This window comes from Giraffa tippelskirchi, chromosome 2 (assembly GCF_054371585.1).
Source record: "Giraffa tippelskirchi isolate mGirTip1 chromosome 2, T2T-mGirTip1v1.2.pri, whole genome shotgun sequence".
In the NCBI taxonomy this organism is placed as follows: Eukaryota; Metazoa; Chordata; class Mammalia; order Artiodactyla; family Giraffidae; genus Giraffa; species Giraffa tippelskirchi.
In genome coordinates, this window is record NC_137276.1 from 29,082,640 (window position 1) to 29,225,188 (window position 142,549).

General features: G+C 50.4%; 1 protein-coding gene and 1 long non-coding RNA gene across 5 annotated transcripts; one reads left to right on the top strand and one right to left on the bottom strand.

Moving 5' to 3' along the window:
- Window positions 1-353: 353 nt before the first annotated feature.
- PAX2 (paired box 2) lies at window positions 354-80,082 on the bottom strand. Of its 4 annotated transcripts, none has more exons than XM_081548336.1 (11): window positions 80,040-80,082; window positions 76,418-76,586; window positions 75,481-75,678; window positions 48,657-48,742; window positions 47,015-47,134; window positions 41,437-41,505; window positions 21,952-22,127; window positions 19,608-19,734; window positions 5,263-5,364; window positions 2,890-2,976; window positions 354-2,394 (listed from the first exon to the last, which is right to left on the bottom strand). In XM_081548336.1, the coding sequence occupies exons 1-11, from the start codon at window positions 80,080-80,082 to the stop codon at window positions 2,273-2,275; spliced, it is 1,299 nt and encodes a 432-aa protein (XP_081404462.1). In that variant the 3' UTR covers window positions 354-2,272. The 4 variants fall into 4 exon arrangements, with proteins under 4 accessions (XP_081404462.1, XP_081404484.1, XP_081404473.1 ...); XM_081548347.1 differs by having other exon boundaries at window positions 360-2,413; XM_081548358.1 differs by lacking the exon at window positions 41,437-41,505.
- A 47,273-nt stretch (window positions 80,083-127,355) lies between these two features.
- Window positions 127,356-129,208, top strand: LOC145538085 (uncharacterized). Its single transcript, XR_014076631.1, has 2 exons — window positions 127,356-127,592; window positions 127,921-129,208. It is a non-coding gene; the product is annotated as an uncharacterized LOC145538085 (long non-coding RNA).
- The last annotated feature ends 13,341 nt before the right edge of the window (window positions 129,209-142,549 follow it).

The following is a 142,549-nucleotide window of genomic DNA, read 5'->3' on the forward strand; positions in this document are numbered from 1 at the left end:
TTATTAATTATTATTTATTATTATTTATTTGTCATGTGCACAGAAAAGAAAAGAAAAAGAATCAAAACGAACCGACGCGCTGAAGGTGGCCAAGGAGACCAGAGCCATCCGGGGATCTTTCGAGAGTTCGGCCGGGTCCTGGGTTTGGGCCCCTGTCGCGCCAGCCCTACAGGGACTGGAATGGGCCGGGCCTCGGAGTTTGAACCTCGGCTCCCTCGCCGCCCCGCTTGGGCCACTGGAGCCTGGCTGGGCACCGGCAGTTCCCTTAACTATTCTCTTTTCTCGTTTTCCTTTTCAAATAAAAAGGCTCGAAGGAGAGAGAGATCTGGGCGAGGACTCCAAGCCTTTACGGATTTGTTTAAGGATTTTTATTTATTTTTCACTTTTATTGACTTTGTTTCTGTTATTTCGAGTCGTCACGATCCACGGGTGAGGAGACATGCAGGGCGCATCGCCGCTACCGAGAGAGCAACTACGGGGCTGGGCGGCCCGGCCGCCGGCGGCCCAGAGCCCACGGGGCACGGCCGCGAGGGGCGAACCTAGGGGCTGGAGCTGCCACCTCTGATCTAGCCTCAGGGAGCAAGGCAGCCGGGGCAGGACTGGGGAGAGAGGCCGAGGGGAGGATAGAGACAGAGAGACAAGAGACGAAGACTGAGAGAGACCGAGACAGAGGCGGAGAGAAGCAGAGATGAGAGATGGAAAGCGGAGCGATGGAGAGGAGAGATGAGGAGGAGAGAGCGAAAACACGGAATTACAGAGAAATAGCCAACAAAACAGAGGCGAGAGGAGTCCACAGGACCATGTTCGTCATTTTGCATAGAGATTTCTTTTCTTTCGTCATTTTTTGTAACATAAAAAAAAGCCCCCCCTCCCCCAGGACGTGCTGTGCTTTAGTGGGCGTGTAGCTGTGTCCCCCCTCCCCCCCAGCGAGCGGCGACTCTCAAAGCACAGACAGCGGGGCGTTATCTACAGGCAAGGCGGGCGGGCACCTGGGACTCTACCGGGAGAGGCGGGGCGGGCGGGGCGGGGCGGGGTTATATACACGTGGGTTCGCCTTCACAAGACACACACCTTCTTTCTACAAAGCAGCAGCCTGTTGGGTGTTTTTGTTTTCCTTTTTTGCAAAGACCATCATATTAAATAAATGTAGACTTGACTTTTTGCGGTTCTGTTCAGTTCCTGCCAGAGGAAGGGGATGGAGGTGGGTGGAATGGGCAGCCCCCCACCTTCCACTCCGCGCAGCTCAGACGCCGGCTCACAGCCGGTTCCTACCACCGGCAGATTGAGTCTGTGTCGGGGCGGGGGGCGGGGGTCATCAAGTAACTGCTTGGGGGGACCAGTGCCGCGGCCTGCAGAAACTGGTCCTGAGGCAGGCACGGGGACAGCCTCAGGTGGGGGCGGCAAGTTAGGGAGAAGAGATGCAGAGCGACGTGGGATCGGAAAAGGACCGGCAGGAGGGGGAGCTGCGAGGTGGGTAGACGGAAGAGACGCCGAGGTAGGGGCAAGGCGGGGGCTGAGAGTCTGGTCACTAGTAGGAGCCTGGGCCCTTGCGAACTGGGCAGTTCAGGTGGAGCTGGGAAGAACCAAGGGTCGGACTCTGTGGGTGCGGGCTGCTGGGGTCTGTGTGCCTTGGGTCGCAACTTTGGAAACGCCTAACGATCCCCAAAGCGCATCCCTGAAGCCCGGCCCCCACGCCCCCATTCCATTCCACCTTCTAGGCAGGGCACACTCAGAAGGTGGGGGCTATCTGGCTGACGCCGGGATTCGGACATTTTCCCGAGGTCTCCGCAAGAGGCTCTTCCTCCTTCTGCAGAAAATCGTTTTGTTCTTCATTTCCTTTGCCCAGTCCCTCCAGCGAAGCCTCGCGGCGCCCGCCGGAGCGTCCGAAGCGGGCTGCTTCGGGGCTGGGCCAGGCTGCAGTCCGCGCTGATTGTGTGTCACAGAAGCGTGTCCCCCGCGCGCAGCGGCGGGCCCGGCCAGAGTCCGGCTGTGCTGCTGGTGGGCTCCGGGGCCGGCTCGGGCGAGGCGAGGACGAACTGGGTCGGGCCCTCCTCGCGACGCGGCGCAGTCCAGCAGGCGGGGAGAGGCGGCGGGCGGGGTTGGAGGCGGCGGGCCCGGGCCTGAGGGTCCCGCCCGCTGCTTCACTCGTCCTGTCCCGCCTTGGACAGGGTGAAGTGAAGGGCTGGAGGGGTCCTGGGAGGGGGGTTGGGTCTGGGGCGGTGACCGGGAGGCTTCGGGTCGCGTCGATCCTCCCTCCCTCCGGGGCGGGCGGTCAGACAGGGACGATGTGGAGGCCGAAGCTGTCGGCCTGAAGCTTGATGTGGTCCCCGCGGTAACTAGTGGCGGTCATAGGCAGCGGCAGCAGCGGCAGGGGCGGAGCCCCGGGGGGCGGCACTATAATAATAAGGGGAACCTGGAAGTTAACACAGGAGAAGAATGGGCTGGGTGAGAGGACAAACAGGAGAACAAAAAAGGAAAGAAAAGCAAAGCAGAGACCTCCCGTGCTGGGGTCTAGCAGGATCCGTGCAGGGAGGCCTTGGCTGAGCTGCGGGGCCGGTTGCCCCCAGGAGAACTGCATTCACCGGGTGGGAGAGGGACCCGATCGGTGACCGCCGCCGCCCGACTGCGGACCTCTAAGGGGGCCCAGGGTGGGGTGGCGCAGAGCCTTGCAGCCGCCGGGAACAGAGCGAAGCGGAGGGAGGGGCGGGAGGCGCGGGCTTCCACTAGGGATCCCGGGGCCTCAGAGCTGAGCTAACGAGCCTGCCCGGGCTGGGCACCCAAAGGTCCGGTGGCGGGCTGTCGAACCCGCGTCCGGAAGCCGCATGGCCGAGCTGGCGGGCTGGCGGACGGAGGCGCTGAGCCGCCGGCCAGCCAGGTGGCGGTACTCACTTAGTAAGGCGGGGTTGCTGAATCTCCAAGCCTCGTTGTAGGCCGTGTACTGGGGGTGGCTGTACGGGTTGCCGGAGAACTCGCTCCCTGCGGGAGGGCGGGGGAGTGGGGATCAGACACGCGCAAGGCCAGGGCGGGCCCGACGTGCCGGGCCAAGGGCCTCCCCCGGATTCGAGGTGCAGATGTTTCGGCCAGGCGGCCGGGCGGAGACAGAACAATCCACCTGGTCCGCAGGGGGAGGGCCCGTGGTGGTGGTGGTGGTGGTGGTGGTGGTGGTGGTGTGTGTGTGTGTGTGTGTGTGTGCGCGAGTGTGGTGTGTGTGTGTGTGTGTGTGTGTGTGTGTGTGTGTGTGTGTGTGCAGAAGCACCGACGCTCCTCGCAAAGCGGCGTGGAGGTAGTTTCCGGGCGCTCCAACGGAAGCGCTCCCTCCGAGCGCTCCAGGAGGGTTTGTTCTGAGTTCAGGGGCACCTACGCCCTTTTCAATGGAGACTCTGGTTCTAGGAGCCACAGCCCCACAGGGTGGAAGCGGGGGAGGGTGGCGAAGGCAGGCCCTCGGGACACTTTGTCCCAGAAAGTCCTGGGAATGGCATCTCAGCACGGTGCCAATGCGAGGGGTGGGGGCTCTGCTGGGAAACACTCCTCTCCCTCCTTTCCCTCTAGAGATTTGATACGTGGGCCACGCAGCAGGAAAAGGAGGCGGCGGGAGGAGGCAGGTGGACTGCCCGCGGGTTCGCAAGCGGTGAACGGAGGGCCCCGTGGGCTGGGAGCCGTCGGAAGCTGCTTCCCTCCCTCCGCGCGAGAAAGGCCAGGCCCCCGGGTTTCCCCCTCGCCCTTTCTCCTGTGTGATGACCCCAGACTGTTTACAGTGATCCCTAACCGCGGGTTAAGTAGAGGAGAAGGGGCCCCTCTCAGAGAGGGAGCTGGGGTGGGGGTGGGGGATGCAGCCACTGGAAAGCCTGTTTATTGACGAGGAGGGAAAGCATGCGTGCAGCAGGATAATGAGCTTCTGAGCTCAACTGTGACCAAGAGGAACTGAGCTATCTCCTTCCCCATCGCTAATGAAACAAGTGTAATTTCCTCATCAGCACTAGATTCTGTTTAACGACTCCCCCCTTGCCACCATGAGCTCTCTGCGGTTCCCCTCACCCCCATCTCCTTGCAGACTCCCCCCTCCTGCACCCCCATCTCTTTGAGACCTTCTCCAGCCTCCACCTGCTCTCGCCTGGGACCTTCCCAGAAGAATCTCCTTGCACCCAACACTCCTGTTCCCTCTACTCTAAATCTGGGCAGGAATCCCCCTACTAACACCCTCAACTCTCTTTACCCAGTTCCTCCAGCCCCCTGTTCTGCAACACCAGGCAGCAATCTCCCCCTCTGCCATCCCCCTCCCCTAGCTCTGCTGACCAAGGGTTGTCCCTGAATGGCCCATTCAGGAATGGGGCCAGTCACCCTATTCTATCCCCCTCCTTCCATGAGAGCTGAGCTTCAGGGAGCGGGCACACAGAGGGCACCCAGCAGGACAGGATGCAGGCCCAGTGACTCTCATCCTCTTTAAGACAAGAGTTTTTTGGTGTTGATGTGAATAGGAACTTAAACTCTCCCTCTGGCTTCAAGCCCAGCTCCCAATCTGGGGTTAGGGGTTGGGGAGAGCACAGCTTCCAGGTATAGTTACCAGATCCTCCATATGGCCCCTTTCTCTCTGATCCACACAGCCCAAACCCAGCTCCTCTCAGAGGGGGACATGTCAGAGCCCCCAGAAGCAGTGAAGGCCCAGGGCTCCTCTGAGATGTACGGGTGCTCTAGATTGTCTCTCTGAAGCCAGCCTCTCTGGTTCCTGCCACAGCCTGTCTTCTGTTCCTCTTTCTTTAGGGACTGACTCCCTTCTCTCCCTGGGGTAGGGTTGGCTCCTGGTCTTCCCAGTGGGTTGGTGTGGACCAGGGTGGCTTTGTCTGAGTGACTGACATGCCCCTGGAAATGGTTCTTGGCTCCAAGTTTCCATGGAAACCAGGGCAGGCTCTTCTGAGCAGTGTCAGCTGGCTGGGGGTGGGCTAGGGCACTGAGGGTGGAGCTGAGGCCAAGTGCTCCCCGGGCACAGGCTGGGATGGGTGGGCACTGCAGAGGGGCCAGGACATACAGGAGAGTGCACAAAGGGGGTACTTCTGCAGGCTCCCTCTGTGAGGTGCTCAAGAGGGAGGGTGAGGGACCCCCACTGTGGCCTCTAGGGAGACAGAGGGATAGAACAGCAGTAGTTTGTGGTGGGGGGAGATATTGGGCCTCCCCCCACCCCTAGTCTCAGACTACAGACCATGCAGCAGCTCACCCACAATTTAGCTACCCCCACCTAAATTAGGCAGCTGCAGCTGCGTCACATACCAGGCACCATTCCTGCCAGGGTGGAGGTGGGGTAGCTTCCCTGGCCAGTGGGGGGCACGTGAGGGGGGTAACCAGGCAGAGTGGTGCTCGCCATGTCACGACCTGGAAAAACACAAAGGGGAAGGGGTGAGGCCTGGAAGAGAGGGGCCTGCCTCTGCTCACACCAGGGTACTCTGTGAAAAAGAAAGTATTGAGTGCAGACACGCAGGAGCAGAGCTGAATGAGAAGGTCCAGGTGGGTCCTTAGGTGTGTCTAGCTTGTCACCTAAATGTCCCATGATCAGTTGTGTGTATGCATCTCTGCTCAGTGTAGCTCTCTGTGTGCCTCTATGCATGTGTGTGTGTTTGCCTTTGCTTGTGTCTCTTTCTAGCCCAAACCCAGATGGAGAAGGGAGGGAGATGACCTGGCTTTACTCCTCCTTCCCAGTGAGACACTCAGTTGTATCTCTCCAGTAGAAAAAACAACCTCTATCATCTTGCTCAGCTCTTCCCTCTCTGGTGCACATGGTTATTCCCTGTCCTCTCCAAGTGAAGCTGCAGGTGCTGGGCCTGGCGGGTGTGAAGAGCAGGGGGTGGCCAGTGGGCCATTTTCCTGTTAGTGTTTATGACATTTAAGTGATAGAAAACCATCTCCGAAGCAAATCAGGAGCTTTGAGCCAGCAGTACAAGTGAATTAGACCAAGTTTCAATGAGCCAAGTCTGCTCTGCCCACTAGCTGCTGGACTTCTGTCCCTGGAGGTGTCTATTGTTAAGAGTCTGGAGAGTGGGAGGAAGGGCTTTCCTACTGTCCTGGAGTGAAGGCAAAGCGTGCCAGTCTGAGGGAGATACTCATGGTCCACAGACATCTCTGGAACACATCTGTCCCTGAATGGCTTTCCTTCCTTGCAGACCCTCTCCATTGCCATGAACTGGTCACTGCCTCCTTTGCAATTTAGCATGCTCCAGTCTCTAACAATAATTTGCCCTCTCCCATACTTTCATGCCCTAGAGACTCATTCATCCTCTCCTGGGTCCCAGGTCCCATCTCTCCTCTCCATATTCCCCTTAGTCTCCTCTTCAGCCAGTGCCACTCTCCCACTCCAGTGCCTCTGTCCAACCCTGGGAAGAGGTGTGGCTGGAAGAAGTCACAGAACTATGCATCTCTGGCCCACTTTCTTCTCATCGATGGCGCTAGACCTCATCCTCCTGATGGCTATTCCAAAGTGCTTCTCTCTCTCTCCTTGACACTCTCCCCTTAAAGTTGACCTCACCCCCAACTTCCCTGAAATGTGTGAGTTTCCTCACTGCTACTTTAACATATCTGAGTGATTCATCCTTCCCTAAGTAGACAGAGACACAGCTCAGGCCTTTGCATTCCCAGCTGCCTGCGAACCTTTTCATTAGCTGTCCCACTGTCACCTCAAACCTGACAGAAATAAAAGTGATCATCTTCCCTACAGTCAGTTCTACTGACCCACTTGAAGACCATCAGACCAAAACCTCTGGAGTTGTTCTTGACATAGCTCCCACCCACCTCACCATATGAAGTCGGTCACTAAGTGCTGTCAGTTTTCCTTAGCAATGTCTATTACATCCATCCTGTTTCCATTTCCGCCATCTGTGTTCCCTGCCTCCACATTCTTCTTCAGTCTATCCCACGTGTGGCTACTTGGTTAGCCCTCATGAAACATTGCTTTCATCACATCATTTCCCTTGCAAAACCATTGCAGATCCTCTGTAGTCTATAGTTTGAATGTTTCTCTGGCAGTCTAAAGTCTACTAGGCTTTCAAAGCCTCTCTGGTACTCATCCCACTCAGCTTTCTCAGCTCTGATTCTCACCCCTCCTGGTTTAGTTTGACTGCTGTCACTGGCTTGGGTGCTGTGAAATCTCTGCTTTTGCCATGTTATTTTCTTCTTACTATCATTTCCCTCTCCTTCCAGCTCAAGCCTTAAAACCCCTGCTGTTCTACCTATCAGAGAAGTTTCTCTCTTCTAAACTTTTCTATAGTTTCTGTCCTCCATGGTTTACCAGTCACTATAGTTCACGAAGCATCAGACCTATTGTTTGCTTCCTCAAACAGATCATAATGAAACCAAGGGCAGGCCCTGTCTTCTGCTCTATCTTGGAGTTGAAAATATGGTAGATGCTCAATAAAAATTTACTGATTAATTCTCTACCAGTCTATTGGGTTTAATAGACTTAATTAATGAGCTTAATTCCAGGTGGGTTATATTGTTTTCTGTTTCATATACGTTGGTGTCCTTTGGAGAGGAAAAGCTGAGCAAAATGTAAATTTTAAACCTGCTTTTTCTGTACAAATAATTTGAATAATGGATTATGAATTTTTATAAAATGATGAAAGATTTATATAGGATGATGAAAATGAGGGACTCATAAGTTGTAAGTCAGCTTTATCATGCCATGGAATGATAGTCTTCCTACCTATCTACCATAGCTAATCTCTTACATCTCAAAACTGAAGAGTAGAACTGTCAAACAGAGATCACTTTGGACTCCCAGAGAGATAAAAGAATCTATGTTTGCTTTGTTGTGGGTTTTTTTTCATTGACTTCTATTGTCAACTAAATGTATGACCCTCTTGACTATCTCTCAGTGGAGAGGACCAGAAATGGACAAGTCAGCAACATCTGTCAATTCCTAGGGAGATTAGTGATATGGCATTTTGTGGCCAAAAAAGTCCTAAGATAGAGGACAGTTAGGGAGGATGTAGAGGCTTTGGTGGCTCAGACGATAAAAGCATCTGCCTACAATGCAGGAGACCTGGGTTAAATTCCTCAGTCGGGAAGATCCCCTAGAGAAGGAAATGGCAACCCACTCCAGTATTCTTGCCTGGAAAATCCCATGGACAGAAGAGCCTGGTAGGCTACTGTCCATGGGGTCTCAGAGTCAGAGAGGACTGAGCGACTTCACTTTCACTTTCAGAAGTTTTGAATTACAAGAATATAGAAGACCAATTCTTGGTCTTGCAACCCTAATGGCCACAAAACAGCCAGGAAAAGAAGGAGGCTTCTTCTCAATAAACAGGAGTTTAAATGCATCTGAATTTTGATTTTCAGCCACATGGTTCTCATAGCTTGTTACACACAAATTCCCTGTACTCTAAGGTTGTGTCACACAATACCTTACCTAGCTTCAGGAGAGAAGAGGAAATGTGGGATAACCAGAAAGGTGTTTCCAGCTACCTGGAGGCACCTCTATGCAATGGTTATTTCCGCTGGATTTTTCTCTTGCAAATAATCCAGCTTCCAGCCACAGAACTGTTGATTGAGAGACACATTTCTAAATTCTATTAAAAAAAAACAACTGAATCTGGGAAGTGCTCTTCAAATATTTTCTAAGTGTGAGATGAGGAAAAAGCATAGAAAGCTTCCTGATGTTCTGCACACAGCTATGCTTCTACTCTCCTGGATTCTGTAACATCAGTATCACCACCAAGAAGTGCCTGTTCAGGACCCCTGAGCCAACAAAGGTATAAGCCACTGCATACAAAGTACTCTCCATGGCTTCATTAGCACACAGGTGACACCTGAAGAACAGAAACAAATTGACCAAACTCTTGCCAGAGCCATATATCCTTCTGGAACACCATTGTCAATAATGGAAAACACATACTGCAGGAAGTTTTCAAATTACCAAGACCATCATACCATTTGCCCAGCAGCATTCTGTGAGCAAGCCTCTTTCAGTGAGTGGATATGAATGGGTAATGGAATCTGTGCAAGGAAGAATCAACAGAGGACTGGGCCTTGCATTACTACAGACGAGTGGACAAGTGGGAGTGGAGACGGACTCTAAACCTGTATGACAGCATAACCACCTTCTTCAAACAAACTGGCAAAAGTGCAGAAAGAGGAGAAAACAGCTTCAGAGCAGAATACATGGCTATAAAATATGTATTATTTGACAGACGTAGGAAGCAGTCAAGCATTTGCTTTGCTCACTGATGATGCCAGGAACATGAAAGCAGCACCAAGCATCACACATGAATAAAACCCCACATATTATAAGAGGATGGGCATTTCACTTTGGATAATTGTTTCCTAAGATGACAAAGTTTTAAAGATGGAAGAGCCTTTGAGATGTTGGGTCTCACTTCCTTGTTTTAAAGTTAAGAAAATGGGGGCACAGAGAAGCATTGTGACTTTCCTATTGCTGCAGAGCTGGTAAATGACAAAGCGTGAAGCTTTGTCTGTACCACACTGCCTTTCAATGATAACATGAAGCCAGATCCTCCCCAAATGCACCAAAGAAAAGGAAAAAGAAGTCCTCTGACAAGCAGAATCTCATATTGTCACCACTGTTATTAGGATAAGGCAAGAAAAACAGGACACAAAGAACAAAATATTGACACTGAAAGTCTGCAGTAAAACTCCACGGGGTGGGGTATTAATCTCCTTTGAGAGTTTTCTGAAAAACAAAGAAGCTCTTCAAGAAACAGGAGTAGTTGAGAATCTAAAGTACCCAGAAGTGTTAGAAGCACTGTACTTGATGAGGATGTCTTCTCAGTTCAACTGCAGAAGTCCCTGAAGATTCTAAAGCCAATTTCTACAGCAATCACTACATCTGAATCAGACAGTGCACTTTTGTCAGACATTCCTTACCAAATGGGCCAGATCAAATCAACTGTTTTGGAGAAACTAAGTGCAGTTCCTCTTACAAGTACAGAGAAAAGCAAAGTGAGAGTTTATTAAGAAAATTTCAGTCCCTGGTTAATTTATTCTACTTTGTCAGCTCTAAGATCCAAGGGCAGAGCTGTGTTTCTACTTGCACCTAGACTAGCTAGCATTCACTGAGCACCTACTAATTATGCTAGGCGTTGTCCTAAATATTTTCTATATATTATCTCATTTAATCCCAATATCAACCTATGATGTGGATCTGGTTTTTTTTAATCCACATTTTATAGATGAGAAACTGAACCTCAGAGGGGATAAGTATTATGTTCAAGGTTTTACAGCTCATAGATGACAGAACCTGGACTACAGAACAAGCTACGTATACTTGGAAATGGGTTCTAGAATGACATTCTCAAATACTATAGACCCATAAAATAGGTATTTGGTCCAGGAAAGTAACATGGGATTATGCTAAGCAAATCCTTCCTATAATAGAACATTGTGTCACTTCTTGTTTCTTGCATATTTCAAGTTCTTCCATTTTCTACAGCAAGTGTTTTAAACTGGGGATCACCAATACTATAGGGTATCATTGATGCGCTTTAGGGAGTCCATATAAAGCTATGTATAAGGTGTCACAGTTATACTTATGCCATACTTAGATAGCTTTTTATCATGTTCTCAAAAGTATTCATGACTCAAAGATTAGTAGGCAGTGTTTGTAAAAAAAAAAAACAAAAAACAAAGACACTGATTAGTAAGAAAGACACTGGTTTGTTTGAAACTATTGGAATTGTACCAATAAACCAGATCATACAAAGAACAGTAGAATAACATGTGAAGAAACAGGAAGGCTTATCTCAAGTAAGACAAATGTCAGCATCCAGAAGACCAAGGAAATAATAAAAAGGAAGCCACCAAAGCAGCACAGATGCTTTCACTCAGTGATGGCAAGACAACAAGACTTATTAGACACAGATTTATACAGTAAAAGTTATATTCAATGAGCTTAGAGATGCCTTCCCTCAGCATCTTTCTCTGAAAATGAGCGCTTTTGCTATCCACTTGACACTATGGAGGACCCTAAGGGGAGAAAACATAACTCTTGTTTTACTATCCTAACCTCAAGTTTTGTCTGCTTCTCACATGGTAGTGAAAATGAAGACATTAGATTGCTTCAAGGTTGGCAGTCTGTGCCTGCATTCGAGACAAGCGTTTATAATACTTTCAAGAATACACGGTTATTAAATTTGTAATTACTGTCTAAATATACTGTACATTTACATTTACTACATCAATTATGATCACTTTAGGATCAACCCAAGTTATATAGAACACATCAAAGTAACAATTTTAAATCTGTAAAAGATGTTTTAATAGGAGAGGGGAAGAGATTTCTACCTATTTCATTTTGTTCTTGATTTCTCAGGTTTCCAGATTCTCTGGAAGGTTTCTCCTGGGGGTCAGAGGTGCTTGTATGAGGGCCCCCAGCCCCAGGCTCTGCCTTGGCCCCATAGATCCTCATCCGGAGGTTGGCCTGCCCCGGGCTCCAGCAGAGGGGGCTGTTTCTGTAGCTCAGGGCGGCTGCTCTCCCAGCCAATCTGGCTTCCCACCCACAGCTGGACCTCTGTTCCCTGGGGTGTCCTGGGCAGGGATGCCACTCACAGCTATGTGGGCAGAGTGAGGCCTGCACCTTGACAGCCGACCTGCTGGACACAGTCAGTTGTGCTGTTCCTGCCCTTCTCCCAGCACACAGCCCCTGACTGGGCCACGCTAGCCTTCTGGCCCAGGGCCCCACAAGAGGTGCTCCTATAACTCAGCTGGACCATGGATGGAGCTGCAGCCTTAGGATCCTGGGAGAAGGACAGGGAGTGCTGGCAAGAATCACGTTCTCAAAGGACTGAAAGGGAACTTGACTATCCTCTAGTCTAAGTCCCTCATTTACAGAGGAGGAAAGTGAGGCTCAAAGAGAGGGGACAACTTCCCTGTCCTCTCCTCTTTCACTTCCCCAGGCTACCACCTTCTCTGGCTCCACGAGCAAGTCGAAAATAAAGAATGGAGTCTTTAGGTGCTGACACTCTGGAGGCTGGGCCTGGGCTCGCTGATGGGCTCCCAGCCCCTCGTGCCGGGTGGGCAGAGGTTAAGCCTGTTTGCACAGTCTCTCGATGCTCCAGGTCTCCCAGTTCCTCTCTGGCTTTATTTTGTTCTCTGAGAGCGCTGAATTGTCAACTCTAATCCTTCCGAAAGCGCAGCGTTTTTCAGGCTCTCTGTGTAAGTGAGACCCTAATCCCAAGGAAAACGGCCACTTAAGCTGCCAGAGCATTAGGCTGCTCTCTGAGCCTGCTGCAGGATTTCCTCCCTCCCTAGCCACTCCCTCTCCTGTCTCCTGACTCCACCAACCTGAGGAGGAGAGGGGAGGATTTCAGGCTGAAGGCGTGCAAAATCCTCTCCAAAGTAACAACTAACAACGGTGGCAGGGCTTGCCTCCCAAAGCTCAGGGCCGAAAAAGCGCTGGTTTGTTTGTCCCGAGGCTACAGCTCAGACCCTGGGAAGGAAGGATTCTGATTACCCTGGGGTGGGGGTCTTCCTGTCACCTTGTTGGGGTGACTGGCTCTATAGGAGAAACGGCCTTTTACTTAGGTGACTCCGAGACCACTAGGGACATTTCCAAGTCCTTGGTCCCAATACATACCTATAACATTCACTGGGACACCACTATTTAGGGTTTCTGGGCCTTCAGGAAAGGTTGGGTTGGCTGACTTCACTTTTACTTAGCCAACCTTTTCTTCTTGGTACGGAATAATGGAATAAATAGGTTTAGTGCTGGGGGATCCCTCCCCCCACCTTTGGAGAACTCTCCTTTGGGATGCTTCAAGCATCTCTAAATATCTACAGCAGCTGAAAATCTCCCTATAACCCAGCTAACCATGAAAACAGCGCCCAGTGTTCTCTCCCTCTCTTTTTTCAGCTAGGTCACACAGCATATAGGAGGATACTAGTTTCCTGACCAGAGATCAAACCCTTGCCCCCTGCACTAGAAGCATGGGGTCTTAAACCACTGGACCACCAGGGAAGTCCCCAGGGAAGTTTTCTACTAGGCAACACTTTTTTTTTGTAGTTGGCTACTATGTGCATTTGAAATAAAGATTGTTGATCCCTCAAAAATATTTTGATTCAAATTCAAACTGTCCTCTCTCCTTGATCTCTAAATAAATCAGTGAGACCATGCTGTAGAGGGCCAAATACAGTGTATTTGGCATGCTCAGCCTTTGGGTCTCATGGATGGAAGGAGGAGATGAAGGGAAGAGTCAAGAGGAGAAGCCCAAGTTAACGGGCTAAATTTGAGTTCAACTTAGAAGCCCATAGAATTACATCTTTGCTAAGATGCCGGAGAGCCCTTTATAACTTCTTCCTCTTTCCCATGCCTCTCCTTCCCTCAGTGGCTCCATTAGCAGCCCCAGGTGCTTCTGTCCAAGGCACCCTGCTGGGGAGGGCAGCCCATCGCTGCTGGGATAGCTGGTGAGCACAGTCATGGGTGTAGAATTGGGGCTGGAGATTAGGGTGATACAGCTTTTATTGTGTTCAAATTTGACCTGACTCTCCCAGTCCTAGAGTAAGTTAATGACTTTTCTTTGCAATATCTTTTCTCTCTAGAGGTGGACTGGGTGAAGGAGGAAGGGAAGGAGCCTTGATCCAATGACTCCCGAGGCTGCAGACCCACAGCACCCACATTATCTGTCAATGTCTCATTGCTATGGAAATGCCCCCATAATTAAATCAGAGTTGATGTCTGGGGGCTGGTGGTCCTTGGGGATGTGTCTGGAGGCCTCAGGGATGTTTGGAGGAGGCTAGCCTCTTATCAGTGGGCCTTCTCAGCTGAGGAGAAGCCCTCTTGGCTTCGTCCAGCCGCCATAGCAACGGGCTCTATGACTTGCCATGTGTCTGAAGTTGCCCTAGCCCTCTCCTTTCAAGGTTGGAGAGAAACTCTGATGTCTGTGCCCTAAATTCCTCTAGCTAATCAGAGGCTTTGAGCTGACTGACAAGGCTAGGAGACTCCCAGCCTCCTTCAGAAACATTTCTCAGCCTTTATTACCCTCTCCTCCCCCAAGGGGCTGGCCAAGGGCTAAGCTGTTTGTTTTATGGAGGGAAATGCAGTTGCATTGGAAGGGGGTTGTTAACTACAGGAAAGAGGCATTTCCTAGAGGTCCTCAGGACTCCCGGAGCAAGAGGAGGGTTTCCACACCTTTATCTGCTAAAAGGCCACTTCGCTCACCATCCCAGCTGTGGGTAAGGAGGCTGAACTTCTAATAGTCTGCAACCTTTTCTCAGAGGCTGAGCCCACACAACTCTCTCTAGGCCCCAGGGGCCAGCCCCTGATTTTCTTTGAACTTTGCCTTACTGGTTTCCTCCACATCTACTCAAATTTACCAGCTTCCAGAAGAACCCCATCTTCTGCTCCCTCCCCTGCCGTGGGTGGTATTTCCTGCTTAGGCAGCATCCACATCTCCTCCCAGATCTCAGCTACAGGTTCCTGAAGAGCTGAAGTCTCTAGGCATCAAGAGAAATTTCCCTGAGCTCTTGAATAAAACCAGCTTATCCCCACCAGGGTAGGGAAGCTAACAAGGCTTTTTAGAAATTTCCCCATAAGGGAGGACTGGACCATCCCTGCTACAGTTGTCCAATGTTCAGACATTTTTCCGAAAGGGAAGATTCTCTGCTGAGACTTAGCAGTATGGGAGCTTGGATAAGAAGGCGACAGGCTCTACTTTCAGGGCTGCCTGGGGGTCCTCTCTTTCCATGCCTCCAAGTCCCCAGAAAACGCGATCTAGGTGTTTTCTTTGCCCTCTTAAGGTCACTATTACCTGACTAGTTGCTGAGCAGTGGTGAGGAAGGGGATGTGGGATCAAGATCTGTGACTTACACAAAACATACTTTTAGACGAAGGAATAAATGGCAACCCACTCCAGTATTCTTGCCTGGAGAATCCCCAGGGACAGAGGAGCCTGGCGGGCTGCAGTCCATGGGGTCACAAGAGTTGAACACAACTGAGTGACTAAGCACACCCACACATACTTTCAGAAATAATATTTAGAATTTTAAACATGCTTACTATATAGTTGCTTTTGGATTGTTCTGGATTGTTTCGGATTGTCATTATCTCTAATTCTTGGGGGGTATTAATTGTTCTGCCTATTACTTCTACTAACTCTCCCTCATAATAGTCTGTATTTATATGAGGTCTGTCATTTGTTGTAGTGAGCTCATCTTTAGTGGTGGACTTGTTTCTGTGGGAGTCCCATGTGCTCTGGATTGTACAATGACTCTGCAAAGAAGATTTGCCCTTGTCCTGCTGGGGTTTCTGAGTAGGTTACTATCCTAGACAAATTCGTATGTAAGTTCTTAACTGGGAGTTCCTGCCACATCCCCATGGTGTAAATTTGGACTCAGGGTTAGGCTTGGGGTCTCCACTTCTCGTAGAGAGACATTATTTTGCCCTCACTTGCTTCCCTGGGTCCTGGGGATGACTTTGTGGTTTCCCTTTCATAGACAGTGTTGTCCCGCTTTGTTCTTGACTTTATTCAGGAGAATACTCAGTTCTAGTTGCTGCTTCTCTGGGGGCCAAGATCATGTTTTCTGTCTGGTGTGTTACAACTCCAACCTCCCCCAGTTAGGGTCTGCTTCCAGTGTGGCCTCTCACACATGCTCTGGGTTTGAATCTCCCTCTGTTTCTGATACCAGAGGGTGAGGTTTGGTTGTGTATTAGCAATTCTCATTGTTATTTATCCAGCTGTGTTTTGGTAAGTTTAGCCTGCCTTGTTTCTGGACATCGATCTCATTCATCTGTTACCCCCTGGGACTTAAAAGAGGGTGGGGAGAACTTCACTTGCATAAAGCTCCCCAGTGCTCAGCAGTGAGCCTCACCAGAGGCTGTGAAGCCCACTCACTCAGTGCAGCAGCTCTGGGGCCCAGTGTATCGCTTGGGTTCTAGAATGAACATGGAGAACCGCTGTACAAGCCCTGACTTCCTCCCACACCATCTTGCTCCACTGGGGCTCCCGGGCAGGGAACCTGCTCTCATTATCAGGTGGATCTTCACCAGGCAAAGGGACTCTCTGAATGCTCAGAAGCATCTCCAAGTGACTTTGGGAATCCTGAAACTAATATTCATCTTACTCTCGCAGATCAGCATCACTGCCAATGTCCCTTCACACGCTTCTGCAGCTGCAGATCTGGCCAGGCACACGACAAGAGGAGTCACAGTGAGGAGGTCATGGGAAAGAGAAGCTCTTTTCTACCAGTGATGGGAAAGAGAAGCTCTTTTCTACCAGTGATGGGAGACTTGGAGGCATCAGCACATAGTCAGAACCAGAGTCCTCACTGAAAAGGCCCTGACGCAAAGGCCCCTGGGACCACTGAGGGGTTGATGGCAGCCCCGCTCTGAGGTCCTTTGAAAGGGTAAGAAGGTGGTAGAAGGTTGCCACAGCCAGGCAACCTGAGGAAGCTTGGGGCTAGAGTGTCCCCCACCCACTCTCTCATCCCGTTGGCCCCCTTTTCCTTATCACTTAGGAGACACTCGGCTCTGTTCCAGACCAGCAGCCTAGAGCAGTGGGCTGGAGAGAAGAGACGCTGCTGAGCTGGAGCGGCCCAGCGGCGGAAGGGAAAGTAGGTGATAAATTTAAATAACCAGCTTGACTTGGCAGCTTGCTGAGTTGTGATGCAGTGAAATTAAAATCTCGGCAGAACTTGCAAACACTACCCAGAAAAATCCGTCTCCCTCTCTGGTTCCATGATGGAAGGTGGGGAGGGGAGGCGTTTGGGCCAAGCCCCAGCCTCCAGCAGCCACCCTTGCTTGCAATGTGATTAGCCGTGTCCTGGCCCATTGGGCTCCACTCTCCCCTCTAAACAATAGTCCAGGTTCCTCTCTCTTCTCAGTCCTGACCTTGTGGAACAGCTGCATCAAGTGGCTGGTGAAGTTTGAAATCAGCCTCTGGTGCCAGGAGGTGGCAGGAATATCAATAAGGTCGGCTCGTCAGGTTGGGCTAGGGCTTCCTGAGATGTTTCCTTGAGACTCACTTGCAGAGGTTTACAGCCTCAGCTGCCTGTTCCCTGGGAGGAAGATGAGCTGGAGGTTTAGTTTAGGATATGGGAGGTGAAGAGGGCTCCTCAAACACCTGAGCACATTCAAGCCAGACTGTGGCCACAGGATGCCCTGTCTCACCTGGAGCATACACCTGGCCAGAATCACCTGCTGGAAAGCTCCAGCCCTTTCCTCCCCCACCAAAGCCCTTCATACTCTCCAACCAAATAAAATCATAAAGAATCTTAGGGGGGAATTTTTTCAAATACACCAAAAGCCACTCCTGTATCCGAGCTGTGCTTGGAACCCAGTTCTAGATACCAACATCCTTCTAGAAAAACTCACCCCAAATCCACCTCTCTGATGTCCGCTCTCTTTACATCACTGCTCACTGCTACCCACAAACTCCTGGCCTGAAGGCCAACTTGCTGGACCCAACTCCTGAGATGGTCCAGGAAACCTCTGGGCACTGCCCTGTTTCTCACCTTGACAGTACCTCCAGCAAATTCTGTTCGTCCCCATAATAAACACATCATGAATCATTCATCTTTAATAGATTATGCAAATTAGGAGGACATAAAATCAACAAAGATCAATAACTGCAGCCGTTTAATTGCCAGCAAAAACATTTTAAGAATGAGCATAATCGGTAGCCCTTTCTTGGGTAATGGCACCATTAATCCAAACCTTGGATCTTGGCCTAAGTGTAGAAAAATCATTCCCTGCCCCCTTACCCCCTCCCACTGCCCCTCCCCCACTTCTCCACACACTTCTCTCTTTTTGGTAATTTCCAGTTTCTGAGCGAGTTTCCCCATCATTACCACTGGTGAACAGCTCCGAATGTTAATGGTTCTGCTTTTGTTACTCCTCGCTTGATTGAAATGTCGCATACAGATTGAGATGTTAGTGCTAACTTGCCACCTGGGAATGTCAAGCTGGGTCTGAAATGAACTTTTCTCACACTTGGATCCAGATGGATCAGCCAGAGATGTTCCCAGGCTGAGCTGGGACCGTTCCAGGGCCATGGGGGGGAGGCAGGCGGGGGATGCTCAAGGTGGAGGCACTTTTCTGCACCAGCCTGAGTTCTCCTGCTGTAGGAACCCTGCTCCGGAGATCCTTCTCTCCACTCCAGGAACCCTCTACCTTCTGGATGGTGGCTCTGGGCCCAGGGAAGCATAGCTGGGGTTAGAGAAGTCTCCTGGGCTCTGATATGCTGCTGCCTTGGGGTGGGCCACCTTTGGGAAGTGACCACTGTAACTCTCAGCAGATCAGAAGAAAAGTGACCCAGCCTAGGCCATCGCTCTTCTTTGGGTCAGAATGCCCACAGCTCAGAGAGCTTCTGTACTGGGTGATGGAGTGTCTCCTGCTGAGGGCCAGTGGGTCCTGTGCTGCATCCTGACCCAGCTTTTGGTTGTCACTCCCAAAAGCCTGTCCAGAACTCAAACTCTGACTGCCTAGCCTAAGAGCTCAACTCTGTCCAGGCCGGAAACAGTGGGACTAGAATACCCCTTAGGGAGAATATGGAAAAGCAAACAACATGGCTCTCCCAAGCTCCCCAGGTGGAGGATGGTGGCCGCTTGCAGCCCATCTCAGACCTGAGCCGTGTTCAGAACAGCTCTAAGTTGGAACCTGTCCTCTAGTGGGGCCAAGCCCGCTCCCTGTCTCTGCTGCTGGCTGCTTGCAGCTGGGCTGCCAGGTCCCCAGGCCACCTCCACTAGCCTTGCTCGGCAGGTAATGCCTCAGCGTCTCCCAATCCCCACCGAGACCCTTCTCAGTCATTCTCTCTCCCAAGGAACAAACGGCACATTGGCTTTATTGTCTCCAGAATAATTAGGTGAATTTTAATAATACCTCAATGTGTGTCTCTCCCACTTGGGCACTTTCCTGGCCCGGAAACCCTCTTCTGCAGTGCCAGCCCTCAGCTTGGAGGCCAGGAGTGTCATCAGCTGGGCCCTCCACCGCACCGCACCTCGGCCTTCTTCCTCTCTAGCTGCCTCCGCTGCTCTTCATTCACCTGGATTAAGTGCCCCGCCCCCTGCATCAAGGGACGGGACCCTGTCTGGCCTTAAAATCAAGCCTTGGTCTCAGTGATGTTTCTGAGAAGCTGGAGAAGGGCTGAACTAATTGAGCTTATCTATTACCACAGAACCGGATGCCATGCCCTGAAGCCCAAAGCCACAGCTTTGGCACTCCTGGGCTGCCCAGAGGAGAGGGACACAGGTCCTCCAGGGGACTTGGGGACACGGGAGTGTGGAGGCTCAACATGGGGCAATCAGGCTCCATTCTCGCTGGCCTGCTTTATTTACCCTCTTTCTCCCATGCACATCCTTGCAAGAGGCTCATAATTCTCACCACCTTGGTAGAGGCAAGAAAAAAAGGCAAAGAAAGAGGCAAAAGGATAGGCAGAAAGAACCAGCTATAACCCCTCCTGGTTTTGACCTTTCCAGGCTGTAGCACACAGAGACCCTGCCCACGGTGTTTTCTCCCACATCTGTACACATCTGTTGAGGAAGTGCTCTGGCTTTTGGAGACTCGCTCTTTCTACAGAGATCATGGCAGGGAGCCCACTTGTCACACTGGGCCCCAGATGGCATAGGCTGAGGCGGCCCCACTGAAAGCAGTTTCCCCACCCTCCTGGAAGCCCCCTTACCGGTCACAACAGGGTATGTCTGCGTGCCTGACACGTTGCTGCCCAGCTCGGGGTTGGTGGATGCAGATAGACTCGACTTGACTTCATCAAGCCCAGGGGTCAGGGCTGGGAGGGAGTACTCATTCCCCTGGGAGGAGAGAGAAAAGAGACAGCTCGCTATTGATGCACACATACGGAGAGAGGCCTCGGTGTGCAGATGGGGAGGAGGGACAGGGAGCCCTCCCAGATGGGGTGGAAGGAGCTGGCCAGGCAGAGGGCGGGGAGGGTGGGAGGGGTGGGCTCAAGGGATGATGCAGAGTTGTGTGTGGGGGGAGGCAGACCTGATTCTGGGAAGTTGAGGGGCAGCCCGTCCATTCTTGGTGGGTATCCAAGTACCCTTGACCTCTTTGTAGCATCTCCTGCTTAAGAAGCCCCAAGGGCAAGGTGTAGCAGTGGGAATCCCCCTGGTAAGAGGCCAGGGATATTTTCAGGTGCTCAGGGGTAGGGAGTCTCAGGGATGAGATGAACTCTGATGTGATGGCAGAGGCAAGAGCTGGGGGAAGGGCCTAGTGGGGCCTCCAGCCTGGCACTGCTGGGCCGTTGATCGGGTGCTGGCGCCCCTTTTTAAAAAACAAACAAAGACAGCCTCACGGGCCCCTCGCTCTCTGCCTGTGCACTGGGGTATGAAATTGGGGAGGGGGAGAGTCCACATGGCTAACAGAAGGGTGGGAGGGGGCCAGTCATTGACTCTGAAAGGGTGTCCTGCCTGAAACACTCCGGTAATTGCCTTTTTATTGCAGCCACCGCCAAGCCAGACCCCAGAGCTGGGCCGACCAGGAGCCCGCACAAAGCAGGAAAAGTTGCTCTGATTAATATTACGTTAAATTAAAACTGATTTTCTGTGCTTTCGGGTCCGTTTTTTTCTCTTCCGCTTCCTGGCCCCCCCAGAGGACCCCCTCCCCTACTTGGCTGGACAGGATTGCCTCGTCATTTCCAATTCCTTCTCGTATTGATCTTCCTGTAGAAATCAGTTTTGTAATTAGCTGCAAATTAGGCCTTCTACTGGGGGTGAAGCTGCCCCCTGATTTATCACCAGAGTAATTCGCTGTGATCGGAGAGAAATTAAAATGAACTCAATTAGGCTTCGGATTTGCTTTATGGGCCCTGCTCCGAGTTTCAGGGGGAAAAATGACTGTGCTGGTGTTTAATAGTCTAATGAAAGTAAATAAAGGTTATTCATTGTAATACAGCCGGGGACTTGGGGAGGGTGCACCAAGCCGCCCGCCTCGGCCGGCTCCTCCTTTGTTGGTTTATGGCTCAGGGCACCTTAAAAAGACTTTTGATTTTTGTTTTATGAAGACAAACAGCTTATGGGATAAAAGGACGGGCGGGGAGAAAGGCGAATGGCTAGGAGCTGTTGGAGTCCCGAGGAGAACTGTGCTGTGCAGAGTCTTTGCGGCTGTGCTGGTGCATTGTGTGCGGGTGTGTGCTGAGTGTGCAAACATGGCAGGCTGTGTTGTGCTGGCTGTGGGCCTGGCCCAGGCTGTAGTGTGGGGAGAACGTGTGTGTGCTCCCATGTCGGAGCATGCACATGCGGTGGGGGGTGGGGGGCTATCCTGTCTTCTGGGTAGAGGAGGGCATGGAGGGGTGCTGAGTTGGTGGTCTGGGGGAGGGCACACTGACTGGCTGATGGGCTGTGGGGGGAGGGGTGGGGAGGGAGCAGGTGGGTGGTGGATCCTCTGTGAACGCACGCACATGGGTAAATGTCACGAGTTGGGAGATGTGTCTTGTGTACTGTGCTGGGGTGTTCTGGGTTGTTCTGCATCTGTGAGAAGTACTGGGCTGTCAGCCTGCCTGGGGTCATGATGGACAGCCAGGTGAGGGAGCAGGAGGCAGGCACTGGGCTCTCCTCCTGACACCTCCTGGGCAAGAAGAGCATCCAGGCTTACTCAGACTTTCTGTAGGACCCTGGGGGCATGTAGGCAAGGGGTGTTCCTGAGTACCCTATGCCTGGAGCACAGGATGGCAGGGCTGGAAGTGACCTGTCAGGTCTTCTGCCCAAGCCCTTCATTCTATAGACAGGGAAACTGAGGATGGCGCTGCAACTGAAAGGGGGTAAGTCTCGCCTACGGCCATACTTGCACCCGGAACTCACCGTTTCTAACTGCCACATACCATGATGATTTTCTCAGCTTTGTCATAATGTCCTCGTGTGAGGGTGCTTACAGGGCACACACACACGGCACACCTACAGGCAGCACACGTGATGCTGGGTGTGCACCTGGCCGACCTGTGTGCATGTCCTCCAGAAACCTTGCTCTGCCCAGTCCCTGTCCCTTCTCCAAGCAGAGAGCTCCTTCCTCACCTGCTCTGATTTGATGTGCTCTGATGCCTGGAAGACGTCAGGGTAGGAAGGACGCTCAAAGACCCGATCCAAAGCTTCCAGCTGCTGCTGGGTGAAGGTGTCGGCCCGCAAGTGCTTCCGTAAACTGTCCACACCACTCTGGGAGTCTCCATTGGGGATTGAGCCCTCGGACACATCTGGAGGACACAGGGACACTTGGGGCATGAGTGCAGGTGAGCAGAGGCATGGAGCGAAGCACTGGGCAAAGGGGGTGGGCACCTGGCTGGGCCCCTGGGGCTCTGCACCCCTTCTAGGACTCCTACACTCAGTTTTGAGGCTTGAGGGGCTGACTCAGGGGCTGGCCATGCCTCAGAGTCCTGACTGAGGGAGCCAGCGCCCCTGAAAGACCTGGGAAGACAAAGGGAAGTTGTCACAGCTGGGGGTGGGGGTGGGAAGGACTAGGCAGAGGTGAGGGAGCCAGAGGGGCTCTTGGGCACCGTCTTCTCAGTACATGTCTCCCCTGAACCCCTCCTGGCCCTCAGCCCTGGGTCAGCCTAGGGGGAGGAGCTGGGTGTCTCAGGCCAGTATTACTGAGCCTGTGGAGAATTGAACTTGGCTCTGAGATGAATTTCAGTTCCACTGACTCCAAGGGTGGAAAATCATCAAATCTCCGAGGCTGAGTGTAATACAGAAACTGGGTGAAGTAATTAACTTCACCACCGAGGGAGGAGGGACTCAGGCCCCAGGGGAGGCGCTCTTGTATGTCGGGCCAGGCCTGAGACCTGAGACTGGAGCAGGAGGAAGGCAGGTGACACGGGAGCCAGGAAATGCGACTGGGGCAGAGGCTGAAGCCCGGGTCCTTGTAGATGCTACTGTGCTCTGAGGCAACCCCCCTCAGCCTCTGTCCTTGACCTGAACTCTGGCTAAACTCAGCAGAGGTCTGCTCCTTGGCCACTTGGTTCCTCCCACAGTCTTCACAGGGAGCTGAGACTCACCCTGGGTCTGAAATACCAGGACGGTGCCACAGAGAGCCCACTTCCTGGGGCTGCAGGCCAGTCCCATCTGTGTGCTGCTTTCCCTGGGCCTCCCAACACTCTGCTACCCCTGCCTCCCTGGCCCTGCTCTCTCCATCTGGCCCGCGGGGGTTTTCAGAGTGCACAGTGGGGCAAGCACCCGCTCTGCCCACATTCCCTGAACCCCTGCCCTGCCACTCCCCGGGCCCAAAGCTGGGTCCTTGCAGCCACCGTTTGGTCACTCCTTGGCTTCCCTCAGTCCAAAACCAGCTGGGGAGTCTTGGGCCTGGGGCCAGCCATGCTGTAGGCCCCAGGGTGTTCCTCTGGGACTATTATATATATCAGTTTATAGGTGATTATACGATATGATATAATCAATATTGCATTATATACAGTAACACCATACAGTATCATTCAGGAGACCATAGAAAATATTACATATTGATTAACCTTAACCTGCAGCCATCATATCTTGCTGGTCTCCCAGATGGAGCAAGGGGGTCTGCTTTCCTAATGGGACTTCCTGCCTTCACTCCATCCTGGAGGGGGTGGGAGAGCAAAGAAAGTGTGTGTGTGTGTGTGTGTGTGTGTGTGTGTGTGTGTGTGTGTGAAAGAGAGAGAAATGGAGACCAGGATGATGTCTGAGGTGGACAGACAGACACAGGGACAGCATGAATGATATTTCTATGTTCCCTATGTTCCTAAGGCCACAAAACTTGTTGTGTTTTTTCTGTGTAAGCCTCTGGAATGATTTGCTGTCTTAGAGGGAGTGTGTGCTTCTCTCTATATGAGTTAGGTGGTGACATATTTATTTTTCCCTTTTGTGTATCTTCTGTGTATATGCATGCATTTGTACACATATACACATTCAGATAAGTGTCTGGGTATGTATAAGTGACAGCACAAGAACCTTTCTGAAAAGGTGTGTGTGTAGATGTGTGACTGCACACGGAGCGTGAACCCACATCCCTATGTTTCTCCTGCACCTGCTTCTTTTTCAAGGACGTGCCATCATCCTAAGGCCATCCCTTAGAGCTATTTGCATGTTTCATTGTGTCTAATCCTCTGTTGCTGGAGTCTTACCTTTTTGGGAAGCCTTTCTGTCAGGGCAAAGGGAGACAGTGACTGTCTTTGTGTGTTGTTACTCCAGTGTCACCAATGGGTCCTGGGGAGTCAAGTGCATTTGTCTGTGAACACAACCTCACATGCTGTGTGCATGGGTGTGGGCTATGTGCAGTGAGACTCATACTATGCCTCTGTGTAGATTTGTGTATATGCCTGTGTGTGGCTTGGCTCAGCCCGTGTGTGTGTGTGTGTGTGTGTGTGTGTGTGTGTGTGTGTGTGTGTATGTAGGGGCTGAACTGAAGCTTTGTCCTTAGGTCACTGGCTGGAGGAGTCTCTTTTCCTTCATTTATTCAGGGGCCCTTCAGATCTTGACAAATCTGTCACTCTAAATTTGCGAGAGATTATGGTGCTCTCTCCCCAGCCCGCAGAGAGGTGATATATGATATCTGCTGCCCCTATTGATTGCCTGATCTGGTGGCAGAGGCCGGCGAAATGAACTTGAAATGAACATCATGCCTCAACTCATTGTGCGTATAATACACTACTTAATCCCACATTTTTCAGCCGCTATGGAATTCAATTGATCAATCATGTTCCACTGATAGTACTGTTTTAGGGGTTATTGCTGCTCCCTCCACTCACTGACCTTTTTATTTATTTATTTTTTTTCGTATACTCAGGCCCTGGTGATAAGACAGGTTACAGAGGCAGCCACGGAAAAGGGGAGGGAGGAAGGAAAGGTGAAAGGAAGGCTGCTCCTGGAAGAGATGGCAGGGAGACTGGGAACAGGGAGAAGGGGAGAGGGAAGGGGGGTGGGGTGGGGAAGAGACAGAAGGTGCCAGAAGGGCAGAAAAGCAAACCAGGGTAATGGAGGCATGAGGCTGCCAAAGGCTTGAGGAGACCCCCCAAAGGAGAAGGAAGGTGATAGGGAGTGGGAAAGGCAGTGGTCGTGATGAATGGCAGAAGAGCACAAAGAAAGTTGTGGGGAACAGGGTGGAGAGTCACAGGGACAGGGTGAGGGCAGTGGCATTACTGGTGGGGGACAGGGAGGCAGTGCCCCCCGGATCAGCCAGTGGGCCCACAGGCTCTCCCCAGAGGCCAGGGTGGCACCCTTCCCTCGGCTAGAGAAGGGAGGCTGGAGTGAAGGCAGGAGGAAGGGTGGGGAAGGGAGGCAGGCAAGGAGGCCTGGACTCAGAGGTCCAAGGAGGAGGAAGCTCAGGGAAGGAGGAAAGCCAGAGGCAAAGGCAGGGCAGAAAGAAAGAGATGAAGAAAGGGAAGAAGCTTCCTGCACCAGAGGCCTAGAGAAGCACAGGCTGTGCTGAGGGCATTTGCCCACTTGCCGTAAGAATGAGCCCAGCTGGCTCTGCTTTCCTGGAAGCCCAGGGATCCGATGAGGAGCACAGCCCAGGACCCAGGTGGGGGTGGGGCTGGAGGGTAGAGGGCGGAGGAGGAAAGAGGAAGAGAGTAGAGGAGGAACAGAGACCATGGAAGAAGAGAATTGAAAAGGAACAGAACACGAAGCCGTTGCCAGTGCCTCCCACTGGTGGGGATGCATCCTCAGGACATGGAGAAAGAGGGCCCGGGTGGGCCTTCCCAAGGGTGGAGTCTCAGAGGTGGCATCAGGGGAAGGGTGGGGCTGGGCTAGGAAACACTGCCAGGCTCAGACACTGGAGAGCTCTCTGGGGCGAACATAGAGGAAGAGGCAGAAGCAAGTCTTGATCCGGGCTGAAGAGTGAGCAAGAAGGAAAGTAATTAGATAGCATCCGTCATGCCAAGGAGCCAGGCTGGGCGCTCCCCATGGGCAGGAACCATGACTAGTGCATCTCTATAGCTCCAGTGCCAGGCATGGCGCTGGGCACAGAGTTGGTACTCAATGAATGAATGAATGAATGAGGCTCTCCTGGGTAGCATTAAAAGCCAGACTTCTGGCAGAAGGTCTCTGAACCAGCCACCTGGCTGACTTGGCATCCCAGGACATCCAGTCACTTGTCAGGCAAGTCCCACGCAGCCCCAGGTGTCAGAGGATGTGGGAAGCCCACAACAGGCCCCTGCATAGACTCACACACATTCTTTACCTGCTCCACTGCTTGTTAACTTCCAATAGCATCAACTGCAGTCCATAGAGGCCCTTTCTACTCATACCAACACTTTCCTGCCCACCTACAGTACTTCTGTCCTAGAAACAAAGCATACCGTGTCCCCAGTTAAGAGTGAAACTTGACCTCGGAGCTGCAGATGCCATCTAAGGCAGCCGGCAGAGGCTGCTTGAGAACAGGGCCCAGAGACGGCCCTGTTGGATTCCCCACACCACAGCTTTGGTCACAAGGTGTGGGATAAAGTCGGTCTACCTGCTCATTTCTGGTTCCAGGGAAGTCCCTCCCTAAATGACACAGTGGGCCCTCAGCCTTCACCTTGATGGGAAAACCAGCCCAAAGTCTTGTCAGAGCTCCAAGAGGAGGGCAGGAGTATGATGCCACATGTCCTGGGCTTTCTGGAGCAATTCTGATTTCCAATATCCTTTCCCACTCTCAGGCCCCACTCTCAGATTGAGGTTGGAAAATGTGGTTGCTGAAGGTTTAGTAACCTTGCCCCCTCCCCCGAGGGGACACCCCTCACTTGTTGGTCTCAGTATGTGGAGGGTTCAGCCCTGTTCTGCTGTCCCTGCTCAGCCACCATCCATTAGCAGCTCACAGCACTGAGAACTTGTTTCTTTTAACCCTCCATCTAATCCTCCCAACAACCTGTGAGGTAGATGCTGTGATACCTCTTTTAAAGGTAAGGATGGGACTTCTCTGGTAGTCCAGTGGTTAAGAATCCATCTGCCAATGCAGAGGACACGAGTTTGATCCCCGGTCCAGGAAGATGCCACTTGCCACAGGGAGACTAAGCCTGTGAGCCAAAACTACTGAGCCTGCACTCTAGAGTTGGTGCTCAGCAACAAGAGAAGCCACCTCAACGAGAAGCCCGCACACCACAATCAAAGAAAGCCTGTGAGCAGCAGCAACGAAGACCCAGCGCAGCCAAAAATAAAAACATTCTTTAAAAGAGGAAACCGAGGCAGAGAGGTTAAGTGGCTTATCCAAGGCACTGCAGCTGGTAAATGAGTTGGGATTTGAATTTGGGTCTGTTTGAACTCAGAGCCTGCCCTCCACATCATTTCATTCTGCTGCCCGGGTTCCAAACCCAGGGGATCCAGCTAAGGGGCCCCTGACCCCATCCAGGACGCTGTGTCCCTTCCAGCATCCCCCCCTTTCCTGATTTGCACTCTCCCTACACTGAAGCTACAGCCTATGAGCTGCTGAGTCCAGACTGTACGAAGAAGGATGAGGGGACACTTGGTCCAAACTCCTCATTTTAAGGTAATAAAAACCAGCAGGGTGGGCGGTGAGGTGGGGGAGGGGAGGTGACCAGTCCAAGGTGACACCACTAGGCAGCAGGACTCTCAGAACTAGCCCATTCCAGGTGCCTTGTTCACTCTGGCATGAGCCATAGCATCTCTGAAGGAGAGTGAGATCCCGTAAGTCTTTTCCAGAACGAGGCAGCATATAAATAAATTAATTAAACAAACTGCTGAGTTAAAACTTTGACGTAGATTATTCTTTCAAAGGGAACAAAGGCTTGTATTGTCTTCTCTGACCGCTTCATATTTGCCTAGCAGTTAACAGAAAGCTTTCATAGACTTTATGATATTTGGGCTTCCTGACTACTCTCTAAGATAGCTAGGGATTATAATCCCCTTTTTACTGGTGGCTCAGATGGTAGAGAATCCGCCTGCAATGCGGGAGACCTGGGTTTGGAAGATCCGCTGGAGAAGGAACCATCTATCCACTCCTGCATTCTTGCCTGGAGAATTCCATGGAAGGAGGAGCCTGGCGGGCTACTCTATGGGGTCCATGGAGTCACAAAGAGTCGGACACGACTGAGCAACTTTCACTTTTTACTGGTGAGGAAACTAAGGTTCATAGTAACTGAAGTGCAGGTTAAACGAGGGTAAATGGCTAGATCAAGGGCATATCTACCAGGCTCTACCAGGGAGCCTGGCACACGGAAAGTCCCTGAGGACAGCTGTGGCCTGAGCAGCAACAAGTAGCAGTATCTGCCGGTCCAGCCCACAAGCAGGGCTCCAGCAGTGGGGCCCTGAACTCCATGCAAAAGAACAGAATTGTAAAACCAAAGATCACCTTGGGCAGGAGAGCCACCCACAGGGTAACAGTGATTACTCCCTGATCATGAGCAAGTGCTTTTCTTCTCATCTAAGTTTTTCCATATGATCCAGGCTTTGTACAAGAAGCACATACCACTTCGAGAATCATTAATTAAAATGACTTTTACTCCTCAACAAAAAAGGTGTTATCTCCTCATTCACTTAGCCTTGTCACTCCCCATCCATTCCTGGACTGCCTGAGAGCACAGCCCTACCTCCTGCCCCTCTGATCCCAGGCCAGATCCCTCTGGCTGGCCAGCCATGAATAGGGCTGGCCAGTGAGGTCTCAGAATCTTAGGGAGGAGGGCAGGCACTGATCACCACATATTAGGGATGAGGGCTCGAGACAAGGGACAAAACACAAGAGTTCTGCTTTCCTTGTGTGTTGACACTGTACCTGAATTCCCAATGTAGGTGGGGGTGATGGTAATAGACAGAATAAAATAATGCCATTTCCTTGGTCAGAAAGCACCAAGGTTCATCAAAGTTAATGTGGAATGAACAGGGGCTGTCCACTGAACCCCAGGAAATAGGAATCATGCATTTGAGAGGAATTCTTTTAAAGTATAGCAAAGAACTATATTAATTTCAAATTAACCCAAATACACGTGTCTACCCGTCTACAGGGAAACTGACAACATCAGGGCTTCCACATACACTCATTAATCCATTCAATTTTATGAGGTATTTACTATCACTATTCTCATTTTTTCAGATGAGAGGCAAAAATTGTTTGTCCAACACCTCCCAACTAGAAGAAAGTAGCCAAAGGCTGGATTTGAACTCGGGAATGTCTGACCCTAAGGCTCTCTCCACTCTATCAGATTTACTTTCCTTGTCAAAGATCATCATTGCAGCCATTTACTGAGCACTAACTCTGTATGACGGAGAAGTCAATGGCAACCCACTCCAGTCTTCTTGCTTGGAAAATCCCATGGATGGAGGAGCCTGATAGGCTGCAGTCCATGGGGTCACTAGGAGTCGGACACGACTGAGCGACTCCACTTTCACTTTTCACTTTCATGCCTTGGAGAAGGAAATGGCAACCCACTCCAGTACTCTTGCCTGGAGAATCCCAGGGACAGGGGAGCCCGGTGGGCGGCTGTCTCTGGGGTCGCACAGAGTCAGACACGACTCAAGTGACTTAGCAGCAGCAGCAACTCTGTATGAGGCAGGCTCCAGGTGCTTTCCACACGTTATCCCTAATCCCCCACAGAACATTTGCAGAAGAGATACCATTAGTCCAATGTTACAAACAGAGAAATAAGCTGAAGGAGAGTAAAAAACGTGTGTGATCACACAGCTAACAAGAAACAAGCTCAGGGAAAGTAAGCCTTACTTCACCTGCAGACTGAAAATGACCCAGAAAAGTGATACAGGAAGAAAAGAGGAAAGTGTGGAGAAAGTGGGGACACTAAGTGATGGACCTCGGCCTCTAGGGTCTTTGGGGAGCAGGAGCGATCAGGGGTACTGGGTGTAGGTGGGGGCTCTTTGCTGCATCCCATTCTGATTGGTGACCTCTACCCCCTTCCCTCTGCCTTAGCTCCTCTCATACCACCTTCTTCCTCCGAGGGGTTCACCCCCAGGCCACCCCCAGTCTCCCCAGCTGCCAGTTGTTGCAGTTTCAAACTCAATTGTTCTCCTCGGTACTGAGGCAAATGGAGTCATTAATTACCTTCTATCGGCTGGGCTGAGTTCAGAACGCGATCAATATCCCCGCTTGTCATTCAGGGCAGCCTGCCTGTGCAGCCCCGGCCCCACCCCCACGGCAGCCAGGACCAGAGGTCTGGGCTGCCGCGCTGGCCTCCCCTCTGATGGAGGGCCGGGAGAGAAGTCAGAGATGCTGAGGAACAGGCTGCTCTCCAGACTGGGAGAAGAACGAGGATTCAGAGAATGGAAAGGCGAGTGGGAAGGAGGAAGGAAAAGGAAGGGGATGAGGGGGTGAGGAGAGAAGGGCAGGAGATCAGAAAGGAAGGAGAAAGCAGGAGAGCAGGGCGCCACATGCTGGGAAGGGGCTGCAAGGGCGGGGCGGGAGAAGGCGCTGATGTAAACACTGTCCAGGGAGGTGGGATGACATTCCGGAACCATGGCCTCTCGTCCTTATATTAATGCTAGACAATCCTTGGGGCTGCCCTGGCCAGGCACCCCAAGCCAAGTTCAAGAGGAGAGAATGAAGAAACCTTTAGAAACCTGGCCTGAAGCTTTGGCTCTGAGCAACACCAGCTTCTGCCCAGCCTTCCAGCCCTGGCAAACCTGCTAATTGTGACCAAGCTCTGCTTCTCAACACTCCATGTGTTTAGGACAGGGTGGAAGGCAGGGGGTGGCTACCTGCCTGCCTGCCTGACCTCAGTCTTACTGGGCCAATTTACACCCATGTGTCTCTGGGGACATGAGCTACATTTGTGGTCCTTACATACTGGACTAGGAGTAACATCTCCTGGGCTGAAATTCTAGTTTTGTCCCTCACCTGCTATATGTCCTTGACCAAGTCTTTCGAGCTTTTCTAGACTGAGTTTCCTCAGATGAACACCAGAGGGTTGCTAACTCCTGCCTCAGCAGAATTCACTTCTCTGTTCTCTGTATTCCAACAGACATCTATCCAAACCTCTACTGTAGAAATAATAATAACTAAAATCGATCCAATTCCTATTATGGTACCAGACACTAAGCCTAACATAATCCAATGATTTAATCCTTACAATAACAGCAGCTAACATTAAGTGCTTACTATATATTGGGCACTCATCTAAGAAGTTTACATATATTAACTCATTTCATTTTCACCAGAACTTAAGCAGGAAGCTTCTATTATTATTTCCATTTTGTAGGTGAGGAAATGGAAGTGCAGAGGTTCAGGAACTTTCCTAAGGTTACACAGCTAACTAGTGAAGGAGGAGGCAGAAGCAACCCAGGCGACACGCCTCTGGCAGCTGAGCTCATAATCTGGAGAAACAGAGCTAGCGAGGCTGGGTAACTCGCTCTAAAGCACTTGTTCCAGACAGTAAGTTGCAGAGTCAAATTTAGAATCCATATGTACTGAAGTTTGGTTTTTTTTTTTATGTTTGTTTTCTTCACTAAACTGTGACTATTTTAAAGCCAGGGACCCATCTTTTTCATTTTTGTAAATCTAGCCCAGAGCCTGACACGTAGTAGCTGATAAAAGAATGTTGGCTGCTTTGTAGTATAGAATTCCAAAAGCAGAGATTGATTCATTCTTTACTTGCCTTACAGTTTACCTTTAGAAGGAAAAAGCAGCAGCACAGAACTTTGCTACTCTGAATTCAGTGTTACCACATTTTATAGCTAGAAAGTATCATGGAGATAATTTAATCTGATGGCTTCTTAAAGATTAAAAAAAAAAAAGAGGCTCAGAAAGGTTGAGTAATTTTCCCATGTCACACAGCTAGTTATCCTTAGGATAGGAACTAAAGCTCTCAGCCTTATGCCCTTTCTCAGTATTCCAGGCTGCTTAATTCTGATCAAGAAAGAGGAAACTGATAAAAGGGAAGCACTGGGGATCTGGGAAGAAAGCAACCACGTCTAGAGCTGACAGTAGCAAAAGAAGAGTACTTGGGCAGAATCTGACTTGAGGAAAGCAAACTGCTATGCGTTGAGGGAAAGAATGGTTGTGTGAGCCCACAGCAAGGGATTCTAGAGGAGAATATAATTCCATGAGGACAGGATGCTCTAAAAATGAAATTCCACTGCTACAAGCTCAAATAATCAACCTGACAAAGTAAAGAGAGTGGGAGTGGGGGAGGGATGGAAAGAGAGGGCATTTAAGGGAAATCATTGTTGCTGTACACGAATAAGCTTTAAAATATGATGAGCCTAGATTTTAAAAGGACATGTACATGGAACAGTGGAAGATTATGCAACCATTAAAAAAATCATGTCTTCAAAGAATATTTAATGATATGTGAAAATGGTCCTATATAATGTTAAGTGAAAAGAGTGAGATGCGAGCTGTATATATGGTATCATTCCAATTTTGATAAAAATTATACATATATATGTAATATATATAATTATACATAATATAAGAATTATATACACACAGGAGACAAAAAGACTGTAAAGAACATGCCAAAATTCTAACAGTTGTTTCTCTTGGTGATGCAATTATGGGTAATTTTTTTAAAAAGTTACTGTATCTTCTGAATATTTTTACAATGAGCATATATTACACTTAGTATCAGACAAGTTATTTTTTCTTCTTATAAAGGACAGGAGGGAGGAGGGGACCATAACCAGGGATAGATATGAGAGTAGCAGGAGCCTGTCAGGAAGACAAAAGCTCAGAGCAAGCTGAAACAACAAAAAGAGCCTTGGCAACCATGTTTGGAGAAAGAACAAAAAGGAAGGCAGGCTTAGGCTCAGGGCTCAGGAAAAGAGGTAATACTGAAAGAAATGAAAGAGAAGGCAGAACTTCTCAACCCCTGGCTTGACTTTCTTCTCCATCAAAGAAAAGAATCCTCAAAATGGGACCAGCAGGAGACGCCCAGTCAGGTGGGAGCCAGGTGGGTAACTCTTAACCATTTCAACTGAGTTACCTCTCCCAGGCTCAAATAACTCAAATATCTGGACCTCAGGTGGGGCAAGGTGGTGGGGTGAGGTAGACAGGATCCTAAATTTTTTGTTGATAATCCTTGAGCAGTCACAACGAAAGGGCAAGACAGTGACAAGATCAATGCCATAGTGAAAAAGGGGGAAAGGTAAGCTTATGCAAACAACACTCTAATACATTTACTATTAGAGTCTGGAACTCTTTAGAAGAAATTATCATGCAGGGGCTTCCCAGGTGGCACTAGTGGTAAAGAACCTGCCTACCAATGCAGGAGACCTAAAAGTCACGGGTTCAAGCCCTGGGTTGGGAAGATTCCCTGGAGGAGGTCACGGCAACCCTCTCCCAGTATTCTCGCCTGGAGAATCCCATGAACAGAGGAGCCTGGTGGGCTATGGTCCATAGGGTCTCAAGAAGTCAGACATGACTGAAGCGACTTAGCACAGCACACACAGCATATTGTGCAGTTAATTTGTGGGCATTAGAAAAGAGTGATACCATGGAGACTGCATGCACTCACCAAGAGAAGGTTGTAGCACCCTAACTAGTTATCATTATTTAGGTCAAATGCCAGCCCCACCAAGACTTCCTCCATTGCCCTCGTGGGAAGCAACTGACTCCCTCTTTCTTGACATTTATCATTAGCACTTTATACTTTGATCATGGATCTATCACAATCTGCTTGTATAATGATGTGCACTATCATCTATCTATCTCCCTACCAGACTAGAAGGTTCTTGAGGTCAAGTACAGCGTCCTTCCTGTTTACCTTTGTAAGTCAGTCCTGTTATGCTTTATCCATAGTAGACATTCAATCTGCTCATCAACTTATATTGGATTTTTTTAACTGACTGAGAAAACACTGCAGATATAGCAAATGTTAACATTTCACAGAGAATCTTTCTAACTTTATGAACAAGATGAAGAACAGCGAAATGACTGACGGTTTTTGGGCTCAATATTTCCTAAAGCAGCCAGGAGGGACAGCTCTACTGGTGTGCCTTGTGGCTCTCCTTTATTTTAAAGGAAAATAACTCTTAAAAAAAGCTATTTGGATGATGACATAGAAGACATCCTTAAGATCTTATTCGGGTGAAATTAAGAGCCCAAACCAACAAGATGAAATTCAACAGGGATAAATGGAATGCCCTATGTTTAGGTTTTTAAAAAATCAATTACACAAGTGCAGAATGGGGTAGACCTGGCTTGATAGCAATTGATGTGAAAAAGATCTCGAGGTTTTAGTTGACCACGAACTCAATATGAGCTTCAGTCTGATACGGCTGCTAAAAAATCGAATGTAATCTTAGGCTACATTATGGATGTAGACTCTCCAGATGGACAATGGCAAGGGTTCTACTGCACTTGGCTTTGGCTAGACTGTCTCTAGGGTTCAGTGTTCATTTAAGAGGGACTTTAACGGTCAAAAATGAATTCAGAGATGGGTAACCAGGATGGTGAAGGACCTCCCTTAAGCGCAGGGACCATACCATGTGAGAAACTGAAATCCACCCAGGGCTCAGTCCAGTGTCTTTTCAGACGCTCATTAAACCAGATGGAATGAATGGAAGGGAGGGAGGAGGGGGAGAGAGAAGGACTGTTGCATGGAGATCTTGGCCTCCATTCTGTGTGGTAAGTGTTCTTATCTGTTTTAAAGATGAGGAAACAGATGCAGAGAGATTATGTAATCAGCCAAAGGCCCCAGAGCAAGTTAAGGAGTGGAGATGAAGCCCACATCCCGACATCGAGATCCCAAGTCCCATGCTCTCCCCTCACCATCACACTGACTCAGTACAAAGGCCGTGCTGCTACCAGTGACAACTGTCCACCTGGGTCCTGTGTCCAGGCAGGGGCCATGACCTGTCAGGAAGAACTGCTGCTGCGGAGAGTTTTATGTGCATGGCAGATAAGACCAGATGACCTTTAGGAATCTAACTCCTCCTTGTCACCACTCTCAGCCCAGCCACTGGCCTCCCTCCATGGGGGAGATAGCCCTAGGGACAGCCTCTCCATATTTCAGCCATTTCCAGCTTCAAGTTCCATTTCCTGCCTGCTCTTCTAGCCACTTGCCTGGATTCCTACTGAACGCTCAGCCACGTGGCTCAGCATTGAATTAACAGTTTATCATTTGATCTAGGCAAGCCTTGACTCTCCAAAGACAGTGAGTGCTATGAGGTACACATCTTGGTTATTTGCTTCTCTTATACATCCCAACACAGTGGGAACCTCCACCCACAGAGATCCCCAAAGAGGTCAGTGAAAGCTTTCTCGGTATCCCACGGACTCTCAGTTCTCTGAAACTGTTTATTGGAAATATGCCTGAGGACAGAGGGATGGACTGAATGATCATTTAGGGAGAAGAAGGATATATGGAGGAGACCTAGAACCCCAGAGAATGATACCCGTACAGTTACTTTCCCTGTTTTGAATAAGTTAGCCCCCAGTTTGCACAAAAGAAGTGCACAGGCTCCCACTGCCAACACACTGCCAGCATGGTGTGTGTGACCATGTGAAGAAGCAGGAGGGTGAGCAGGGACAGGTAGGGGAAGGGGAGCAAACAGGTAGTGGGAGAGAGAACAGCTGCAGAGAGGAAGAGGAGGGGTGAGTATTGGGTGGATTTGGGTGAATTCCCCAGAGTGATCAACTTTCCTGGCCAAGAGTATATGCTGTGCCTTCCTCCTGGCAGGCGGGCAGAGGCTGGGGCTCTGGGCTCACTGGCCACTGGCGGGGAAGGAGGGCTGGCTGGGGTTCTGTCTGGGTGGGACCTGAGGCTTCCTTTGGTCCTGTTTGGGCTCTCTGGAGGGCTGGGGCCTTCTGCCTGGGGCTGGGCTCCAGCTGGGGCCAGAATCAGTTAGAAACCTCTCTGGAGCCAGAAGGGAAGGGGGCTTTGTTAGCTCAAAGGACACAAGCAAGGCGAAAAATTACATACCAGGCCACTCTAAGTATGCTTGTTTAGAGAAACTGCTTGCATTTATGAAGTCTTTGGTGCGGAAAGCAGGGTTGCAAATGACTGCATCAGAGCGACAGTAAAGGCCATTAATTTCCTGTTATGTTTTCCTGTGTTGGGGGCTTTATTAATTTAATTTTACACTGTCGAACAACAACGAGAGCTGACACTGCCACACCGCCACGGCTGGGGTTTTCTTTTTGTGTGTGTAGCAAGGCTTTGCCTGACATGCAAATCAACGCTATTACCGGAACCAATAAAGATGTGTGGAGGCAAGAGGGGAGGGATGAAAATGGGAAGGGAGGGAGAAGGGGAGAAAAGAGGAGAGAAAGGGCAAAAGCCATCCCTGGGCAGCTTCTGCCTGGCTCCATGGCTCATGTCTCCTGGCTTCCCAGAGCATCCTCCTCAATCAGCGATTTCTAGCCACCCTTCCCCTTAACTTGTACCCCCTCCTCCTTGACTTCCTGCCTTCAGATGACTCCATCTCTGTTGTCTTTCTCTGTCCCAGCTCCTGGAAGAACTTGAGTAGGGACATGGAGCTCCCAGGAAGAGGTGTGTGTGGGGGGGAGGTGGAGTAGGTAGGCTTCTCCCCTTGCCCATTCTCAGCCCAGTCATGTCAAGGAAGCATGGGGACAAGAGACTGGAGGTTGCCCTCTGTCCCCTCCACCTTGTCCCAGCCAGAGCTAAGGCCTTTGCTATATATTTCCCTTTCCAGTCATTTTTCTTCACACTCCCCTTTCCTCTAAAGTTAAGGATTCTGGCCTACTTACATATTATTAGTGAACACACACATGAACCCATGTGCTTGTACACATGATGAAGAGTCTAGAAAGTGACTCCACCTTGCTTGTAAGTCCCTCTGAGCACTCCCATAGCCTGCCTGGTCAACCATTTATTTCCTTTGAATTCCCAGAAAAAATACTGTCTCTGATTGTTTCTCCTTAAGAGATTCTTCTTAAGTTTCTCCTTCAGAGCTGTCTTCAGTAGCCGCAAGGTAATGCATTGGTCTAGACCAAGTTGCCAAAGAAAAATGGATCGCCAGTATCAGAAATACAGGCAGGTTCCTGGGAGACCACTTTCTGGTCCCTTTTCTTCCCAGGACCTCAAGATCACCCACACTGCCCTTCTCCCAGAGCTGCTTCCACAAGCTGGTTGCCCCAGTGGTCCACACTGCACAAGTGATGGAGATGGGGGTGGGGAGGTAAGAGGGCAGGGAAGCTCCTGGGGACCCTCCTACCAAACATTTATCTGCATCCCTCATCGCAGGCTCTGCTGTCTGCTGAGGCTGAGAGGGATCTGTGAGAGCCAGAGAGAGAGAGGGAGAGAGAGAGAGTCCGTGCATCTCGCCCTCTGTCACTGGCTTGCTCACACTCCTGCCCGCACTTTCTGCTTTGGGAGCTGTCTGGCAGGCTTGGAGAGGCTGTTGGACAGACTCCAGCTCTCCCCAGGAGGAGAGCATAAACTTCATAAACTGCATTTACTTTAATGCAGGTTCCTGGGGCTGCTTTCCTCCAGCTTTTCTTTCCTCCCCTTGTCTGCTCTGTCTTGATCACATTTTATCTCTGCCCCTGTGTGCACCCAGACCACACACACACACACACACACACACACACACAATATGGCTAGTGCTCCTCAGAAAGCTGAAGTCTGGGCAGGAGGAGGACAGGCACGCATGGTGTAAAAGCTCTGTCTGAAGGAGAAAGCCTCAGTCTAGCCCCAGAGAGATCCTGTGAGATGCCCAAACGCCTGTCTCCAGTGGAGATGAGCACAAAGGGTGCTTTGAGGCAGGTGGGCGAGCACCCCGAGGGAGGGAGGGATGCTGACATTTCGCTGGGACGGCCAAATGAGGAGCCACCTGAAGGCTGGGCCACCGGCTCCGAGGAAGGGAGGGAGAGAAGGCGAGGCCTCCACACAGGTTGAGGTCTGTGAGGCCTCCCTTGTCTGGGGCTGTCAAGGTCAGCAGGTTTGGGTTCACCGAAGGGTCAGGATGGTTTGAATTACTGGCTCTGCAGCAACTCTGCTCTGAGGCTCGTGATCGGTCTCTTAGCCCTCCCCCAGCCCTCCTGGCAGAATGGGGAGGGTCCCGGAGACCCCTACTGGCCACCAGGGCCCTGAGGAAGGCAAGTGATGGCAGGGTGGAGGTGGGGCGGGGAGGCTTCCCTGGGCCCCAGCTCCCCTCTGGTGCAGACACCCATGGTTGGAAGTTTACTGGGACCCATTCCTCTTGGAGGCAGCAGGGCTGGGTCTCCCAGGTTGCCTTCTCCCTGACCCTTTTTCTAAGGGATCCTTTAGGACCCTGCCCTTCTCATCTGCCCATGGGCCTGCAGAGAAGATGGTGCCTGGAGGAGGTGAGCCTTCCTGCAGAAGGGCCTGAGGAGCAGCCTCAGCGCCCAGCTCCTCTCTCCATCGCCTCGCCTGAGGGAGAAGGGCAGAGCTGAGGCAGCGGAATTCTTGCTTGGTGCCCTTGCCCATGGGGGAAGGAGGACAATGCCTACCTGCAGGGCTTGAAGGGAGTTGCTAAGTGAAGACAAGGGGGTGAAGACATTCTGACAAGGTGGGTGTGCATACACAGACATGGGGGTGAGAGGACCCCAGGCCTCTGCCCAGTGCCCATACTGCGCTCCTGCCACCCCAGTTTCCAGTGGTGGAGGGTCGCACAGAGCCCCTCCAATGGGAGTCTGTGCATTCTCTCCTGGGGAGTGGGGTCGACCCATCCATTCTGACTTTTTTGGCACTTTACCAAAAACAATACACGCTTTTGTGCTAAACCTTAACATACTTCCTCAAACAACCAAATATAACTCTTCATCCACAGCAGCATGAACTGGCTGGGAAACTAAGGTAGTTAATGACTCAGCTGCATTCGCTGGTATAATCGCAGGTATTTATGTACAAATTTACGCACCTACGTCAGCTACACACAGTCATGGCTAAACCCTGGTTCCTCCCTACTGAAAAAGGTATGTTCAGGTGTACATAGGGCCCAAGGCAAAGGTCTTAATAAAACCTTTAAACCTACCTCTGTATAATGACATGGTTGGCGTTCAACAGGCTCATAGCCAACATTACCCTGAGAGTTTAGCTAAAATATGCGATCCAACTAAGATAGAAAAATTCCCCCCTCAGGTATGAACGGTCTAATTTCCCAGGTTACTAGGAAGATATAATCATAACAATGAATGTGTGTTCAGAAGTGGATTTTTGGGGGGCATGTGTGTCTTAATGAATGCTGACCTTTGAACCTTAGTTCGCTCTTGGGCTGGATGGACAGCAGCCAGGTTTTGAATATTTGTTGGAAAATGAACATAGGCTGAGCTTTGTTCACGCAAGGTAAGGTTAGGTACTTGTCCGGATGGATGATTCCTTCTATGGAGATCTGGTTTCTGAACTTTCAGAGGACCTGGCTCCTGGGGGGTCAGAGTCTGTGACCTGTGCTAGGTAGTAGGCAGTGTGTGTGAAATCCTATCATTCCAGCAATGATCCACGGAAGCATTTTCCTTACAGAAACTCAAGCTCTGCTTGACTTCCCTCTGCCAATCTACTGTCTTCCTGCAGTGCCTGGGAGGGGCCTGGAGGAGAGGAAAAGCAAAAAAGGCTCTGCCACGCCCAGCCCATGATGTAAGCTCACTTCAGAGGTCTGAGAGCCCAGAACCCCTGGGTCCATGCTCCCAGGTGGGTCTTCTCTAAGAAGGAGCTGGATGGCTGGGTTTGGCTGTGATTTTAAGGGTTTTGTGGCAAAAAGACGTTAACTGCGCCCAAGTACCGAGTTTAGGTTAAGGAATCAACCTCCTTTTGTTTACCCCAACATAGTGCAACCTCCTGGAGAAGGAAATGGCAACCCACTCCAGTATTCTTGCCTGGAGAATCCCAGGGACGGCGGAGCCTGGTGGGCTGCCGTCTATGGAGTCGCACAGAGTCGGACACGACTGAAGCGGCTTAGCAGCAGCAGCAGCAGCAGCAGTGCAACCTTGCCTTGCCTTCTGGGCCCTCCCAGCTCTGCGGACTCAGGAAAATGTCCCTAAGATCTTCTCATGAAGGGAGCGCTCAGATCCCTCTCTGCTTTCGCCAGCCCTTGGCCTCTGGACCAAAAGGTCAGAGAGAACCGGCCCTGTGGGCCCCAGAGAATTGGCTCCTGCCTCTGCCTCTAAACTTCCACCCATGCAAACCTGCCACGGAGAACTCACATGCTGACCCCCTCAACAGGACTGCAGGTCCAGGCCATGGACACCCAAAGAACCAGAGCCTGGCAGCTGGCCAGGGCCAGTCTCTCCTCTCTCCTGGGGTCCTCCTCGTCTGCCTTTTCTGACACCAGTACTCCTCCCACTGCCCCTCCAGAAAGACAGCGGGGAAGGGAGCCGGGTGACCAGGCCATGCCTGGTTTACATTAATGAGATACACCGAGGGTAATCCAGCCATGGAGGCAGCCTACAAAAGAGGTGATCGCGGGCGGCCAGGAGCAGAGCGGCTCAGGTAATTGGTTTATCTATCTGGAAGCAGGGGGAGCAATCTCAGCACAGACAGACTAGCAGTAAAGTCTCTTCCTTAAGGCTATTTCCTTTGTCTTTTCAATTGCTTGCACATCCATGTGAGAGAGGGAGAGAGTGTTAAAGAGAGAGGGAGAGGGAGAAATGTTAATTTGTGAATTAATGGCTTTTCTCAGCGGAATTGTAAATTCAAATGTCACCTCACACGGTGACACCACGGCTGGTCTGCTGAAGAAGCAATGATAAGATCCCCCACCTCCCTCAGTGCCCCTCCCTCCCCAAAGATAGCTGCGGAGTGGAACATGCTACTTTTAATTTGCAATAACAACACAACAGAGGTATGCAGTAATGACTGCCTTCTTCTCCCCTCCTCCTGGCTTCCTGCCCCCCCCCAGTCCAGTTGGCTCCCCACTTCCTCCCTCCCACCCCTGTGCTCTTCTGAAACAACACCTCACCTCACCCTGGCTCACCGCCCCCACCCCACCCCACCCAGGCCCAGGCCCTGATCACATGGCGGGGGGGTGTGCCTTTGGAATTGACGATGCTGCAACCATCTCTTCTCCTTCAATAATCAGGGAATTAATGACCCTGAAGTTAAAGTGAGGCTGATACCGAGGCCCTGCCCAGCGTTGGGAAAAAGCCTTCATTGTTTTCAAGCAGGAGGCGGGCAGCAGTGAGGGAGATTCATGGATGGAGATTGAATATGCAATTTTCTTTCACCTTGCCAAGAGCTGCCCCTGGGCTGTGCCTGGCCTAAATTTTTCCTTTTACCATCTCTGCCTTATCCGGCCCTCCCACCTCCCTTCCATTCTTTCCAGAAAATTACCTTCAAAATTGATTTCCACTTTTACAAACAAATATAATGGGAACACAGGAAAAAACTTGGGCCGTGATGAATTAGGGCTGTCAGGTGCTTCCAGGTCTCCTTTGCTTTTGTTTTACTACCCGATCTGCTCTTTGTTTTTCCAAGGGCTGGAAAAAGTCCCCCATCCACTGAGGGCCTGACCCTCCAGGCCACCAGGGCCTCAGCCCCCGAGTCCAGCAGGGCCCAAGGCGGAAGTGAGCCAGGCTCTGAGACTCCGTTAGCCTTGTAGTTTCCAGTGGAAGCCTGAGCCACCTCCTCCTAGTCTGCTCTCTGACCCTTAGGAACTCACTCACTGAAGAGTCTCTAACCGCCTCCCCAGCTCTCTCCCCTGGCCCCTGCACCATGTTCCCTCTGGCCCCCATACCTCTTAAAGTCCAGACCAGATGCAAACCTCCACCTCCTCTAATGTGGGCAGGATCAGTGTATACCTTGACTAGAGCAAATAAGAGACAGACAGACACTGAGAGATCACGAAAGGCAGGCAGGTCGAAGACCAGAGGTAAATCCAGAGACAGGGAGACCAGGCTCCTCTGTGAGGGTCCCCAAACTCAGTCTCCCTTGTGGTGGGGCCCAGGTCCCCTGGAGGCAGGACCAGGACAGACCATCCTTTTGCCAGCAGGGTAATGCTGACATTGGCCTTTGGGCAAAACTCTACATGCACATCTGTGTCTCGAGACCAGACAGCCTGAACACACCCAGGCCTGGCTCAGGACTCTCCCCACCCCCTGGTGCTGGTGACGGGGACACGGTTGTGCACCTGCTCACATTTGATCATCTTTCCGCCTGTATGCACTACCCAGAAAACTGTGTGCCTGCCCAATGCATGGCATTCCATGTCCCCTTTCACCCAAAGGTATCAGAAAGGTAGAAAACACACAATACCTACATTTGCATAAACCATGTGAGAAAGCACCTATGTGTCCACAAATCAAACACACATTTGCCAAGGTAAATAAATAAATGTGTACGTGGGGGCAGAAATACACAGCAATGGATGGAGAGAGGGATGACTCCATGTTGGAGAAGAGGAAGTCCTGGGTTTATTTACACACATCTGAAACACCTGTGGAGGCTAATAAGAGATGACATGTGGCCCAAGCGGATGGCCACAGAGCAAATGTGAAAACAGAGATGGACAAAGGTCCTCCCAGTTACACAGGGAGGCTGACATCTTTCCTTGGCTGCCCTGGTCTCATCCAGGTCGGCTTATCCAGCATCAGCTTCCCTAGGCTGCTCTGTTTAAAAGGAACCACACCAAGATGAGGGTGCTGGTACCCACAAAGTTTCCTTCTGATACAATTTCATCTCCCCTTGAAACATAAACCTGCCAATGACGCCTTCCTCCCCAGACACACAGTGAGCCATCTTCGAAGATGGAGTTGGCTCAGCTCCATGTCCGTGATCTCGTGTAGTCCTCTCCATGGTCCCCGTGAAGTCAGTGCCGTCACTATCTTCATTTTACAGAGGAGAAGACTGAGCTGATGAAGGTTAAGAGGCTTGCCCAAGGCACTACGATGCAAACCCAGATGCACCTTCTTCCCCACTGAGTCACACTGCCCAGTCCAGCAGCCCGGGACTGCCTGCTGGCCTCTCCACCGAATCCTCCTTCTGCATGGGGGCCTTTGCAGCCTTCTCTTGCTTGAAGCCTGGGATCCTAGATGGGGCAGGAGCTGCTCCTTCCTACACCGTAATCCCCTCATCTGTTCCAAGTCAAACCCCAGCAACACACGAGGGACTTCAAGGAGGGAAACTAAGGAAATCGCTTCTCACAGTTATGGCTTCAGCCAAAGCAGAAGGGAGCTATTAAACGCAGTGACAGGGCTTGGCTGTTTGCAGCCATGCAACCTGCCCTGCCTGCAAACGTACAACTTCACTGCCTTGGCATCACTCAACTGCACAATTCATCGTGCACCTAATTAATGGAAGGCAGAATCACGGCCCCCTGCAATCCCACGCATCAAAGGATGATACCAACACACCTCCCCTCACACAGATCTAAAGACTTACACCATATGACTTCATTTGGATTTTTGGACAAGTTATGTAATTGTTCTAGGCTTCAACACCACTGATGGATGGCAGTGCTTTAAACCATGGCCAAAAGCAACTGAGTGAAGGCAAAGGACTTTGATCCTGAAAAAATACAAGAGTCCCTATCCTGCAGTCACATCAGCCAGCTCATGCAACGTTCGGTGATGCAGTGTCCCTAAAAAGGACTCTAACATACCTACCCACAATTAGAGCCAAGAAGAGGGACAGATTTCAGGAGGGTACTGAATGAGGATCTACCTTCTCAGACTGATAGACAGCCTGTCTGCCAGCTGCTTTATGACATAACTTCCCCCTCTATCCTTGGTCTGTCTATCTGTCTCATTCCAGGGTCTTCTGGACTCTTGGGGGGAGGGTGAAGGGTCAAAGCTTCTTGACTAGCGCCTTTCTCAAAGGAAAAGTCTGGAGATTTTTTCATTCTTCCAAAGGCCAGGGCATGAGAGGGGGTCTCAAGCAGGCTCACAGTCACTGTTGGTTTTCTTTTTCCCCAGAGTCACAGCTGATCGGTCCTTTACTAATGTCCCCACAGATCTGATTGCTGCAGATACTAATAACGCTGTCCATATTCTGAGTGCCAATGCCAATAATGCTCTGGGTATTATCACTGTGAACACCAATAACTACTGCTGAGATTGTCTCCAATAATGCCAGCACACGCCGCAGCAATTGTCCTCGCTAAAGCCCACCACCGTGACATTGTTAGAGCTAAAGAACAGGCCGCACTGTACCCATAGGCAGGAGCAGGAGTGGCTTCCTTGAGGACAGAGATGCTTAGAGCTGGCCCCTGGGCTATGACACTGCCAGGGAGATGTCCCCCATGTATGGGGCCAAAATCAAGCTGGCCTGGCAGGGGCACAGGGTCCTCCAGTAGGAGACCTGCCCCTCTACTCCCTCAAGGTCTAGTGCCTTGATGTGCACCCTTGTTCCCATCCCAGCCCGCCTCAGATCCCTGGGCCAGCTCTCTCTTTTGCCTGCAGTGCCGGCAGCCTGGGAGCTGAAGGACACACCTGGGTGTCTGTGCGGCCCGTGCCCGAGGCTGCCTCCTGCGCCCGGCCTGCCAGCCGCTGTGCTACCTTGGCCTGACTGCAGAGTTGGGCTACATCATCTTGACACTTAATTATCTCCCCTGTTCTTAATCATCTGAGCTGCTCCCTAATGCAAACTGGGGCTGGCTGCTTGGAGGTGCCCAGAGCGGGGGAGGGGGTGGACTGTGGAGGGTCTGCCTTTCCTGTCCTCTCCCTTCCCACCTGGTCCGATGGATCAAGTGCATGGATCATGTGTGGTGTGGTGTGTGTGTGGTGTGGTGTGTGTGTGTGTTTTGGCACGGGGTGGTCAGGGAGAACTGGCTTTCCTCATAGGCTCTGGCCTCCATGAGGGAAAGGACAGCTCCATCTGGCCTGGGGTTGGTCAGAAGGAGGGGTGAGTCAAGGCAAAAGAACCTCCCCACCTCCCCAAAAGAGAAGCAGGGTCTCTGATCCTTCTTGCCACTGAGCTAGGCCTCGGGGTAAGTATTTATGCAGTAAGAGTAAATTTAGAGACTGCCATTACCTCTCACCTATAATTCACCTGCTTCCTGAGGTGTCTACCCACTGTCATCGCTACCACCATGCTAGAGGAGGGCCTCCCCAAACCCAGCCCTGCTCTTGTGCCCTTCTTGATTAGACAATTTTGGTGGCTTCTCATGTCTGCAGGCAAAAGTCCCATCTTGGCCTGCTCTCCTATACCCCTAACCCCTCCACTTAGCCCTACCTCCACGACTTCCCCTCAGGCCCTTTCATCCCAGCCAAAGCACCCCTGTTTTTTCCGCACAGTACCTTCTGGCCACAAGGCTCAGTCTGTCCCATAGAATTTCAACTACCATTGTCTTTGAACCGTGCCCCTCGTCCATCCCTCAGGCCCCTCCTGAGAGAGCACCCCTCCTTTCTCTCTCTGAGTTCCCACGGCCTGCAGCCCAGACCTCCATCACAACACAGATATCCAGATATCTGATGGGCCTTTCTGCTCTCTGGGCTCATGTGTTTTATACGCCCCACTAGACTATAAGCTCCTTAAGGACAAGAATCATATCTTGTTCTGCTCTGGGAACCTAGAGCATCAAGCCTTTCTTATGAGTGATGCCCAGAAAAGGTTCACTGAATTGAATTGACTTGAAACAATGAATGTGATCAATTGCCCAGAGAGGAGAGCACTCTGTTCTGCCAACCTGCAGTGGCCACAGCCTCAGGCCAGTGCTTCTCTATCTCCAGCCTCCTTCCTTGACTCACAGGAGTCCAGGAAGCAGTGGACATGCTTGACTCCAACTTCAGACCAGTGGGGAGGAGTCCAAAGGGGGTCCTGTGGCCTCCCTCAGCCCCCTGGTTGTCTCACAAGTGCTAGGGGTTTAAAGGAGAAATCCTCAGGGCCTGAGGCAGAATCTTCCAGACTACTCAGGGTGCTGGGGAGCTTGGCGAAGGCCTGAGTATGGGGAACCCCCGGGGAGAACTGAGACGCAGGCCCTTTCACACAGCCGCCCCCTGCCCATCAGTGGCTATTGCCAAAACAACCACAATGAAATTTAGTGAGTGGCAAAGGCCGTGGCAGCCAAATGTGTTTGGATATTTTGGAAGAAGGAGAAATAGAGCCAGACAAGCTGTTTTCCTGTGAAACGAGGCCATTAGGGCTTCTGGAAGGAGGCCAGACCCGGGTCATCACTGTCTTGCCAGACCCAGGCCTCTCCTACACGCTGTCCCTTTCTGCTGGAGTCCAGGGCTCTCACACTCTCTTTTCCCTCAGCCTGGGCCTAGGGAATCTCAGCTTTGTCTCTTTTCTCTGTTCCTCACCCTCAAGAGCTGTCCCAATCAAGGGCTTGTCTGTGCTTGGGATGACCGCAAGATTTATTTTCCAAATAGGACATTTTTGAGAGAAAAAGGAGATGCTGACTGGCCAAGATGCAGAGACAAAGGCATAAATTGGGACTGTCTGGATGAATGGGATATATGGTCCCCCAGCTATGTTCATATTTAGAGGGTTCTATTTCATGGGAGATACCCTTAAAAGTACACCCTCTCTAGACCAGGAAGTTACTGCCTCCACAGCAGGGACGGTAAGATCAGGGCAGGAAGCAGGCTCCAGACACTGGTGTCTCCCTTTGTCTGGGCCTGCCAGCCCTGCGCCCTGGCCTCATGCATCAAAAGAGAACCAGATGGTCACCAAGGGACCCTTAGTGTCACAACATTTGAAAAACACTTTCTCCCAAGCTCATCACCACCACTCTCTTCTCTGATTTTCTTTCCCTGCTTCTCCTTCTCTTCATCCCTCTCACTCTATAACTCCCTGCCCAACAGCTAGCTGCCCCCAAGAAATTACAGGGAATGAGGGGACGGGCCAGAGAGGAGCCTTGGGGGTGTCTTCTCCCATAGCAAAGAGCAGAGAGGGCCCATGCCCAGCTCCCCTAGTGGTTTGAATGGGCACAGGGTCAACGTGTTACAGAAAAAGGGCAGTAGGGTCAGCGGCACGTGACATCACTCCCCTATTTCCTGATGAGTTGACATCAGGGGAGGACAAGTCAGCTTAGCTTTTCATCCCCAGGTCAGAAACCAGCTGTCCCCTAACCTCCAAAACCTTCCCATGGTCCATGGTTCCTGCTTTTCCTCCTGGCATCCCACAGGGATGTTTGGGGTGAACCCAGAGGAAGGTGAAGCAGTTGGGGCTGCTGAGCAGATGGTGAAGCTGACGGCCCCACCAGCAGCCTGCCTCCCTCTCTCCAGGAGCCAGCAGGGTAGTGGAGGGACCTGGGCTTTGCTACTAAAAGTGATCCCACAGCAGAGCAGCTGCAAAGCCGGGCCGAAACCGGAGCTCTGAGTCCAAGGACAAAGCATGCACAGGGGAAGCCAAGCCTCTTCCCTCCTCCCTACCTTCATCACGTTTCCTCTTCTCGCCATTGGAGCGAGGGATCCCCAGGATCCCATTGATGGAGTAGGATCCCACTGGATCATTGGAGGCGCTGGAAACAGGAGGGGAGGCCGTACTGGGAACTGGATGGGAGGAAGGAGGAAATGCCATCAGGATAGTGGTTGTGATTGCAGGCCAAAGCCCCAAGGCTGGGGGCAGAGAGAGGCAGAGGGAATGAGGCGGGATGGGGAGCCCATAGTTTCCTTTCTCTGAGATTTAAGGGGGAACAAGCTGCGGCATACAATTCAGGCTCTTCACTGCTGTCCACCCTGGGCTTAGTGGGGACCAGTCAACCCAGGCCTTCTCTGAAGATCCGGAAATTTCACTCATAATAGGTTGAACCCACTCTTGAGGATGGATGGAAACAGCAAAGCAGACTCAACCTAGAAAGTGGTTCAGGGGTCCTCAGAGAGCACAGCTCCTAGGATGCCTTCTTGCACAGCTCATCCCCAGATCCCTGGGGCTGGGCAAATCCATTTAAACAAGTCCTAGCCCATTGTTTCGAGTCTCCTAGGCAGAGTCTTTCCCAGTCCTGATTTAGAGTCTGTGGCTTTCTAAGATCTCTCTGATTCTCTTAGAGACATATGAATGGGCCTGATATTCCCCAGGGGTATGAAGCTCTTCAGTCCCACCTGTTGCTTCTGGTCTTGAAATCACCTGAGAAATACCTAATTTCCCCTTCAGGGCACAGAGTAGTGGACACATTCACTCGGCAGTGATCAACTCAGGTACAGCTCGATCCAACCCTCCCCCCCAGCACACGCTGTAACCCAGGCCTAGCAAATAGGGATCCTGCCAACTCCCGGAGGGCTGGAACCAGCCCTTTCTACTTTCTGCTGGTCCAGAGAGAGGGCACAGCTGCCAAGAGGGACAGCAGGAGAAGTTTAACCACATCCCAGTCCCTCAAGATCTCACCTATGGGTTCAGCAACACCTTGAGCGCCCTTGGGTCAAAGGGAAGACAATGTGTGGGAGGGAGGGAGGGGGGTGTTGGCAGGTGTTCTGGTGGGACTGGTCATGTCTCTGCAGGCTGTGAGCGAGGGTCAATAAATGAGGGGGCTGGAGAGGGGCAGAGAGTTATGGCAGATGAGAGAGAGAGACAAAGACATCAAGAGAGATGAACTGAGAGGAGAGAGGCCATGAGGCAGGAGAGAGACAGACAGAGGAAGAGGTCCAGGGCCACATGGACAGAGAGGAGAGGAGAGGGAAAGGCAGAAGGGGAAGGAAGAGGAGAGAAGGCAGAGGAGGAGAGAAGAGAGGAGGAGAATCTTAAAAATTAACAAAACAAAAATGGAATAAGTAAGTAGATATGACAGAGAGAAGGACAGAGAACAAGAGATGGAGCAGGAGGAGGATGGGAAGGAGAAGGAAAGCTAGAGGAAAAGGAGGGGGAGAGACAGATGCACAGACTGATAAAGGCAAGGAGATGCGGGCAGGAGGCAGAGTGCGGTCCTTGTGAGCTGGTCTCTCAGGCAGATCCTGCACCTCTAGGAACCCAGGGAGAGCGCAGGCCTTGGATCTCAGATAGTGTGCATTCTCCAGGGCTGGAGCTGCACTGCCCAGCTCTCAGGGGACCTAGCATCCCCTCTTCCCTAAGTCCTCTTACCAATGGTGTGGCCAGGGGCAGTCACTCCGGTCCCGGCTCCATCCGGCGTTGGGTGGAAAGGCTGCTGAACTTTGGTCCGGATGATCCTGCAACAGCATCACCAACACCATCACACATCACATGCCCTCTGATGCCCTGGCCACCTCCAGCCAAGCCCTACGGAGGTGGCTCCCCCAAGCTCCCTAGCTCCCTCCTCCCTCAGCTGCTCTCTTCACCCCTGCCCTCCCTGACTGCTGCAAGGTAGGAGCTTGCCCTCCTGTTGGCTCTGCAGATCCCAGTTCAGCGCATCAGTCTGCATTCTGTCCTGCCATGCATCGACCGAATTGCCGTTTGACGTCTGGTAGCAAGGATCAGGGTAGTGGAGCGAGCAGACCATAGCATCCTTCCCTTTTCTGGGAGTGGGGGCCGCCCTGGTGACTCCCTGTCTACCTTTCTCTTCTGGAGATCATTTTGGAGCTGGCTTTCCTATTGGGACAGCATCACAGTCCTCCAGAGTCAGGGAGGGGGTGAGATCTCCCCATTTCCTGAACTAACAACAAGGAGGCAGGGAAGGGCTGGGTCACAGTAACCCTTTCGTCTCCAGGATTCCAACATAGCACACAGTCCCTCTGTCAGGCCCTGAGCAACTCTTTGAACCACTTAGTGCTCTCACACCCTGCAAAGCCCTGTTGCTGCCCAGCTTGCTGGCACACTGGCCTCCTTCCCAGAGGCCTTAGTTGAATCTCAGCTTCTTTACCAGACTGGGTGAAGAGACTGGTGCCTTCCCCATGCATTCCAGGTGAGGGTGAGGGTGAGGGCGCCAGAACAAACACTGCAGCGCTGAGAACTGTCAGTGATCCAAGGACCCAGAGCTCAGGGATGCAAAAGACCAACCCTAGGGCCAGCATCAAGGAACATTTCCCTCTACCCACTGGTCTGTCAGGTGCCCTTGGAAGCCACTTTTCTGAAGGCAAGACCCCCTCCCTGCAGAGAGGTGTGTGAGCCAAGTTCATTTCACCCGGCCAGGTGAATCACAAGCTGTACATGGACTGGAATACTCGCAGGTGGCCGAGATAAGGTCTCTGCCTCCCAGGACTGGTCATGAAATTGGGTAGGGAGGTCACACCCTGAGAAACCTAAGTCACCCCAAGGGAGGGAGCAGGCAGTAAGTACCAGGAAGATGCAGGAGAGGAGTCACCTCTCTTGCGTGGGGCAGAGGAAGGGGAATGGGAAAAAAGTCACTGAGAAGGTGAGAAGGTGGAATTTGGAATTTGTTGCAGAGCCGCAAAGCAGTATAAGGCTGAATACACACACACACACACACACAGACACACACACACACACACGAGCCAAAGGCACAGAGGATAGTGGAAAAGTCACTGGGCCACATGTCTAAAGCCTTGATTCTGCCATTAATTGGCCACATAGCCTTGGCCTCATCATTCTCCTTCCAGGCCTCAGTTTCTTCAGTTATAAAGTAAAGAGGATAGATGACAGGCTTTCTAAGCTCTCTTTCCCCAGTTAAAAAATAGTATGCTCTTAAGATGAACAAAGAAGCGGGAAAGAGGACGTTATAAGCAGATGCTGGAGGAGGGGGAAAGAAAAGCAGGGGAGGGAGCACGGGGTGAGGGGGTAATGCCTATCCAGGAATGCTGGAGGGATGTAAGGGACTAAGAGGAAATAAGGCTGAAAAGTTGGAAATAATGATGATACTAGTGATTTTTCTACTTATTGAGTGTCTACTATGTGCCTTTATTACTGTACATACAAAATTTTTAATTCTCATAACAATCTTCAAAGCAATACTATTATCCTCATTTTGCAGACTTAAAGTCAAAACTCAAAGAGGTTAAGGAGCTTACTGAAGATTACATTGTCAGCTAGGGCAGAGGTGGAATTCAGTTTCTAAAATGTGTGCTTTTCATTACTTTGTCAGACTTCCCCCAGTATACAGGAACCAGGTTTACAGAGTCTTAAGCCATGAGTGATTTCTAAACTAAAGGAGACAGGTACAAACCGATGCAGGTAGAGCAAGAGACAGGCACAAGGCCGTAAGGGGCTGGTCTCAGACAAGAGAAGGAAGGCGGGGGGAGGGAATTCCCTGGTGGTCCAGTGGTTAGGACTCGGTGCTTCCACTGCTGAGGGCCCGGTTCAATCCCTGGTCGAAGAACTAAGATCCCACGAGCCACTCAGGGTGCCCCTCCCCCTAAAAAAAGAGACAAAGAGAAGGAAAAATTTGCAAGATATAGTGAAGGCAGAATGGCCAGGATTTGGCAACTAACTGGAGTCAACCATGACTCCACTAGTCTGCGGCTCTAAAACCACAGTGGTGTGTAACTGGAAGGCTGGTGGTTTGTCCAGCTCTCAGGAAGAGGAACACAGCATGGTGGCTGGCTGGTCCTTGACATGCATCATTTGAGGAGGCAGATGAGTGCCCAGGTGGAAGATTGTTCACCAGCCAGCACAGCAGATACAGATTTAGGAGATTGTCAAAGAAGGGCGTGTTGGTTGGGATGAGAGGCCTAAGGAGGAGACCCTGGAGGACATCTCCTAACAGAGGCTAAGGAAAAGAACCTGACCTTGCACAGAGCTCAGAACTGGTCGTACAGGAAATGGCAGAACCAGGATCAGGCAGTGTTAGCCAAGTCCACAGAGAAGAACATTTCCAGAAGGAGAACATAACCCACAGCATCCATGATGACACCATCCATGGTGACATAAAGTTTGAAGGGAACTGGAAATAAGAAGAGGCACAGATTTGGGAATTTTGGGTAACCACTAATAATGTTGTGAGATTGGTCTCAACAAAGCAACTGAGGCAGAAGCCAGACAGAAAGAGGTTAAGGAGTGGACAGGAGGAGAGGGAGGCAGTGAAACAGATCATTGCTTCAGAAGTTTGTAGAAAAGGAGAGAGATGTGTAGAAGCTGAAGAAGGTGGGTGAGTGGAGGGAAGCCTGTTCAGGTCAGGAAGGACCTGGACATGTTTGTAGGCCAAGGAGAAAGAACTGATGAAGAAGGAGAGGCTGAAGTTGCTGGAGAGAACGTGGATGACCGCCAGACAAGGCAGAAGAAGGAGAGAACAGAATGGCGGGCACAGGCAGGAGGCAGTGAGAAATGGCATGTGGTGATGTGGCCAAGAGTTTCTGGGTCTGGAGCATGATCACGATGCGAAAGACCCGAAAGTTGCTAAGGGCAGTGTAGTCTGGTCTACAGGAGAAGTCTAGAGGCTAAGGAACTCAGAGCAGCTGCAGCAAAAAGTTTCTGGGGTCTCAGGGGGCAGGTGGGTGGCTCTGATTTGAGGGCTGATGAGCTCTGGACAGAGGGAGCCCCCAGACTGAGGCTGGGTGAGACAGACAACCGGGTGGCCTCATGCAGCTGCTGTCTTTGTTACCCAGAGCCTCTGACCCCTGGGGCGCTGGTGCAGATTTAGCTGAAGCAGCAAGTGATGGAAAATCACTACTTCCTGACAGCAGCTTGGTGGTGCACAGGAGAGGAGCTGGGCAGGATGCCTGCTGTGACTTAGTAATGCTCTTGGTGTCCATCCATGCCCCCCAGGTGGTGGACACTCACCAGTCCCCAAAGCTGGATCTCAGAATTTAAGAACCAGGACTGTGGAAACCCGATGGCCATCCATCGCCCTCCTGCATCCCATAGACAACCCAATGACTCATGGGAATATCCCTAAGGGTTAAATGGATAAAGAGGTTGCTTTGCATGACTGCCTGACACTATTTCCCCCTGTTTCTCCTCCTGTTCCTTCTATTCTTTTTCATTCTTGGCCCCATAAGACAGGCAAACACATCTGTAGCCCCCACAGCTCCAGGCAGAGTTGGCCTGGAAAGTCAAGCTCCCACACATGCATCCTTGGAGGTTACAGTCAGGAGCCCTGAGCACATTTACTGGGGGCCAGAAGGTGCCATTTCCTGTTTCCACAGAAAGCCTGCCCTGCCAGGGTACCTGCTCTCCACTTCTCCTCTAGGCACGCTTTCCTTGACAGGGGTGCTCTTTCTCCCCACCCCCTTCCAGGGAACCTCCTGGGCTTTGCCTTGGCTCAGCACAGGGCCTGCAAGTACTCAGCATCTCACACTCTTGAGGCTGTGAGCAGAGCAAAGGGGAGTAGAGGGTGGGCTCTGGGCTCAGTCTGCCTGAGCCTGAGTCCCAGTTCTGTTACTTATTGTCCGTGGAATGAATCCCTGGTGTTTCTTATTCTCTTATCTGTAAAATAAGATAATACTATCTACCTCATAGGACTGCTGTGGGGGTTAAATAGGATAATTCATGTCAAATGATAAGTGTGATGCTTGGCTCAATAAATGCTAACTATAACTGTAACTACTGCTACATTATTCCTGTGGGTGCCCCCCAGGCCAGGCTGCTCTCTATGGAGGGGCTAAGCCAGGTGCAGGCAAGGAGGCCACTCAGGCCCATCTGCCCCAGCCTGGTCAATGCAGCTGCTTCCAGGACCCTGGGAGGCACACTGAGGACACAGGAAACAGGAGCAGCAGGTGTCAAGCCTGACCCGACAAGAGATGCATCAAAGATTCTTGGGAAGACAGACTGGGGGCCCTGCCTGGCACCACAGGGAAGGGTCCATAGATAGTAGGAGCAGCAGTTCCCTCAGGACCCAAAGATGCCAGGGGGTTGTGGTAGAGCTTTGGAATAAAGGAGGACAAGGCAAGTAAAGTCACTCCCTCTTTGGTTAAATTCCCAGGACGTCTCCATCCCTGGCCATGCTGGAGATCCAAAGAGTCTCATGAAGGGGGACTTCCCTGGTGGTCCAGTGATTAGGACTCTGTGTTTCCACGGCTTGGAGCATGGGTTCAGTCCCTGGTCAGGGAACTAAGATCCTACATACCCTGCAGTTACGGACTAAATAAATAAACAAATTTAAAACCAAACCAAACCAAAAAAAAAAAAAACACCCAATCTCAACTGCTCTGTGAGTTAGCATGATATCAGGTAACAAGGCTCCCATTAACAGTTTGTTAAACTCATGAAGAAAGAAAGACACTCTCAACTCTAAGAAAGCGCTGGGGGGGTATTCTTCACTCCTGTTCTGATTTTCTTCCTCTTCTTCCTCCTCCTTCCTCTGCATTTCATTCTCTCTCTTCCCTTCCTGTCTATCTCTGCCCCTTCTCTGTCTCCCTTCCCTTTGTCTGTCTGTCTGTCTCTTCGCACCCTGAAGTCCCATGGTGGCTGTGTGAGCTTATTGATTCCTGGGAGCTGGGGGAAAGTGGGAGGCAGGGCTGGGGTGCAGGCTTGGGGATGGAAATGGAAGGCTATAAATTATTTGTGACAGGAAAGCAATAGTGGCAGAGTGCTGAGCACAAGTCCTGTGTCACTATTAGATTCCTTTTAGCCTGATGACACTGTAAAAAAGGTTAAGTGTCTGCTGGAATCGTACACCTGGGGGGCCGGGGCAGCCTGGGAGCAGAACAAGCCACTGAGAGCAGGTATATCAATTCTCCAGGCCAATAATATTCCTCTCATTGATCGCCACGCAAAGTTCAAAAATCTCATTACAGCCAGGCAGACCGGGAACTTTTTACAAATCAATAGAATGATATAATGTATGTATACTTAGTACAAATGTATCTATTCATCTATCCATCCATCCACGGTCTGCCTCAGGGTTTCCAAGTTAACCTACCCATCATATTATGTTATGTTATGTATGATATTATATTGCATTATATTATATGATAATAAATGGTGTGCAAAAACTCCCCCTGAGGTGGAGACAAGAAGAGGTCCTATTAGCATTGAGGTGACCTCAGACAGCTCACCTTGGAGGGAGTCAGGTGGCAGCATTTCCAGGGCTGGGCTGCTCAGGATTTCTGGGAGCAGTGTTTCCTTAGTGGAGACTCCAGCAATAAAAACCTACTGTTTACTGAGTATTTACTATGAGCTAAACCCAGATGGCTCAGTGGTGAAGAACCCGCCTGCCAATGCAGGAGATATGGGTTCAATCCCCGGGTTGGAAAGTTCCCCTGGATAAGGAAATAGTGACCCACTCCAGTATTCTTCCCTGGAAAATCCCATGGATAGAGAAAGCTAGAGGGCTACGGTCCACGTGGTCACAAAGAGTCGGACACGACTGAGCAACTAAACAACAACAAGCAGTGTTCTAAGTGCTTAAAACAAACAGTTCATTTAATCCTTACAACAACACATTTTGCATATAAGGCATATTATAACTTGCCTAAAGTTACCTATTAAGAAGTGGAAAATCTGGGGTTTTAATTGAGGCAGACTAACCCCAGGGCCCCTATCCTTAACCGTGAAACCATACTGCCTCCAGGAAAGAGATACCCCAAAGCCCAGAATCCAAACTCCAGGATTCTATGGTTCTGTTCTCTTGTTCTCTTGTGTTTTGAGAAACAAAGGATAAGGGACTCCCTGGGATTCAGCATACCTTTCTATAAAATGGGAGTATAACACCTGCTGGAACCAGCTGCTGACAGCATGATACACACATGGGACCTCCAAGCACATCCCCACAAAATCCTGCCCAGCTGCCTAGAACAGATTGCCTTCTCCACTTTGGAAGTACTTAGTAGAACCACAGGTTGGCCCAAGGCCCAGTCATGTCGCTGGTTTGCTCAAAGAGTCTTTGGGGCAAGAAGTCAAGTATTAACATACATGTGTTGTATACATGTATAAATCAGTTTCACTTGCCTACTTCTAGAGGTTTTGCAGAAAATGTTTCATCTCTGGTATGGGGAAAGTCTTTCCTGATTGAGTAAATCAAAGGAACTCTAAGGTAGAGAATGTTTCAGACTAGCTGGCCCCACTGATTATTAAGAAAATGATGGTGGGAGGGGCCTCTACTAGTGACTTTGAGCTGCCTGGGTATTACAGGCTGGATCATTCAAGAGGACAAAATATTTGCTTCCGCAAAGCATATTTTGCACAACGAATGCAGGTAATTGCTTTAACTCAGGCCTTTGAGAGCTGCCTTCAGCAGGCAGGAGTCCCTGGCTCTGCCCTGAGGCAAATCAGAGCTACAAAAACAGCTAGAGACTTTTCATGGCAGAAACTCAACTGAGATCTCATAGATTATTCAGGAAAATTTTGCCCTTCCCCAGAACAGTTCCTACCTCTCCCTACTCCTGAGAACTCTAAGAACTGACATTCTCTGCTCTGTATGTCCCAGGAACTGAAGAACTGAAATTCATCTCCTCCTCCCCACAGGCAACAAAAGCAGACAGCAGTCACTCAGCCCTCCCCATGGGTAGCCCGGAAGTCCTTCACATGAATTCTCTTTTCCTAGGCTCAGGCTCTACATTTGGTGCAGAGTTTAGAGTTGTTTGCCCACGCCTACTCGCATGCCCCTCCGGTTTCAGTTTGGACAACTGACCATATGGCAGGCAGGGTTCTGTGCATGAGAATGGCCGCTGATGAATGGAACCTATGGGCAGGCCCTTCCATTCTGGCTGCAGCAGGATATAATTAGAATACACAGGTTTCCCCTAAATGTGTCAAGAGTTTCTGCCTCTTTTGCTACTTCTCAGAGGTCGTAACTGAGTTCCAAGAGATGACAGTCCTACCTAAATGCTTACAGAAACTTGTCCCCAAACTACTGTCCTTGAGCCACTGGCATTAGAATCCCTTAGGGTGCATGCTAACATGCACATCCCCAGAAGCTCCTTCAGACCTTATGCATTTAGAATTTCTGATGGGAGTGGGCCCAGGAATCTGTATTTAAGCAAATTCTCCAGATTACTCTTAAACTCTCTTATATTTGAGAAAACTAGCTTAAGCCAGGGGGTAAGGAAACTATTCTTGAGAGAGCTGATAGAACATCTTAGTGAGTTGAAGGTTTCTTATTCATATTCTATCAATGCACGTCTCCTTCATCAGCTAATCCTGACTCCATCTGACACAGTAAAGAAAACCCAAGAGGCTATCAGTTCCTCTGTGGAAAGAAACAATAAGCCACAAATAAATATAATTTCAAAATAGTTTTTGGTACCTTCCTAGGCTGATGGGTTCCCAGTGGGTTGCTTAGATTCCAGGCATACTTTCCACATTAGTTTAGCTTCCTAAGACTGGCACTGAGGATGATAATCCTTCTACCACGTGTCCCTGGGAGCCCAGGCCAGATACAATTTACCAGGCTAGATGGGCCATGGGGCTGGCCCAAGGGGGCAATAGTGAGGGTTTATATGATGAATGGTAAGCATATGGATTGATTTAACTTCAAGATATGCATAGGTTTAAAAATTAAGGGGCAATGTGATTAACTAACCATTTGGAAACCAGTCTGTGGTGCATGCCAAGCTCAGAGCGTGACCAGACTAGCTCCTCTCACCACTGGCCATGCCCTCATCTGTCAGGGCTGCCGTGGGCTAGAGTTCGGGTCTACCAGCTGTCCACCGCACAGTCCAGCGGCTACAAGACTGCCTAATGTGATGGTGAAAGAGGTCCCTGTAGACTCGTTGCAGGGACAAGATGTTCCTGTCCATCCTCCCCAGCCTTCCATAGGCAAGAAGAAGGGAGCCTGGAGAGGAGAGGTCTTCAGCAGCAGCAGCAACGGTGGGACCTGCTAGCTGCTGCCTGGTTTGCCTCTGGCCCGTCCCACTGCTCACCTTCTTACTCCATATTCAAAAACAATCCATCCATCTCTCTGTGCCTGCTCCTGAAAGAATGTGATGTGGCTAAACCCAACTATTGCTTCCTATTACCTACAGGATAAATTTAAAATTCCTCAGCCTGGCCTTCAGAATGTTTCCCAATCTGGCTCCGCTCTGGTTTTCCAACCTATTTCTCTCTGATCCCCTCTTCCACGTAGGGTCCAGCATAGAGCTGAAACCTGTTTTTTTGCTTACTCAATCCACAGTGAGTCCTCCCCTGGACTCTGAGCTCTGTAAGGTCACATGTGACACCTATTTTTCTCACCATTGTATTTCCCACACTTAGCAACAGTGCTTGGCATGGTATAAGTACTTAAAAACTACTTGTTGAATAGCAAGTGAATGTTATTACTATTAAAAATAACAATAACATAATCTTAAGGGACATAGTGAACTAATATGTGTTCACTATGTGCCAAGGCACTCTGCTAAGTAAATGGATTCTTTGTTTTTCACAACTCCTTATGAAGAATATTATCCTGTTCTGCAGAAATGGAAGCTGAGGCTCAGAGAGGTTGTGTAACTTGCTAAAGATCACACAGCTGTTAAGTACCAGAGCCAGGATATTTGAACTTGGGAGCCTGACTCCAAAACCCATGTTGCTAAACACTAGGTAGAATAAGTCAGTCAGATCAAGAACAGATGGTAAAAATCTATGAGAAACTGGGCCTGGATAGAAGAGTTGCATATAAAAATAGTAAAAGCAATAAGTATCATTTATTTCATACTCATTCTATGGCAAGCATTATAACAAATGCATTTTCTTATCCAAATTCTAACAATAACTCTATCAGATGGGGATGTTTTCTGTTTTCCTAAGGAGACAACAGAGAGGCTAAGCATCTCGCCCAAGGTCATGTGCTTAATAACACTGGAGCCAGACTTTGGGTCTGTGACGCCAATGTCTATAGGCTGTATCATATAACCTCTTCTGGAAATTTCTATTATTAATATTTCTTTTTATTAGCTGTTTGGGCATAAGCAATTTTTTTTCCTCCAGTCTTTTCAAATCCATGATCTGGACAATTGTGCAAATGCATGTGTAGACAATAAACAGAGACTGAAGGTAGCTGTAACTCTAAACATACCTACCCTCTTCTGTGCACGTGCCACGGTTGTATTTGATAAGCATCCTGTCTGTGTTAGCCTCAATTTCAGGTTAAGTGGTTATGGTTTCACTGTATTTTATATATGAACACATTGGTAGGTTTGAGGGATAGATTTTCTAAATTCTTTGTATCTATCTATCTATCTTATCTGTCTACTTTCCCAATCATGTACACAATTCTGTGGCGATGCTGAATACAAATGTGTTTGTCAGTTTCTAGAAACTATTTCTATGATTATTGTATCTTTATATTCATGTCTGCTCTAATGCATTGATCCAAGATTTATAATACTGGATATATTTATCAAAACTCCCCTCATGAATTCTGCCCAGTTATGCCTTTCTGTCAAATCTGTAAGCCACAGTCATACATGACTCCACACACATCACTGTTCTCTTCCCAAGGTGTTTCAGATGCTCACGTCACAACTGCATTTTTATAGTGGTCTGTGCACCAATATTGATGTGCATAAATGTGCATTTGTATACCTGTGTATCTTTCTGTCTATGGCCAGGATGGGGTGGGGGTGGGGGACTGTGGAAATGAGAGAATTATTAAATGCCAAGTAGATGTGCAATAAATTCCATTGATTTTATAAACTCCTACTTGTCTTCAGTCTCCTTCCATTCTTTATCCTGGGGGCATTACAACAAAAACCTATTTTAAATACCTTTACTCCCCCCTCCCCCTCCCCAAAAAAGTGTCAATATTTTATTTGGATTTTTAACTTCGCTCCATAACAGTTGTTTGACCTCCTGACTCGTGCAAGTCACATAAATTCTGGGACTTTATTCAGGAGCCATGTTCCTGCTATTGAATAAGCAATTTGGGAGGGTGAATTAATGACTTGTGCTGTTGCTGGAAAGTCCCTGAAGAAATATTAAAATTGCTTGCAGACTGAATCGATACTCAGTGAACACCCAGCAAGAGGGCTTCGGCTCTGGAATGGCCACAGGAGGCAGGGCTGGGTGGAGGAAGGGGAATTCCCGCACCCAGCCTGGCAAACCCCCTCCCAGGCCACCCCCACTTGCCCTCCATCCCTGGAGCTCTGTCATTTTCAGTAACGGCCAAGTCTTATTAAATCCCAACCAGGAGACCGCTGATTTGTCCTGTCTCAGGAAGCAGGCTCAGGGGACAGTTTACTCTCTTACTAGCAACGAGAGCCCAGAGGCTTTATTGGAGGTGATGGTCTGGACACATCCACCTGCTGGAGAGATGGGAGGGCGCAGCTGCTGTCTGGCAGGCTGCACTGTGCTGGGGACCAGAGTGCACTGGGTCTGGGGAGGCAGTGGCGATGATCTTCTCTGCTGGGTGTGCAGGAGAGCTGGGTGTTGCACTGCTGGCTCCATCTCTGTGTGTGCCCGACCAGTGTTTACTATCGCTCAGGTGGCCACATGATTGCAGCCTTTGTGCACGGGTGTGCTGGTGGGATGGAGTGCTTGAATTGTGTGTGTTACCATGTATTGCTGACACATTCTGGCAGTTGGCTTAAGGTTTGTTACTTGATGTTTTGTGGTATTGTATTAAGGTGACTGCACTTTGTGTAACACTGAGTTGGAGGAATTTGATTATTGTTTGGTGGCAATCCCTGTATTTCTGCTTTGAATTATTGCATTCGTTGATCATATCAGCATCTTTCTGTTTCATAATGTATGTCTCAGAGCTTAGGTTAATGGGTGTCTCCTTGGTGATGTGGGTTGAGTAACAGTGTTGGATCTGGGTGGTGGTGTATGATTCGGTAATTACTTTCTTGCTGGGGCTGTGGGTGAGAAGACCTATCCTTTAGCTTTTTTAGTTCATTCTGGCTTGGTCATTTGCCCTGCTTCTTTCCAGAAGGAGGATTCTAGAGATGCAGGACAAGTCTCTTCTTGATGACCATTTCCACAGTTCTATTATTCTTGGAAGCATGCTGCCTCTGCTCTATGGAACAGATCTGATTTTACCACGGCGACACAGGTTCTGGTGCCATTCTCCCTATATCTGTCTAATTTGGGGAGTTAAACCCCAGGGCCAAACCCTATGCCTGTCTAAAATCTAGATCCCTGGTGGAACTAGAGGAGGATGGATGGGACTAAACTCCCCAATCCCGATGGGAGTAACAACATGAACTCTAGTTTGGAGAATCCCCAGTCCACTCCACTCTGTGACTCTGGCCATCAGCATCTTCTTCCTTCCCAGCATCCCCAGATGATGTGGCTTAGCTGTGGCTTACATTTACAGGGACACACACACACACACACCAGGGAAGAGTAGAGAAACTCATACTAGGCATGACTTTCTATTAGGTGCAGAGTCTTTGTTTTGAGCTTGTAAGTAGAAGTATAAATACATCCTTGGGCATCAGACTGCAAAATATACAGAGCTGCCCAAGGAATGCATGTACTTCCTTTGATACAAAGCTGATATGAAGTATGGAGTAGTGGAAAAGCACATAGGTTTTAGAGCCAGTATTGTAGGAGTTCAAATCCTAGTTGTGGTACTTAGCATGTGACCTGAATGAGTTACTTAGCTTCTCTGGACTCCAGTTACATGTTACATTATCTATAGACAATCCTATAAAGCCCTATGGGGTTGTTTGAAAGTGAAAGTGTTAGTTGCTCAGCTGTGTCCAACTCTTTGCAACTTCATGGACTGTAGCCCACCAGGCTCCTCTGTCCATGGGATTCTCCAGGCAAGAATACTGGAGTGGGTTGCCCTTCCTTTCTCCAGGGGATCATCCCGACCCAGGGATTGAACCTGGGTCTCCTGCACTGCAGGAGGATTTTTTACAGTCTGAGCCACTAGGAAAGCCCCATAGGGTTGTTTATGAGGTTTAAATCAATTAATATATGCAACATGATTATAACAGTTCCTACTGTAGTAAGCACTTGTTACCTATTATTATTGAGAACACAGCACTTACCAAGTAAAGTGGCCATAGGATTGTCCTAATCATGTGTATAACCACATATGTTAATGTGAATAAATTCCAAGATAAGTCAATGGTGTGTGTGTGTGTGTGTGTGTGTGTGATTTAAGCAGAGAAGTGCAAAAGTTGCAGTGTGAAGGCACTTGGCTTTCTGTCCTTGTGAACAGTGACAGGTGTTGGGGGTTGATAAGAGTTCACCACTCCCCATCTCCATACTGAGGGCTCTACCCAGGTGATGAATAGGCAGAAAGAAAGATGGTAGCCCTGACACATTTGCAATTATAAAAAAAAAAAACACCAGGATGATTGCACTCTTTCAAGATTAAAAATATTTACATGTTAAAATATTATTAACTCATTAAAAATACTTACTTTCTAATTTTAAAAATCAGGACTAACAGCTAATCAGGACTAACAGCTAAAAATCAGGACTAACAGCTAAAAATCAGGACTAACAGTAATTCCTCACTGTCAGTGAGGAATAATGAAATCTAGGCATTAAATTGGGAACTAAGGAAGAGATAAGAAAAGAATCAGAGGAGTGAATATTAACGCATTTGGTATGGATTTTACAGAAGTCCACTGAGCTAGACTTGTTTACCTAACTAAGCCCGAGGGGCAGGGAGAACTTGGGGCCTCAGCCTTATTCCACAGGCTTTCCCATAAAAATAGCAAGCCAGACTATATCATGAGTTTAGGAAATGTCAGTTTTCATCTTTGCTCGTGGGCACAGATTAAGTAGGAGAATTCACAGAGTCCAGTTACTTTGAGCCATTACACTGAGGACTCTCAGCCCAAAGTGAATTTTTTCTCCTGATTTTTAAAAATTGTTTTACCCCTTAGTGGTGGAATAACTGCAATAATCATCAACCTCCCATGCTTCCCTGGAATATCCAGGTATGCAGGGCTGCAGGAGATAGATTTGGTTTGAATTTGTCAGATATTTGCTCAGTTCTTCCTCTCCTCTTTCTCCATCCTTTACCTTATCTCCATTTTCTCTCCTCTTTTCCCCTCCTCCTTCTATTTATCTCCCTGTCCTCTCCCCTCCATGACATTTAAGAATTAGAGGAACCCTTCAAACCCATCGAATAAGGATTTTTTCCCCCATAACCATTTCATTTTGTCTTTTAAAAAAACTACAAAATGCAAAGCACTACAACCCATGAAAATGCCATGAAGCCCAGAAAATGCCAACCTTCAACTCCTCAAGCAACTGTAGGCTCGTCCCAGAGAAGGAGTGTGCAGTCACTAAGTACACATGCGCACACACACACAGACAGGCTGGGCTCTCAAACTAACTGGATGAAGGGGGCAACTATCTGACTAATTCTGTTCAATGGTCAGATAACAGTCATAAGGGTTTCTATTTTTCTGGAAGTACACAGAGTAGGTCCCCTTCTTAAATTCAGCTGGGCTTTCAGTGAACCATAATTCTCACTGGCATTCATGATACACAATTCTGTTCACAGAATATCCTTTTGGCTCCTCAAGCTTTTTTATTTCAAAGATTTCAGTGTTTATGCATGCACAAGCCAGAACTCATGCACACTGACAGACACATAACTTGATGATTACTATTGCTGTAATAATAACTAACATTTATTGAGTACTTGGTATCTGCCAGGTGCAATTCTAAGCAGGTTTATGTGGAATAACACATTCAACCTTCATAAGAACCTATGACAGCGCTATAGCTATATGATTACCTTCCATATTAGATCAGAGTAGGGAAACTGAGGTCCAGAGAGGACATTCCCACAGCCACAGAGCCAATGAATAGGGAAGCTAGATCATCAACACAATGGACATGAGTTCGAGCAAACTCTGGGAGATAGTGAAGGACAGGAAGCCTGGCACACTAGAGTCCATGGGGTTGCAAAGAGTTGGACAAGACTTAACAACTGAACAACATAACAATGAGGGAAACTAGATTCAAACTCTGGCAATCACTTCCCAGAGCCCACTTTCTTGTGTTTTCTGTACTGCACATGTTTATGTCTGGCACATAAGTCTTTGCTTAGCAAAGACTTTCGGAATGGATGAATGAAAGAACAAATGAAGGATCGATCATATCTTAAGAACCTTGATATGCCCCTAAGATGGTGCAGTGGGTTTCCTTATGAAGCCAGGCCTGTCAATAGCTTAAGCTTTATTTGGACAAAGTAATTTGCCTTCCCAAGCAGTTTTCCGGGGAAAGTGTCCAGCAGCCATGTTTGCTCAGATATTAAATGTTCCTGACCACCAGCTCTCCACTTGACTTTCAAGCCAAATCCAGACTCCCTTCAAACCAGACATGAGACCCAAATACATCAAAGATGCTTTCTAACCCTAACATTTTGTTTCCTACAATACTTCCCTCCAAAAATGGGTGTTTCCCAATGAAATGAAACACCAGTGAAATGAAAATGGGTGTTGGTGCTGTGTCTGGATAAAAACTAAGAAATTCAATCAATCATGCCATCATCTCTAAATCCCCAGATATTTGGCATCATATTGACAACGTTTATAGATGATTGACCGAAGGTTTGAGTTTTCCTCCAGATGTTTGGAAGTTGCCACAGTCATAACCTGTTTGTCAGCCAGTGCTCATGCATTTCTAAGAGATATAAGTGAACACTAAAGAGGGAAAGAATGCTGCTGCTGCTGCTAAGTCGCATCAGTCGTGTCCGACTCTGTGCGACCCCACAGATGGCAGCCCACCAGGCTCCTCCGTCCCTGGGATTCTCCAGGCAAGAATACTGGAGTGAGTTGCCATTTCCTTCTCCAGTGCATAAAAGTGAAAAGTGAAAGTGAAGTCGCTCATTTGTGTCCAACTCTTCGCGACCCCATGGACTGTAGCCCACCAGGCTCCTCCGTCCATGGGATTCTCCAGGCAAGAGTACTGGAGTGGGTTGCCGTTGCCTTCTCCAAAGAGGGAAAGAATAACCCAAAATAAAACAGACTGAAAAGGACCAGAGTAGCAGCCATTCGACGAAACTAGTCAAGCAGACTCCGTTCCAGGAATGGGTTGCTGCCCTGGAGATCCATTAGAATGTGGATCCAGCTCACCCGAGACTTATGTGCTCAAAGACCTTCAAAAACCTCATAAGACTGTATCCTTAACTGTCTACTGAATCCTACCCCACCAGATTGCCGTGTGGCAGGGCTGATGGACCAGCCCCAGCATCAGCACAGAGAGCTCATGTTGTGGTCAATCCACCTTCATACCAACCCAGCCTCAGCCACTCTCCGAACACCTCCTGCCTGTGTATGTAGTATGGCTACGCATTGTCAGTCCAAGCCATAGACTTACACAAAGCTTGGCGTAAATCTGGTTTGTGCCTTTGTCCATGTCCCCATTTGTGATTTAGCGCTCTGCCTTTTATCATCTCTCCTACCTCCATTTTCTTTCCCTCTCTACTTCTTAATGCTATTTACAACTTCCTTAGCCATAGCGCAGCACAGCAATCTTTCAGTGTCTCTACTGATAAACCCAAGTGATGTTTCTTGCCCGGGTTTTCTCACTATTCGACTTAATTTATGTTTTGGTAAATAGGAACTTTAGGTTGTTCCATTCAATAGCATTTAGAGTTACCACTTTTATCAGAGGGATCAGGGCACTAAAGGACTTCCTGCAAGGGACATTTGTTTATTCTCATGAGTGATCAGCTCTCCCTACGTTTGAGAAGGCTGCGTGCATGTGGGCGTGCATGCACAGCGTCCTCGGTTAGAGCCTCTATGCTCCACTGCCCTGTGTCAATGCCGCTTGGCACTGACAGGAAGAGCCCAGTGGAACCATTATGTGGACAGCAGCCGGCCCTCAAACTGCTGGAGATAAATTCAAGCCCTGGACCCTTGTCTGCTGATGACCACTTGGTTCTTTGAGGAGCAAGCCCCCATCTGCTGGCAAGGCTGCTTCTCCAAACTCTCCCTCCCATGTCTGCTCTTCTTCCCTGAACTGCAGGGGAGGCTTGTCAGGACATTACTCACAAGGAACGTCTGGGGTCCCTTCTCCTAGAGGTGGGTGTTGGAGGGGGAAGGTGGGAAATGGGGACAGTGCCTCTCTCTCTATTTATGGGCCATCTATTGTCTTTTTCTCCTTTTCAATTCTTTCCACAGCTTCTCCTCTATTTCTAACTCTATTTGACCTTGAACTCTGGCCTCTCCCTTCACACCAGAATGTGTCCCAAGGGTGACAGAACCTTCAAAGGAGCAGTTACCTGGCCTGACAGGCCAGGAGACCAGTAGCCAGAGGGGCCAGCCTGTCACTCCACTCCTGGAAATAAATTCCATTGTATTTGCATTTTAATTTTCCACATAAACAAAGACCCAGAGTACTCGCTTGGGCAGCATCACTGGACGAATTTAATTAGAAATGAAAAGTTTATAGGGCCCTCTTTAATGCGATTAATGCTCAGTTAACATTTATCACATTCGTATGCTGGAATCGCCTTTTTTAAGCAGCCACTGGCCATGAAATTAATTTCTCTCAACTTTTTTTGTATCCAACCTGGGAAGCCATCTCTTGAGGCCCTCCAAGCTGTCTCCCTGGGGTCAGGAATTACTCTGTCTTCAAAGCCAAGTTAAAGGGAGATGAGGGTAGGGAAAGAGGTATACGTGTTCTGGATTGGGAGAGCAGAGGGTGGGAGAGTGAGCGTGAACACATTTCTAGGAGGGCTGTACCCTCTGCAGTGAGCTGAGTGATGAGCCCAGCAGACTGGCTAAAAGATCTCAGAGTCTCTACCCCCACCACCAAAAAAAAGACACTTCCCCCACTCCCTTCCCAACACACATACTCAGTCAAAAACCAGGCTTTGGCTCTTGCTTTTCTCCATCTCAGCCATCTCTCTTCCACCCCTTTTCTCCCTCATCCTGGGCTCTCTTAGACTTTCCTACCCAGGCCCATGGTGAGCAGGAAAGGCAGCCCTAGTCTCAAGCCCAGGGATACTTCCTTTTCTCCGGCTCTCCTAGTCACAGTCCGCAGAAGGCAACTGTCCTGGTGTGTCAGCTCCTCAAGGGAGGCAGAGCAGAGTGTGGGGAACACGAAACCTCTTTTGGTCCCTAGAGGAAGGATGGCCTTCCTGATCTTATCAAATCCTCTTTATTCTTCCCTTAGAGTCTACTGAGATTCGCCCCTTAACTCAAACCAGCTAACCTGAGTAATGTTGAGGAAGAGAGAGAGAAAGGAGAGGATGAGGGATGCGAGGAGGGAGGGGAGGTACCCACTCCACAGATGATAAAAGGAGATAAATAGCTTGACCTTTGTCCCTATCTAAATGTACACTCCCTGTGAGGACCTCAGCAGACACCAACCAAGCAGCTGCTGCCAGTATTCCCAGTAGTGTGTCTTACACACACACACACACACACACACACACCAGCCCCGCATCGCACACGGCTCCGCACACTCACCTCCAGCAGAGCAACTGCACGCGTGCCTGCACACAGACTAAACTGTGTCGGGACCCTCTGTGTATCCGATAGGGCCCCCCTCATCCACCCACTGTGACGCTGACCATCTCATCAACCCCATGATTTTCAGATAACATCCCAAACAGGCGGGCCATCCTGGTGAAGGTGGAGACTTTTGTCCTGGAACCCAAAAATGCCTTCAGCTGGAAACCCTCTGAAAGGCAAACCAGTTTGCCATTGCCCACTGGACAAGATGAGCAGCTAAAGCCTTTTAAGAGATCCTGGTGATGCCAGGCCCTTTGAGACAGCTTCCCAGGGCATGAATGCAAGACTTGGCCAGATGCCACGAGCCCACCCACTCTTTCCAAAACAGAGCCACGCGGAGACCCCCAACACAGACGCACCAATCCCTCTTAGAACCACACGCTAGGCGGGTACCATCTTGTCTTCTAGAATTAGGATGAAAAGTAACAGGATACAGGGCAGAATGAGGGCCTCCTCCCTAACCATCTCTTGGGCCTGTCAGGCTGGGGGCTGCCCACAGGCTCCTGGTCACCCTGGGCTTCCTTCACCGACCCAGCAGAGACCCTGGGGCCATGAGGGAGCATGAGGCCCCGGGGGCAGCTGCCCCAGTGCTCGCTTCCATGTGTTCACGTTCGGGGGCCCCTGCTGCTCTCCCTTCTGCCCTCCTCCAGTCTCCTGAGTCCTTCTCTCCATTTCCCCAACTGACTGTGCCTACAGCGGGCACAGCTCCCCTTGCAGCCTGCTGCCTGTCTCACAGCCCTTTCTCCTCCTGCTGCCAGGAGCCACCCAGCTCGTCTTCTGGCTTCCTCTGTTCCTGGATGGCTTCGGGAGGGGTTCACTGCAGGGCAGTTCATGCCGGGCTGAAAGCAGGCAGAGGAGGAGTCCAGAGCCAAGTGGCCAGGGCTCCCAGGTGGAGGGGGCTCTAACCTGGAACACCCAGAAAGCCGGCCCTCCCTTCCTTCCTCTTGGCCTCCCTCCCACTCTCCCTTCTGCCAGGGACCAGGCTGGAGTGACCGCACTACAGCAGCCCTGCAGCCGCTGCCCGCCTGCCTTGCGGTGTGCTCCCTGGTACAGGCAACCATGGGCTCCAGGTCTTAAGACTTTAGCTCCCACACCACATCCTTTGTTCTGCCATCTTTCCCCTCCCAGGCTGGCCTCCCCTTTTTTCCTTAACAACCTTCTGAGCCTCTGCTGGAGGCCACCCCAGCAGCCTGCTCTACCAGCTGCCCAGAGCTCTGGCTCCCTGCAACCTTCTCACATGTTCGGTTCCCAGGCAAGCCCATCCTGGCAAAGCCAGGTCCCAGGCCTCTGCCTTTCACCTCTCAGCCTCATCACCTCCTTCCTCACTCTTTCTCCTCATTCTTATTTTTGTCCTTTCCTTTCCATGTGCGTCTCCCCCCGCCTCCTCTAGCTGTGGGGACTTAGAACTCATTCCCTTCCTTAGGGGCTCCAGGACTCAGGGGCTCTGGAAATGTCACATCCCCAATACCAGCCCTGAGATGACAGCTCTGGTCTGAAGCCGAGAGGTAAGTTATGTCCAGTTACGCAGATCAGGGGATGCAGACTGGTGGCCCATGAATTGAATCAGGCCCGGAGATGTCTTTTATTTGACCAGCACAGAGTTTTTAAAAGCGAAATCTCAGTGCCTCTAGGCTGGGCCTGCGCAATCCAGCTCCTGATTCTGTGGCTCTCACCACCTCTGTCCCAGCCTCCTCGGCTCTCCCGCCAACCTTCCCCATGGGGTCCTGGAAGTACCTCTCCTCATGACCCCTGCAGCCACATGGCAGCTCCACTAACATGTTTCTTACCAGTCTGGACTTCAGGGCACTGCTTTCCTTCCTGCACAGCCCCACAACAGGCCCCAGCCTTTTCAGAAAGCCAATAACTCTGTCTCTCTCTCTCTCATGAAAAACTCAAATACCTTCTTATCATATTATCACTCAAAACCCACAAGAGTCCAGTTCTCTTTGTGGTTGTTGAGGATGAGCCACAGAGGAGCCTGGCTCGGCGGCGTCTCCCATCTCCCTCCTATGTGCCTTCTTCTCCTAGCAGAGAGCTCCCAGGTCTACACAGGGCCTTGCTTCTTCTTCTCCTATCCCAGGTCATCCTCTGGTTTCCCACACGCTCCTCAGCTCCCCTGCACCCAGACCCCAAGCATCTGCCTCTGCCATCATGCCCTGCGGGGTTTAGTACCCAAGCCCTCTCTGGTTCCCAGCTCTATGTTTCTGCCCTCTCCGCCCCACCCCGCCCCAGCTTCTTCCTTATTTCCCTGGCACCTGGATTCCTGGAGCAGGATTTGGAGGCTGGGACTGAGGCCTGGCACTTGGGAGCTATGCCCACGACTGTGTCCCAGTGCTGTTGCCATGCTTCCTGCTGGGGGCATAGTGGGCCTTGATGGGCCACTGCACCATAACTCTGCAGGAAGGGGGTGCACCAGGAAGGGCATCTTCTTAGCTGCTTATGTGACTGGTCCTTAACTAGTTCTGCCAATAGGGCTGAGACTCAAGTGTCAACGTGGAGATGGACAGTGGATCACACAGCTCTTTATCATGAAGGAGCATCACTGTAGCAAAGCCCCTCGTATTGAGGGCTCAGTAGAGTGCTACAGTACAAAAAAAATTGAAGAAAAACTTGGCCCCAGTTTTTCCAAATTATGGAATGAGGAATCCTCAACTCAGCCCTATTACTGTTGCCCAGTGGCCCAATGACCACATCAATGATTGGCCTGATGGTCCCAGGGACAGGGTGTCCAGTCTATCTGTGACTGCAGGCCACACTGTGTGGGCCTTCCTCTGTTTCCTGCTCTTGACCTCAGAGCCCATTTACCAAAGAACAGACACAAGTAGGCAGAAACACACACAAATCTGCACACCCTGAAGATATCAACTTCTGTTGCCCATAAACCATCATGAATGTATTCAAGCTGCACCTTCAGAGCACCGAAACAACGGGAAGAAAAACATTTCAACAACCTGCTCAACGGGAGAAAAACATTTCAACCCAGTAGTTCAGTGGTAGACAGATAAACCCACAGTGATTTAATTTTAAACCCATTCAATACTTTACCTGTTACTGGGCACTGGTTGTGAGACACTGTCCCACACCCCTCAGATCTATCAGAGGCCCTTGTCTCTTCTCTAGGCTCACCCACGTGGCTGGATGAGTGGCACTGGACATGGCTGCACCTGTACCTGTCTCCCCAGCATGAATGCAAGAAACTCCCCCTTGGAGAATCTGACCTAGGGGAGGGCTGGTGGAGGGAGTGGGGGGTGAGGTGAAACAGCAGGGATTCAGGGAAGTGGCAGGCCAGGTTCACACCCTATACTACATTCTTTTAAAGAACAGGAAGTGAGAAAGGAATTCTTTTCAGGATACAGTTTCCTCTTAAAATAAGAACTCCAACTCCAGGTAGCAATAAGGAAGGGCTAAGAACGGACCTGAACTTTAAGAGGTGAAGTTTCAGAGCAGCTGGAGTTGGAGATCTTGGGAGCTAGGGACAGAAAATGAAGCCCCTGGTTTAAGGCACTCCTTTGTGGACTCAGAGGGAGAGAGTGTAGGCTGGGGAGGGTGGGGAGTGGGGAGGTTGGTTCATCTACCACACCAGTTACTACTATTGCTATTCTTTCTATGCAAGCATAACGTTCTTGTCCACAAACACACCATCACATATACAACCACACTTTCCCACATACTGGAACAAGCCCACTTCCCAACTGTTCCCTAGCACCCCAACTTCCAATGGTGGCTCCTGTTCCCTGGGTCTACTTTGCACAATAATTCCTTCCAATATGCACACAAAGCCATCGGCTCCATCTCACTTCCTCCCGAATATTCCCTTCACTAGGTACCCTGTCTCCCTTCTCCAGGGGCTCCTCCTGCCTGGTCCATCTCCACTTGGCTAATTCCCCCTGTGGCCCCTGTATTGAACTGTTGTGTTGTCCATTTCCCTGTGACAAGGGCTCTGGTTACAGAGTTATTGATTGGTTTTCATGCAGACAGATGGGCCCTTCCGAGCTCCCATCGAAATCCCTGGCTGTATGGGCTGATTGTTGCCTCTCGGGGTGTAGGATTGCACTGGAGACCACCCTCCACGCAAGCTCCTTTGCCCAGACTGTGGACGGTAATAAATGGAGGCAGCCTGAGCGATAATAAAAGCAATTGAGTAGGTTACCTGTGCAGACACAAGATTTATGCCTCTTCATATTTGATGTGATTGTTTTATTGAGTTCTGAGAATAGTTGGGACACACTTTATTTATTTAGGTTTCCCCCCTCTAGTTTCCTCTTCAAATCACCCTCCAAAATGCACCTGGAGCTTTCGTTATGCACAACCCCTCCTGTCTTCCTCTTTCCTAGAGTTGCCAGTGGAGGTAAGAACTCAGGGCAACCAGCCATCACTCTCACCTGAAAGCCATCTTGTGGCCTGACCTCCCACTCGAAGCCTGCCCACAGGGAAACAGTTAGACCAATACAACTGCTGGCCGAGACATCTAAAATAACTAAGTGAACAAAGATGGCTTTTCAGGGGGACAACTCCAGTTCATTTAAAGAAATACGAGTGCCAGCAATCGTGACTAAGTCACGTGTTATTCTAATGAGGGGAAGCCTCGTTAGAAGCAGGAGACGTTCTCTGGAGAAGGACAGGTGGGCAAGGGTCTTCCGACAGAAACTGGCACATCTGTCCACTAGAGGTGGCCTGATCCAGAAGACTGAGGGGCACACAAAGTAAGTCCTTCTTTCTTATTTTTCCCGTTTCTCTGTGAGGAGAAGCCTTCTTCTTAACCTACCAACTTGCTTTGGCTCTTGGCCACAAGACCAGCAGCCCTGACCACTAAACAAGTGCAAGGGTACAGAAATGTGGTGGGCAATGCAGCCTCTCTGGTCCAGCTTTGTGCCAAACCAGGTCTGTCCAAGAGTCATATATGCGATGTTCTAGAACCTGAGTCTCAGAAGGAGAGACACAGACCCCAGTCCCAAACGTGTCTTCAGCATTCCCTTGGCTGGGATGAGTGGCTCCCAGCTTCCTTGGAAAGACCTCTAAATGAACAGCTAGGCCACCTGTCACCTCAGTGCCAGATTCTGATGAAGACCTGCAGATGACACGAGATGGAACTGTTTAACAGCCCTGGGGCTGGTGCCTTCTTGAAGCCAGTGTTGCCACTGCTAGGAGAGTACATATGCTCACTTATAAGCCAAACAGGTTAAGGAAGGGTGTGGGTAGCAGGTGATTGGTGGGAAACTGACTCTGGGAGGGTCCACTTGAAAGATCTAGGAGCTGGGAGTGCCCTGGTCCCACACAGTATAGCACCAGCTGAGAAAGCTAAAAGATTGATGGCCTCCTTGTCAGCTCAGTCCAAGACAGTACCCTCAGGGGATCTTCAGGAACACTTGACTCTTACTGGAGTCTGTGCCTGTGCCTTCAAAGGAGCTATATTCCCTTCCCAGAGCAACGGCCAAACCCGAAGACGTTGGCATATAATCAGGAAAATCCTTCCTGCCTAGCCAATTGCTCAGCGATGTAACTAGGTAGGTGACTGTTAGCAGGGTGGGTCCCCCTCCATCTCCTCCCCATTCTGGGCCATTTCCCACATGAGCTTTCAGTCTCAAGTCACCTGTTTATAAACACCCCCCACACACACACACACAGCAGCAGTGTTTAAGCACAAGCTGAAGAGCTGGCAACTCCACACTCAACGATCAGTAACCCAAAATTGAGAGCCATTCAGATAAATTCCGCATGCTAAACAATCCAGTCCAGCCTTCAGATTTTTGATGGTGGTTTCTGGGAGTGAGGGTGAGATTGGGAGGCCTCCCTTACCTATTCCATTGGCTCAGAGAGGTATGGCTATGAGGATTTGCCAATGGAGAAGTGGGGTTGGACGTCCAAGCCTTTATCATGACAGGATCAGAAAAAGCCAAAACCATTTTTAAAGCAGGAGAAGCAATTTAGTTTATAACCATAATAGCATATTTCAAGTGTGGCGACAGCATCTGTTTGGGGGAGGAGAAGATGAAAACCCTTGCGATTTGGCTCAGGTGGATAAGCACGTGTGGACTTCCTTTCTTGCCAACAGCCAGTAAAGACACATCCTTGATTGTGAGTATTATAAAGTGCCCAACACAAGTGGCACCTCACCCACAGTAAAGGTCTAAACTCGAGAACCACCCAGTCCCCAACACACCATACTTTCTACACAGAAGAATATCTCCAGGTTCTTCCTACAGGGAGTGAGAATTCACAAAGTTCCTGGCATCAGCAGCACCAGCAGAAATCCCACTTTTAGCAGCTTTTAGGGTGAAGCAATGCATCTCAGATAAACCTTACCCTTCAGAGCAAAGCATCTGGAGGCATAATGCTAAGGGTATTGGGCCCAGATGCATCCCCCCAGCCCCAATTCAGCAGCATACTAGGGAGCCCCCAGAATTCTTTCCCACACATGAATCACAATGCAAAATCAAGAAAACTCTGACCAAGCCTTGTTGACAAAGCCAGCCAGGAAGCCTCGCTGTAGACCCAGGGCTGGCTGCCCATGCTGCCAGTGGCTTCCCAGTTCTCCTCCCACTCCCTTGACATCTCCAGCAACACCTGCCCACAAATGGCTATTGTTCCACACCCAAAAGTAGCCTCTGTGTCCCTCGGGTGATCGCGCTCTGTGTTGAGCAAATTCTGCTGCTGTCAGAGGTGTTAAACCGAGGTCATTCTCCCACTCTCATCCCACTAGCAGCTCACTCTTCTACTTTCTCCCAGTTCTGGTGAGTGCACCTCAAGACCTCTGGAGCTTGGTCCTGGGGTCACCCATCCCCTGCTCTCCATGGCTTTTCAGGATGAGAGCATTCCCAAACTTTTGCATAAGCCAGCTTCCCAAAACATCTCAGCCAGTGAGGGGTATATAGTGGGGAGAGAGGGGAAGAAGGGGTGCTAAGCAAGGGGTGCTGCCACCACACCTGCATTGACTGCCCCAATCTTCCATGCCCCAAAAGCGAAGTGCATTGCCTTAACCAAACATATCTTGGGCTCCTCCAAAGGCTTGCAAATCCTATCACAACAAGATTGCTCCAGAACATCAGCACCCAGTCCCAGCAACACTGCTCCTCAGCAGGGCTTCTCTCCTCCCAAGACCTCAGTTCACACCCACTCCCCAGACCAGCAACCAGCTTAGAGGTTGAGAGGAGACATTGCTTTGTCCCCTTCCCACTCCTGCCCCAGCCCCAGAGCTTCCCCAGCCTCCTCCACTGGCTTTCAAATGCAAAAGACTCATTCTTCTCCCAATGCAGGTGGGGGCGGGGAGGGCCCAGTCTTTCTCCAGCTCCTTTGGAAGGTGTCTGAATGTCAAACCACTATGCTCTCAATACCTAGCTGAGCCAGGCCCGGGGAGCTGCAGGGTTTTCGGAGGGTGTATAATTAGCTGATCAGTATTATGTTACCCTGTTCATAACTGAATAACCATTTTAATACAGATGGCACACAGTGGGATAATTTCTGGGGTCGCCTCGCAGTACGTTACAGCACGAGTGTGGCAGAGGGAATCTTCTTTAGCCAAGGTACATTCTACCAGCTAATTTTACCTGCTGTTTTCAGGATGATTTGGGATAATTCCATATCATTTGCAAAATATTAAAAAAAAAATGAAACTTGATACGTGATGCCAGTTTCAGAAAAAGGCACCAGCTGAATTATTAGTTGCTCTGATAATGAGCCTATGAAGAGTGTAAAGAAAAACACAGGTACGAAACCCTCAGCCTTCTTCTCATTTGGGGATTTGCCTTAAAATGCAAGGGGCAGGGGTTGAAAAGCTGGCCAAGCCTGTCTGGAATTTGCACAGGGTCTCTGCTGATGTCAGGTTGCACAGTTCTGTGATGGGAAAGCCATCCTGGGTCCCCATCTCCAAGTGCTCCTGTTATGTGCTATACCTGCCACATGTATACACTGGCCTGGGTGGGATGGTACATATGTGGAGTGTGCACGTATCCTGGAAAGCACACTGGAGTGGCTCGAAGATTGGGAGACTAACTTGTGCTACTGTATGTTGAGCTGACTCCAGCCTGAGTTGTCACCCTGTGCCTGAACCTATCATCAGTGCAGCCTCAGGCCCGGACACAGGTACTCTAGGTAGTTGGAGGCATCTCCTGAGGTTCAGCCTTAGGGTCCAGAGTTCTCCCTCCTGACTTGGCATCCCACTCCTTGTCTAGCTTCTCTGCTCCCTGCCAGTGGTTGGCTGTTCATCGGTGTTTGCTCTACAGGCCTGGATACTGGTGCTAGTAGGCCAGAAATTTGTGTGGAGCTGGCGAGCAAGGCCTGGGCTCCCAGGAAGGCCACTTTTATAGGAGTCAGCAGGGATGATGGGGTGTGGGAGGCGGGGAGCCAGGACAGGTGGCTACCCCTGGGGAAGGGAGCATGCCTTTAGAAAGGGAAGTCTGTTTAGAGGCGATGAATAGGACATTGGTCATTTTAAAGGCTTCGACTGTGGGCTGTGATTGTCTCTAGATACGAGGCCCGTAATCTTGGAGTCTTAATTACCACAAACACTTGGATTCATTTCCAGGACGCAGGTGGGAGAAGCCTGGCAGGGAATATCCAGTCCTGAGCTGGAGGCAGCCCTGTCTGTCTGTCTATCTCTCTGCCTCCCCGATCCCCTCTCCCTGCCCAAAGGACCTGGGAGCCTAGGAGCAAGAGCAGGCGGAGGCTGGAGAAAGAAAGGAGCTGGAGCTGGGAGAAACCCTGGTGCGTGGGAGCTGGGAGCTGGAGCCTCACCCTGCAGCCCAGCGTGGCTTACTCACCTGTTGATGGAAGAGACGCTGGGCACTGTGTCGTTGTCACAGATGCCCTCCGCCAGAAGCCGGTCCCGGATCTCCCAGGCAAACATAGTTGGGTTCTGTCGCTTGTATTCAGCAATCTTGTCCACAACTTTGGGTGTTGCCACTTTTGGCTTGGAGCCGCCGATCACTCCGGGTTTGATGCTGCCGGTCTCGTAGTACCTGCGCAGGGAAAGCCAGCAGGGTCAATGAGAAGCAGGCGGTGGCAGGGAGTGGGGCCTGCAGGCTCTGGAGCCGCTCAGCCACTCTCCTGCCGGGGGCAGTGGTGTGGAGGGAAAAGATCCAGCGTGTCTGAGCGGGCTTCCAGAGCCACTCGGCTAAGGCAGGGATACATCGGAGGATGAGAGCAGGGACAAGAGACGCTCTCTCCCGGAAGGTGGTCGTACCAAAGGCTGCGTGCACAGCAGCTGCAATAGGCGCCCCGGGGAGTGGAAGCCGGCCTTTCATTTGAGAAGAGCGGGAGGAACAGCACTTGGAGGCCTGCCGCCCATTCCCACTGAGCACAGGGCCCCTATGGGAACCAGGACTAACCTTGCACCTCTCAAGCTGATTCTTCTCTTCTCGGGGCACCTATCTTTACCTTCACCCTATTCTTCCAACCCTCCCTTCCAAAGAAGAGCTGTCCTTCCGTTTCTGAAGACAGGAATCCGGCTCTCTCCCAGGGAGGACGCTGGAGCCTGACAAGCGCGCTGGACGGACCTGCTCCGCCCTCGCTTCTGGGGCCGCAGTCACCACCTGCGTGCCCTCGCCAAAAGGAACCGCTCTCCAGATAGCCCGTCAGGGATCTTCCACGCCCGCTAGCGACCTGCGCTTTTAGCCAAGCCCTTGGCTGGAGACCCAGGGCCGTCCAGCCCGCGAAGCAGATGGGGGCATCTCCCAGGGGCGGCTCCGCGACCCTCACCTGCCCAGGATTTTGCTGACACAGCCGTGGCTGACCCGCAGCTGCCGGGAGATGTCGCAGGGCCGCACGCCCTGGTGGGCCAGCTCCACGATGCGCTGCCTCACCACGTCGGGCAGGGGCCTGCCGTTCACAAACACCCCCCCGAGCTGGTTCACACCCCCGTGCCCTGCTGGGGAGAGACAAGAAAAAGACACAACACCCCCCACACAGCAGGGACCGGCCATTAGTCAGGGTCCGCGCGCGGCCCAGGACGTGCGAAGGGAGCAGCAGGGCGGAAGGGCATGCTCCTGGGCTCGCGGGCGAACAGCGGACGCCGACCACAACGGAGGGGATTAGGGACCGCGAGCCGCGGGACTGTAGAGACGCGGAAGTGCAGAGGCTGGGCGGAGGGCTGGGAAAGGACGCGCGACTCGAAAACCGGTGCGACGCCCGGGAGAAAATGAGGAAGGGATGGGCAGCGGGGCGAGAGGGGGAAAAGGGGAAGAAGCGGAGAACAGCCAAGTGGGAATTATTGCCGGCAGGAAAGAATGTAGGCCAGAGAGGGCCGGGCGGAGGTGCGGAATCCCGCCTAAGCCGCAGGCGAGAGCGAGTTGTCGGAGCGTGCTTGGAGGTGGATGATTTTGGAGTGTTGGGTAGGAGAGGAGCTAAGTCCCTGACACTCTCCCCTCTGCTCCCTACCTCTTTCCTTGTATTTACTTGGAATTGGAGTCTTCCTACATCTTTCCCCGTGTTTTTGTTGTGAGGTGTTATTTTTTTTGGACGGGGAATTTTTCTTTAAGTTTTCTATCTTTAGATATTTGGGGGCCATACCCCCCCACCCCCCGCCTAGTGTTTAAAGTTCAAAGAAAGCCAACTGAAGGAGGGAAGGGGCTAGGCTGAAGAGGCAGGGGCCCAGGGTCTGCTGCGCTCCGAGACAGGGAGGCAGTGGAGAGCGAGGAGGTGCCCGCTAGCAACCACAGAATGCAGACTGCTTGGGTTCATCCGCCTGCCGCGCTGCGCCAGGCTGGGGACCCACCGCCTCGCCCAGGACGCATGGTACAGGTCGCCTAGGTGAGCTCAAGGTTCACGGGGCACCCTGTGCAGCCAGCCTCAGCCAGCTCGCGCCCCTCTGACCTTTTAGACCTCCGCGGCCACTCAGGAAAGGGGACAGCAAGGGCGTTTGCTCTCCTGGGCAAGAGGAGGGTGCTGGGTCTCCAACCTGACTCCTGCTGCAGGCGCCCAATCCCGGAGCCATAGTGGTCGCCGGATGCCAGGCCTGAAGGCGCTGCCTGGCGCCCCATTCTCCCTGACTCACAGCAGTCTAGAAATCCTGCACCCAGAGCCATCAACACGCAGTCGCAGTTACTGAGCAATCCAAGCACAGAGTTCTAGCGGCAGAGTCCGACCTGACCGGACCAGCAACCTGCAGCCCTGTCCTGCTAGCCTCTGGCGACTTTCGGAGAAAGCGGGGACACCTGCACCCGGCCCGCTGCTCTCCCGTCCCCTTCTGGGGGACCGAGAATTGGGGCCGGCTAAACCTCTGGGGAGAGGCCTCCGATCTCCAGGCTGGGGGAGGCCGAAGCCTCTTATCCTACCCCTCACCCATGCTAGGCTCCCTACCTCTAGCCCCACTCCTCACCCCTCCCCTCCCTCCAAACCCGACCATCAATAATTTAGGCCCTGGGAGAACTCGCGTTACCGGTATGAAAAGGCGGCAGCTGCGGGCAGATTAAAGATGAATAATTCAGCCTCCCCGGGCTCCGGGCCCGGACCCTCGACCCCAATCTAAGGGGTGGGGGAAGAAAGGGGGTACGGCAGGAGTCCAGGGCTGGGGCCGAGGGCCGGTGCTGAGTCGGGCCTAGACTGCGCCACCGCCGCCGCCGGCGCCGACTCCGGCTGCCGCTGCTGGCCGGCCAGCCCGCGCCGCGGTCTCGCCCTTCCTTCGACCACCTTCGACTCGCCTTGCTCCCCTTTGGGCTTCAAAGTGGTACCCAGTGGGCGGCCAGGACTCGGCAGATCCCCCGCGGAATCGGCGAGAGAGGAGAGAAAGAGCAGAGGCAGCGGAGCCAGGAGGCCGGCTGGCTGGGCGAAGTCGGTGTGGTACCCGGTTCCACTCCCTCCGAAAAGGAGACAGGATTTCAGGCTCGGCTCACACAAACCGGCGGCAGCCGGAGGCCTCTGGCTCAGATTTCCTGTGTATGCTTGGAAATTATTTAGGGAAATATATTTTATCCCAAGAGTACTTTTTAAAGCATATATATACATATTTATGCTAAATAAATGCTTAAAGAAAAATGCAGCTCTCCCTCCCTCCTGGGCTCTCTTGTCCAAAGCACAGATCCAAGCCAGCTCTAAAAAGTTTCCTTGTGAAAAGTTACAAATCATCCTTGATTATTAATCTACAGAGAAGTTTTCTATTTAGAATCTATTTACCTTTGGGGGAAAAAAGCCTGCAAAAAAAAAAAATCTCTGAATTGCTTTCCAAGCTAAAGACATAGGACAAGAATTAGATAAATTCAAATTTAATTTAAATAGTCCTCTTTTCCTATTTTAAATTTATTTTCTCCCCTTCTCTTTTTTCCTGTAACATTTTTTTTTCTGTTTTCTTGCTTTTCTTTCTTAGCCTTGGTTTTGGTTTCTCTCTCCTTTCTCCCCAGCTTTGGCATTTGCCTTCCTTTTGTTCTTCCCACCTCCTTTTCTCCCTCTTTTCCGATCCCCTGGCCAGGTAACTGGCTGGATCATCCTTACCAGGGAGTGGGAGACTGGCAAGGAGCCTCTAGGACTAGAAGCAGAGCAAAGCTTTAGGACCGCCTGGAAGGCTTTTCTATGTGATATCTTGCTGACTTCGATTTCTCCTTGGAACCCCTCTTTGTTTTTAGAGCATCTCCCCAGGAAAGGCAGAGAAAGATGACCGCCACGTCCGGCCAATCTCAGACTCCCAACTCGAGGACACCAGAGGGGAAGTAGGATGGAAGGCAAGAAAGAAAAGAAGAGGAAGGAAGTATTTCAAACCAGCCCACATGAAGCCTTGCCTGGGCTGGTAGGGCCAGGAGAAGCTGGGAGCTGAGGGTCAGAAGGGGGCACCCCACCCCCACACTCTTCTGCCTGATTGTCCTGACACTGAGGCTGCCTGTGCGGAGAGTCTTCTCCTGGATAACCGCACTCTAAGTTCGAGAAAGGTACAGATGAGAGGAGGAAGGATGGGGAGGCAAACAGGGAGACAAAATAAAGTAAACATAACACAAAACCCTAAACACTGCCTGCCCATTAGTCTCCCAGCCCCAGGCAAGAGGGTAGCCAGGGGACCGGTGGCTGGAGCCAGGGTCATGGGCTGTGGATCTACTATTTAAGAAGAAGCAGGTGGAAGGAAGGAAAAAAGGATGGGCACGAGGGAGGTAGGAAGGCAGGTTGTAGGAAAAGTATGAGTGACATAAGGCAGAAGAAAGAGAAGGGTCTTTAGAAATACCGAGAAATGGAAGAAAGAGGAAGAACGAAAAGGGGGGACCAGGAGAAGCCAGGGTGGCCTATAAGATGGGACCTGAGCGTTAGAGGCCAGAGCCGCCTCAGGACAGGACCGGACAGGACAGGGTAGGGTGGGACGGGGAGCCCCGAGCTGGGACAGGAGCCGGGCGCCGGTACTCACGGTGCATCGCGGAGAAGGGGTCTGCTTTGCAGTGCATATCCATGGGGAGGCAGAGGAGCGGGAGCAACGCGGCCGCCGCCGCCGTGTCGCCTCTCAAACTCAACTTCAGGACTTGAGGAGAAAAGGGAGGGACGGTGTGGGGGGGGGCGGTGAGTGGGCGCCCGGCTGCGACCCGGCGCTTGAGAGCGGGGGGCGCTGCGCTGCACTCCCCGAGGGGACTCCTCCCGGGCCGATTGGAGCTCGCAACCGCAGCGGCCGCAACTTCCCACCGTCGGGGCGCGGGGCTGGGCGGTCAGCAGAACGGCCCCGGGGCGGCAGGCCGGACCGGGGGGACCTGGGGGCGCATGGCGCGCGCGGCAGCTGCGGCCAGGGCTGAGGCTGGGCGGGGAGACGGCTCACTCAGCTCCCCTGGAACCCGGTCATCCAGAGGCGGCAGTCGGGAGTGGGCGAGGAGCAGGGGCGGCCCGAGGGCGCCGGGAGGGGAGCCGGGCCGCTCCAAGTGCGGGTGAGTTGAAGAAGTTGGCAAAGAAGTAGCAATCCTCGAGACGTCCGAGCCGGCGCCTTCGGGAGGGGAGAGAGCGAGCCGGGCCCCCGCCCCCGGAAAAGGCTGGCGCGCGCCGCCGCGACCGAAGGGCCGGGTGGGAGGGAGCCGAACGACGCCGGCAGCACTGGACTGGCCCCAGGTGGGTTGCGTTTGCGAGAAGACTCGGCCGCAGACTGGAGCCTGGGCTCCCGGTGTGTCTCTCTCTAAAAGCTGCAAAGCCCCCTCCAGACCCCCTCCCCCTCCCCGCGCTGGGAGATGGATGACTTGTCAGACAAAGGCAATAGATTCCACCACTCTGTGATTCGCCAGCGCCGGAGCCCGGAGCTTCGGCGAGGAGGGCCCCGCGCCTGTCACTCCGGTGCCGGCGAGGGGAGGGCAGGGGAGGGGGAAACGGGAGGGAGGGAGGGAGCAGCGGGCGAAGGAAGAGGGAGGGAGGGGAGTGGGCCAGGGGGAGGGGGAACGGGAGCCTGGGATTAAAACTACACTGAGAAACGAAACTCGCCGATAAGATAAACGTTAGATAAGGATAAAGAGCGGCCAGTCTAATGAATATTCAGGCAACGACAGAGGACCGCAGAGCGCGCCACGCTCCGAATCCGGCTCGAAGTCCCAACTCACCCAGCCCTGCCATCCACCGGCCAGTGCCCGCCACGGGCCCCCCAGCTCGGTCCGCATCCCTAGTCCTGTTCCCCCCGCTACTCTCAGCTGAGTTCCCTTCCGTTCCTCCTGGTTCTTCCTTCCTCTCTCTGGTCCTTCCCTTTCGCCTGTCCCTCCTGAGGTACATCCCCACCCACACACCCCCAATTCTCATTCCGGGGCAAAGTGTCCGGCAATTTGTCCTCTCCCGTTCCACGCGCGGCTGCGTGCAAGGCTTCCCTCGTCCCCTTGCCTAAAGGGGTCTGGACAGTCCAGAACGCTCCGTGTAGAATCAAGAGGGAGACCTCCGGCGGGGACCCACCTGCCTCAGTGGGACCCAACGGACGGTGCGAGAACCCGGGGACTTGGCTCCTGGACCCTCGGGTGGCCGGGGAGGGGGCTTGGGGAGACAGTGTAGAACGACCGGTCGCTGGCGGCAGAGGAGGCAGGAAGGAGATCGAGGCTCGCCTCGCTCTCCCCGGCTGGGGAGAAGAGGCTGCGAACGAGGCCGAGCGCCGCCCGCTGCCAGCTCGGCGGATCCAGAGCCAGCGCAGGAGGCGCTGCGCGCTCGACCCGGCCCCGCTCCTGCCGGCGCCGCCGCAGCCCTCGTCCGCACTCGCTCCCTCGCTCGCTCGCTCGCTCAGGTTAGCTCTCGCACGCACCAGGCAGGAGAAGCCCTTTGTCTCCTAACTGGTTAAGTACAGAATATCCGGGAGATCTTTATGAAATATTTTCCCTCCTCTCATAAATCATCTTGGCACTTCAGCTGATGTTTTAACTCTCTCCCTCCTTCGCTCCCTCCGCACCCCCCACCTTCCTGGGTCTGAGAAAGGGCGGCTCAGGGAAGCCCGCGATGCGCTCTTGCAGCCGATACTCGAGGCAACTCTGGCCCCTGCCTGCTGACCCTGGCGCCTGCAGAAGAGCCGCGGACTCGCGCCGCTGTCCCTCTGTCCGGAACCTAGGATGAAACTAGGTTGGGGGCCGAACGCGGCGGCTCTCCCACCCCCGCTCCGACTCAGGTAGGAGGAAACTCCTATAGGGCCTCTTGCACGGGGGTTTTCAGAGCTCCCTTCATCCTCGGGCCGGTTCGGGCCAGGTTCAGACCGACAGGGTTTCAAGCTCCCTAATCTTCAGGAGGCCGGATCTGCTGGGATCCTGGCATTTCCTCTCCTTCCTAGATCCTCCGGAGCCCGGTTCGTTTAATCCACTTGCGGAGTAACTTCTGGAAGGAAAATTCCCCTCCCTACCTGCCCCCTCCTTCCCAGCCCTCAGCCCCAGTTCCCTTGGGCAGCCCAGCTGGTTCCCTCGGGCGGGAGATGAAAGACGCAGGGTCCAGCCCCGAAGGTCAGTCTCTTCCTCTCGAGACCTGCAGATGGCGCTCCTGGGTTTCCTTTGGCCTCACAGCCCCACGAACACGCACTAACTTGGTGTGGGGAGCGAGAGAGGAAAACCGTTCCTGGCAGCCTAAAGGGAATGGCTCTCGGGCCTGGGAGCAAGGGGCTCTCTGGTGATATTAGCTGGTACAGTCTCGGGCTTCTTTCAGGGAGGTAATTAAGTCACAATTGAGATGAGGGGGCCGCATGGAAGAAGGGTCTTCTTTACTGAGGAGCTGCTTAATACTAAAGGAGCCCTTTGCCCCAGGTCTCCTTATGTTGGTCTAGGAAGTTGTCTTAGGGAGTCTGAACTCTTGGAAAAACTGGACAGTGGACAGCACCTCTGTCTGCACAGAGACTCAGATTTTTCTAGAATCAGCCAGACATATCCTTAGGTTACACAGACTATGAAGAAGTCTGGGTGCAGACAACAGGCTTTTTTTACATACCAAGGAAGAGAGATTTTCTTCTCTTGCAAAGAAGGAGACAGTGCACAAAATGTGCTGGAAGTTGCGCTCACACACATATACTTGACATGTACCCCCTGAGAAGTGAAGACCCTTCCATGACAGTCCAGTTCCCAGGTAGTCCCTGAGACTCCAGAACCCCACTTGCCCTGCTCCTGAGACACTTTTCCCAGCACTGCACCAGCTGGACATCCACCCTCCCACCAAGCCAGCCCCTGGCAGCTTCCTCTTTGGCTCCAGCCCATTAAAGGGCCTAGAAAATCAAAGAGCAATATTCCGTGATGATTAGAAACCCTTTTAGTCAAGCCCCGGCCTTCTCCTAGGGCTCCAGGCTGAAGGGCTGGCACAGATTTCTCTCCAGAGGCACTGGTCTCTCCCTCTGATGTTCTCTTTCCTGTTCTTCCCTTTCTTTTTCTATAGTTTTAGTAGAGGAGGGGGGAAAAAAAGCCAGAGAGGAAAAAAAGGAAAGAAGAAAGAAGAGGGAAAGAAAGAAAAAGAAAACAACCCAACCCCAAACACAACCCGGGCTCCGACCTGTCAGGGTTGGTTGCTTTTCCCGTCTGCCTCTAAATGAACCTTTTCTCTCTGGTGTTTTCAAAGCGGCCCTACCACCCCCCAACCTAGGGGCATTTACACTTCAAACAAGGCGCCCGCCTCCCTGCGGAAATTTAAAGGCAAATAAACTTTTGGGGAGTTGCTCTGATACCCATCTCGGGATTTGCTTCATTAGCCGCCTCTGTGCATCTGATCTGCCCAATAAATCTTCCTTGTGGATCTCCGCTCCTTCACCTTCTCTGCTCCCTTCCCTGCCAGGCTCCCTGGGCACCTGGCGCCCCCGCCCTTGCCTCCTTCCTCGCTGACAAGCACTGGCCGCCTGGCTCTCCGGCTGTCTCCTGCCTGCTCTGCCTGCCGGGCGTAGGTGTCCTCGAGGCTACGGTCTCCACTGAGCTTCTCTCTCTCCCCACCACCCCCCCCCCGCCCCAGTATACACACGCAAATGTGCCCCAAGCCAAGAGCAACTAGCACCCAGAGCTCCCAAATGCATTCATTTCTGGGCAGACTGTGCTTGAACTGAAGTGCTCAAAACCCTACCTGCAACCCCTAATTGTACCCTCTCCCTACACGATCCTTCGGCCCCTTTTCACGTTTCCCATGTTATTTCTTGGACTGAATTCCCTAGTCTGGCCCAGTGCTTTCTGCCCTGGTGAAGAAAGGCTCAGGCTTGGCTGCCTACCCTCTGCAGGGAGGGCCCTGACCCAGGGCCGGGATGCCTGACCTGAAGCAGTTGGGGAAGGTGGCTGGGCCTCTGGGGAGAGGGGTTGGTGGGGGCCCAGGGAGCATCTCAGTCATGCCCCTCCTGGACACCTCGGCCAGCCTTCCTCCTTTCACTCCTTCCACCTCCTGGGGAGCGTCAAGGGGAGCCAGGGCTGGGGCTCTGAGTGAGGGGATTAGAAATTCCGAAATTAAATGTATCTCCCTAGGAAATGCTCCCCACAGTGCGGACCAAATTAAATGCATTAAAGTTCAAGGCGGGGAAAGCTGTTTAGAACCAAGGGGGGAAAAAAAAACGAGTCCAAAGGGAAGAAAGGGAAAACAGAGGAAGGAAGAGAGGAGGGTGGAGCAGAGCATCAGCTCCACAGCCAACCTCCTTTTCAAAAGTATTCCTAGTTTTGGAAGTCACCACCACCAGAAAAAAAATTACAAGAAAAGAAAAACAAAGTTCGACTGACAATATAAGTCTTGGACAGCCAAGGCCCATTGGCCCCCAGGGTCCCGGGGTGCCCCTGGGGCACATCTTCTCTGGGACCAGGTCCCAAGCGACAGGCTCACGCACTCGGGCCCCACTCCAGCTCGCCCTGACCGGCTCCGGCCCGACCCTTTCTCCTCCTCCTCCCGCTTCTCTCCCCGCCCCTCCCCCCTCCTAGCCCTCTGGTCACGTTGGAGGATGGTTTTTTTTTTTTTTTTGGAAGAGCTTCTGGTACAATATGGAGCACCATGGGCTGCAATTTCACACTCCACGGCACATTCCCCCTAAAGCTACTTTCTTTTTTTTCATCTAAGACCCCCTAATTTCTGCTTCCTCGCTCCCTCCCTTGCTCCCTCCCTCCCTCCCTCGCTCACTCTTCTTTCCCCGCTTTTGTTCCCAATATTTGGGCTCCCTGCGTGAAGCCCGGGGGGCCTGACTCCCGGCTGGCCCCACCCGCTCTGTCTGTTGGTCCTGAGGAGGCCAGGCGCACGTGCTGCGCCTTTATCCTCCTCGGCCCCTCCTCCTTTAACCCGGCTTCTCCTCACAAGAGGTCCTAGCGACCTGCCGGCCCTTCACAGTCCCTTTGACGAGAAACGACAATGCAAGCCACTTGGCCACCAAAGCGGCCTCTTAGCGGCACGGGCCTGCCAGGTGGCTGCCGCCAGTGGGCCACCAGACTGGGGAGCCGGGAAAAAAAAACAACAAGACACAAAAAACTGTCAAGCCAGGAGAAACTGGGCCAGCAAGGCTTATAGGGTAGGAGGTAAGGTAATGAATTCTCTGTCCAACAGAGAACAAGCTAGAAGGTGGTGAGGGGTGCACAAGAGGCCCAGTGAGGCTCTAGTACTCCAGGACACTGCCTGCCCTCCCCCTCCGCTTCTGGGCCTCTGCACAGCTAAGGGAAGGAGCAATAGCTTGCATGTGCACAGTCCCTTTGCCTCTCTGAGCCTCAGTTTTCTTGCCTGTAAAATAGGGATAATTCCACCTGTCTTGCCTCTCCATGGAGCTAGCCAATAGGAAAGCATTTTGAAAACCAAACATTTCTACAGTAGATTGAGGAATAAGTGCCGAACTTTCTGAACACTTAACCTTTCACAAAGAGGCAAGAGAGGGATTTATGCACTCAGGTAGGGCAGGGGGTGATGTTCTCATCCAACTTCTACCCTATAAAGGTAAAGAGGATTCCTCACTGCTTTCCTTTCTGTGTTCCTCCCTTTCAGACTTTTTTTCTTTCCGTTGTCACAATGCACCCTGTCCATGTTCATCACTCTACTTTTTTTCCCCCTGCCTTTCTTCCATTCCCATTTCTTCCTGCGCCCCTCGCCCCACTGCAACTGCTAGAGGATCAGTTAAATTACCACTACCACCACTCCCAACAGCCCAGGTTAAGTGTGGCCTCGGGCGTGGTCCCTTTTGGGCCAAAATGGTTGGGAGGAAGTGGCCCGCTGGTGGAGATTTGGGTAAGGAAATTCCATCCAGTTGGTTCCAAACAAAGAAAGTTGTTCCTCCCAGGACCTGCAGTCAACCTGCCAAAGCCAGAGTGGAGATAAGCTGGTGGGGAGAGGCCTGACCAAGGGGAGGAGTGGAAGAAGGGAGAGAGGAGGAAAAGAAAGGGATGTGAAAGGTGCTGAGGGACCAGAGAAGGCACGTGTCTCTGGAAGGGCCGAGGAGGCTGGTTGGGACCAAGCCGAGGTGCCCACCTGGTCATCTGCCCTCTTCACTTCCTCCCCCAGGGTGAGAGAGTCCCAGTGGGGCTGAGGGTCTGTGGCGAGTAATGATTAACCCTCTTCTCAGCCAGGCCCTGAGCCCTGAGCCTGACCTGGCTGGAGAAGGGCGATTGTGCCGGCGGACCTCAGACGTCCCCAGCGACACCCTCCACCGCCACCGCCAAGAAGGCGGCTGCGGAGGAAGGGGACAGAAGGTAGCACGCGGGAAGCCAAAAGGCAACGGAGTGCAGGGCAGGGGGAACGCAACTTCAGATGCTGGGCGGACCAGGGAAGTGAAATAGCCACCGCCAATGTACAAGGAAAGGAAGGGGCCAAACGTGGGCGAGGGCGAGCGGCTCCGAGGCGCTGAAGAATAGTTGAAGAGGGGGGGCTGAGTTTTTCCGAGTTGCAGCAAGCACCAAATCTACTATCTCGGATCCGTCCGCGGCGCGCCCTCCCTCCCTGCCTCCTCTTCCAGCAGCTGTGCGGACGTGAGGAGCAGGCGGAGAACGCGCCAGAGCCGAGAGCGGGTAAGGAAGGCAGGGGGAGTCCCGCCAGCCAAACAGGGAAGCCAGGGGCAGGGCCGCCCAGGCAGGGGCCAGGCTGTTCGGCGCCGCTAAGTAGCCGGAGACAAAGGGCTGGAGCGGAGGGGAGAGGGTACCACGGTGGGGAGAGAAGGGCTGATGAGACAGGGAGAGTACCAAGGAAAAGGGGTCTCTCTGGGGACCGGCCGAGGGTCGTCTGCCCCTGTCGCCTCTGCCCACCCCAGCCTGGAGGTGGGTCGTCCCGGGGGGTCACTATCGCTTGGGTTCCAAGCCGGAGGGCCTGTGGCCTGGAATCGGGCAGAGGGGTGTTGCTGTGTCTGTGGGGTCGTGTGTTTGTGTGTGTGTGCGCGCGCCTGTGCGCGCGCGCGACAAGGTTTAGGGAAGGGGGGAGGGGTGGAGAGGGGAGGGCCTTCGCCTTTGGGTCGGACCCCTACCCCTGGCTGCCACAAGCCTCTGCTCTCTATCCTGCACGGTCCAGAGCGGTCCATCCACCGAACTTGAAACAAAAGGGCTCAACCGAATCCCTCTGGAGTCTGGGCACGGACTCTCTAAAGAAAGTGCTTTGGTCTGAGACTTTAAGGGTTACCCGCATCCAGAATTGTTTCTTAACTTCCTGCAACTGTTCCTGGGAGGAGGGGCGGGGTGGGGGGGAAGATGCAAAGTAAATCTCGGACAGAAAAAAAGCCCAGGTCCCAGTAGTTCACTCCGGCTATCTCTGAACAGGCTGGTCGGTAAGTCTAAGACCTGCGGATAACGAAAATAGAGAAGAAACTGATGGAGGGAGGAAGCCTCTTTCAATTTCTAAATCTATGGAGAATTTCTGATGTGTCTCCTCGAGGGCTGAACGCCTCTTGGTGAAGGGATCCTGTGAGTCTGTGGGTGTTGTGAGGGTGTGAAAGATGTGTGAGGCGGGTGGAGTGAGTGTCTAGGCAAACAGCTGTGTCCCAGGCGGCGCTGAGATAGGCGCTCAGGACCCATACCCAGCACCTCCCCCTCCCCTCTCTGCCCTCAGCCGAGGCTGCACCGAGGCCAAGGCCTCCGCAGCCTCTTCCAGCAGGGCCGCCAATCAATCCTGCACGTCAACACAGCAATTAATAACGGGGTGAGGAGGCCTGGCAAAAGAGGGCGGGAGGCGTCAGGCTGTGTCTCCCCCAGGCCCCGAGGGCCCGGCTGCAGGACTAGGGAGTAGGAGGGGTCTCGGAGGGCATAAAGACCCCTGAGAACTCAGCGTGGGCCCAGAGCCCCAGGAGGGAGAGGCAGGGGACCAGCGACAGGGAGGCAGAGAACCTGCTGGGTCAGGCCAGTGGAGTAAAAGGAAGATCATTAAATAAAGGGCTTATTTTTATGGTTCTGAGAGTAGAGGCGTCGATGGCAAAAGACCACAATTGACCTGATAGCCGATCTTTTCCAGTTACCCCTTCCCTCGCATTTTCCTGGTGATCTTCGCTGTTTCCGGACAGGCTCAGCGATACTAAATAAAACCCGTATCCTTCGCAAACCCGTCTGCGGCGGTTGCGCCAGGGCGTCCGCCAGGCACGCTCGCTCCTGCGCGTCATTTTGAACCAGCCTTATGGGTCTAAGAGGGGACCGGGGGCCCTCTAGGGCACGCAGAGTCCTGGTTTGTGCTGTGCCCCGGCCAGAAGTGTTCAAAAAAGGGGGGAGGGCCGAGGGACCGGAGGGGGGCAGTGAAAAAAGAGTGAAGGCGCCTTGGAAGGGAAACATTTCCTTGCTCAGACCCAGCCCTGCCTCCTGCCTTGTTCCGCAGCTCCTCCCTACCCTTCCCCAAAGCCCGGCTGGGCTGGCGGGAATGTGATTCCCGCGTCGGCCAAAGCGGGGAAAGGAGGGAAGGGAAAATTGGAGTGCTGTGCGCAGCTGGTCTTCCCCGGCCGCCGGGCCGACCGCGCCGGGAGAGCGGATCGTCGGGCAGATGCAGGTAGGCGCAGGCGGCCCTGGGTAAGCGCCCTCGCCTCTTGTGGAGTATCCCCAGCGCTAGGAAACTTGAGATGAGGGCCCGGAGAGGTGCCCAAGGGTGCCCCCACTGCTCTGCCTTCTCCTTCCCGAGGCGCTGGGAAGTGGGTCGGGCTGTGTCTTCCGGGAGACTTGCAGGGACTGGGAGCCGGGTCCACACACCCCAGGCCTGCGAGGCAGTGAGAGCCGCCTTCCAAGAGGGAAAATGGCAAAGTGGGAGTGTCGTAAGCCTGAGAAGACAGGACTGGGAAGGAAGGAGGGATGGGGGCAGGAGGCGGTAGGAGGCAAAATAAATAGATTCAGACAGAGGGGGAGAGAAGCTCTGTGCAGGAGGGGAAGAAAGGGGGAGAGAGGTTCCCAGGAAGGCCCAGCCATTAGGTCTGTCCTTGGGCTGCATATTTATACGGTCGAGGGGGTGCACAGATGGGCTCTCAATTGAATTCCATCTTCAACACCATCAGAGATTGATTTTGTACTCGCTTTTAATTTTGCCATAATTAATTAGATCATTACAACTGTTTGCTATTGATCTCCCTACTTAAACCTCTGGTGCGGAGGGGTGGCCCAGATCCCTAAAAGCCCAAGAGGCCACAGTTGACACTCCTGGGGCCCAAGTTCCCCCAGTGAGGACAAGGCCCCCAAGAGGGAATGGAGGTAGCCGAGGGACTAGGCCAAGAAGCTACAGGAAGAGCAGTGATGAGGGTGGATAATTAGTTGAAAGAACTAGAGCCTGAGCTGGTAGATGTGGGGAGGAGGGAGAGGAAGAAGGTGATTTGGAGAAGGAGAGGAGTGAGGCAAAAAGGTCTGGAGTTAGTCCTTGACCTCTGTGGTATTATTTGAAAAACTCTTGGAAACCTGATCCAACCCTCTCCCTCCCCAACAATCTGAAACTAAACTTGGGTCCCTGGCTCCCCACCCTTGTGCTACATCAGAAAACCTAATGGGCAGAGTGAAGTTGGCCAGCCTGGGGGAGGGAAAAGAGAGAGAGAGAACAGCCTTCCACTGCCTTAGCCCGTTGGGTAAGCAGCTTCAGATTCTCCTCTCTACTCGGGTCCCCTGGGGCCTGCCATCCCTCTTCTTGTCCCAGGCCTCCCTGGAGTTGTTTATTTTGGGAGCAACCTTCTCTCCACACACATTATCTACACCAGTGCTTACACTCTTGTTCATACTCAAATACACAAGACCCTCACACATGTGCCCATAGACTTGTGCACACAGCCTGTCCCCATCCACTAGCACACATGCACCCACACTCCATCCCCACTAGAAACTAAGGCCTTCCCAGTGCTCCCAACTTGGGGGAAGTCGGGTAAAATATTTCTACACTGAAGGAAAGCAAAGCGGAAAGATCAAGTCCTAAACGCACAGCAAGAGAGCAAAGGCCAAATTCTGCAGAGACCAAGAGAAGTTGTAAAACTCACGTTTTCTGGGTGGAAAGTTTTTCGTCGGTTTAGAGGACACTGGGACGGAAGGCGGGAGGCCTCAGCGGTGGGAAAGAGGCCCCAGGGCCCCAGTCCCCAGCCACGCGGCCAGGCAAGCACCAGAAATAAAGAGAAGTGGAGTCCCTCAGTTGGCCGCCCCCGTGCGTTTCAGTCACCCCCTTGCCTGTGGCGCCTCAGGGTCCTCCTAGCTCTTACCTGCCCGGCCCGCGCGCTGTTCCATGCTCTGCTCCCAGCCGCTGCCGTCTGGGCCTGAGTCTCGCTTCTCGGCTTCTCTGCGGCCCGACAGCGCGTCTCGCCTTTGCCGCCGCCGCCCTGAAATCTGGGCGCAGTCACCCAAGACCGAGCGGCTCAGATAACCTGGGCTGCCCGCCGCCTCGGCTGTGCGTTCCGCTCGCGCCCGTGCTCACCCAGCCAGCCGCGCAGAGGCACAGCCACGCGCCCAGGAGCCCCAGGCTCTCTGCCCCGCGCACACGCGCGCACACGCACCCCAGCCCCGAGCCCGCCGCAGGCAAGCCTCCGCCGCGCTGCCGCAGGCACCCAGAGACCGAATCCCCAGCCTAGACGCCGGCACACCCTCTCACCCCACCCCCTCTTCTTCGCTGTCACTCGCTCCCGTCAGTCGCCAGCCTTACACGCAGGGGCGTCTTCACTCTCATGCGCTCCCCAACTTTGTGCGTTCCTCTTCTCCACGACGCTCAGCGCTCGCCCCCTGCCACTTTCTCCACCAGCACTTGCTCCACCGCCTGCCACACACGCCTTAGTCTCAGTACATGTTTCCAAGATTCCTATAGACGTACCCCAACTTTCTTGAACGATATAATCACTCCCTGTCGCCAATACATTGTGAAACTGCTCGCTAAATCCCTTACAAGCCTCTCCTGCTCCAAATTTTCTTTCCTTTCTTCCTTAAAAAAAAAAATCAGAATAAAAGGAAAAAGTTCTGGCTTCCCTGCCTTCAGGAGATGAGGCAGGCTCAGAGGAAAGGGAGAATGCCCGGAACCCTCCACGGCTCCGGCTGTGCTCAGAGGCCCACCCGCCTGAACCACGCCCTTCCGCATTATTCTGGTCTTCTCACTCCAAGTTTCTTGGACCCTCAGATTCACACCTCTCCAAGCACACTCATGCTTTCCATCCCTGATCAAAGGCTCACTTGAGCTTTGTCCCACCTCGGGCTCTCCCAACCTGGAATTTACACCTCTCACACTTTGGTCACAAGTTCTCCCTCAAACTTCTACACCACTTTGCCCACACACACCCTCTTATACTCCTCCTTCTTACACACTCACACATTTCTCAAGCACCACTACTCCCACTTCCACCCCCCAGGTACCCTTTTCTCATCTACCCCATTTCACACTCCCACTCACTTGCTCTGGGCCTCCCACTCTCATGCAGCCTTTGCTCACACATGCTGAGTAGCACTGAGAAGCAGGCAAGGTAAGTGCTGGGTGAGCCCCAGTGTGCAGGCAGAGGTCTGTGGCTGGTCCCATCTCCTTCACAAACACCTCCAGGCTTCAGGCAGAAGGCACCAAAGCAAGGACCGAGGCCCAGGTCTGGAAGGCCTACTGAGACCACTTAGCAATGGATGCTCTTTAGTGAGAGTCCCAGATACTTCAGCTGAAATTCCTTCAAAAAGATTGTGCAACTCAGGACTGGAGAGGCACAGGCACCCAGAGGCAGAAGCCATATAAAAGCTCCCCAGCTTAAAATTTTTTTTTTTTTTTTGCCATGCACAGGTTGTGGGATCTTAGTTCCCTGACCAGGGGTTGAACCAGGGCCCTTGACAGTGAAAGCTTGGAGCCCTAACCACTGCACCACCAGGAAATTCCCCTCCCTAATTTAAATTTTAAAAAAATCATCCTCCAGCACCATGAACCTCTACTCTTTCAGGCATATCATGGCCGAGTTACCATCTTGCCACCAATATGTGATTTAAAACATCAGACCTTGCTGGGGTTTCTTTTCTTAACTTCTTTTTTTAAAAAATCAAACAATGATTTTCCAATATAAACGTATGGAAACTTAGAAGTAAAAAAAAAAAAAGTTTTTGCTTTTTGTTATACATAGAACACTATTCCCAAGGACAAGGATGGGAGAGCAATGTGTACAAATGAAACCCGAGTCTCTCTCCTCCCCCCACCCCGCCCCACACACGGTGCATTCTCATGCTGTTATTCTATTACACACAAGTGAGATGTTCACACACATAGACTGTCTGTCACCCACTCACATGGACCATGACCTGCTGAGTCACACCTCCACTGCAAAGGCTCTTTGTGCCTTTGTTACCACTTCTAAAATAGTGATTATAATCCTTGCCCTTCTCCCAGATTTCTCTTGAGAAACTTGGGTGAAAATGATTGATAGAATGTGAAATATGACCACAGACATATTCATTGCTCTTATTCCTGTGTTTTCAGAAGCAGGAACTGAGACCCAGCATTACACACACACACACACACACACACACACACACACACACACACACACACGCAGGGAGGCACCCAATGGGGAATCAGGTTTTTTGAACTGGGGACACTCACACACACAGCTTAGTGTCCCTGCCTGCTCCTGAGCCAGCTTGTCACAGTTACCTGAACACAGGGCTCAGGGTTGGGGCAGTGCCAGGACTGGGGCCTAGGCCCAGGGGAAGGCAGCTGAAGCCACTGTACTAAGCAGCCTTTTGCATACCAGGGGGACCAAGAGGAGGAAGGAGTTTTCTTAACTCTTGGCTCTGATACTTTTGGAGCCTTGGGAACTCTGGAGACCTGCAAAGTGATGCCAGTCAAAGGGCAGGCCCTGTACCTTAGCCTCCCTCCAAGAGCCTTCTCTTTGTCTCCCAGGCCTCACCCCTGTCCCACACAGTCTCTCAGGGCCCTCCTGCTCATTGCCCACCCCATTGATTGAAAGTCTCTCTCAGGTTCTCCAAGGAGTCCCAGGAAAAATGATCCGCCAGCCTATTGATTCTTCATTAGAATTACATTTTCACGTGTGCTAAATTGGTTTTAAAAGCTTTTTCTGTTGTTATTGTCTTGTCAGACCCTGTGGTCCAGGGCAAACCAAGTTAAAACGCTGTGGCTTCTTAGAGAAAAAAAAAAATCACTGGGGCCAGGTCTGTGATTACTTGCTTTCCTGCCTTATTGTTGTCATGATGACAATTGTGATTTGCTTTAAGTATCTTTCAGAAAAGAGCCCTACAGGAGGCCACTCTTGTCAGACTAGGTCTGGCTGGGGGTGTGAGGGGGTGGATGTGTGTGGAGAGGGCTTTGAAGCCCCTGGAGGAAGGACACAAGAGTAGTTTTTCTTTCTTTGAAAATTAAACTTAGCACTTGAACCTGTATTAATTGCTTGTGGGACAAGAGGAAAGGTGAAAGTTTTAGAAATCACTTTTATTTTCTCTGTCTCCTTCCAGATTGAATACAGGAGAAACAGAAAACACAACCTCACTTATTTTAGCTCCCTGCCCTTTCCCCTAAATAACTGGAGAGGGGGTGTCTGTATTTCACAAAGTGCTGAGGGCGAGGTTGCAGCCTTCTGCTTTGTCGTGGGGCAGAAGCCCAGTCACAAGGATGCTTTTAATCATTACACTTTATGCTGGGGGAGGAATGAATCCAAATGAGGGTAGAGAAGATGGAAGAGAGAGGTAGGGACTCCCACAGAGAAGGGGGGTTGGGGGCCCAGACTATCAGAGAGAGATAGACAGACAGACACACGCAATCCAGAGTCAGTCTGATGGACTATTCTTTGCAGAGAAGCAGAGGATAAAGAAGAATGCAAGGGAGGAAGAAACGAAGAAGAAAGAAGGGAAAAAGAGGGACTGAGAAAAGGAAATGTATAGAGGAAGGGAAAGAAAGAGAGAAAGGTAGGCAGAGGAGCAAGCCCCAGGGAGCTGGCAGCCCCTCCAGCCCCGCCTTCTTCCTGGCCTGGCAGCTGGAGGCTGTACTGGGGTGTGGGCACAGGGTGGCTGCGGAGCCCAGGCAGGAGAGCCGAATGTCTCTGTGATGTGTTTATCCCCTAATCAGTTCATTAGTTATAAACAACATGACATTAGAAGTTAGGAGGCAGTTGATATTAATTTTTATTTAACTAGTTGATGTTTAATCCGTCACGCCAGGCTGGGTAGCAGCGAGAAAGATCTTCCTGACACAAAACCAGTTAGAACTTCATAAGGCGCAATCAGTGTCCCCGCGTTGAAACAAACAAGAGAGACAGAGACAGAGAGACAGGGAGAGACAGAGAGACAGAGGCAGCCTCGCCCGAAATGGAGGCTGCTAGGCGGCGGGGGAGAGAGCTAACGGGGCCGGGGGGGGCGGGGTCAGGAGAGAAGTAAGCTGGAAAGGCTGAGAGTACAGAGAGGATTGCTCGGCCAGCGGCTGGCAGTCCAGAACTGAGCCCCAAGCCCAGCACGGCTGGAGGCAATAGTAAGGGGCTCAGCGCCCCCTGGAATGCACGGTCCCAGGAGCGGCGGGGCCATCAGCTAGGGGCCTTGCCAAGCCGGGCCGCGGCCACCAGCAGCCTTCTGCTGTGCAGTGCTTTGGGTGTCCGGCGGTCTGGCGGGTGATCAGAGGCTAACATCCCAGCCAGGAGAGGCCCAGACTTTCCCAAACGGTCCTCTCCGAAGCCCAGAACGTCCTCCTGTCCTGCTCCAGGAAGAGCGGGCCGGCAAAGAGGAAAGGAGGGAAAGGCGAGGAGCCTGTGCCCAGCGGCTCAAGTCTGACAAAGTTTGTTGCGATCGCAAGCAGGGTGTGTGTGCGGGTGTGTTCGGGGTGCTCGACAGTGGCAAAGGGGGAGGAAGCGAGCGACAGTCTGGCGATTCTGCAGGCAGGAAAGTGTTTTCCTCTCAGGTTGGCCAACCCCTCCAAGAGCGTCCCCGCGTGCTGGATTCCCAAGTAGACACCAGGCTGTGTCGGTCGAGGGCTCCTAGGGTAGCCTTGCACAGTTAAGCTCCCTTCTCAACCCCGCCCCCAAGCACGAGCTGTTCGGCTTTTTCCACCTTCACCCCGGGCACCGGCCGGGCACTGGCTCTGTCACGGCTTGGTGACCCGGCACGGGCGAGGAAGGGGGGTGGCTCGGGCTGTAGTTTTCCGCCCTCGCAAGGGACACTATTTGGAGGGGCCGAGGCATCCTCACCCGCGCGCAGACTCAAGCCGAGCATCTCACCATTTGCATGTTAATCTGCCTCCACCGCGAAAAGGAAATCGCTGAAATTCCGAAGAAAATTGCCTCTCGCCAGCGGTTAATAGTTAACTCAGACGGGAAAGTTCCCAGGGAAAGGCAAATGCTGGAGCGAGTGACGCAGGGGAGGCAGCCTGGGAGGGCTGCGGCCCGGCTCCGGCCTCTCCCCTCGCCCGGCGCGCCTCCCCTCCTCGGGGCGGCGCGTCCCCCACCCGGTAATGAGCATCGTTTAGTTCACAAAACCCTTCCTGGGAGAAATCTGTTCCCTCGTTCCGGGGTTCAGTTCAGCACCTGATTCCGCCGGGTGAGGCGAATAAATCACGCGGCGGCGGCGGCGGCGGGAGAGCCCGACCCGAGCCCGCCAGACTGGGGCCGCCGGGAAAACGAAAAAGTGAGAAAGAGGCGGCCAAGTCAGGAAAAACGATTTAGGGAGATGGTGCAGCCCTCGCGCAGGGACAGCGAAGGGTCCGGGAGGGGAGATCCAAAGAAAGACAGGGACTCAGAGGCAGAGTCGGGACCAAAATAGAAGAGGGAGGTACGGAAAAGGATGGAGAGAAGAGAGGCAGAGACAGAGAGTGAGAAAGAAAAAGCGAACGAAAAGAAAGGGAAAGAGGGAGGTTAGGGAAGAGGGAAGAAGAGCGAGGAGGGAGACTAAGAAGGAGGAAACAAAAGAATAAAGGAAATAAAAGAAATCCAAAAGATCAAATGCTTTTGTTGTTATATTTAAAAAAAAAAGGAAAAAACAAAACTCCCCTGCGAGGCTCAGCAGTGGAAGCGCGCGCCCCGCGGCGGTGAGTGCTCCCTGCCCAAGGGCCGAAGATCCGGGAGCTCAGTTTGCGCCCTCGGCGCTCTAGGCCGGGTCGGCGTAGAACCCGACTTCTGTTTGAAGTTCCAGGACACGGGGCGCACAGGAGTATCTGCTCTTGGAAGCAATGGAGTTTGCGTGTGGGATGTCATCCCGGATAGATGGCCGGGAGGGGATAAGTAAATAAAAGGCTCACGGCTTTTTCTTGGGCGCGCACTGGGCACCAGGAACTTTCTGCCCCAGCACGAAGGGAGGCAAGGACTGGGAGAGGAGAGGCTTCTGCTGCTTAGCTCAGAGTCCAGCTTTCCCGTAGCTAGAACCCCCCTCCCACTACCACACATACTCTTTAGCAGGGTGCACCTGCTCCACCACCCGCTCCCCTCACCCACCCCCCGTTACAGATTCCTAGCGCCCAGGCGGGCTCTCAGGGGCATGGGTACGAGAAAAAAGTAACGCATCGAGAACCCGGCACCAGCGGAGGGCGCATTTCCTGATCCGCCTTCCCGCGGCGAGAGAGGCGCGGCGCAGGTTCAGCTGGCTCTAGGGGCCTGGCGCGGCATTGGGCTGCCCAGGCCAGAAGTTGGGGAGGAGGTAAGGGAAGAAGAGAAAGAAGCGGGGGAGGGGGTAGGGAACGTGCAGAAGAGAAGCAGAGAGAGATGAAAAGTGGAAATGCGGGCTGGAGGGAAAGGCAGAGCAAGGGTGTTAGGGAGCGTCTCCCCTTCGGTCTGACGAGGACAAACGTGGGAGTGCTCCCTCCCAAGTCTGTCATTTCGAGCCCCTGTCCTCTGGGCCCTCCTCAGGACACCAGGCAGGAGACTGAGACCTGGAAAGGCCTCTGTGCGCGTGTAAACAGAGGGTGAGGAGAGAGAGGCTTCCCTGCCAGCCGGGCGGACCCTAGGATGACAAGCATTCCGAAAATTTCCAACCTTTAGGACTTCCGGGTCAATGTGGTCCAGCCCACTTCGCCCCTCCTCCGGGCTTCTACCCCTCCCTCCTGTCTTGTTCCTCTAGCCTGCTCAGCTACTGAGCTGACTAGAGGAGTTTGGGAGGGCGGGGGTTAAATACCTCCAAGAAGAAAACCGGTAACTCAGTCAATTCCAACTTTTGCACAGGGACAGGAGAAACTGATATCTAGACCAGAACACTTGGGCTGGGGAGGAGGCAGTGACCAAGCTGATTTAAGTGGGAAAGCACTGGTCAGTCAGTCAGTAGCCATGGGGCTGCTCTGTGATGGACACTGGGTTTATGGTACTGTACCCCAAGTTCATATGCCTGAGGCACAGTGAGGCCCAGCAACACCAAAACGTTGGGAGTTCGGAGCAGGAAAAGGTTTATTGCAGAGCCATGCAAGGAGAAAGGGTGGCTCATGCCCCCGTCAAAACCCTGAACTCTCTGAAAGATTTCAGCAAAGCATTTTTAAAGGCAAGGTGAAGAAGGGGCGTGGTTGGTTGTTGCAAACTTCCTGGTGGTGGAATCTTTTGTTCTTGCAGCTGTCCATGTAGATCAGGTCCCTATAAATCTGCAACAAGGCAAATGTTATTCTTTGTTCTGCAATTTTGTATTTCTGTATGAATGGTAAAGTGTTGTACCTTTAAAGACCAGAGCCTTGAGAATGGGCTATCCTGTATATTTCAGGCTACAGGCAACATTTTTAACTCAAAGCAAAAGCAGTAGAATACAAAGATTGAAGTAAAAGAAACATCTAATGTGGAGTCAGATTTTTTTCTTCCCTATTATTCAGTTCAGTTCAGTCCCCCAGTCTGACTCTGCCACCCCATGGCCTGCAGAATGCCAGGTTTCTCTGTTCATCACCAACTTCCGGAGCTTGCTCAGACTCATGTCCGTCGAGTTGGTGATGGCATCCAACCATCTCATCCTCTGTCATCCCCTTCTCCTCCTGCCTTCAATCTTTCCCAGCATCAGGGTCTTTTCCAATGAGTCAACATTTTGCGTTAGGTGGCCAAAATATTGGAGTTACAGCTTCAGCATCAGAACTTCCAATGAATATTCAGCACTGATTTCCTTTTGGATTGACTGGTTGGATCTCCTTGCTGTCCAAGGGACTCTCAAGAGTCTTTTCCAACACCACAGCTCAAAAGCATCAATTATTTGGTGCTCAGCTTTCTTTATAGTTCAACTCTCACATCCATATATGACTATTATATTTAAGTAGATAAATCAGACACTGGCCCTGCTTTTAAGGAGGATATCACCTAGTGGCAAAAAGAAAGTTTTGCCAAGAAACTCCAGAAAGTGTCACGATATGGACTGGAAGGGTGACTGAGACACCGGGGGTGTCAGAGAATGCTTTGTAAACAGATGAGGTCTTGCAAGATGATGAAATGTACACCAAATGCAGGAGAAACCTGGCTGAAATATTCCCAGGCAGAAGGAGATCAGGAGCAAAAGCGTGGGGAGGGGGCAGCAACCCACCTAGCTGGAAAACTGCAAAGGATTCTGTGAGGCCAATATGGATGTGAGAGTTGAGTCGAGGGGGACAAAGTTGGGAGGTAGGCAGGGCCTAGATCAAGGAGCACTTTTGCGAAGGAGTTTTGATTTCTCGTTTAGGCCATGGAGTGTCATTGGAGGATTTTATACAAGGAAGAGAAAAGATCTGATTTGAAGAGGAAAGACCACTGCAAATGTAGATGGTGGGCTGGAGGTAGAGAGAGCAGCAGAGACTGGGAAAACAGTCTCGGCAAGAGAAGATAAAAAGTCTTGAAACAAAAATGTCTGAGGGAGATAAAGAAGAGAGGGTAGATGTGAGAGATGAAGGCAGGATGGTCAGGACTCAGGCACAGACTGGATGTGTGTGTATATTGTGGGGTGAGATGATAAATTAAGGTCTGTCTGGGTCTCTGGGTAACTTAAGTCTCAGCTCTGATCCCTCCCCTCCCCTCCCCTCCCCTCTCATCTCCTCCCCCTCCACCCATTCCCTTGCAAACCCTTCTCTTTCAGTGGTTATATAAGTGGAAACCCCATGTATCATATCTGGAGGCAACTCTCTTCTCCTCTTCTCATGCACCCTTACCAGGCAGTCTCATGTGCACCACAGAAGAGGAAATTCTCATTAACTCCAAGACACAGAAAGCAGCAACTAAGAGTGACAGATGGAGCCAGGGTAGACCCCTCCCCTCTTACAGTTCCAGAGCATACCAGTTTTCTGGTCTTGGGCACATCCCTTGAACTCCTTGTGCCTAAGTGTTCACATCTATAAAGTGAGGACAAGGATATTTGCCTTGGGGAATTATTGAGTGGTATTAAATATGGTGTATAGTAACCACTGACATATAGAAGCCCACCCCAGGCCCAGACCTCTCGGCAAACACTGATCGAGCATTGTCTCCTGCACAGGCACAGGGTGTCAGGGGGAATAAAGAGCTGTAATATAAAGATATTCAGGGAAGTTGTTGATCCAGAGGGAAGACCAGGTGCCCCACTGGAGCAAAGTTAATAATAAAAACAACTAACATGTCTGAGAGCTTACTGCATATCAGACATGCTTTGCATACATTAATTCCATTTGTTCTGCCTACTATTTATTCCTAACTATTTTAAAGATGAGGAAACTGAGGCACAGAGAGTTTCAGTAACTTGTCCACAATCACACACCAAACAGGTGGCAAAGGTAGGATCTGTACCCAGATACTGCCTCCATAACCTATGCTCCTAAGCACATGCTATGCTAAGTATTCCTAGGGCCCACTGTAGAGTCAGAGAGAAAAGAGACATAGGCTGTGGTTCAGTGGTTGGGTGGGTCTGAGAGGATTCCTTCAGGACATCCAGTTGGTGAAACCCAGGAACCTTCTCCTCTCTTCTTCCAAATCCTCATGCCTTTCACCATCTCTCTGCTCTTCTCTCTCCTCTCTTCTCTCTCTCCTCAGAGCCTTTGAATCTGGAAACCCAGTTAGCTCCTGTGACCTGGCCAGCCAATTTTGTGAGGCTGCAGGGCCAGCAGCCCTCATCCAGCCTTGCAGTAAGCAGGGAGCCCCACCTTAAGAGTTTTCCAGCCAGGCCTTGTCCCTTACCATGAGACCTCAGGCTTTTCCAGCTTCCAGGCCTGCAGCCTCAATATGGGGTGGGGGGCTCCCTGCCATGCTTCCCTGCAGCTGGGCTCAGTCTCTGTTCGAGATCCTGATCCTGAACACCAACCATGGCAAGAATTCCCTGGATTGAACTTGATGCCCTCCCCCTACAAGCCTGACCTGGGTTGTCCCATTTGAATCCCCATGAGCTGGGCCAAGGCGCCCTGGGAACTGCAGAGGAGCATGGAGGACCCTACTCATGAGCCCATCCTCATTACTGGCTCTTCTGGGTCCACAGAACAGGCACTGTGACAGGTACCTTTCCCCTATATGCTAGAATCACCCTATAGCCGCTCTTTTCCCTAAGCCTGCAGAGGTCTGTCTTTTTCCTCTTAGAGCAGGAGTTATCTTTGCCAAAGACAGAAATTGAAGAAGTTCTGGAATAATCCAGGACTGTGGAAACTATCTTTAACCCTTTCAGTAAGAGTGAGGCAGAAATGAATGTGTGTGGCGGGAGGAGGGGTTTGGGCCTTTGGGTTTGGAGGGGGTCTCATTTTTTTTTACTGGAGTTTAACCAATTCCCCACCTATTACACCGAATGGCCTTTTCTCAATGATCTGTGAGTTCTTCAAAATACTCACTGTGGCCAGGCAGATATTATACCCTAAGTGCCAGTGCTGTGGAGCAAAACCATTTATGAACTTTAAGGTGTCTGCCTTCCCAGTTTGCAGCCCAGTCTTTTGAAAATCTTCCTCCAAGGTGGACAATGTGTTAGGCAATACGCTGGATCACCCAGAACAGACACTAGGAATGAAGGTGACTGCATGGATGTGAATTAGAGAGAGGAGTTTTCTCTGTTGTTCCCTCCTCCGCCCTCCAACCCCCACCCACCCCACCGCTGAACCCTCCCACCCCACCCCCGCCAGCACTTGGTCAAGGGAAGCTGGGGCGGGGGGCGGCCGCGGGGGAAAGGGTTGCCTGCAGCATCCTTAAAGTAAATATATCCCCTCCCAAGAAAAAATTATTCTCTTAGTTTCCTCCTCTGAGGAGTGGGGAGGCTCATCCATTCTGCCCGGGGAAATTAAAGAATTAAAGCCCCCAGCACAGCTCCTGGCACACGTGCGGGCTCGCATAAATGCTATTGTTCTTTTCGTATGTCTCTAAAGGAGCCCCGCACTGCATCAGTCACAGTCTTGGGGTTCAAGGGTGGGAGCTGGGAGCCCTGGGGGTGCGCTTCCTGCCGCAAAGCCGAGCCTCCTGGACCTGGGGCTGCGGACCCGACTCGTTCCCCCGGCGCAAAGCTGGACGTTCGGCTGCGCAGGCGCGCGGACCAGGGCTAGAGGTTGGACCACAGGTCGGATGCGGGATGGAGATGAGGAATGCGGACTGCGCGCGGAAGCCTCTGTATCCTCAGCCAGTCTGCAAAAAGGTACTGGCGGCCGCCGCCGCGGAGCCCTCCAGGCTTGGAGCTGCCCGGAGCCCAGCGCATCTTCCGCGCTTCGAGCGCGCTCGCCCGCGGCCGGCTCCGCCCCGCCCGCCGAGAGCCCGCACTCGATTAATAATCATAAACCCCCCGCTCACCCTCCTCTTAAAATTAATAACTCTGTAATTAGAGTCATTTCAGAAGCCTCCTGAGCCGCCGAGGCCTGCCCGGCCGCTGGCCGACCCGCGCTTGGCCGAGAGGGAGAACGAGGCCCGGCGCGGCGGCCGCGGCATCTGCAGGTAGAGAATGAGAATTAAAATCGCTCTCAACAATCCAATACACTTTTTATCAGCCATCTATCTGAGAGCCGGGCCCATTCATCATCCGAGGCATTCTCCCTGAAAACAAGACCCATTCAGATTTTATACAAATTATCATATTTATCATCGTCTCCAACTCCGGAGTAACATCTCCGCAAAGTGTCTGCCGTCTCCCCGGGGAGCCGCGCGGCTCGGAGCACCCGAGCGCCGGCCCGGCAATTCCCCCGCCGAGGCCCCTCCCTTCGCCCCTTCTTCCTCCTCCCTCCTCCCCCTTCTCGGGTCTCGTCTCTGGCCTTTGATCCACTGTCTCTGCTTTCCCCACCGGTCTTTTCTCCCCACTTCCCATCAATCTCTCTTTCTCTCATCCCTCTCTCGCTCCCTTCTCCCTCTCATCTCGCCCTCTGGCCTTCGATCTGATCCATTGTCTCGCTGCTTTCCCCTCGCCTCCTAGAACACTTACTCACACTCTCTTCCTTGCACCACCCCTCCCCTCGCCCCCCAGTCCACCCCGTGTCTCCCACCTGGTCTCAAGGGCCTGGTCAGGTCTTTCTTCTCTTCCTATCTCTCTGTCTCCATTTCGGTCTGTCTCTCTGGGTCTTTGCTTTCACCCCACCCAGCATCCCCATTGCCCTGCCAGAACCAAGCAGCAGGAAGGGCCTTTTGTGACCGCAGCTCATGCCTCCCCTCGTGGATGGAGGAGGTGTTCCACAGTGGGACCCCCCAGGCTGAGTCCAGGGGTCAACTCTGGCCCACATCTGGGAGCATGAGGAAGTGAAGCAAGGCCACAGGAAAGACACGCCCATCACACACTACAAACATACACACAACCCACCACACATACACATACTACACACACGCACACACATAGCCCCCAATACACTCATCCCCTCACCACAGACCCACCACACACATACACCCTCATACACACACAGCCCCTGTCACCCAACACACATAGCCTCCAACCCACAGTCCTCAATACACACTCCACACACACCTTCTAACTGTAATCATGTAATTGATCTCACTACACATAAAGCCCCTCTCATACCACACACAGCCCCCAATACATACATAGCTCCCTACCACACACCTGGCCCCCAGTACATACAAACATAAGGACAGAAAGTCACACCTTCTAAAAATGTAAGTGTGCTCACTATACGCTCTTGAATTCTTACCCAGATTCTCAGGCCCTGTCCTCTACCTTCTGTCTCTTAGCACATCATACACCCATGGTTTAGGCAGGAACAGATCAGGCACTACAGATTCTGGAAACACCTTCTGGCTTGGGTGGGGAAGTAACTAGCAAGAACTTAGCTCCCTCAACCAGTTACTGAAGATGCTCTGCACTGACCCCCAGGGGTTAATGAGGCCTCCCCAGACACTAGGGGCATTTCAGAAGGGGCTTTATTCAGATTCTATGGAAGGAGACCTCACAAAAAGTAACAGCAGGAATGTTGAGAACACAGGCTTCTGACTCAAAAAACCATCTGTGGGTGATTACTTCCTTTCTAGGCCTCTGTCCTGAAGGGTGACCCTGCTGGCCTCTCTGGGGACATTGAGGCTCCACTATTATATTGAGGTCCTCTATGACCCAGCCCATCCTATTTCCCCTCAAAAACCTGCCTCAGTGGGGTGCTGTGGAGGAACCTCTGGCTGTATATCCTGTGGGCCCTTGGTTGGTTGATTTATTTGTTCCTCAGCCATTAGTTCAACAACCATTACAGAGTGCCTTCTCTGTGTCAGCTCTGTGCTTGGCATGGGGTCATGGTGATACAAGAGATACACAGCCCCTGCCTCCATGGAGCTTACAGTCTAGAACAATGCTGTCCAATGGAACTTTCTGTGATAGCGCAAATATTCTATATCTGCACTTCAAGATGGTGGCCACTAACCACATGTGGCAGTTGAACACTTGAAGTGTGACTGAGGAACAGATTTTAAATTATATTTATTTATGTAAATTAACTTTCATTGAATTTAATTATTTAATTTAGATGTGGAAAATGGCTACTATATTTGCCAGTATAAGTCTCACAGGCAGGTTAGTCTGAATTTCTTTCAATGGAGCAGTGTATATATGAAGGAATTTCCTTCCTCTTCCAGAGCTGTGGAAGATTTGTGAGCAAGGGGCCTCTGAGCATGACTCCTCTTCCTGTTTGGACCACCAGTTTCCCACATGCAACAAGAAGGCACCCCAGCCCCAAATGTGTGAAGATAAGAACCTGTGCCCCTAAGACAGGCCCATTTGAAAAATTGTAGGTGAGTAATTCCCCATGAGAGAGTAACAATAGCATTTTTTGGCCACCAGACACTATTTGCACATGCAATTTCATAAGTCTTACTGGGGGTTCATAAACACAGATGCCTGTGGGGGCAGAAATGGCTGGAAAGACAACAGGGAGGAGGACAAAGTTCTCTCTAAAGGATGGGATTGTCATGCTGAAGTGGGGGCCAGTGATGGCTAGTTGTCTAATTTTTTAAGAGTAATGAGGAATCTTAGTTTTTCTTTGAAATTCTTTTAGAAACTATTTAAAATTTTTAAAAAATGTGACCAGGCAGATGACCAAATGGTGGATGTGTAAGGATAGTCACTGTGGCTTTGCTTGAAGATTAGAAGTAATCTTAATGTCCACTACTAGGAGTCTGCTTGAATGACATGAAATATTTATTCAATGGAATACTAGGCAGCCATAACCAAGAATCAAGTGAATCTTTGTACATAGGTGAGGAAAGATCTCCAAGGTGAACTAAGTGAAAAAAGTAAGGCATAGAGCAATGTGTAAGGGACCATTTATTTATTTTTTATGTTTGCCATTTATTGATAAGTGCTTTTTTTTTTTTTTTTTTGGCCACACAGCATGTGGGATCTTAATTCCCCAAGCAGGGATCAAACCATGCCCCCTGCATTGGAATCATGGAGTCTTAACCACTGGACCACCAGGGAAGGTCTGGGACCATTTATGGAAAGAAGAAGAGGCATATATATATGAAAATGTTAGTTGATCAGTCATACCCAACTCTTTTCGACCCCATGGACTATAGCCTGCCAGGTTCCTCTGTCCATGGAATTCTCCAGGCAAGAATACTGGAGTGGGTAGCCATTCCCTTCTCCAGGGGATCTTCTCAACTCAGGGATCGAACCTGGGTCTTCTGCACTGCAGGCAGATTCTTTACCATCAGAGCCACCAGGGAAGCCACATACACATATACACACACATTTGTACCTGCACAGATTAGCTCTGGAAAGATAAACAAGAAACTGGAAATAGTAGTTGCCTCAAGGAAGAGGGCATGGGTGGAAGGAAGAGTTATTTTCCTCTGTATACACTTTGGCCCTAACTGCATGATTATGTATTTACAGTGTAGGCTGAGAAAACCTAGCTAAAGGCCAGCTGTGGCTTTGGGGTCATTTTGTTAAAGTCTATTAAATGTTACAATCTTGCTGCTGTTTTTTTGTTTTGGCTGTGAGGCATGTGGGATCCTAGCTCCCTGCTCAGGGATAAAACCTGTACCCCCTGCATTGGAAGGCAAAGTCTTAACCACTCATGGGGTGTCTGTTTAAAGTAGATATTCCTGACCCTATTACATAGATGAGGAAGCTGAGGCTCATTTGGATTAAAGTTGGTCAAGTATATGTAACTGGTTAGTGGTGGAACTTCGATTCTAACCAGGTCCCTCTGGCTCCCTAGCACCACATGGCCTCCTCCCAGAAGTGGGAGGAATGATGATGTCAATAACATCATCACTGTCAACAATAGTGTTTATTGGAAACTTGCTATATGCCAGGTGCTGTGATAAATATTTCATGTCCCATTTAATTCTCACAACAACCTTATGAATTAGACATCATTATCATTCCATTTTTCAGACGGGGAAGCTGAGACTGAGAGGTTAACTTTCCTCCCAGAGTTACACTGGCCAGAAGTGGTGGAGCTGAGTTCCCTGCCTGGGTATCCAAACTCCAGAATTTGGTGCTTAATCATCTCAATGCAGAAAATTTTGTATCCTGGCAGGCGCTCATCCCCAAAATACTCTATCACACCTCCCTGGGGCCTGCCATGAGTATACACTGTCTCCTATAATGTGGACCTGTGTACACATTTGCTCAAACACATCTGTCCTGAAGCAGATGTCCTCAGGGGACAGACTTCTAGTGTTATCTTTCATAGTGAGAAGAAATGGATATGTGTGAGCAATGGTTCTTCGAATTCCTGGTGACTTGCCCTTCCTACCTATACCTTTGCACTGCCCTTTCCCCAGAGTGGCTGGAGTTGCCTCTTTTCTCCAAGCAAATGTGTGTCTGGCTCCAGGGCCCAGACACTGACGATACTAAGTCATTGTAGAGCCGGTTTTCTTTCGAGTCTCTTAACATCCAGTGAGGAAGGCAGGAAAGGAGTATTTATTCCCATTGTGTGGATGAGGAAACCGAGACTCACACATCACGCATACACACATACCTGCACATACTGGTAAGAATGAAAACTATATTGTGGTGCAAATTAATCCACTTACTCCATTATCTCATGGCAAAGTCTCCAAAGTCCCTGCCCCGATCTGGGAAACATGCGAGGAGCATTCTCCAGGTGGGCCCAAGCTGGAGATGAAAGAAGACAGAAAAAGAAGCAAAGAGCTAAGGAAACACCCATGGCCTTTGAGCAAGAAATTCCCCCATTGGTGGCTTGAGTTCTATGGTTAAAATTGTGGCCAAGTGCAACTGACAATCTGGTGTAGCTCTCTGTGCACAAGGACGTGTGTATACTCATTCCACTGGCTCCTAAGGCACTTGCTTCCCACACTGTTTCCCTTCCCCCATGACAACCCTGTCCACCTACCTAGGCTGGTCCAAAGAGCAAGTGGGTGGGAAGATCTGAAGATTCTCAACCTGCCCCCTGAACCCCCTCAGCCACAGGCCTAAATGCAAGTGCTAGCCCCAAGCCCAGTGCATGATTCAGGAAGAAGAAGCAAGCAGACATTGAAGGAGCATCCCCTCCACCCTCCGAGCTGTGTCCATGTCTATGATGGCAAAACACAGGCTCTGGCAGGATCCAGAATCTTGGAGGGTCCAGGGTAGCCAGAGGCAGGCTTACATTTAGATGGCGAATCAGGTGACTGATAAACTAGGACTTTCCTAGGGCCTCAATAATCTCCTCTGTGGGATTCTTTTTAATATTTATTTATTTGGCTGTGCCAGGTCTTAGTTGCGCCACACCAGAATGTAACTTTTGATTGCAGCATGTAGAATCTAGTTCCCTGACCAGGGGTTCAAGCCTGGCCCCCTGCATTGGCAGCTCTGACTATTAGCCACTGGCCCACCAGGGAAGTCCTGCCTCCTCAGAATTTATTTAACAAATACTTCTAAGGAATTCCCTGGTGGTCCAGGGTTAGGACTTGGAGCTTTTATTGCCAGCTGGGGTTCAATCCCTAGTCAAGGAACTAAGATCCCATAGGTGTGTGGTACAGCCAAAACAAAAACAAACAAACAAAAAACAAATACTTATAATGTATATGCTGTGTACTTGGTTGGCACCCTTGTACATATTTTTATAAGGCTGTTAGTTTTCTCTGGCTGCTGTAATAAATTACCACAAATTTATTAGCTTAAAACAACACATTTATTAGCTTACCTTTCTTGAGTTCGAAGTCTAAAACAGGTCAGCAGGCTATGTTTCTTCTGGAGACTCTAGGGGAGAATTCGTTTCCTTACCTTTTCCAGTTTCTAGAAATCACCCACATTCCTTGGCTCATGGCCACCTCACTTTGATCTTGCCTTCTGTCCTCACATTTTCTTTGACTGCTATTCCTGCTTCCGTCTTATAAAAACCCTTGTGATGACATTGGGCATGCTCCAAAAATCCAGGGTGATCTTCTCATGTAAAGATCCTTAACGTGATCCTACCTTCTAAATCTCTTTTGCCATGTAAGGTAAGATAATAATAGATTTGGGGGATTAAGATTTGTGGGGCAACCATTATTCTGCCTACTACAGCAAGTATTCACTCATCTAATCCCAATGACAACTCTGTGAAGTAGATGATATTACTATTACCATTTTGCAGATGGGGAAGCTAAGGCAACCAGAGGTTACATTTGCCCAGCGTCATACACTTAGTACATGACAAAGCTATAATTCAATCCTAAGCATCTTGTCTGTAAAGCCTGTGCTCTTAACCACCATACTACAAGTATTTGGGAGCTTGATAAAAACACATGCTCTGTGACATCTACAGACACTCCATACACTCAGACATCTCACATAATGCCTATGCATTTTTCACAAACATATAACATACACTTGCATATGCCCTTCACATATATGCACTCTGATCACATACATACAGTCCACAGATACTTGAATATACACAAAAGACCCAGACACATGCATTCAAAAACATCCCCTCTGCTCACATGTACTCATACTGCATGCATATACACATGCCCTAAAGACATACATACACATTTATGCACACTATCCCATACAGAGACTATGCATAAATACATATTCTGCATATAGAGCAAATGTATTATACTTTCTATGCTATGTGCATACACAAACATCCTTTCACAACCACATAATGCCCTATGATACATACATCTTGCACGTGCATGTACACTGAACCAAGCAAGCATAAATCCTCTTTAAACATATCTTTCAAAAAGACACATAATGTGCCTGTGATAGCATACATACCCCATACATGAATACACCATGCATATGCAATATACTCAGCAAATACCTATCCTGTCTAAACACATATGTAACCTACACATAGACTCTATGCATTTATACCTTATTAGAGTCTCACCTGACATATATACATATTTGAATACACACACCCCGAACCCCAAAGTTCTGTACTCTGCATACCCTACCTACATATCTGTTTACATACCATATATATATTATCAAGAACCACCATGCACACAGATACAGTGGCCCTGGGGACGCATATCCTGCACACGTACACATAGCCCACCTAGAATGCATACATTCATGCATACATACAATTCTTCCTTAATACACTTTATACGCACATCTTGCAGTTACAGAAATGTACATCCTATCCATCAGGACTAAATCCACAGTGAGTTGTCTGCTTTAAGTAGCACTTCATACACAAACAAATAAGCTCACAAGTGTACAGCCAGATCAGAGAGCTTCCTTAGGCATTCCCCAACACTTGAGGGGAACTGTTATCCCCATTTTCCTGGAGAGGAGGCTGAGGCTAGGAAAGGGCGGGGCTAGCCCAAGGGCGGCCCCGCCCCCCACCCTCGCCGATGTGTGATCAGCCCCCGGCTCGTATCCCTCATCCCCAACAGAAAAGTAGTTCCAATACCATGTTTGTTAACTAGGTTATCTAGGCTGTGGAAGATTTTAATGTTGAATTTTATAGCTTTACCACGCTCTGCCGTCCTTGTGAATATTGTAATATTGCATTTTTTACAAGTTACTCTTCTGTTAATGTTCCAGCTAGTAACTTTTATAATCCTCCTCAATGAAATTTTTTTGTATTCTTCCGCACCGTTAACCCCAATGGCGGCGCCTCGGCCCCTGGCAGGAGGCAGATACGAGATGAATTCCTCTTTAATCAGAAATAATAATAATAAAAACACACACGCGGCTCGGCTGCCTCTCACTCTGGCTTCCCTCGCCGCCGCGGCCGTCTCTCCGGGCCGCCTGTGGGCCCTGCGGCCTAGGCCTGGGCCGGCTCCGAGAGAGAGCCAACAGCCGGCGCCCGGCTAGGGCAGGACCGGGCTCCCGGGCGCTTCCCGCATTTCCAGACCCTCGCCCCATGGCGTCTCCTTCCCCGACGCTGCTGCTCCCGCTCTCTCGGAATCCGAGGCTCCACTCTCCAGGATCCGGAGCACACTCCCTGTTTTCCATTCCTCTGTGTCTCTCCGTCTGGGGCTCTTTGGCTGTCTGTCTCTACCAGTCACTCTTTCTACCTCTTCTGTCTTTCTGCCTCTGTCCTCTAAAGCGCTCTTCTTTGTGTATTCTTCTCTTCCCCTTTTCTTCCAATCATTTGTTTTCTTTCAGACTTTTCTCTTTTCCCTCTCTTTTTCCTCTACATCTCCAGTCTCCACTTCTTTTGCTTTTTTCTTTTCAGACCAGAAGCCATTTGGGATGTAGAGTGGGGAGTTTTGGCAATGGGCTAGACCGTGCTTAGTGAAATGGGGTTTTGAACTAGGTTGGGGCTGGGTTGGGATTAGGGGTGCCTTTGGACACGACTGAGCACATAGCACATTGGAAACACCAGGGAACAGGAGTATCAGAGAGGGTTATGGTGTTTGTGGCCATGCAGGCAGTTGGGGACAGTTGGGGGGCAGGGAGAGGATGTCCAAGAGTCAGGGGAAGGCTCAGAGGGTCCTAGCTGCTGGGGCCTGGGGTAGAAGGCAGCTGGCCAAAGAAGCCCTGGCTGAGTGTCAGACATACTCTTGCCCTGAGGTTCTCTTCTATCTAACGGGAGAGACCACCATGGAGGTAGGAGGAAAATGGGCTGTTTCCTAGGAAGACAAGGCTTGCAGTTTGAGAATAGTCTCCATGGAGGGGGATTGTGTGTGCGTGTTTAGGTGCATGGAGTGAAGGGACTGTCTTTAATGATAATGGTAGAAGAAAATCTGATCTAAGACTATAGCATAGAGATAGTTGGATAGCATCACTGACTCAATGGACATGGATTTGAGCAAACTCTGGGAAATAATGAAGGACAGGGAAGCCTCTTGAGCTGTAGTCATGGGGTTGCAAAGATTTGGACATGACTTAGCAACTGAACGATAAGACTGTAGAAAACCACACATATTCCTTCATTCAGTCAACAAATATTTATTGAGCATCTGCTTTGAGCACTACTGAGGCCCAGTGCTTGACCCAGAGAACACAAAGGTGACTAAAAACACAGTCCTTGGCCTGTTGGAACTTATGGGTTAATGGAAGTGACAGATATTTAAATAATCACACAACTTGCAAACCGGAATCACTGCTAAGAATATCTGAGCTGGAGGCAGAGTACATCCCTGTGGCTTTCAGAGATCCTTCAGAGGCTGGGGGGAGCAAATTGACCACAGGGCTTGATAAGAGCTTCAGAGCCTCTCATCTTCTTTCTCCCATGCCTGCTCCTACTTTACAGAGGGCACTACTCCCCCAGCTCATGTGAGTTTTATCAGCAGGTCTTCAAGAAGTCACCCCATCAGATTTCCCTAGGGACTCCCAGATCCGACCACTAAGGTACTCTCCTTCCTCGTAATGCAGAGGGGAGTACCCCACACATGAGAACAGAGATGCCCAACATCTGGAAATCTCAGCCCCAGCAACCGCTGAACATCTGGAGCGCTAATCACAGGAGCTGTGATCAGCCCCGGAGGTGGGGTTGGGGAATGGGACGGGAGATGGGATAGCTCAGCAAGCGGGGGTCCTCGCTTCCTCCAATTTGTACCTGGCCGGGAATGCGCCTCAACGCAATGCTGAGGACCTCCCCCTCCCCGCCAGTGTCCCCGCGTGTACCGTCACCGGCGGAACCCCAGGTCCGCTAGCAAGGGTTAACGGCCCGACGCCCCACTCCCAGCTCCACGTCGGACTAGGAGCATGCAGGTAAGGAAATATCTTTAAACTACGACCGGGGGTTGGGGGGAGAAGAAGAGGGACCGGAGGGGGAGGGGTGGGGCGGGCGTGGTGAAGCGGGGTGGGGGCGCCCCGCGCGCCTGTGCGGAGCGTGGAAGCTGCGAGCGCCCGCGACAGTAAAACATCTGTAATGTGCCATTCGCCGCTGCTCGCTGATTGCTCATGGATTAAAGATTAAAATCTCGGCTTTGGCAGATGGGGAGAGAGAGGAAACTCTTACGAGCACGTTTTGCATCTGCATTTCATTCTGCTCGGTTCCCTGCGCCACGCCTGGTGGCGCCCGCCCCATCCCGCCCACTCCGCTCCCGCTTCCCCCTGCGCCGGCCGCCTGGCCCGGACCTCTCAGACCATTGGTCCTCTTCCCACCGTCCCTGTCGCTCCGAACCGTAGGCGCCTGCCCTCCTCGTCTCATTCTCATTTGGAGTTCTCGTCTCTGATCCAGTGTTGGTTCCCCGGCTCTCACCGGAGACTCCAGGCAGGGCAGAATGAACCTTCCCCAGAAAAGGGGTACCCTCCCTTCCACATGGGGGCACCGCCCGCACGCTCACCGTACCTGGCTGCCTACCCCTGGGAGAGGGCCGAGGAGGGCTGGCCTGCGGAAGGTGGATCCAATGGTGGTACTCCTGGCCCTTGGAAATGGTGAAACTTGATTGTGATATGGCCAGGTGGGCTCACCAGGGTGGATGTGTCCCCTCTGTTTTTCACACTGAGCTGCTGTGGAGGCTGGGAGATAGAATAGACAGGGACAGGACGACTCTTAGGAGCTCTTAGGGTCGGGAGGGCTACTCCTGGAATGAGGTCTGTTTTGGTTTTAGGATAATCCCTGTAAATCAGCCTGGTTCTGGACCCCAGAGGAGTTGAAACGTGTGCTGGTGTTCTCCACACCCGGGGCAGATCCACTGGCTTCCTCATTTCCCCCTCTCTCCCAGAACGTGTCCCTGGATTAAACTTTGTCTTGGAGGGAAATCCAGGCAGAGATAACTAGAGACAAAGGGCTGTTAAAAAAAGACAGACAGGTGTTAAAGAAACAGAAAAAGGAACAAAAAGCTGCAGAGTAGGATGGCAGATGTAAGCAGGTGCATCTGGTGGTGGGGGGAGAAGGCTGGGGAGATGGTGGGAGGGAGCCCTGCCTAGGTTCTCAGGACTCAACTGGGAGGAGGAGGTTGGTTCAGAGTGAACAAAAGAGACGCTGAAGAAGGATGAACGAGAGGAGGGTCGGTGTGGCAGATGTAATTAATTACCGCATATTAAAATGTTTGTTTACAGAGATGAACAGCGGCCAGAGGTCTGATGGTAATTAATTCACAGCATTTCCCAGCCCTCTTTGAGCCCAGACCCCTCTTGGGGTCTGGGAGTAGACTGGGGTGGGTGAGATACTGGCTTGTTCTTGTCCTCCTCTCACCAGGGATTGGAGCCCTGATTGCTGACACTGGAGGGAATCTGAGACAGCATCTTGGCCAGTCTACACACTCAGGGAAACCCAGGCCAGAGTGAATTTGTGGCTAGTGATTTGCTCAAGGCCACCAGCTAGTTAGTGATGGAGCTAAGGCTGTAGTCTTTGTTTTCTTGCTCTTAGAAATATGTTCAAGGAACACTGAGGAGATGGTGATCTTGGGTAGAGATGATAGAACAGAGGGCAGAAATGGGGATTAGGACTGAAGAAAGGGCTTGGGAAGAGAGAGACAGACTTAAGACCATGGTGGAGAGGGGACCAGAGCCCCTCATTCTGGATAGGTTGGGCCAGGCAGCTTGGTTATCAAAAATCGGCTCTATCCCCTCACCCCCCACCCCCACCACTGCACTATCCTGGGCCATGAGTAAGGAGGCAGGTGCAGCTAGTATCCTGGTCTTAGACTCTGCCACTCTCAGCCTTGTGACCTTTTGGAAATAATGTAATGTCCCCGAGCCTCTGATTCTTATAAAATGGACACCTCTCAGGTTGGGTAGTTAGGAGGGGTGCACTGGTTGTTAGTAGAGAGGGATTGGGAAGTGGTGCTTACTCCATGTAGCTGCCTCTGCACCCACTTCCTCTTCATTCACATATGGTCACATTCTCAACACATGTTCACCCACATCCTTTAACTCATCTATCTGTTCATCAAGATATTGGCTGAGGGACTGCTAGGCAGGTGTGTGGGGTGAAGGGATGCAAGATGATGCCAGGATTTTCCCCTGTTTTGTAGGAGCTCATAAGATTCACAACCATGAAGAGGGAATCAAAAGTGAAGGCACAAAAGGAATGTCACCAGAGTGAGGGGTAAGGTCAGCAGATAGGAGTCCCGGGGGCAGCCAGGCTCTAGGAGGGGAGGCTTCTGGAGAATCTGGGCCCCAGGATAGGCCACAAAGGATAGGTAGGAAGGAGGTGGGAGGAGTAGGAGTGGAGGAGGAGGAAGGCTCTGTAGTGGGGCTGGGCAGGTCATCAGTTCATAGGAAGAAGGCAGGAGCCACCGCCCCACCCCATACCCCAGCCCAGAGCCCACAGGGATTCCACATAGGCCTCTTATTTGGGGAAGCACAGTAGGGGGATCCCTCATTTCCCACCTCAGGCCCTGCTCCTTCTGTACCAAATAAAGGGCTGAGATCGGGTTGTAAAGCGAGCAAAATTTCCCTTGTATCTCAGCACCATGAAATGACACAAGAGTTTAAGGGAGAGGGAAAGGAGACGGCAATGGTGGGGAGAGGGAGGGGTTGAGGTAAGTCGCTAAAGAACTGGAGAAGGATGAATGAGGGTGTTTGAAGAGAATAAGGCCTTCGCTCCCTGAAGGGCCAAGGCTGGAGGAATGATGTGAGCAGGAGGCCATGACTGGTGGTGTGTGTTAGGGGCTGTGAGGGCAGGCTGAGTGTGTGAGAGCTCCTGTGAGCGCATACCTGTGCATGAGTGCATTCTTGGGTGTGTGGCCGTGGCTGCAAGGATATGTTTATAGGTGTGGGAATGCATGTGTGAGTGAGTGTGGATGTGTCCCAGCATGTCAGCATGCCCCTGACTGTCCCTGAGTGTTCATGTGTGAGGAGATGTGAGAGGCTCCTTTTGTACATCTGGGCCTTTCTCCTACAGCCACCACCCGTCCCCACACACCCTCATCCTCTGCAGGTAAAGTGGGAGGAGGGCAGGGTCCCCCAGGGAGGGGTCTCTCACCCTGGGCCCTTCCAGAGTGCACTGGCCTCCCTCCCTGTGGCTGAGTCAGTGTCAGAGCCTGGGGTCTGGGCCAGAGCGTCCCTCCAACAGCCCCTCTGTCCTTGTGTGGCTTTTATACCTCTGGGGGAGGGGGGTCACATATGATATGTTTATTGCAAACACACAAAGACAAAGACAAAAGAAACTCAGGAGATATAGATAAGTGAAAAGAAGGAAAAACCCACCTGTCAACTTACACCCAGGGAAACCCACTCTACAAGTTGGTATATTTCTTTCCGATCTTTTTTCCTATGTGAACAGGGTGAAAGCAGAAGCCGGGTCATGCAAGGCAAACTGTTCAGTTGCCTGCTTGCCCGCTGCCATCATGGCTTCCTCGTGCCTCTCTGGGGCCCCTCTCGCCCCCACTCCCCTCATCCCAACTCTGAGGCTGCAGCGAGGGAGACGCTGCTCCCGCCTGCCCCCCACAATCCCAGAACGCACGGGAGGGCTGGATGACGAAATGTCCTTGTTGGGCTGGGGTGAGGGGGCTGGGGGCACCTGCTGGGCGCCCGGCCGGGCAGTATTGGGCCTGCAGCTGGCCGGTGAGCGAGGCGCAGGGGAGGAGCCGAGGGAGGGAAGGGAGCGGAGGGAGGCGGAGCGGGGCTGTCGCTTCCCATCAGGAGGAGGATTGTTCCCGACACGCGCAGGCCCCGCGGCGTTTCTGTGTCAGGGAGTTTTGCCGGCGCCGTGACCCATGCGAGGGGGGTCGGGCTGCGCGCGGGGAGCGGCCAAGAGTGACCAGAGCGGCCGGCCGCATCATCACCACCTGGCCGGATCACTGCTTCCCTCTCCAGCCGGGAGCGCCGCCGAGTGGGGGCGGGGCTGGGGGCTGGGGGATGGGGAGGGGGCGGGTTTCTCCCAGTGTCACTGCCCCTCCCTCTCCCTTGGGGAAGGTCGAGTGGGACAAGCATTTCCCACGTGGAGGAAGCATCGGGAGAAGTCACCACGCAGGGTCTCCGTGTCTTCCTTTTGGAATGGAGGGGAGGTCTCTCCTGGTCTTGAATCAAGGATGTCCTGTTCCCTGAGAAGTGGGTGAGGCCACTGGCTAGAGAATGGAGTGCCTGAGGGTGGGCAAGGCCCTTCGACAGGAGCGAGTAGGCCCAGTCAATCCCAGGTTGGCCCCAGAGCCAGAGCTGCTCAAATAGAACTGGAACATGGACTCTCAATGGATTGAGACCAGGGACCAGGAAGGCTGGGGCGGGGCATCAATGCAAATAAGATGATAATTGGGGTGTGGGTGGCCGAGTTTCCCAAGCGGGGATGGCGGGTGGAGGGATGGAGGCGGGGCTGCAGGGAGAGAGGGGCAGGCTCGTGACCTCTTCCCCCCACCCACGGGTCCCATCTGAAGTCTGCGGTTCCCATCTTCCGCACTTAATGATTTTGACGGGCCCCACCCGCGTACCATCCGGGCCTTTGTGTCTGCCAGACCAATGGCCCCTCTCCCGGGCCCACCCATCAGTCACCCGGAGCTCCAGCTGTTCCCAGCCTTTGGAGCAACCTCGGCCGTCACCACTACAAATTGGCTCTCAACAGCCGCTCAGAGACCCCTTCTCTGCCATTGTCTCCGGACAAATGGCCCTTCCCCTGCACACCGCCCCTCAGGCCCAGCCCAGGCTGCCTGCTTCTCCTGGGAAGGGGAGGGAATGCCCACAGAGCTCTTTTGGGAAGCCTTCCTCCTTCTCTAACCCCACCGTTCTAACCTGGCTGGGCTGGTAGATGGGTCCCCACAGCCCAGTTCTGGCCTAGACACCCTGTGGCCTTTCCTCAGACAGATATGGGCTCCATGCTGTTAAGGACTGAAACTCCTCCTTCTGTTTCTGTCACAGCCCCTAGAGCTGAAGAAGTCTCAGTAGGGACTTGTTGACTGAGGCTGAAGAGAGGGGTAAAAGGGAAGGGAGGGAAGGATTGACTGAGGAAAGCATGGAAACTGAGAGCCAGGGTTCCCAGGAGCCACCACGGCGAAGCACAGAGCCAAGACAATTACATGCCTAGTTTTGCTGATTGCCTTAAAATCATTAGAATGAGGGATCTGAAAATCGTACATTAAGGGGTAGAATTAGAAAGGGCTTTAGAGACTGGCGCAGGCATCCTCAAAGTGAATCTGGTACAATCAGCTCAAATTGTGTTACACAGACTCTTCCATGTACCACCTCAATGACCTTCTCAGGACACCATCCCAAACTCCCTTCCCCTCTTTCTTTCTGTTCCACCTGCAGGATCTCAAACTCTTTCTCCTCACTCCTCCTCTTTCGCTTTCTTCTCTCACACGCCACGTTGCTTCTTCAGCTGCCTACTTTGTATGCATTGCAGTGAGTTAGATGAGAGGATACAGTGGGTTGGGTGTTTGGCTTTGAGGGTGGGAGACAGACAGACCAAGACATCCCCTGTGGAGCTCACCCTTAGTCAAATGCCCCTCCTAGCATCTGTCCCAGCATTGGTGCCAGGGTGGCAGGAGAGTTAAAATGCCCTGGTTTGGGGAAGGGAGGGGTGGGCCTGTCTGCTAGTGTCTGTGTGAGAGGTGGCCTGAATATCAGGGTCTGGATGGAATTGAGTCTATGGCTGCCTTTGTGAGGGTATCTGTGTGTGTGTGTGTGTGTGTGTATGTATGTGTGTCCTGGCTATGCCTTAATCCTGTGGGTAGCCAGTCTTCCTCCAATGGACGTGTGTCAGAGTTCTGGGGAAGGGAGCCAGAGTGCCTCCCTTGTGATCTCATGGAGCAGAGGGCTGGGGGCTGGGCTGCCACTGGCCGGGCTCAGGCCTGGCCAGACTGGGCTGCCGTGTGGAGAGTCTGATGGAGCACTGGTGAATGGGCCTCTCTGGCTAGGGGAAGGGTGGAGTAAGGATGGGGCGTGAGTGGGGGTGGAAAATGGAATTGCCAGTCTGGAATGAATGGATGGTGGAGTTTCTCTTTTGTAACCAGGAATAATTAAGATAGATGTGCGGATGGATTAGCTGTCCTGCAAGGTCAGGAGCGCATTGCCGGATCACTCTATTATTTCGCTGCACCATGGCTACACAGCTAACGCCTTTTTCATGATATTTTGAACATCCGCACAGAAAAAAACCAAGTGAGTGCACGAGAGATACAAATGGATCGTTTGGTGGAGAAATCCGTCTTCGTCACTGCCGCCAGGCTGGGATTAATGCGATTGAAGTCTCCTCCAGGCTCCGCCAGGGAGCTGGGCTCTGGAAAGCAAGAGAAATTGGTTTGTACCCCTGGGAGCACGATTGATGGGCCAGGCCGCCAGGCTGGGCCGGGCCACCACATTCTCTGACTGATCCAGGGGCAGGGAACGGGTCTGGGCCCTGGCCTTGGCCCTGGTGGAGCCCTGTCCTGGAGGAGAGGCCTAAAAAGGCTGGAACCTACAGGAGCTTGGAACCTAAAGGAGAGACTTTAGGTTTAGAGAAAGAACAGGAAGGTGGTGGGGGGGGGGTGGGCTAATCCCCAGTGACATCCCTCTTCCTAGAGTGGCCAACAAGGCTGCTAAAGTCTTAGCAGGACATAGGATTGGCGGGGTAGGGGTGGTGGGGTGGGGAGTGGTGAGGGGTGGGTTTTCTGGAAAAGGGCATGTCCTTTTACTCTCAGAGAGTATTTGCTGAGCTTGAACCATGTGGCAAGCACTGTGCTAGGTGTGAAAAGCCCTGTAGGGTTCCTGTCCTCAGGGAGCTTGTAGTCTAACTTAGAAGGGAAACATTGAACAAATCATGCCAACCAAGTGTGATGGGGCTTGTGACAATGTTTAATCTCCTTGACTAAGAGATTAGGGAGGTTTTCCTCCAAGGGTGACATGAAAACTGAGTCTTGAAGAATGGCTGGGAGTTAACAAGTCAGGGGAGGGAACAGTATTTTATAGGCAGAAGGGTCAGACTGTTTGAAGATCTGGAAGTTAGGAGGCTGATGGAGAACTCTTCACCTACCTGATAGAGGAGACAGAACTCACCTGCAGAGAGGTCCAATGACTTATCCAGGGTTATATAGCTAGCAGCAAATGGCGGAGCCAGGGCTAGAACGAAAGTTCTTGGCCTTCAAGTGACTGCAGAATCTGCTATTCTGGTGGAAGAGACTAGGTCTTCTGTCTTTGAAAATGGTCCATGGGTTAGGCTTATTTGAGAGGTCCCCATCAGAAGAGGGGAACAGGGCACATACCTGTGTACCACTAGGTACACACACAGTTTCACGTAATAGAATGAAGATGGGCTCAGGGGGATGATCAGCTAAAGTCCAGAAAATTTTGTTTTTGTATTTTTACTTGTTAAAGGTGTGGGTATGGTAAAAATTTAAATATTATACATGGATATACAGTGAAAATTATGTCTATTTTTACCCTTCACTTTCAATTCCTATATTCTCCTTTCCAGAAGAGGCTACTGGTATTATTTTGTGTGCAAAAATATTGTACGTGTGTATTGTAGAAATATTATCGACTTTCACAAATGATGGCAAACTATACACGTTGTTCCACATTTTAGTTTTTCTTTTATTTAACACATTATTTTAGAGGTTATTCCAGAACAATACATGAAGATATCCCTTATTCTTTAGAAAAGCAGTATAGTATCCCATTGTGAAGATGTACTGTCACATTTTCTTTATTTTTAAAATTAAAAAAAATATTTTTTTCTATTATTTTTCAGATTCTTTTCTCATTTAGATTTTTCCAGAATACTGAGCAGTGTTCCCTGTGCTAAACAGTTGGTCCTTGTTGGTTATCTGTTTTAAATACAGCAGTGTGTACATGTCAGTCCCAAAGAGTGTGAAGGGAGAAAGCTCTGATGTAAGAGGAATAGAAGAAGAGGGAGAGGGAAAAGGGCCAGGGAGGATGATGAGAGTGAGGGGCTCTGAGCTGGGAGGCTGGAGGCTTGTCTCCCCATCTTGGTCTGTTCTTTTTTTCTGTTTTTTTTTTTTTTTTTTACTGGTTCTGTGTGATCTTGAGCAAGCTGTTGAACTTATCTGAATTCTTTTTTAAAAATGAGATTTTGTGTGATGCTTAAGTATTTTCCATGATTATGTATGAGAAGAAGAGTGGATATACTCTACAATAAAAGTAGCAACTACCACTGGGGAGTAGTATTTGAAATGTTTTTATTTTTTCTTTTATATTTTCTGCATTATCTATGTTATCTAAAATGTCTACAATGTGCACACATTATTTTCACAATCAGAAAGGAGTCATACAAACTTAGATGCTTATGATGGGGAAGGGAGAGGGATGGAGGTGGAAGCCTCTGCAGGCTCACGTACTGGGCAAGATTACTTGGCAGAACTTTCCAGGGGTGGGTTGGATTCACAGGAAGCAGAGTTGGCTAGAAAGTATATCAAGTGGAGGGACATGAGTGAGTAAAGTTGTGGACGAGAAAGCATCTGTGGGAAAATCAGTCCAGTTGGGCAGATTATACTTGTTTCTTTCATTCACTCATTTGACATGCATTTTATTGAGGTCAGATTCTGGGCCAGACACGGCTCTGCCCTTCGGACATGATGGTGATCAGAAACAGAAACAGTCCCACACCTTGTGGTGTGGGAATAAGTACAATGAAGAGGTATGAGTTACCTTTTTATTATTATTATTTTTGGTTGCACTGGGTCTTCGTTGCTGTGCATAGGCTTTTGCTAGTTGCAGAGAGCAGGGGCTACTGTTTGTTGCAGTGTGCCGGGTTCTCATCGTGGTGGCTTCTCTTGGGTTGTAGGCACATTGGCTTCAGTAGTTGCAGCACACAGGCTCAGTATTGTGGTGCCCAGGTTTTGTTGTTCTGCAGCATGTGTAATCTTCCTGGACCAGGGATCGAACCTGTGTCCCCTGCATCGACAGGCAGATTCTCATCCATTGTGCCACCAGGGAAGTCCTACCTCTTTTTTTTTTTTAAGATTTTTTGATGTGGATCATTTTTAAAATCTTTTTTGAACTTGTTACAATATTGCTTCTGTTTTCTGTTTTGTTTTTTTGGCCAGGAGGTATGTGGGATCTTAGCTCCTTGACCAGGGATTGAACCTGCACCCTGTACATTGGAAGGAGAAGTCTTAACCCCTGGACTGGCAGGGAAGTCCAAGTTACCTTTTTTTTTTCTTTTTTTTAATGAGAAAATCTACAAAGAAGCAGGCCTTTGAAGCTTCTAATAGGGAGATTTGGCCTCACCAGGGAGGTCAGGGAAGGCTTTGTAGAGGAAGTGCCCACTGAATTATGGATTGGAAGGACAAATAGGTGTCAGGTAGGCAAAGAGGAAAGAGAGTTATGTTCCAGGAAGAGGGAACAGCATGGTGGGTTACCCAGGGTCAGCAGGAGCCTAGTGAGTATGAAAGACAAGGGTAGAAAGGGAAGGGGACTGGAGATGTTGGCATGCCAGGCTGTCCAGGGCCTTCCCAGTTGTGGGAAGAATTTTGCATTTATCTGTTAAAAGCAACAAGGAGCCATGGAAAGATTTAAACCTACAAGTGACAGGGTCAGGCTTGTGTTTTCAGCAGTCCCTGCTGGCTGGAGAGAATGGAGGTCAGTGAATATGAGGAGACCACTCAGAATGTAAGATGATAATGTATCAGAGGGGAGTGATGATGAAGATGGAAGGAAAAGGGTGGAACTAACAGAATAGGAGTGGGAGAAAAGGCTGGAGAGATCATGTGTGTGTGTGTGTGTGTGTGTGTGTGTGTGTGTAGCCTGTGAGGTGTGAATGTAAGGCCAAGATGAAAAGTTTAATCACTTGGCCACCCGGAGTTTTTGATAGTCTTTGATTCATAGAGTGAAGGGCCTACCTTTTCTGGACCACACATAACTAGTTTTCACATGCATGTCTAATTTAACCCTTACATCTACCCTATGAGGATGGTGCTCTTATGCCCAAGTTGTGGACAAAGTTAAGTGATTTTTAGAGGTTTTTTTTAAAATTTTCATTTTGGCTATGCTGAGTCTTCATTGCTGCAACAGCTTTTCTCTAGTTGTGGCAAGCAAGGGCTACTCTCTAGTCCCAGTGCATGGGCTTCTTATTGTGGTGGCTTCTCTTTTTGCAGAACGTGGGCTCTAGGCACATGGGGTCAGTAGTTGTGGCTCACCAGCTTAGTTGCTCTGAGGCTTGTGGGATCTTCCCAGACCAGGGTTTGAATCTGTGTCTCCTGTATTGCCTGGCAGATTCTTCACCACTGAGCCATCAGAGAAGCCTTGAAGTTAAGCAATTTGATCTGGGTTACCTGGTGCTTAAGGGACTTCCCTGGTGGCTCAACAGTAAAGAATCTGCCTGCAGTGTAGGAGTCACAGGAGATGCAAGTTCAATCCCTGGATCAGGAAGATCCCCTGGAGGAGGGCATGGCAACCCACTCTAGTATTCTTGCCTGGAAGATCCCATGGACAGAGGAGCCTGATAGGCTACAGTCTATAGGGTTGCAAAGAGTAGGACACAACTGAAGCAACTTAGCACGTGCCCGCACACACACACACACACACACCATGCACCTGCAACTTAGAGGTGGAACTGGGCCTTATAGCCTACGTTCTGGTTTTCAGAGTGTAATGAACAGGCTCTACTGTCTTGGAAGCTTTTTGAGCTAAAGAAGGATGTGTTCAGGGTTGTAACTTTGGAAAATTAATCTGGTGGCAGTGAGTTGGACGGATGGGTTGGGGAGAGAGGTCCAAAGATTAGTATTTCAGTTGAGCAGCCGCCGAGTGAGATCAAAATATTGGAAAGGAAGGAATGACAACAAAGTCTGCTGTGAGTAGATGGGATTTAAGTAGGTATTAGTTCCCTATTGCTGCTGTAACACTTTACTGTATACTTAGTGATTTAAAACAACATCCACTTTAAGATCTCATAGTTGTATAGATCAAAGTCTGAGTGGGTTGGATTGGTTTCTCTTTTAGAGTGAGAATGCTGAAATCAATGTGTCAGCTAGTCTAGGATCTTATCTGGAGGCTCTGGGAAAGAATCTGCTTCCATGCACACTCATGTTGGCAGAATTCAGTTCCTTGTGGTTGTAAGACTTAGGTTCCTGTTTTCTTACTGGCTGTTAGCTGGGATTCACTCTTAGTTCCCGAAACACTCACCAGTCCTTGCATGTAGACACTACATCTTCAAAGGCAGCAACGGTGCATCGTTCTTGTGTTTTGAATATCTCTGACTTCCTGTTCAGCTAGCAGCAAAATTTTAAACTCAGAAAGTTCTTTGACTTTAAAGAGCTCTGTGATTAGATTAGCATCCCCTAAACACTTAGTTTCCCTTTTGCCCTATAACATAAACACAGGAGTAACATTAGTGAGTAAAAGTCATGGGGCCATCTTAAAATTTTGTATAACCATGAAACCACTTGGAAGGAAGGTTATGGCCAACCTAGATAGCATATTTAAAAGCAGAGACATTACTTTGCCAACAAAAGTCCGTCTAGTCAAGGCTATGGTTTTTCCAGTGGTCATGTATGGTTGTGAGAGTTGGACGGTGAAGAAAGCTGAGCGCCGAAGAATTGATGCTTTTGAACTGTGGTGTTGGAGAAGACTCTTGAGAGTCCCTTGGACTGCAAGGAGATCCAATCAATCCATCTTAAAAGAGATCAATCCTGGGTGTTCATTGGAAGGTCTGATGTTGAAGCCGAAACTCCAATACTTTGGCCACCTCATGCGAAGGGTTGACTCATTGGAAAAGACCCTAATGCTGGGTGGGATTGGGGGCGGGAGGAGAAGGGGACGACAGAGGATGAGATGGTTGGATGGCATCACCGACTCGATGGACATGGGTTTGGGTGGACTCCGGGAGTTGGTGATGGACAGGGAGGCCTGGCGTGCTGCGATTCATGGGGTCACAAAGAGTCGGGCACGACTGAGCGACTGAACTGAACTGAACTGATGAAACCACTTGTGTTTACATGCCTTGGAAAGCTAGGTGAGTCAGGATGGACAAAGGGGTGGTATGGGAAGGTTTGGAAACTAAATAATTGGGAACACAGTGGTGACAACACTGGGAAGGGGAATCAGGAGGAGAGCTGATTTGGGAGGCTGGGAAAGATCATGAGGTATGAACAGCTAGGTGTTCATACAAAGCAGTTAGAAATTAGGGATTCTCTCTCAGGAGAATGGTGGTATTGCAATTTTTTCCCCTTTTTATTGAATTATACCACACATACAATAAAGCTCCAGGCTTAGAGCTCAGTGAGCTTTTACATATGCAAATACATGTGCTGCCACCCTCAGATCAAGATTTCTAGTGCCTATGAGTTCCCTTGCGCTCCTATTCATTCACTGTCTCCCAATAGGCAGCCACTCTTCTGACATTGATCACGGTAGAGTCATTCTGTGTGCTCTTGAGCTTCATATTATTAACAGAATCGTACAGTATATACCGCCACCAAATAATTTACTGGGTGCCTGCTGGGTGCCAGGCACTGTGCCAAGCCCCGGGGATGCAACAATGATGAGACAGACAAAATGCCAACCTTCGTGGAACTTAAATTCTGCTCAGAAGGGAGAGATCAATACTGTGGGAGGCAACAGGATGACCAAGGGGGAGAGTGTGGACAAAGAAGAAAGAGGATGAAGACGAAACAATGAGAAATATTTAAAATGGGGTGGTGGGAGGGTGGAGTGGTCAGAGGATTGAGAGAAGCCTGAGCAAGCAGCCGCACAGAAGCCTGAGAACAAGGAGGGAATGATCCACAGTGTCACATGCTGCTGAGAGGTTAATCAACACATATTTATGGAGCACCTGCTTCGTACAAGGCTAGGCATGGAGTGGAATGGAGGGTGGCATAAAACTCCCTGTAATAATGATCTCTAACGTGTCTGTAGAGAGAAGGGAAGGCTCTGGCGGAGGAAAACACCATAAAATTCCAATCTGATCATGTCACTGCCCTACTTAAAGTCTTCCTTTGGCTTCTCACTGCCACTGAGATTAAGATCGAAACCTCACCATGACCTCCTGGGCTCTGGTGATCTGACCAGTGGACTCCTCCAGCCTCCGCTCTCTCTTCCTATCACTCTGACTCTCCTGGCATCCTGGCCTTCTGTTTTCCTCTTGTTCTGCTCCCCCCTGCCCCAGGGCCTTTGTATACACCATTCTGCAGCCTAAAACACTTTTCTCCTTCACTCTACCCCTAGAAACATCTAGTTAATTCTACTCACCATTATTCACACCTCTGCTCGATGGTTGCCTCATCAGAGAAGCCTTCCCTGGTTTTCCAGTTTAGAATAGTTCCCTGTGTTTTGCATTTCCACAACTCACTCTATGGAACTTTCTTTCCTAGCACTTATCATGGTGAGTGATGATATATCTGTGTGGTTATTGTATAAATGTTTATTTTTCTCCAAATCAGAGCCCCCTGTGAGAGCAGAGACCTTATCTGCTTATGATTGTCAATGATTCCCAGCACCTGCCTCAATGCTGGGCCCATCATGAGGGCTTGATATGTATTTACTGAATGAATGAGCTTATGAACTTGAAGTCAGAAGGCTGTCTTTAAGCCCTAGCTATGTGACTTTGGATAAGTGACTTTTTTCCCTTCCTCAGGTCTCAGTTTCATCATCCATAAAATGAAGGGATAGACTCTCTAAGGGCCTTTCCAGCCTTATGTCCTCGGATTCAATGATTCACACTCATAAAAATGTCACTGGGCTGCCCGCCAACACATTAGCACCGATATTAGTGCTGAATGAGAAGGTGCAAAACATCAAGTGCTGTAGAGATAAGACAGAGCAGTGTGATCCAGGATGATCAGAGAAGACTTCCCGGAAGAGGTGGGTAGAAATGACTTGAATAGATGGGGAGAAAAGAGATTTTTTGATGAACCAGAGAAGCACAGAGGTATGAAACATGATGGGAGACCACAAGGAGACTGGTCTGGCTGTAGTCTATGGGAAGGATCCAGCTTCTTTAAAATGGGAGAGGCCCTCTGTACTACTTTTCTAGTGTTTAGTGGCTTAAAATAACACATTTTATTATCGTACAGTCCAGAGATCAAAAGTCCAAAACAGATCTCACCGGGCTAAATTCAAGGTGTTGATGGGGCCGGTTCCTCCTGTTTGCTCTGGGGGAGAATCTCTTTCCTTGTCTTTTCCAGCTTCTAAAGGCTGTCCTCATTCCTTGGTTCATAGGCCTGCCTCCCCTCACCGTTTTCTCTGACTTTGACCCCGATGTCTCCCTCTTATGAGGGTGCTTGTGATTACACTGGACCCACTCAGATAATCCAGGATAATCTCTTGATTGCACGACTGTTAACATAATCACATCTGCAAAGGCCCTTTTACCATGTTCATGGGTTCTGGGGATTAGGGTGAGGACTCATTTGAGGGGCCCTTTTCCAGCTTATCACACCATAATGGTTATTACTGTGGTCTCTGGAGTCAGAGTGCCTCAGCTCAAGCCTTGGCTTTGTCACTCATTAGTGGCTTAATCCTATGTGATTTATTTAACCCTTCTCTGCCTCATTTTTCTCATTTGTGAAATAAGGAAACAGTAGTATACACCTTATTTGTTTCGGCTATCTACTGCCATATGACAAACCATGCCAGATCTTAGTGGCTCTAAACAGCAATGATTTAAAAAAAAATGGTTTTTTTTCATGATGGAACATTCTTCTGCTCTCTGCGGTGCTGCTGTGTTCACTCTTGCAGCTGCATTTATCTGGAAACTCAGCTGCGATCACAGCATCTAAGTTGGCCTCACTAACACATCTGATGCTTGATGTTGGTGATTGGCTGGAAGGCCTTAGTTCTCCTCTAGGGGGCTTTCAAACTGTGGTACTAGAGAAGAGTCTTGAGAGTCCTCTGGACCGTAAGGAGATCAAACCAGTCAATCCTAAAGGAAATCAACCCTGAATATTCATTGAAAGGATTGATGCTGAAGCTGTAGCTCCAATACTTTGGCTCCCTGATGTCAAGAGCTGACTCACTGGAAAGGACTCTAAGACTGGGAAAGCTTGAGGGCAAGAGGAGAAGAGGGACGCAGAGGATGAGCTGGTTAGATAGTGTCACTGACTCAGTGGACGTGAATCTGAGCAAACTCCGGGAGATAGTGAAGGACAGGGAAGGCTGGAGTGCTGCAGTCCATGGGGTCGCAAAGAGTCAGACATGACTGAGTGACTGAACAACAATAGGGGGCCTCTCATCCCACAGGGCCTCCCTCCCTTCACTGGCCTCTCCAGCAGGATAGTTCAGACTTTTTTACATGGTAGCTGACTTTCAAAGGGTGATTATGGAACTGCAAGATTTTTCAAGGCCTCAGCTCAGTGGTCACAAGGTGTCATTTCTGTCAAAGTCTATTGGTCAAATAAATCACATGGCCAGCCCAGTTTCAAAGGGAGGGGAAATAGACTTCACCTCATGTGAAAGTCACATTGCATAAGTCTTGTGAGATATACCATTTGCCATGGTAACTGTGAGGATTGTATGAATTAAAACACGTAAAAGAACTTAGAACTTTGGCTGATACTTAGTAACTGCACAATGTTTTTAAAAAGGCAGGATCTAGTGTTCAGCTGCCTAAGTTTAAAACCTAACTCCACAGCTTATGGCTTTGTGACCTTTGGCAAATTACTTAAGCCTCAGGGTCCTCATCTGTAAATGAGATTAATGGTAAAGCTTCCTTTCCAGGGTTGGTACAAGGAGGAAATGCAGTGGTAAGTGCAAACTCTCAGTTCAGGGCCTAGTGTATAGTTAATACTCAATTAGCGTTCAGTTTTGACATTACCAAAGTTCTGTCCAGTACAATACGAGGATTTTTTGCTTTTTTTTACTGTACTGCATGGCCTGTGGGATCTTATTTCCCCAACCAGAGATTGAATCCTTGACTCCTTCATTGGAAGTGTAGAGTCTTAACCACTGGACCACCAGGGAAGTCCCTCATACATACATATATATATATAGTTTGTTTTTTTTTTTTTACTTAAGCCTAAACAGTGGAAACAGTGGCTGACTTTATTTTTCTGGGCTCCAAAATCACTGCAGATGGTGACTGCAGCCGTGAAATTAAAAGACGCTTACTCCTTGGAAGGAAAGTTATGACCAACCTAGACAGCATATTAAAAAGCAGAGACATTACTTTGTCAACAAAGGTCCGTCTAGTCAAGGCTATGGTTTTTCCAGTAGTCATGTATGGATGTGAGAGTTGGATTATAAAGAAAGCTGAGCACCGAAGAATTGATGCTTTTGTGGTGTTGGAGAAGACTCTTGAGAGTCCCTTGGACTGCAAGGAGATCCAACCAGTCCATCCTAAAGGAGATCAGTCCTGGGTATTCATTGGAAGGACTGATGTTGAAGCTGAAACTCCAATACTTTGGCCACCTGATGCGAAGAGCTGACTCATTTGAAAAGACCCTGATGCTGGGAAAGATTGAGGTCAGGAGGAGAAGGGGCTGACAGAGGATGAGATGGTTGGATGGCATCACTGACTCAATGGACATGGGTTTGGGTAGACTCCGGGAGTTGGTGATGGACAGGGAGGCCTGGTGTGCTGCGGTTCATGGGGTCACAAAGACTGAGCGACTGAACTGAACTGAACTGAATGTCAACCCTATGTGTCCATGTATACACACACACACACACACACATATACACATATATATGAGGAACAGGCCCAAAGTACTTCAGAAACTTGGGACTGGAACCTAGGTCTTTGTGACTCTTTCCACTTTACTAATGTGACTCTTTCTACTTTACTGATCATTTACTAATGATTTCAAAAATTTCTGTTTAGTAGAGTACCTCCTCTCCTCCTTTTCAAAAAAACTCAACTGATAAAACTGGGAAAGACAGTATTTTCCTAGCACATATTACGAAGGCTCGCATTTTAGCTTTTTAGACATTAGAAGGAAAACATGTTGGTTAGCACACACATTCTCTAAGGTGTTAAAATTCAATTCATAACACTTCTGTGAACATGTGATCTGTAATTGAAGTTTCAAAGAGTTTATCCTTATACAAAACTTAAATCAAAACTCTGTGGACCCTCTAAATACCTCAAAGGAACTTAGGTTTCCATGGACCCCAGATTGAAAACCCCTCCATCAGATGACATCCTTCCACATGAGGGAGGAGTAGATGGAGCAGCTGGGTTCTAGCAACGGGGGTCTCAAGAACCTGACAAAGGAGCTTCAAGTCATTTTGTAAGCAATATTGTATCATTTAATGTCTTGTAATCTGTTATTTATTGGATTTTTGAAGATTTGTGATCAAGAAGAATAAAAGCACGGGCAAACAATCACACCACTATTAAAGGCTTACTGTGTACCATGTACTACACTCTTTCCTTGTTTCATCTCATTGACTTGTTACGGTGCTATGAGGTATATCCTTTTATCGTTTCTGTTTGACAGATGATGAAACTGAAGCTCAGACTGAATAAGTAATTTACCAAGCTATTAAATAATGGAGCTGGATTGCAAACCTATAAGAAGTCATTGGAACTTTTTTTTTTTAATCAAGAGATCATTAGTGACCTGGTGAGTGGGAGCTGAGGAATCAGGGAAGGAAGACATGGTGGCAGGCACCCTTCCAGGCATTTGTCTCCTTAGTAAGGCATTGTTGTTTGTGCTAAGCATCTTCAGATCTTCCTACTACCACTGCCTACCCACCTCACAATATTTTGACTGACAACTGAGACCTAGTGGGTCCATTCCTATTGCTCAATCCCTTTTCCAAGGAAAAGTTCGTTTTCCAATCGCCACCGCTGGTTTCCTCAATGGAGATAACAGCAGGAAACTGTTTTCCTCTGCCTATTAATATGTCAGATTAAAGAGTCAATCATATAATCAGCACAGCATTTCTTACTGGCCCTTGAATAATCTCAGAGTCCCATCTGGGAGATGAAGCTCTCCTTGACAATAAGCAAGCTGAAAGACATCCCAAGGAAGCATGTGGGTAGGCAGCCAAATGTGGGGGAATCATAAGAATAATAAAATGTTTCCTCAAGAGTTTCTACCTTATAGAACAATTGCAAACCCATTATCTCAGGTGACTCTCATAACACTCCTGTCCTAACTGTCTGCTTTGGGTAGATGGGAAACTGAGGCTCAGAGAGGTGAAGTCACTTGCCAAGGTCGGATAGCCAATAAGTGACAAAACCAGAATGGATGGAGTGGCTTATTTGGGAATCTTCTGCTAGCTGAGTCCTGGCTGTGAGCTGTGGACTCTGCAGTTTGGGGATGCACTCTCCCTGGCCCCACCCCAAGCCCTCCATGAGAATCCTTCTACCCTACTGCCAGGGTTCTGGGCTGGGAGGACAAGAAGGGCTCTCAGGCCCCAGGCCTCTTCCCAGCTTCCCCTGCTGTACCCCCCACATTGATCTCTATGGCTTTTTCAGCCAAAGGTGCCTTCAGAATCCCAGTGCCTCCCTCCTGGTCCCAGGGGCCAGTCTGCACCCCTTGCCCATATCCTGAGACCCTGAGAAAACTCCTTGGCCATCCATCCGGGTCCCCTCCCTGCAGGTCAAAGCTCCCCCCGCCACGGACAGGCTCCTGTGATGATGGATCACTGGCCCCAACGCACATATTATTATGAAATGGGTTTATTACACTCTAAATCTCTCACTAATGTGCGCTGTTTAATCCCTTTATCCAATTCTCAGTCTCTCAGGCTCGGCCACAGCTCTCTCCACCCAGGACTAGGTTTGAATGGTTTATTGGATGATTTCTGACTTGAGGGGACTAGGGTGGGGGCTGTTTAGAGGAGGGGGAGGACAGAGAGCCATGCAGCCCTTGAGAGAAGAAGTCCAAGGGCTTGTCTGGGGGCTTCTAACCCAGAGGCTTCGTGGCCCTGCTGTTGGTCTGTCGGCCACTTCCCATCTTCTCCATCTCGGTCTCTCTGACTTGGGGCCTTGCTCCATCTCCACCTCTTGGCTCCCATCCCTTTCTCAATTCCTCTCAGACCGTCTCTTTTTGTCACTCTGTCTTCTCTTGAAACCAGACGGTGGTTAGGGTGATGGCATCTAGTTATCCCTGCCATGAGGAGCACAATGATCCTCAGCCTTTCCCACTCCACCTCCAGTCCCCTCTTTTCCAGAAGTTCCTTTAATTCTGCTGGGTTTCTGTCCTCTCAGGTCACGTCTTTACCACAGCTCCACTGACCAGCCACCTCCTACTTTTGACTTCTGCCACTGACGTCCCCCTCAGTCTTTCCTCTCGTATCCCCAGCTTCCCCATCTGTCCTGCTCCTGGGCCCACGCCCAAGTCCCTGCTCACACCTCAGCCTCCCTTCCTCCTCATCCACCCTCAGCCACCTCTGCCTCCCCATGGTGGTTGACACTCAGCTCCCAAGGCCTTCCCGGCCCTCCTCACTCTAGCTCTGGCCACCTCTGGGAGGGCCTTCTCTCCCTCCGTCGGCCTCTATCTCTGTCTCCCCCAGTATCTCTCTCTGAGCAGTCCCTCCCCGCTCTGACACACCAGCCGGTATAGCAGCCAAGGCTTCCTGCTGTCAGCTGGGGAATAGATAAAGATAAATGATATTATGTTAAATTCCACTTAATGACAAATTTTTAATTTTCTGAACATGGTCATTTTCTGGCTAGTGAATCAAGTGGAGGGAGCTAATTACATGAAGATCTGAACAAAAATAACTCCTAATTTTCAAGGATAATGGAAGAGAAATGTTGGAGATTAATGGCACTATTTATCTTTTTTAAATTTCTATCTTTCTCTGTGATAGCCGTGCTCCCCAAGGAAAATATTCATAAAATGAAATTGAAGTCGTAACTTAATAGGTTATTAAAATTTTTGAGTGCATATCACTTTCCTTCCGCAGCACTGTAAATTTAAATTGAAGTTTGCGGCTCCCCGAGTCACCAGCGGAGTTTTTTTTATGATGGCACAATAGAGAGAAACATGCATCTTTGTCAGGAGGTATTTGCTAGTCTAATTTTATGGCAGGCCGGATTATCAGACGGGAATGGCAGCGCCGGGGGAAGCTGACAAGCCCGCAGCCGGCAGCCATGTGTTTCCATTAGCGCCCGGAGCCGTCCGGGGTTTCTCTGGACTCTCATTTTCCACTTCAGTCTTTTATCTTGATTTAAAGTGAGGGCGCCCAATATTCAGGGCCTGTCATTTTTCTCTCTCATACACTCTCACGGCGCTTCCTCACTTCTCCCCTCCCACTTCCTCTGCTCCAGGGCCTGCTCCCTTTCATCTTGGGGCCTCCAGCGTGGGCTCTGCTCCGCTCACCCAGCCTCACCCAACCCTCTGGGCTCCACCCTGGGAGAAAGAAGAGAGAGGAGGCAGGAGAGGCTGGCAAGGCAGCCTCTGGAGTTAGTCATAAATTTGAGTGAAGCCTTCTCCCCAGGGGCCCATCAGAGGAACCCTGGAATGGGGACTGTGTGTAGGAGGTGGGGAGGGGCTCCCTGGCTTGAGCCCATCAGGCCCTCTAATTGAGTGTTAATGGAGTTTCGAGGGGGAGGGGGTGCAGCTGTTGACTCTTGGGACCCAAGGGCAGGGAGGATTATGGCCAGTTCCTTTTCCAGTCCCTGTCTCTGTTTCCCTGCCAGTCTCTGTCCCGGCTTTGTCTCTGAGTTTCGGAACTCTCCACACAGAGGGAAACTTAAAAAAACCCAGACCAACCCCCACATTTTAGAGATGGACAAACTGAGGCCCCAACATGGGGAGGGTCTTGCCCAAGGTCTCATGGTTAATTAGTGGCTAAGACAGACAAAACGTTGGATATCACAGATGCATGCACTTTCCACTGGACCACACTGACTTGTGTCCACCTCTTTCTGCCCTGTTGGATGGAAATCAACATCTTCGTGTCTGTCTCAGCACCCATCCAATGTTGGCCACCTTGTTATTGGCACCAGTGTTCTCCAAAGAGCTGGCCTCAGCACCCCAAGGTCATCGTTTACTCCTGTCCTACCCTCAGCCCCCAAACCATATCAGTTGCCACCTTCTGCCATCACTCTCCTATCTGACCCTTTCTCTCCTCTTCCCTGGGGTTCACCCACCCTATCACATCAGCCCCTCCCTATTCACTTGTTTCCATGTTCATTTCCCAGTCCTGTTCTATAGTGACCTTCCCCAGATCCCCCAGATCCCCAAACACTCTCCTGCCCTTGTTCAGAAACCCCCGTATGCCCTCCACCACCTACAGGATTGAGGTCCAACTTCTCACTCAAGCCTCATAGCCCTGAGTGACCATGGCCCACCATTTCCACTCTGTTCCCCCTTCCTCTTGCCCACCATATACTCATGTATATAACTTGAACCAGGGTGACACCTTTGTTCCTGGTGTCCTCCCTAGGAGCACACTCTACCCTTCAGCTCTAACCCCCATTCATGAGCCCCACCTCAATCCACCCACTTGCTGGGCCTCCCTAGGCCACACCGATTTACCCTCTTCTCTGGCCTCACCATCCAGACGTTCATCCATCTGCTCACCCACTACTTGAAACTCACTATACTTACTGACTTATACCCTGCTGGGCCAGGGACGCTAAATTCAGTTTGCATACCTTATGGTCACAGATGCTTGCTGGGTCACACACCTTATACCCTGCGCCCCAAGCACACAGCAGAGAACCTGGGATAAAACCTCAGACGGGAAGTCTGCCTACATACCGTCATAGTATATTGGAGCTGGAAGCGATTATGAGACCTTAGCTCTCTCATTTTATTGATGAGGTAACTGAGGCCCAGCAAGAGGGGCAATGCTCAGGGTTCTGCCAGGAGTTAGGAAGGGAGTTGAGACTCACATCCAGGTCTCCGGACTCAGGTTTCAGTGCTCTCTCCACCTCACCATTCATCTTCTAGGGTTCAGGTCATCACTGTCACTCAGGTGTAAACTGGCAATAGTTTTTTTTTTTTTTTAATGCAATAGTTCTTTTTATCTTGGAGCCTTGGTTTCTCCACAATGGAGAAAAGCAGTCCTGGACCATGTTTCTTCCTAAAGTGGGGTCAGGGATCATTGGAGAACCCTGCGGCAATGGCAGAACTTTTCAGTGTGGTATCTACTTGCCCCTCCTGCCCTCCCCTGATCCCAGACTGCTCAACCCTGCCCCATGCTCCCTGGCCTGGCCACTTTCAAGGACTGTGACCCCTCCTCCTCTCTCTACCAGTCCTCCACTGGGTTACCCAACATTGTGTCCCACGTCACAGCAATGTTGTAGGCATGTTGCAAGCATGTTCAGGCATGTTTCAGGCATGGCCATTTCCACTTGGCTGCCTGTGCCACACAGGTCAGGTGACGAGTGGCCCCGGCCACCCCCACACCGTGTTTAGCAGTGGAGCTGAGTGGAGGCGGTGCCTGGTTCCCCAGCCACAGTCTCTCGTTAGAAAGAAATTAAAAGCCACTCAATTTTGGCTAATATCCCTCTGAAGGCCTTTAACTCCACCTGTGACTAACCCATTCATAATCGCTCCGTTTTAGTGGCTCAGGCTGATGTAGCCTCAATTAATTTGGGAGGAGAGATAAACGGCCATTCCTCTTTGTCTCCCATCCCTTCCTCCCTTCCTGCCCTCTCTGTCATCTCCCCCACAGCCTCTCTGTGTCTCTGTCTCTCTCTGCCTCTAGGTCAGTTTTTCTTTCTCCCTTTCTCCATCTCACCTTTTTCTCATCCTGATCCTGTGGATCTGTTTCTGTCTCTCCGACTCTTTTTTGTGTCTCTTTCAAAGTCTGTCTTAGTTTCTATTCTTTTTCTACTTCCTTCTCTTTTACTCTTTCTGCCTCTTCCTCTTTCTTCCTGCATTTCTCTGTCTGGGCCTCTGCTCTTTTGTCTCTGTCTCTCCCTCCTGCTTCCTTTGGTCCCCTGCTTTTGGTCACTTTGACTATGACTCTCTAATCTTTGAAGCTACTTTCCTCACCCACTAATGTGTTTATGTTTCTGACACTTTTTTTCTGGTTCTCTCTGCCCACCTCTGTCTCTGTTCTTTTTTGTCTCTTTGTCTCAATCACTATCTCTGCATCTCTCTTCAATCACTTCCTCCCCAGCCCCTATAGCTTCCCTTCTTTCTCTCTTTCCTTCTTGCTTCCTCTCCTTCCCTTTTTTAAAAAAATTCTGCCTCTGCCTCTCCATTTGTCTGTTTCTGCTGTATTTCCCTGAGTTTTTCTGTCACAGAAATGACTCGTCTCTCACCCCTCCCCCATGGCTCAAGCACCTTTTCTCCTGGTGCTTCAAACTACCCCTACCCCAAGCCCATGAGTCCTTTTGTCTTCTCCCCTCTCAATTATTATTAATGATAAGAGCTCAAACATCACATCAGTAATTTCTGAGTGAGTTTTGCAATGAAACTGGGGCCTTCTCAGCCCCTCCCGAGTCCCACAAATTTTACTTTTGTAATTTCACGCCTCTGGTTATCACCACGCTGCTCCGTCCCTCTCTGCCTCTCAACTCCCCTCCCCTCCCCCCACCCCCCCCCGGAGAGAGCACTTAAACTTGTTTTCATTCCCTTATTCTTTATTTTTTTAATGTCCACTCTCTCCGGAGTCAGTAATGTTCTTCCTCTCTTTCCTCTCCCATTTTCTGTTAATTCTGCGCCATCTGCCTTAGCATCTGTTAAAAATAAAATTTCCCTCACACAATGAGAAGCCTCCCTGCTCCTCCCTCCCCTCTGCAGCCCCCCAGGTTTGGTGCTGGGGCCGTCAGATGCCACTTCCTCTCCTGGGATGTTTCCCCCTCCCCCCAGTCCCTAGTCTGGTTTTCAAAGGAGAGATGCAGCACTGGGTGAGCAGGCGGCAGGAAGGAGGGGGCTGCCCAGGGGGCCTGGAGTTGGAGGGGGCAGCTGCAGAGGGAACCAGAACGGGGTGGGGGGCGGCGGGGGACGTGCAGAGGATGGAACCAGGCTCCACCCACTTGCCTCCGGGACCTTGCCCAGGCTGGAGCTCTGAGCTGCTGAGACTGAACACCTGGCACAGGTAGGTGACAACAGGTGGGGGAGAGGTTTGAGGACAGAGTCCTTTTTCCCCAGGGAAGGAGGTCACTGATGAATCCATTTACTCTTTCCCTAAAGCTGATGCTGGGGGCCTGAGGCTGGGATGGTGGTGGGAGTGAATTTAGGAGATGGGAGAACTGTCCCCAAGACCCAGTGGTTGTCTCCTGCTTGGAATGGATATGGTGTTGGACAGTGTATCCTCAAGACTGGCTGTCCAGAAACACTACCCCCCTTATGTGCTGGAGGACTTTGTCCCTGCTGTCCTGGGCTCAGCTGGGAGAAGGGAGAGAAAGGGAATCAACTGACCCCCAAGCCCTGAAGACTTCAGGAGGCAGGAAACTCTTGGCTTGAAGCCAATTGGCCAGAGGGTTTGGGAAGAGACTCAGTGTGTGTATGCTTGTGAGCATGTGTGTGTGTGTGTCTGTGAGATTAATGTCATCACTGATCTGTGTAGGTGTGTTTGAGGAGTGGGTCTATATGAACTGGGTTATGACTGATTTTCTTTCTGTGTCATACTATGTCTGGCTACGTCTCTTAGGTATGAGTGTATTGTGTATGTTATAGTGGGTGTGCAGCTATACTGCTCCATAGATGGTGTGACTGTGTGGTAGTGGATATATTGTAACCATGTATTTTTGTGTGTATTTGTATAAATGGTGTCTTGCAAAAAACTATCTTCCTGTGTAGGTGATGATGTATGTAATTGTTCATTTCTTTCTATCTTGGTTTATTTGTATGTGAATGTCTACATACTTTGTTTATTGGTATATTTGTACATTACTTTATCTCTCTTGTGATGCTGGATGTAACTCTTTCTCTAGGCAGTAATTCCTTTTCTCTTGTGATGGGGTACTCTGCATGTGATCAGAGCCAGGTAGGTACCTCTGTGAGTGTTGCTTCACTTCTGAGTGATGTGAGTATGAAAGTAGCTTTCTGATCACCACCTGGGAGGATGATCATGTATGATTGTCTCTGGCAACACATGCATGTGTGTGTGTGTGTGTGTGCTGTATGCTTCCTTTTACTCATCGCCACACAAACATGTGGTTATCGGATGTGGGCTTGATTGTGCCAGGGAGGGTAAAGCAAGGCATGCATGGTTATGTTGGTGGGTCCAGTGAGGTCAACTGAGATAAAAGGTCACAGGTAGGGGACTGAGGCAGCTCCGCAACAGGATGGTGAAAAGGTACAGGCTTTAATACCACAGTCCTGAGTTCAGTTCCTAGATCTGTCCCTAATCAGGTCAGTGGCATAGCAAGTTACTTAAACTGAATCTCATTTTCTACATCTGTAAAATGGAGCTAATCATAGCTATGGCATATAGTCATTGCAGGATTAGGGACACAGGATGTCATACAACTACCCTGGCACCTAAGAGTAATAAAACAGTAGTAGTAGTAGCAGTAACAGTAGTAGTGGTAGTAATAATAAGAAGTTATTAAGTGCTTACTATTACATATTTAATCCTTTACTTCTCACATCAATTCTAGAAGGGTTCTTACTCTTTTGGAGATGAGTAAACTGAGGCACAGAGTATAAATAACCAAGATCAGACAGCAAGGAAAGGCAGAGTACCTGCTCAGCAAATGATAGTTTTATTTGGATAGTAGATGCTTCCTGCAACTACTGCTGATATTCATGTGAGCATTGGAGAGGAGGGTGCATTAGACCCATAGCACTTCGTTCCTACTTATAGGGGCCTCCTTCTCAAGTCACTCCTTACCCTCGGTGCCCCACAACCCAGCGGAGTTGTTGCCTCCTGGTACTGTTTTGGGGGCTGGACAAAAGGGTGAGCCTGAGGAGGAAGCAATGCCCCCACGCTACTGGTCGTCTCTTTCCAGCCTTGATCGACACCAAAGACTCTGTAATCTCTCTCTGCCCCGAGGGGAGCAGCAGCGTTTGTGAAACAGATTTTTACAAAATGTTTTGACCCTGCTCTCCCTTACCGCCCTCCCCCTCCCCCGCATCCCTGCCTGGCACCGTGTCACCTAATTAAATCAGCCTTCGTCGGTGTCTCCGCTCCCTGCTAATTGTGCCCTGGGCCGGCTTCCGGAGGTCGCTCTCCCCATCCCAGTACCCGCCCCCAACAACTCCCGAGGACAACAGGGGCTGGGATGGGCGCCTGCTGGGGGCCGTGTGGCGGGCAAAGATCTCCTAGGGGCCTCCCGTGGAGATTTCCGTGATCCTCCCCTTGTGGGTATTCTGCAACTCTGGAGACTGAGTCATCGGTTCTAACCCCCGCCTGGCCCTGCTTTCTGATCAAGGACAGGGGCCCAGTCTGAAATGACCCGGGGCCTCGGGGAGGCCAGCCAGAGCGTATCCGGGTAATTGTCTCTGCTAGACGCATTGCCGAAGCAGGCGGCTTGGAAAATCCCGGGTTTCTTTCCCTTTCACCGGCTGTGCTGGGCCGGCCGGAAGCCAGGAGGCTTTATTTACAGATCCTCTCGCAAGCGGTGGTAGAGGCTGGGCTGGGAGGGCGCCGGCCACCGCCACTTCTGTCCAGGGTGCTGATCGCACGCAGTGCTGGGTGTCTCTCCTGCGTTTGCCGGGATGTTAACAATGACTAAAAATCATTATAGGCGACTGTTATTGAAAGATTACCAGGAGCCAGGCACTGAGCTAAGGGCTTCCAAGCTCTGTATAATTTAATACTCACAGCAACCTTAAAAAGAAAGATTTTCCCATTTTAAAGATGAGACAAATGCTCAGGGCTGGGGCAATGGGATGACCCAGAGGGATGGGATGGGGAGGGAGGTGGGAGGGGGGTTCAGGATGGGGGACACATGTAAACCCATGGCTGATTCATGTCAATGTATGGCAAAAACCACTACAATATTGTAAAGTAATTAGCCCCCAACTAAAATAAATAAATTTATTAAAAAAAAAAAAGATGAGAAAACCGAGACTTCTACAGGTTAAAGAGCTGGAGTTGGGGATGGTTAGGGGAGAATTTCACTTTATCTGCCATGTCTGATTTCTTCCATTATTTTCTTCTTTTAATAACTAAACATATGTTCATGTAATACTCGTGCATTAAAAATAAGCTTTAAAAATTTGAAATTTTTTTCTTCACTTAAGATGTTCTTCTGGGCAAATGACTGAGGTTCTTCAAAGAGAAGGGAAAGAGAGAGATAATAATCAAATACATTGTGGGTGGATGTTGTTTAGTTCCTTACTGAACAAGCTAAATGTAAAAAAAAATGAAATATTTGAATATGAACTGAGTATTTGATGATTTATGGAATTATTGCCAATTTTCTTAGATACGATAATGGCATTGTGTGTGTGTGTGTTTTAACTCTTTCTGGGGAGAAAAGGCAAGAAAACCTCTTTAACTGTTAAATTAAAAAAAAAAAAAAAGAGCTGTTAAGTGACCTGCCTAAGATTACTTAAGAGTCCCTTCTCTCAACCACTCTGGCAGCTCATCATCAGCAGATCTGAGCAGATCTACAGCTTGGTGTGTTATACAAGTCTGTCTACAAGTTTGTGTGGTCATCTCTGCTTGGGTTGACATAAGTGTTGGTGTTGTTTCTTTGTGTGTGAGATCTCTGTGTGGCAAATTTTGAGTGCCAACTGTATGCCATATTTTCATATTTGCCATAATAATATCATACAGCACTTTAAACTCAGGAAAATCCTGGGAGGGAAGACTTGCTATTCCAGTATTGCGATGCAAGGAACTGAGGCAGAGAAAGTAATTTTCCTGTGGTCTTATACTAAGGGATGGAACTGGAACCCAGGTATTTTCACTCTACTCCCTAATGTTCTTGGTAATTGCTTAAACCACAGTGGCCTTAATAGTGTATGCAAGACTTGTGCCTGAGTATGACTTCATCTAGTGGGTGGAAGTAAGGAACTGTGTATGTAGTCACAGCAGGACCCCTCTTCCTGTGATGCCCTGGGGTGGAAGATGCAGGGAATTACAGATCAGCAAGAAAAGAGAGCTGATTTGAAATGAACTAATCAATGGGAATGATCAAGTCCACTAAAGATGATATGATCTGAAGAATTTTTCTGGTGACAAAACAGATCTAAATTTGATTTGGAAGCTAGAATCTTTCTCTCCATAATGATAAAGTCATCTTGAGCACCTTCCAGGCCCCAGTCTATCTCATCTATAAAGATACCTAGAAACTATGTATATATAGCACAGCATCTGGGACAGAATAAGAATTCAGTTAAAAAAAAAATGACCTTTGTTATCAAAGAAAGAAGCACAGTATAATTCATGGAAGCCAGACTTGGAGTCAGAGAGGGGATAAGCTCAAAACCCACTAGTTGAGTGACCTTGGGCAAGCAATTTGACCTCTCCAGGCCTCACTTCCCTTTTCTGTGATAAAGAGATAATCACACTTAAAGAGACTGTAAAAATTAAATGAGATAATGCATAAAGTGCTTGGCATAGTGCCTAGCACATAGTAAGTGTCCAATAAGTGTTAGCAGTTATTACTCTGTGCTAGGTGCTTTACATACATTCTCTCTGAACCCTGTCATCACCCCATAAGGTATTTGATATTCCAATTCAGCCTTCTTTGTATTCCAGATTCATACTTGTTCCATTCACCTGGCTGCCTGCCTCTTTAAGAGCTGTCTGTTTTATTTGAATGTCAGTCGGTCTAGTCAAAGCTATGGTTTTTCCAGTAGTCATGTATGGATGTGAGAGTTGGACTATAAAGAAAGCTGAGCGCCTAAGAATTGATGCTTTTGAACTGTGGTTTTGGAGAAGACTCTTGAGAGTCTCTTCAACTGCAAGGAGATCCAACCAGTCCATCCTAAAGGAAATCAGTCCTGAATATTCATTGGAAGGACTGATGCTGAAGCTGAAACTCCAATACTTTGGCCATCTGATGCGAAGAACTGGCTCATTTGAAAAGACCTTGATGCTGGGAAAGATTGAAGGCAGGAGGAGAAGGGGATGACAGAAGATGAGATGGATGGATGGCATCACTGACTCAATGGACATGAGTTTGAGTAAATTCCAGGAGTTGGCGATGGACAGGGAGACCTGGTGTGCTGGAGTCCATGGGGTCACAAAGAGTCAGACACGAATGAGCAACTGAATTGAACTGAACTGAGAATCAGTGTTGGGGACTGGCATAGGGTTTGGAAGGGAGACTAACAGGGAGGGGCATTAGCATTGGAGAAAGAGCACTAGGGTGGGAGTCATGAGATTGGAATTGACACCCTAGATGTGCCATTAACTAATTGTGTGAACTTGGTCAAGTTTTTCTTCTCAGAGTTTCAGTTAACCCATCTGTAAAATAAGACAGGTAGACTAGATGAGCTAAGACATTCTAAGACTGGTAACTGGATGTGTTCAAGAGACTTTGAGTATGATCTGAGAGTATGACTGTGAATTTTGTGGGACTCTAAGAGAGTGTGAAAGGGGAGTGTTGGGTGGAGCTGTAGGGTATGGAGTTGTGGTTGCAATAATATAAATGACAATAACTAGGAGGGACATGTGACTAGGCTTCCTTAGGACAAAGCATGACAGTGTGAGACTGTGGGGGAGTGAATATTGGGTGATTGGGTGTGTTTATGTAAGCATCAAGTTCTATGAATGTATTGTATGCAAGGATGTTGGTGTAATGGTATGAAAATTATTATAGTCAAATTTTGTTAGAATGTGAGCACAATTGTAGGGGAAGTATATGGGTTGTGGGTTATATGTGAATATGCGAGTGTAGGGGTGATATATATGAGACGGAGACTGATCATGGGCTGATATGGAGAGAGAGATGGTGGAGAGATCTGTAAAGTAGGCACTACAAGTAGGAAGACCCTGAACCGCATCATCCTCCCACTTTCCTAACCTATGGAGCCCCCTTGAATGATCTACAACTGACTCAGATGTATTGATTTGGGATAATCTGTTCACTGTTTCCTCTACACAGAGCTGGAGACCCAGTTTTATGCTCCTCAGCCGTGGTGTCAGGGACACCTGAGGAGAGTCTGAATTAGCGCTTGAAGTCCCACCATGAGCAAACCCAGTCGAGCCTCCCTCCTACTCTCTCCCTAACAACCTTGGCCAGCAGACTTCAAGAACAGTGGCAAGACTGACAATGTATGCACATCCTTGGGGCCAGGAAGGCTGCAACAGACCTCATCCCTGCACTGAGGGGACAGAGAAAGATTTGGTAGAGAACTTTTCATGTAGGACTTCAGCTTATTAGGTAGTATACAGAACACATACAGACACACAACCACATTTGTACAGGAAGTTTACTTAGACCTTCTTAATCACACACACACCCCGCATACAAACTGGTCTGAAGAATTAGGGGTTTTGTTGTTTTTTTGCCTTTGAAGAAAGAGCCCTTTCATTTAAGCAAATGGTAAAGGACTGGTGATACCCTCTTATGGTAAGAATATAGAGTGGTACAACCTTTTGAGAAGGTAGTTTGACAATGTAAAATGTGTATTTTTTCGATCCAATACTTCCATTTCTAAGAATTTGCCCTAAGGGGATAATCGTACAAATGTGAAAAGATCTGTCCACAAATATATTTATCTCAGTGTGTTTAAAATAGTGCAAAACTAGAAATATCCAAAATGTGTATCAACAGAAGACTGACTCAACACATCATACAGTGGAATATATTACAGCTATTACAACAATTACATAGCTCTGTATTCATTGAAACAGAATGGCATCTATCATATATTTTTATGTAAGAGAAGATTACAGAACAGAACATAGAATTTGATCCTGTTTATGTTATATTATG

What these genes read in the sequence shown, in the direction of transcription:
- PAX2 (XM_081548336.1), bottom strand. Translation starts at nt 80,082, where the DNA reads ATGGATATGCACTGCAAAGCAGACCCCTTCTCCGCGATGCACC. An exon ending in GTCAGCAAAATCCTGGGCAG is followed by an intron (nt 75,679 to 76,417) that starts GTGAGGGTCGCG and finishes TTCCCTGCGCAG; the next exon opens with GTACTACGAGACCGGCAGCA. An exon ending in TGCCCCTGGCCACACCATTG is followed by an intron (nt 47,135 to 48,656) that starts GTAAGAGGACTT and finishes CCTCCCATCCAG; the next exon opens with TTCCCAGTACGGCCTCCCCT.